This window comes from Conger conger, chromosome 6 (genome assembly GCF_963514075.1).
Source record: "Conger conger chromosome 6, fConCon1.1, whole genome shotgun sequence".
NCBI lineage: Eukaryota > Metazoa > Chordata > Actinopteri > Anguilliformes > Congridae > Conger > Conger conger.
In genome coordinates this window covers 6,330,346-6,469,776 of record NC_083765.1, presented here as the reverse complement: position 1 = coordinate 6,469,776, position 139,431 = coordinate 6,330,346, and the positions used below count along the sequence as shown (strand labels likewise).

Genomic DNA, 139,431 nt, shown 5'->3' with positions numbered 1-139,431 from the left:
CGGCACTGAACACTTTAAAGGTACAGTAGATAAGATTTGTGTTAAAATAGTGTTACAAGACCATTGTAAATCCCTATCCCATCATTGAAAAAGGCTCACCCTCTGCCTGTTTTTATAGTTATAGTTAAATTTAAAAATATGCTGTTGATGGGCCGGTACCAAAACATTGTATAGCTGTTCAATAATTCAAGCTCAGTGGTCGAAAATTGGTTTTAATTGCCACAGCCAATGGCGTTTCAACCTCAGTACATTCACAGAGAGGGGGAGCGATAAACAGTGTTGTGGTTTGAGCGTATTTGTTGCTGCAATTCCTCCCTTGACCGTTAGAAGTCCGAAATGACCTATTGTACCTTTAAAGGTCTGAGTTTTATCAGTTGGTTCCTCCCATTCGTTCACACCTCACGAGACTGTTGAATGGATGATGCGTTGGTCTTCATCGTTAATGCTGTCAGTCATGATGTTAGGATGTACGTAATAACTGCACACTTCCCCAACATAATCCAGGCTCTGCTTTGTGCTGTGGCAGTGAGATCAAAAGGGGCATGTTTCATATCAATACACACGTCTGACACGCCTGGATCGTGTGTGCTAGCCTGACTGAGATATTAATTTCATCCAGATGAGGATAAGAAATCTTTTCACTGTTCATGTACCGTTCAATCCACTACATTTCATGCAGATGTACCATGTATTTAGTTGAAAGCCTTTGGAGAGGTAACGTCAATTTAACGTTAATGAAGATGATGGCCCAAATGTTTTGCCAGCCACTCTACAATACATGGTTAATAAATGATCGAATTGTGGAAATAATGGTCATCAGGAGTACATTGAGATGCATTGTGTTTGTGGCCTGTAACGTAGTGGTCAAGGTAAATGACTGGGACATGCAAGGTCGGTGGTTCTGGTAGCCACAATAAGATCTGCACAGCCGTTGGGCCCTTGAGCAAGGCCCTCAACCCTGCATTGCTCCAGGGGACGATTGTCTCCTGCTTAGACTAATCAACTGTACGTCGCTCCGGATAAGAGCATCTGCCAGATGCCAATAATGTAATGTTTGATTAAATGTTAATTGTTCGCTTAAAGGGTTGATCTCTCATCCGATTGGCTGAAATGTTTGTTGGGTGTCAGATCCGTTTCACTGGGCGTGGCTGCCCCAGGCCAAGGTGCCCTTCTCCCAGGAGACGCGGGAGCTGGTCCTGTCCCGCCTGTCGGACATGAACTTCGTGCAGGACCTCTGTGAAGACCTGTACGAGATGTTCAAGGTCAGTCCACACTCCTGTCCAAGCTCTCTTCTCCGGGCAACAGGGGAACTGTATCGACTCGGCGGCCTGTAGCGTAGCGGTTAAGGTAAATGACTGGGACACGCAAGGTCGGTGGTTCTAATCCCGGTGTAGCCACAATAAGATCCACACAGCCGTTGGGCCCTTGAGCCAAGGCCCTTAACCCTGCATTGCTCCAGGGGACGATTGTCTGCTGCTGAGTCTAGAAAATTAACCGCACATCGCTCTGGATGAGAGCGTCAGCCAAATGCCATTAATGTAATGTAATGAGATGCCCCCCCATAAGAATAATACATTATTTTTGAGAAATGCATGAAATAAATGAATTGCCAAGCTGTCATTGTAAACAAGATCCGGATGTTATTGACCGGCCTAGTAAAATATAGGTTCATTAAAATAATACAAAATAATGGTTTGTAGTCCAGTGTAAAAAAAAAAAAATGTTACATTTAAAATATAAAGCAGGAGCAAATCTGTTCCAGTTGAAGAGCTAATTATTTTATGTCATGAGGGGGGCTTACTTTGTTCCATTTTTCTCTTTGAGGGAGCCATGCTTGTTCATCAGACTTAGCTTTTTAGTCCTGTAAAATGAAGGAATATTGACACTGTTTAATAAAGAAAATGGCCGCCTTCCTTCCGTCAGGGTGTGCGAGAAGCCCTCAGATGTGCTGAAGAGCTCTGACCTCTTCTCTTAGTGCAGTGTTTTCCGGCACTTGCCGTGCTTGTCTCTTAGTAACGGAGACAGACGGCTCTTCTGCGCTTGTTTAACTCCTTAAGATCTCAAATATGTGGTTAGGATGTTCATGTTCATGATTAGAACTTCAGCTATATATTCCCAAAACTTTTGAGTAGAATGGCCTTTTTTTTTTTCTCTCTCTCCTTCCTCCCATCCTGGATTTTACATCATTGGGTACCAGTGGGCGTGTATGTCACTGAAAGTCCTCACATTTTCCATTCCCCTCCAATCGATCGCGACAGCACGCATTCCTCCCTTGACTCCCCCTTCAGAAATTCCCCCCAAGCTTGGGATTAAGGCCCCGCAGTGGCATTCAGCTGGCCCAGGCATCACCAGGGACACGGGGGCTTTTAAGTCGGCCAGGACGACTGTGCCCCCCATGTCTTTCTGTTGATCTGCACGTGAAACATCTTCCCCCCCCCCAACTCACATCTGTACAAGCCTTTTTGTGAACAGCAGTAAGGTGTGCAGTGACCGGGGATCGTGTACTTGTCTGCACTCTCCTGAATCGATAATCCTTTCAGCAATGAGTGCTGATGCGTATGATTGGGCATGCCAAATTGAGGAGAAGAAAAGGGGCGAGAAAAAGCCAATTGGTACAAGAGCGCTCTTCTCTCTTTCCAGCATGTGACAGGCAGCATATGGCCTGGTCAGTAAGTATTCATCCGCACCTAGAATACTTACTGTGGTTTCGTGTCATTAATTTTGCAGCATGTGGTGTTTACCGTCGGATGTTCAAACACGGGGTGTCGCACAGACCAACAGCGTTTCAGTTTCGATTGATACTGCTGCGGGTGTGTCATTGGTCTCGCAGTCAGCCTGAGTGTTTCTCTGTTTTTCTGGCAGACGGATAAAGGATTTGACAGAGCTACGTTTGAAAAACAGATGTCCGTAATGAGAGGACAGGTGAGGTTTGTTTTTCTCCTCTTTCCTGTGCTGAATCAAGGTCGCGAGCACAGATTTCAGGAGCCCGTTAGCATATATCCGTCTCCTGAAGGATCTTGACCACATTGCCGTTTATTTATAGCTTGTTCCAGCTGCTAAACGTCAGCGCACTGTGACTCATTTCCTGTCCTCTATTTTCTGGCAATTATTCCTTTTGAATGTCAGTTTATTTGAAAGGAAATGTCATAATTGAAAGTATACCACTGGGACAAATGGGAAAGTGAAGAATTCTGGTTCAGTGCATAAATTCCCAGTAGTCCCATACAGTAGCCCATCACCTCACAGCCTCAAGAACAGAGAGGTTTGTGATATTAGAAGCTGCCTTTGGATTATAAGTGGAAGAAGTGAAATAATGTAAAAAAATATATATATAAAAAAAAAAAAAAGCCTTCAAAACCTGCTCTTCAAAGTATAAACAGAATGAATCATTCTCCCCACAGATTCTGAACCTCACCCAGGCATTGAAGGACGGTAAGAGCCCAATCCAGCTGGTGCAGATGCCCCGCGTGGTGGTAGAACGCAGCAGCGGGGGCAGCCAAGGCCGCGTGGTGCAGCTGGGCAACGCCTTCACCCAGACATTCCACTGCAAGAGGCCCTTTTTCACCTCCTGGTAGAGGGACTGGGCACTAGGAAAGCCCCTGGCCTGGTGGGGCCTCTCCTGCCCTGCTAAGCTGAAGACCGCTTTTCTACACAAATGGAATTCCGTTTGGAATATGAAGGGAGCAAATGTATTGGAAAGAAGCTGGGAAGCTTCTCAACTGCCAAAACAATTGAGACTTAATGAAAACTAGTTGAAAGAATGAAACTTGACTATGGTGGAAACAAAGTGTTGCTTGAATGTAACTGCAAGTTTACAATTTTTATGTCTTCTCTCCGACATTACAGTGTAGAAGAATACTGCTGTTGACAATAGTATTTTTATACAATGAATGTATTTGCCCATTGACTTGTATTTAAATGCTGGCTGCAGTATACTGGCCCCCTGGATTCGACTGGAGGAGCTTATCTTTTCCCTTCTCACGTGGCTTAAAAAGGATTAGCACGCCCGTTCAGACAACTATGGTACACAACTCTTGTATGCATCTTGGATTTTTATTCTACTGAAATATGATTGTAAAAGTAGTTTGAAATGTATTTAACTTAAGTGATCAAATTGAATAAATTTGGAAACTGGTTTAATATGAATGTTAATGCGCAAAATGTATTTTTAGATTTTGTATGGTTTTGGATGAGAAACAATATGGCTGATTGATATAACTCTAATATCAATACTCTTTGATATTATGGCTCATTGATATGACTCGCCAAGAATACAGTAGTTGTACATTGTTCTTTTTACTGAGGCTGAAATCTAATTATTAACTCTGTTATGTCATGCTGGTGTTCACAGCCCAAGGTAAACACCATTGTAAATGCCGTCCTATCACTGAACAGCCCATATCTGGCTCTGGTGGTTGCTATAGGGCATATTGCAATAGCAATAGAAATATGATTAGACGAATTTTTTTGTATGTTATTTCTGAAGTTTTATGGAACTGCTCAGAATGATGATAACTGACGAGTTTTGTAAATGTTTTATTGCCTTGTGTTGTCGGCTGTGACGCGGGAAGGTTGGTGACAGGTGTCGTATCGGGACACGCCGCGTTGTAGCTGTCCTTCATGGATGAATTAACAGTTGAATTTGCGGTGGTTGCTACAGAAATGCAGGGATGTGGAGAGTGCGTGATGACGAGCGCAAGGTGCTGGCAGTTGACAGTGAAAATGTGTTAACGGTTATTTTTAAACCCACGTCTCTTTCTAATTAGAACTCGGTTGTCATGCCAATCACAATTCCTACCTCCCCTTGCGACCAGATTTGTCTCTCTAAGCAGAAGAATATGAAAGCCTGCTAATATCTAGTTGACACGGGAGACACTTTTATTCTCTCTGTTCCCAGGCACCAAAACAAGTTGAACATTCAAACGATCATTAACGGGTCTGATCGGGATCCAGCTGTCTCGCTACGGGATGTGTATCCTTGAACGTTAAGTAACCGCAGATGACGACAGCAGATATGGAGTCAATGATCGTTTTTAATGCAAGATCTGCTTTGCCTCTGATGCATAGAAAAATATTTTTGGACCATCGAAAATATATCGTCACCTTCCATGACTAGTATTGATAATTGGGTGGGCTTACAGCCCGTTGTTCGACAGCTGACTGAAAGCAGTACTGCAGGGTAATGATTCCTGGAACTAGGCCCTGCTCCTTCCCGGATGGAGGTGGAGAGGTGTCGGGTGACTCACGCGGCAGATTCACGCCAGATTCAGTCCAGAAACCTACAGCTCTCTTCCTCTTTGGAAGAGTTGGTGTTCCTCCCTGTGCCCTTCCCCTGCCTGGACATTGGTGTTTTGGACATGATCTCTGGCTCTGTCCCGTGGGCATAATAAAAATCCAGGATCTATTCTATCTGTGGCCACTAGGTGTCACCTTTTCACCAAGTTTGTTGGTGAAATGATACTGCATTTAGCGGGAAAATATCGAAAAACGTTGGTGGTAAAATAACACAATTTAGTAATACAAAAGGTTTCAAATGGAACGTCCATTCTGTCCTGGTTTTCTTTCCTCCCTAGTAATTAGCTGAGCATTAGTACAACTCATTGGCTAGATATTCTTCACTCCTGCCCCTCCAAGTAAAGACAAAATCAGGTGGGGAAAACCAGCCATTCTTGGCCCATAAGGACTGTGATTTGAGGAGCGGGTAATTAAAGGATGTGGCCTGACTGCGTTATGGTCCGGAGGAATCTGAGGAAATCCTGCAAAACCAATGGTCTTTCACAGACCGTCCAGTCCTGGAGGGCCACAGTGTCTGCTGGTTTTTGGCGTGCGTCAGCACGAGAGAGGAATTTCAAAGTCTTTCATTGGCTAAAGAGTCACCACACCTTGTTCTCCAGGCCTTAATTGGCTGCTGATTGAAAGGAAACCACAAATACCAGCAGACACTGCGGCCCTCCAGGACTGGAGATTGACACCCCTGGCGGAGAGCCAGCCCTGCTCATAGATATCTACTCTCACATAGGTTTCCACTCTAACCCTACCAAAACACCCCTGATTATATTAATCAGCAGCTCAATGAGGTCTCAGGCTGTTGAATGAGGTGTGTTTTGTTAGGGTTGAAGTGAAAACCTACAGGACGGTACATCTCGAGGAACACGTTTGGGCCGCCCTGCTGTATAACATCGTCTTTGATTTTACTGCGCGAAAATCAATCGGCAGGCTGACCTTGTTGGACAGGTCCACATTCCAGTAATGCGGCTGGTTGATTGCGGGGGGGTTTCTGTTTGACACAGTGGTCAGGAAACTGGGCCAAAAAACAGGTCATAAGTTCACAAGGGAGGGTTAGTACTGACTTCACCAGTACCGAACCCAGCAGGACTGTTATGAAATCAAATACATGGTTCAGATATTTCTTATGCTTGATTCTGACTAGCTAACTGTTTGCAATACTGCTAAATTGCTGCGGAATAAGGTAGCTTTGAAATGCAGCCAAATCCTGTCAAAAACCACAAACTGGAAAACTTCAGTAATCAAATTTTAATGAGCCCGCTTTCTGGAACAGAGCCCAGGTGTTTCCTGTTACATGTTCGCATAAACACAAGCACAATTTCAAATGAGCACATTTAATAACACAGGTTGGCAAGCGGGGTACTGGTATGATTGTAACTAGCTATAAATTGTTACAAATAAATAAATAAAAAACATTCCAAAAAACTGTGGCCAACACGTTATTTAGATTGAGGTTATGTGGCATTTATACATATTGCGAGACATGTTATGTGTAGATTATGGCCTTAGATGGAGGAACGGGCTATGATATGGTCTCTAAGAATGCTGCTGTCCAAACATCAACATCTGAGATGCCCTAATCTTGGCCTGCGATCTAACTTGTCTTTCCACACTAAAATATGTAAATAATTATGAATATGTAATTATGAAACCACTGGATTCATATTAGTTAGTCCTCGCTTCCCCCACAATATATTTGTGATAAGGAGTTTAAACAATATGAGTTTATAGACAGAAGCAGAAATGTTACGCAAGGCATGTCAAAAGAGGTTATCGCCCTAGCTCTATGATCCATTATGTAACACACAACATAAGATGTTTGAGAAGTCTTGAATTTCTCACCTGTACTATTTGGTTTTTTAGTGATTATGCATGTGTGTCATAATTATTTTCAAATGGGCCAATCAGTAAAAAGGTCAATAAAAATTACCCCTGACCCCAGCACACTTTGGATCAATCAGAGAGTTGGCCCTCTAAAGGTTTATTCCACGCCTGCCAATAAGATTACTTATTTTGTAGAGAATGTTACCCCATTTAGAAAGTTGAATATTTAGTAACATAAATTCAAGTTCCTTATTCAAACAAACAACATTTCTGCACTTTAGTATAAAACCTGCCACCTCTTTTACTATTGCATCATACGCCTATCCTACTCTACGCTCTATATCCACTCATGGTGGATTTATAATAATGACAGATTAATACAATCATGACTTATTACACACCAGGTCCATAAACAAGCGAGAAGGGCCTTGTGTGTACATTTGGAACTATGATGGCAGTAATGATCTATGTGCAACTATTAAAGCTAACATAAGTGGAGCATATTTACTGGCCAGCCGGAGCAAGCGGTCGATGCTGATGGTTTGTGTGCACGTTTCGTCGTCTCCCGAAGAGGCAAAGCGCTATCGATCACAACCCCCACGGACACGGAGAGCTGGGGCACGAGCCAGATAAATCAGGATCAATAGATTCCACTATTTCTACAGTTGTGTTGCCTTGTTTTCGCAGGTCAAGTATCAGCAGGAATGTGTGCGGAGTAGTGCCAGTGCTTTAGCGGGGAAAAGAGCGCCATAAATAGCGGAAATTGTCCATCTTTCCTTCTTCCTTTTCAAGCAGTAGTGTCTATGAACGCAGAAGCAGTGGAGCTGGATCACTCCATCCATCCAACATCAGGGCCAGAGAGCTGCTTTTTCAGATAAATCTGTGGAGGAATTGTCACGGTGCAGTACCGGTTTGGACCACTGGAGGGTGGTTTGGACAGTTGACAGGCTTTTCACCCCATTTACTAACAGGTGTAATCATTTCTGTGCAATCAGACCACACCCTTGATAAACCATCCTCTCACAGGACTCCGCTGCTTCTGTGTAATTTGCTTTACACTGAAGATAATAAACGGTATCGCTGGTTCTCTGAGAAAAGAGTTTGTGGGAGTATAACCCTCCCTTAGTTAGAGTATTAGTTTACTTTCAGTAAGAGAAGAGTTTGTGGGAGTCTAACTCTCCCGTTGTTAGATTACTCTTCTATTTTCATTCTGAATAGTGTTTGTGGGAGTTTACTCTCCCTGTTTTAGTTTATTTGCTACTACAAGTTTTGTCAGCCCCTTTAGTCAGATTTAATGGTTGCTCATTCGCGAACAGCTTTTAGGGACCCTGGTGCCTGTGTTTGGCCTAACGCCCAGTGTTTTTGTAATTTACCCAGTGTGATTGAAAGTGTGTACCTGCTATAACGGCAGTACCGCTTGAAATTGAAAGAGCTGCGTGAAGTTGGCAAATGTTGCTGGCCACAATTGGAGACTTCCGCTTCGCATTTATCAAAATAAAAGTTTGGTGAATAAAATTATTTATGTTTTTATCAATTTTAATTGTTAAATTAATACAGTTTGATATGATTGTGATGTATTTGCAGAGAATATAAAATTGTGCACAAATTTCAATAAAAACTGTTTGCCACCTGTTGTTGCTGTCTGTCAGGTGTGGGGTGGCCATACGTTGCTATTGACTGTCAATTCACAAGCAGCTCATTTGCATAGCTCATAACTCAAAAACTAGAAATTGTTTCAAAATGAAAGGAGGTATACATTTGTTAGTTGGACCCATATCTTTAATATTAAACAGTCATTTCTGTGAAATCCTGTTCCGAGCAATTGTTGCTGTGTTTCTAGTGTGGGGTGGCCATACGTTGCTATTGACTGTCAGTTGCCACCCAGCTCATTTGCATAGCTCATAACTCAAAAACTATAAGTTGTTTCAAAATGAAAGGGGGTATACATTTGTTAGTTGGACCCATATCTTTAATATTCTACAGTCCTTTCTGCAAAATCCTGTTCCGAGCAATTGTTGCTGTGTTTCTAGTGTGGGGTGGCCATACGTTGCCATAGACTGTCAATTGCCACCCAACTCATTTTCATAGCTGATAACTCAAAAACTATGAATTGTTTCAAAATGAAAGGGGGTATACATTTGTTAGCTGGACCCATATCTTTAATATTAAACAGTCCTTTCTGCAAAATCCTGTTCCGAGCAATTGTTGCTGTGTTTCTAGTGTGGGGAGGCCATACATTGCCATAGACTGTCAATTGCCACCCAGCTCATTTGCATAGCTCATAACTCAAAAACTAGAAATTGTTTCAAAATGAAAGGGGGTATACATTTGTTAGCTGGACCCTTATCTTTAATATTCTACAGTCCTTTCTGCAAAATCCTGTTCCGAGCAATTGTTGCTGTGTTTCTAGTGTGGGGTGGGCATTCATTGCTATAGACTGTCAATTCACAAGCTGCTCATTATAGACCTATATACCCAGGGATAAACCCAAACCATGCAACTTTACAATGAAATTAAAGTCAAATCAACTTTATTTGTGTTGCACATTTCACGCTATATTTGTCAGTACATGCTTTAGAGCAGTGCTTCTCAACCAGGAATTTATTAATTGATTTATTTAATGTAGGGCATTTTTGGTGGTATGATTGGTTCAGTTATTAAATTAGTTGTTTCAGTTTCTGGTTACAACAAAAACCTTCCGGCAAGACTAGAGTTGAGAAACACAGCTTTAGAGCAAGCTCCAGCCTTTCCCCCCACAAAAGCAAGCCTAGGGCAACAGTGGCAAGGAAAAACTTCCAAGGTGGAGAAGGAAGAAACCTTGGGAGGAACCAGACTTAAGTGGGGGGGGGGCATCCTCCTCTGGCTGGCCTACGGGTGACAATGATGGTCAGATAAAATAATTAACAATGAATTATGAACAATTTGTTCATGTGATGGGTTTTGAATGTGTGTGAGATTGGCAGGGTGCAGATGAAGGAGGTGGCGGTCCTGGGGCAGTATGTGGGGGGTGTCTCAGCGCTGCAGTATGATTGTGATGAAGACAAGGGGGAAAAAAATGACAATATGGCAGTGGGAAGTAAGTAGGGACCACAAATGGGACTTGGAAACAAACCGACGCCTTAATTGTAAGGAGGATTTACTGTTGGGCTAATTCTAATGAGTATTTAATTTTAAGTTAAGTCATCCAGGACAACCTTTCGCATTTTACTTGGACTGCAATTTAACTGATTACTATCAAGTATTATACTTTTTGAAAACACAAACGTAAAGTCCAAAGCTGCTCCCATCTAACTGACCTGGAAAGGAAGGACATTGATGAGCATATTCAAAAACCAAATTTACTGGATGTAGTTTTCCTGTAATGCCAAAATACTGTAAAGATAAATAGAGTGAGAGACGGTCAAGAACTGCTAATAAAGATGAGTTGTGGTGCTTCAGTGAATCCATTAATATTGCTTTTAAAAATATTTTTCCCTCTAATATCCTGCAATGTTCCATTGTAATATGAATCATGGTCCAATGTAACAAATCTAAATTCACTGGAACAAGGACAAATTTAAATCTCCACCAATTTCTTTTTAAATTTGGTAAATTTGGCAAGACCTCAATTGTCTTGCAGTACAAACTATACAGTTCCTGGCTAACAAATAGTTGCAGTAGAGGGGACTGCAAGAATTATTTTTTTGGGTACTGTTCTGATTAAAAATGACAGGTATGTGTTTATAATGGAATCATTTAGCCAATTGTTTCCAGGATTTCACAGAAAGGACTGTAGAATATTAAAGATATGGGTATACAGAGTAAATGTATACCCCCTTTCATTTTGAAATAATTTATAGTTTTTGAGTTATCAGCTATGCAAATGAGCTGCTTGTGAATTGACAGTCAATAGCAATGTATTACATTATTGGCATTTAGCAGACGCTCTTATCCAGAGCGACGTACAACAAAGTGCAAACCCATAACCAGGGATAAGTTCGCTGAAAGACCCTAGAGGGAAGTACAATTTCAACTGCTACCTGTACAACAAAGATAAAGACGAGGGCCTTTTATTTTTATTTTATTTTTTTTATTTTTTTGAGAACAAATTAACAAACAAACAGAGCAAAAGTGACCAAAGTGTACTATCCAAACACTGCTTACCTAGCCAACTAAAAATACCGATACACAAAGCACATCACAGAGACAACAATTAAGGTTCACAGGGAGGTAGGGAGGGACGGACGGGGAGAGGTGCTGCTTGAAGAGGTGCGTCTTCAGCTTGCGCTTGAAGGTGGGGAGAGATTCTACAGTTCTGACCTCAACGGGGAGTTCGTTCCACCACCGTGGAGCCAGAACAGACAGTAGTCGTGAGCGTGAGGTGGAGGTTCGGAGAGGGGGAGGTGCCAAGCGGCCTGTGGAGGCTGAACGAAGAGGTCTGGCAGGGGTGTAGGGTCTGATGATTTTTTGTAGATAAGCTGGGGAAGACCCTTTAACTGCTTGGAAGGCTAGCACCAATGTTTTGAATTAGATGCGAGCCATGACAGTGGAGGGAAGTAAGCAGGGGGGTGACGTGTGAGTATTTGGGAAGGTTGAAGACCAGACGAGCTGCTGCATTCTGGATGAGTTGGAGGGGTCTGATGGCAGACGCTGGGAGGCCAGCCAAGAGGGAATTGCAGTAGTCCAGGCGGGACAGAATCATCGCTTGGACCAGGAGCTGGGTCGAGTAGGGGGTGAGAAAGGGGCGGATTCTCTGTATGTTGTATAGGAAGAACCTGCAAGACCGGGTCACCGCTGCAATGTTCTCGGAAAGGGACAGTCTGCTGTCCATCACCACGCCGAGGTTCCTTGCACTGGGTGACGGCGTGAGTGTGGTATCCCCGAGGGAAATGGAGAGATCCAGATGGGGAGAGGTTTTAGCAGGGATGAATATCATTTCAGTCTTGCCTGGGTTGAGCTTTAGATGGTGGTTGTCCATCCAGCTCTGGATGTCAATCAGGCAAGCAGAGATACGGGCTGAAACCTGCATATCAGACGGCGGGAACGAGACGAAGAGTTAGGTATCGTCCGCGTAGCAGTGGTAGGATAGCCCATGTGCAGTGATCACGGGGCCAAGGGAGCGAGTGTAAAGAGAAAAAAGAAGCGGGCCTAGGACTGAGCCCTGGGGAACTCCTGTGGCGAGGGGCCGAGGTGTCGATACCAAACCAGCCCAGGCAACCTGGAAGGAGCGACCAGAGAGGTAGGACTCAATCCAGTCCAGGGCTGTGCCACAGATGCGCGTTGCTGAGAGGGCAGATAGGAGGATGGAGTGATCCACAGTGTCGAAGGCAGCAGAGAGATCTAGGAGAATGAGGACAGAGGAGAGGGAGGCTGCTCGTGCGGCATGGAGTGACTCACTGACGGAGAGCAGCGCGGTCTCTGTCGAGTGGCCCGATCTGAAGCCAGACTGATGGGGGTCTAGCACGTATGGCCACCCCACACTAGAAACACAGCAACAATTGCTCGGACCAGGATTTCACAGAAAGGACTGTAGAATATTAAAGATAAGGGTATATAGAGTAAATGTATACCCCCTTTTATTTTGAAACAATTTATAGTTTTTGAGTTATGAGCTATGCAAATGAGCTGGGTGGCAACTGACAGTCTATGGCAACGTATGGCCTCCCCACACAAGAAACACAGCAACAATTGCTCGGAACAGGATTTTGCAGAAAGGACTGTTTCATATTAAAGATATGGGTCCAGCTAACAAATGTATACCCCCTTTCATTTTGAAACAATTCATAGTTTTTGAGTTATGAGCTATGCAAATGAGCTGGGTGGCAACTGACAGTCAATAGCAACGTATGGCCACCCCACACTAGAAACACAGCAACAATTGCTCGGAACAGGATTTTGCAGAAAGGACTGTTTAATATTAAAGATAAGGGTCCAGCTAACAAATGTATACCCACTTTCATTTTGAAACAATTTCTAGTTTTTGAGTTATGAGCTATGCAAATGAGCTGGGTGGCAACTGACAGTCTATGGCAATGCATGCCCATACCACACCTGACAGACAGCAACAACAGGTGGCAAACAGTTTTTATTGAAATTTGTGCACAATTGTATATTCTCTGCAAATACATCACAATCATATCCAACTGTATTAATTTAACAATTAAAATTGACAAAATTACAGTTCATAAATAATTTTATTCACCGAACTTTTATTTTGATAAATGCGAACCGGAAGTCTCCAATTGTGGCCAGCAACATTTGCCAACTTCACGCAGCTGCGGCTTTGTCAAGAGAGCGAATATATTTAGCAAGAAATGTCGATTTGTGCTTTTAAGGTTCAGGTGGCCTCCATTATGGAGGTCTTAGCGAAAACGGCAGTAGCAGAAATTACTGAACTAATCGATTATGGGTCTGCTGTCTTGAAACGGGAGACGTGCAGAAGCGAAAGAGAGAACGAAGCGCTAAAAACGAAGTTACTGCTGGTGGAGGGAGAGCTCAGGGATGTGCGAGGAAACGAAGAGGGGACGCCGGGCATTTCTCTAAACCTGTCATTTCAAGTTCAGCTTTGCGACGAATTCAGAGAAGCACAAAGACGTGAGTTACACACCTTATTTCACAAGGTGTGTCGCACCTTGTATATTGTGTTGTTAATCGTTGCTGTTTATTTGCGTTAGCTATAAGTTAGGGCTTCCAGTCTAGGAAAAAAGTAAATGGGTTAAAACTACTAATAAAAGCTACTTTTACCTCCAGATTATTTTATTAAAATTCCAGCGCCGGGACAAAGGGCTTTGATGCCTAAAAATCTATTGAATTGATCATAATTGTTTCATAATATTTTCATATGCTGACATAAATACCTGTACAATTATGCACAAGAGAGACGTCTTTGTTTTAGCAATTTTTGAAGGATTTTTGCATGTTGGTGCGGACCGATATCCCGTATGACATTTTGAAGTGTAATAGTTCCTTACATTTCTAATGCTCACAATCATTTTTAATATAATTATGTCATGAAGGCTGGTATTGTTTATTCATGGGGTTTTTTTAAATGAATGAAATACTTATGTTTTTATATCATGAATGTGTTTCGCACGTCATTGACCCGTTTGCCTCCAACAGCTAATGTTCCAGGGAACGGAAGGATTTCCTCTGCAGAGATGGTCTTGAGCGAGCGATTGCGCACGCATCCCGCCAGAGATGACCAGAACGTCCATGTGGAGAAGATCGAGGATAGGCCTGTTGCCTTGGATATAAAGCGCGAGGTAGCTACATTTTTTTAAAAGGTTAGGGGTGGCCTGTAGCGTATTGGTTAAGGTAAATTACTGGGACTCGCAAGGTTGGTGGTTCTAATCCCAGTGTAGCCACAATATGATCCGCACAGCCGTTGGGCCCTTGAGCAAGGCCCTTAACCTTGCATTGCTCCAGGGGAGGATCGTCTCCTGCTTAGTCTAATCAACTGTACGTCGCTCTGGATAAGAGCGTCTGCCAAAAAGCCAATAATGTAATGTAATGTTAGGGGCCGGACATGAGATCCCATTTTTGTTACTGGATGTCGGTCAGAATTTAATATACAGTGAGCACCGAAATTCATTGGACAGTGACACATGTTTTGCTATTTTGGTTCTGTACTGTAACACTTTGAGTTTCAGGGACTTTTTGTATCAGTCTCCTCTTCAGTATGTAAAATGCATGTTCAATTGGATTCAGATCCCGTGATTGACTCGGCCAGTTAAGGATTTTCCACTTTTTGGCCGTCAAAAAACCCCTTCGTTGCTCTAGAAGTATCTAGCAGGTCTTTTTGCAAGTTGAAGTTTGGAGGCATTTGGTTTAATCTGAGCAGATATAATGTTTCTGTGGACTTCAGAAATCTTTGCATATTTCAAACATAATGAATATGTGACTTCAAGTTGCATTTAGCCTCGTTGTGCGTATACGTGTGTGTGTCTGTCATAAAATGACATGATGATGGTGGTCTTGATCAGGTCCAAAGGATCAGAGGAAGAAACACTGGTCTCGTGGTCTTAAAGGCTTTGATTTGATTTTCTGAGGTTCAGAGCTTCTTGATGCACAGAATCTTCACACTTCCTGTTTGTCAGCCTGTAGATGGGGAGCAGGATTGGTCTGAATCTCTGCCGCTCAGTGAGGATAGGCTGGAAGAGGATCCGACGAGCAGCCAATCACAGGCGGAACAGAAAATCAGTGAGTAGAACACGTGCACTATTGTCCCATGGGGATTGCTATGGTACAATTTTTAAGAGTAAATACTGTAGTTGGTAAGACCATCAAGCCAAATCCAGTCAAGTAGCCATATGACCCAAGTAAGAGATTGAGATTTCAAGATATCTGTATTTTTGTGCAGGCACTTCAGGGGCAGCTGCTGCTAATGGTGGTGAAGGACCCCTCTGCAAGGAGGAGGAGCAGCACATGCCGCTCTGCTCTGCTGGAGACCCAGAAAAGGAGCTGCAGGCAGAACTCAAACAGGAGCCAGAGGAACAGCCTCTCACCCCCACACTCCCCCTGTCTGTGGACTTGGGGCTGAAGCTCCAGGCTGTGTGGAGTGAGGCCACCAGTTCAGGAACGATTCCAGAAAAACAGAGACGTCGCAGAAGATGTTCGACGCTTAGAGACGCCCAGTTAGATGACACCACCTCTCCACGGCGCTACAGAGCTTCTCGGAGGCTGCGCTCAGAGAAGGACGAGGGGTCAGCATCATACCTCGAGCAGAAACAAAATGGCCGCCCCCTCTACAAAGAGTGTTCGAATGGGCCGCCTGATGATTTTTCACAAGAGATGTCATTCCTTTTGGGTTCTCCAGGAGAGTGTGATGGAAGCGCCCCGTGTGAGGCGAGTTCTGACACGTCAACAGGAACAGAGTCCCTGCAGAACTGAGGGACAGGAGGAGGAGTTCGTCTGCACACGCTGTGGGAAGTCGTTCCCGGACGTTCTCGAACTGAAGACACACGAGCAGGTTCACAGCAGGAAGAAAGCGTTCAGCTGCTCTGTGTGCGACAAGAGCTTCCCCCAGTCACACATCCTCAAAGCGCACGAAAGCACTCACACAGGGCAGAAACCGTACGCTTGTGTGGAGTGTGGAAAGTGCTTCTCCCTGAAGAGCCATCTTAAGACTCACCAGGTTACTCACACCGGAGAGAAACTCTTCAGCTGCACAGTGTGCGATAAGAGCTTTGCCCAACTTGGTGTTCTTAAGCAACATCTGAGAATCCACACTGGGGAGAAACCCTAATCTTGGCCTGCGATCTAACTTGTCTTTCCACACTAAAATATGTAAATAATTATGAATATGTAATTATGAAACCACTGGATTCATATTAGTTAGTCCTCGCTTCCCCCACAATATATTTGTGATAAGGAGTTTAAACAATATGAGTTTGTAGACAGATGCAGAAATGTTACGCAAGGCATGTCAAAAGAGGTTATCTATCCCTAGTTCTATGACCCATTATGTAACACACAACATAAGATGTTTGAGAAGTCTTGAATTTCTCACCTGTACTATTTGGTTTTTTAGTGATTATGCATGTGTGTCATAATTATTTTCAAATGGGCCAATCAGTAAAAAGGTCAATAAAAATGACCCCTGACCCCAGCACACTTTGGATCAATCAGAGAGTTGGCCCTCTAAAGGTTTATTCCACGCCTGCCAATAAGATTACTTATTTTGTAGAGAATGTTACCCCATTTAGAAAGTTGAATATTTAGTAACATAAATTCCAAGTTCCTTATTCAAACAAACAACACTTCTGCACTTATAAAACCTGCCACCTCTTTTACTATTGCATCATACGCCTATCCTACTCTACGCTCTATATCCACTCATGGTGGATTTATAATAATGACAGATTAATACAATCATGACTTACTACACACCAGGGCCATAAACAAGCCAGAAGGGCCTTGTGTGTACATTTGGAACTATGATGGCAGTAATGATCTATGTGCAACTATTAAAGCTAACATAAGCGAAGCATATTTACTGGCCAGCCGGAGCAAGCGGTCGATGCTGATGGTTTGTGTGCACTTTTCGTCGTCTCCCGAAGAGGCAAAGCGCTATCGATCACAACCCTGGGAGCTGGGGCACGAGACAGATAAATCAGGATCAATAGATTCCACTATTTCCACAGTTGTGTTGCCTTGTTTTCGCAGGTCAAGTATCAGCAGGAATGCGTGCGGAGTAGTGCCAGTGCTTTAGCGGGGAAAAGAGCGCCATAAATAGCGGAAATTGTCCATCTTTCCTTCTTCCTTTTCAAGCAGCAGTGTCTATGAACGCAGAAGCAGTGGAGCTGGATCACTCCATCCATCCAACATTAGGGCCAGAGAGCTGCTTTTTCAGATAAATCTGTGGAGGAATTGTCACGGTGCAGTACCGGTTTGGACCACCGTGTGGTTTGGACAGTTGACAGGCTTTTCACCCCATTTACTAACAGGTGTAATCATTTCTGTGCAATTAGACCACACCCTTGATAAACCATCCTCTCACAGGACTCCGCTGCTTCTGTGTAATAATAATAAAGATAATAAACGGTATCGCTGGTGCGCTGAGAAAAGAGTTTGTGGGAGTATAACCCTCCCTTAGTTAGAGTATTAGTTTACTTTCAGTAAGAGAAGAGTTTGTGGGAGTCTAACTCTCCCGTTGTTAGATTACTCTTCTATTTTCATTCTGAATAGTGTTTGTGGGAGTCTACTCTCCCTGTTTTAGTTTATTTGCTACTACAAGTTTTGTCAGCCCCTTTAGTCAGATTTAATGGTTGCTCATTCGCGAACAGCTTTTAGGGACCCTGGTGCCTGTGTTTGGCCTAACGCCCAGTGTTTTTGTAATTTACCCAGTGTGATTGAAAGTGTGTACCTGCTATAACGGCAGTACCTTGTGAAAGCCCCCTGCAACATCTGAATCTAAAGCCTTCTGATTCTCTAGCTATGTCACAGTTAATGGAGACATTTGTAGGACACTCCTAAAAAAAAAAGTGCCATCTGCTAATCCTGCTAATAAATAAATGTCAACATTACAGCCTACGGACACTGCAACTGACACATGGAGCTTCTTTCCAGGACGCTGTCTCTGTTTCAGTGTTCTATGTGCTTCCCAGAGCTGCCAATGATGTGAATCCGTGTGCGTGAGTGGACGGGTCCAGCAGAGGGCGCTGTGACATACGTCTCTCGCAGTGGCAGCTGTAGCTCCTGTTGTTATGCACACGCACCCCTCCATTCCGACACGAGTTAGGGACACACGGGCTGGCGACATCCGCAGACAAAGGGAACGTGACGCTGGGTCGCACATGGGGAAACGGCGGACCTGCTAAAAGGCATTATGCGATATTGCAGTGTGTGTAATTGACCCGGATGCATGACGGCGAGGTTGCCCACAATCAGGGAGTAACTGAGTCAGAATTTACTAGCCCGTCACCTCCATGTCTGTACAGACAAATCAATACATTGATAAATGTGCAAATGATGTATTAACACTGCCACTACCTTCTTGCTGGGAAAAGCAATGCTTCCCCGTGGACTGAACTCCATGGTCATGGCTGTGTAATTACCATTTAATTGTTTATTGGTAAGCTTACATTCAGTGTGTGCTAAACTAGCTCAGCTGGCTAGCATGTTTTTTTGTTTTTTTATAGATTCAGGCCATGAAGAACAGGGAAGTCACCTGTGCAGATGGCTTGCACTAAGCTGTTGGCGTAATGCTTCGGGTGTTCAGCTGTTTTTTTAGACCACATTTTTTAGACCAATGGGGGAATAAATGTGATCTAAGTGACTTTGACTGTGGAATATTGTTGGTGCCAGAGAAGGTGGTTTGTCATGATCAACCAAATGCACACAAAAAAGGTATATATTATTATAGTTTTATCACCAAATTCAGAATATTGTTAAAAACTACAACAACAATATTATTGGTTCCCTGCACATGTTGGTGTAGATGAGAATGAGGGTGCTGACAGAAAGAGGGCCCTGCATTGAAGAGAAAATTAAATATTGCACAGGCCATTTGGGAGGGGCGAAGCAAAGGCTTTAATCGAGCTTTAAAATAATGGGCATATGGCAAAGTAAATAGGATCATAAAGAAAGGACGGAGATACGATGATATACAGAAATTAATGTCACTTGTGAAATGAAGTGCAGAAGAGAAGTAATTTTCGAGACCATATTGGACCTTACAGGGCTCAATTGAGCTTTATATTTGATGGCTAAACATAGTTCAGATGTGTGAACGTGTTCTTTTGCAGTGCGCAAAATATTATCCATAGAGTGAAAGGTGGTGTTAAAGGGTAAAGCGTTGGACGGGGATGGAACTTGGAAGGGATACTTGGGTTGGAAGACGGGATATGGGAAGTCAGTAGGTGGCGGTATGCACCTTAACGCGAGTATAACCACCAATAAACTCAAAGACGAAAAAGATTCGCCCCAACGCGAGAGTGCGTTGAACTGTTTCATACGCGGCTTTGTCAAGAGAGCGAATATATTTAGCAAGAAATGTCGATTTGTGCTTTTAAGGTTCAGGTGGCCTCCATTATGGAGGTCTTAGCGAAAACGGCAGTAGCAGAAATTACTGAACTAATCAATTATGGGTCTGCTGTCTTGAGACGGGAGATGTGCAGAAGCGAAAGAGAGAACGAAGCGCTAAAAACGAAGTTACTGCTGGTGGAGGGAGAGCTCAGGGATGTGCGAGGAAACGAAGAGGGGACGCCGGGCATTTCTCTAAACCTGTCATTTCAAGTTCAGCTTTGCGACGAATTCAGAGAAGCACAAAGACGTGAGTTACACACCTTATTTCACAAGGTGTGTCGCACCTTGTATATTGTGTTGTTAATCGTTGCTGTTTATTTGCGTTAGCTATAAGTTAGGGCTTCCAGTCTAGGAAAAAAGTAAATGGGTTAAAACTACTAATAAAAGCTACTTTTACCTCCTTTTGTGAATTTGCTCCAGATTATTTTATTAAAATTCCAGCGCCGGGACAAAGGGCTTTGATGCCTAAAAATCTATTGAATTGATCATAATTGTTTCATAATATTTTCATATGCTGACATAAATACCTGTACAATTATGCACAAGAGAGACGTCTTTGTTTTAGCAATTTTTGAAGGATTTTTGCATGTTGGTGCGGACCGATATCCCGTATGACATTTTGAAGTGTAATAGTTCCTTACATTTCTAATGCTCACAATCATTTTTAATATAATTATGTCATGAAGGCTGGTATTGTTTATTCATGGGGTTTTTTTAAATGAATGAAATACTTATGTTTTTATATCATGAATGTGTTTCGCACGTCATTGACCCGTTTGCCTCCAACAGCTAATGTTCCAGGGAACGGAAGGATTTCCTCTGCAGAGATGGTCTTGAGCGAGCGATTGCGCACGCATCCCGCCAGAGATGACCAGAACGTCCATGTGGAGAAGATCGAGGATAGGCCTGTTGCCTTGGATATAAAGCGCGAGGTAGCTACATTTTTTTAAAAGGTTAGGGGTGGCCTGTAGCGTATTGGTTAAGGTAAATTACTGGGACTCGCAAGGTTGGTGGTTCTAATCCCAGTGTAGCCACAACATGATCCGCACAGCCGTTGGGCCCTTGAGCAAGGCCCTTAACCTTGCATTGCTCCAGGGGAGGATCGTCTCCTGCTTAGTAAAATCAACTGTACGTCGCTCTGGATAAGAGCGTCTGCCAAAAAGCCAATAATGTAATGTAATGTTAGGGGCCGGACATGAGATCCCATTTTTGTTACTGGATGTCGGTCAGAATTTAATATACAGTGAGCACCGAAATTCATTGGACAGTGACACATGTTTTGCTATTTTGGTTCTGTACTGTAACACTTTGAGTTTCAGGGACTTTTTGTATCAGTCTCCTCTTCAGTATGTAAAATGCATGTTCAATTGGATTCAGATCCCATGATTGACTGGGCCAGTTAAGGATTTTCCACTTTTTGGCCGTCAAAAAACCCCTTCGTTGCTCTAGAAGTATCTAGCAGGTCTTTTTGCAAGTTGAAGTTTGGAGGCATTTGGTTTAATCTGAGCAGATATAATGTTTCTGTGGTCTTCAGAAATCTTTGCATATTTCAAACATAATGAATATGTGACTTCAAGTTGCATTTAGCCTCGTTGTGCGTTTACATGTGTGTGTCTGTCATAAAATGACATGATGATGGTGGTCTTGATCAGGTCCAAAGGATCAGAGGAAGAAACACTGGTCTCGTGGTCTTAAAGGCTTTGATTTGATTTTCTGAGGTTCAGAGCTTCTTGATGCACAGAATCTTCACACTTCCTGTTTGTCAGCCTGTAGATGGGGAGCAAGATTGGTCTGAATCTCTGCCGCTCAGTGAGGATAGGCTGGAAGAGGATCCGACGAGCAGCCAATCACAGGCGGAACAGAAAATCAGTGAGTAGAACACGTGCACTATTGTCCCATGGGGATTGCTATGGTACAATTTTTAAGAGTAAATACTGTAGTTGGTAAAACCATCAAGCCAAATCCAGTCAAGTAGCCATATGACCCAAGTAAGAGATTGAGATTTCAAGATATCTGTATTTTTGTGCAGGCACTTCAGGGGCAGCTGCTGCTAATGGTGGTGAAGGACCCCTCTGCAAGGAGGAGGAGCTGCACATGCCGCTCTGCTCTGCAGGAGACCCAGAAAAGGAGCTGCAGGCAGAACTCAAACAGGAGCCAGAGGAGCAGCCTCTCACCCCCACACTCCCCCTGTCTGTGGACTTGGGGCTGGAGCTCCAGTCTGTGTGGAGTGAGGCCACCAGTTCAGGCACGATTCCAGAAAAACAGAGACGTCGCAGAAGATGTTCGACGCTTAGAGACGCCCAGTTAGATGACACCACCTCTCCAAAGCGCTACAGAGGTTCTCGGAGGCTGCGCTCAGAAAAGGACGAGGGGTCAGCATCATACCTCGAGCAGAAACAAAATGGCCACCCCCTCTACAAAGAGTGTTCGAATGGGCCGCCTGATGATTTTTCACAAGAGATGTCATTTCTTTTGGGTTCTCCAGGAGAGTGTGATGGAAGCGCCCCGTGTGAGGCGAGTTCTGACACGTCAACAGGAACAAAGAGTCCCTGCAGAACTGAGGGACAGGAGGAGGAGTTTGTCTGCACACGCTGTGGGAAGACGTTCCCGGACGCTCTCGAACTGAAGACACACGAGCAGGTTCACAGCAGGAAGAAACCGTTCAGCTGCTCTGTGTGCGACAAGAGCTTCTCCCAGTCACACATCCTCAAAGCGCACGAAAGCACTCACACAGGGCAGAAACCGTACGCTTGTGTGGAGTGTGGAAAGTGCTTCTCCCTGAAGAGCCATCTTAAGACTCACCAGGTTACTCACACCGGAGAGAGACTCTTCAGCTGCACAGTGTGCGATAAGAGCTTTGCCCAACTTGGTGTTCTTAAGCAACATCAGAGAATCCACACTGGGGAGAAACCGCACTGCTGCAACAAGTGTGGGAAGAGCTTCACCCAACTAGGTAGTCTTAACACTCACCAACGGGTCCACACCAAAGAGAAACCGTTCATTTGTGAGTTGTGTGGAAAGTGTTTTTCTAACAAGGGCAATCTTAAAATTCACCAGGTTACTCACAGCAGAGAGAAATGCTTCAGCTGCACAGTGTGCAATAAGAGCTTTGCATATCCCAGTGTTCTTAAGCAGCATCAGAGTGTCCACACCGGAGAGAAACCCCACTGCTGCAATGAGTGTGGGAAGAGCTTCACCCAACTGGGTAGTCTTAAATCTCACCAAAGGGTCCACACCAGGGAGAAACCGTTCACTTGTGAGCTGTGCGGAAAGGGCTTCTCCTCCAACAGCAACCTTAAATCTCACCAGAGTGTCCACACAGGGGAGAAACTGCACGGGTGCACCGAGTGTGGGAAGACCTTTGCCCATCTGTGGAATCTTAAAGCTCACCAGAGTGTCCATACGGGAGAGAAACCACACTGCTGCACCGAGTGTGGGAAGACCTTTGCCCATCTCTGGAATCTTAAAACTCACCAGAGTGTCCACACAGGAGAGAAACCACACTTCTGAACCCGGCAATCGTATCTTAAATCTCACCAGAGGGTCCACACGGGGGGGGGAACATTCAGTTGCACACTGCTGCAGGGGTTTCTGCCAGAATCACTCTCTTCATTACGTACTTTCTCACAATCAGGACTACAAATTAACAGCATCCCGACATCCCAGGGCGGTAAATAATGTGTTTGCGATTAACTTCATTACACCTACTTATAAAAAATTTTTTTTAAATATAGTGAACTGCAGTTCTGCAGACAGACAAACACCTTGTTAATGAGAGTCGTCAGAGGAAAATGGTCAGACTGGTCAAAGCTGACAGGAACACGTGACAGCAACGTTAATAACCACACATTACAACAGTGGTATGCAGAAGAGCATCTCTGAACACACAACGCATCATAAGTGGATAGGCTACAGCAGTAGAAGTATAAGTAATAAATACCGAATAAGGTGCTCACTGAGTGTATATACAACAGTACAACCAAATACAACCAAATCCACGGTGTGGATACAAAATTGTGGTCAATCTGAAAAGTTTTGCTATGGTTTCTGTGTTGAACAATATGTTTTGAAACGTTGTTCTGTGCCTGCTTGGATCTAGTTTCAGTTATGTCGGTTATCTTGTGGCCTGTAGTGTAGTGGTTCAGGTAAATGACTGGGACACACAAGCTTGATGGTTCTAATCCCGGTGTAGCCACAATAAGATCCGCCCAGCCGTTGGGCCCTTGAGCAAGGCCCTTAACCCTGCACTGCGTTGCTCCAGGGCAGGATTGTCTCCTGCTTAGTCTAATCAACTGTACATTGCTCTGGATAAGAGTGTCTGCCAAATGCCAATAATGTAATCTTCCAGGCAACCTGAAAAACTGCCAGCTATTCATAAAGACAACCATTGTATCGCACTTCCGGTGTTCATATTAAAAGATCGCTATGCCATTTTAACTGAGACGGTGTACATTTTTACTGTAGTCTCTACTGTTTCATGAATTGCTTGCTTTCTTCGAGCACTAGCTGGCATGGGCTGCGAGAGGCATAGCTGTTTGCTCAGCCAACTTGTATTTTGCTGTATAAATTTGTTATTTTATTTACCCACTCCCCCTCTCGTTCTGCTGCTGTGTTTTCACTTGAAGGAGGGAAAACTAGGGGATCTTTGGAAAAAATAAATAAATAAAAAAATAAAATAAAAAAATATCAAAAATCAAAGCTGTAATGCTCCTTCAGGGCAGTGATGTCCCATGTATTTGGCTGAGAGCAGACCAAGCGGTTTGCATTATGTACAGTTCTTACTTTATCTGGGTTTTTCTGTTCTCGCATCACAGTACCACAAGTCAGACTCATCAGATACCCGGCTCCTTCATTATTTACGTCCTCCCTGTTCCTCAATTACCGGCAATGGGACTTTTACTGGGGTGTTTACTGTGCTACCAAACATCCAAGCCCTGTGAGGACTGGCACACGCATGTAAATAATACACATTTGTTCCTTCAAATTAACCGCATTACAGTTTGTGATCTTCCTAGTTATTCTGTAGAACTCCTCCTTTGAGAGTAATATTTGTAAATAATTGTTTTTGTTTGGCTTAGCACAGGATAGTTTTGATCCATCGACCTCTGGCTTATGGGCCCAGCACACTTCCACTTCTCCAGATTTCTTTTTTTTTTTTTAAGTGCTCTTAAAAAAATTACATAATCTTACAAATTGGATCACCCAGAAGCAAAAAACTAATCCACCTGAGGTGGGACTCAAACCTACGATCCCTAATTTAGGAGGACAGTGCATTCTCCTTGTGGCATATCACACACACTGCTACAGTAGGTGGCGATAGGCGTGTTATCGTTAGCGTCGCATCTCTTAAACTCAAAGAAGAACGTCCTCTCCCACTGCGAGTCCGCAGGACTTCGTGGATGTTGTCTTGTTCACGTAATTTGCTGTAAATGTTGACTTTTCAGGTTCAGGTGTCTTCCATCATGGAGGTTTTGAGTAAAACCGCTGTCGCAGAAATTACTAAACTAGTCGACGATGGGTCTGCTGCCTTGCGATTGGGCATGTGCAGAAGCCAAAGAGAGAACGAAGCGCTAAAAACGATGTTACTGCTGATGGAGGGAGAGCTCAGGGCTGTGCGAGGATACGGAGAGGGGACGCCGGGGAATTCTCTAAACCTCTCATTTGATGTTCCGGTTTGCGGTGAATTCAGAGAAACACAAAAACGTGAGTTGTACGGCTTATTACATGGAAGGGCCGGTCCATGCCAACTCCTGGAGGTTGCAACGCAGCACCTCTTGGATCTTTTCTTTTTTGTGTGTTGGTCGACAATGATGAAATATAAAATTCCTGAAAATTTGAACTTCAATTTCGTTTTGCCGGTAGAGCCATTTAAAGTTCGCTGGGTGTCACGGCACGAAATGTGACACCCAGCGTCCGTAACGTCAGAAAGAAAAGCCCTGGTTCTTTGGAAATATGTACGTCGGGAGCATTTTGAACGTATCATATAAAATGTTTCGTATCTGGCTTATAAAAACGGCTGACTTATCTATTTGTTTTGGAGATAATTTTCATGTAACTGTATTTGTAAATGAGTGATTTGAGAACTTTCTCAATGTGTAAACATAAAAACACGTTACTAATAACATTAGGTGAGATATTATCCATAGAATATTCAGTTCCTCAATTGACCATTTTTGGCACATATAGACTCTTCTGTAATGTGACAGGGGTGGGGCGGATGGTGCAGTGGGTAGCACTGCCACCTCACTGCAAGGAGGTCCTGGGTTCAAATCCTGGTCAGCCAGGGCCTCTCTGTGTGGAGTTTGCATGTTCATGTTCTCTCCTCCTGGTGCTCCGGTTTCCTCCCACAGTACAAAGACATGCAGGCTGATTGGAGAGTCTAAAGTGTGTGTGTGTGTGTGTGTCCTGCAATGGACTGGTGACCTGTCTTTCATTTCCTTTCGCCCAATGTATGCTGGGATAGGCTCCAGCCCCCCTGCAACCCTGTTCAGGATAAGCGGGTTAAGATAATGGATGGATGGATGTACTGTGAGATGGCCCTCTACCTTGGACATGTTTAAGTTGCATTTTCTAGAAAGATTCATCTTTGATATTCCATGGGTTTGGTTAATACTATGTCAGACTATCCAGCTTTTACATATTTGTAACACCCCTATAATCTAACATTTACTGCAATTACCAATGACTATTCCACTTTTATTTTTGTGCAGGCACTTCAGGGGCAGCTGCTGCTAACAGTGGTGAAGGACCCCTCTGTAAGGAGGAGGAGCTGCACATGCAGCCCTGCCCTGCAGGAGCCCCAGAAAAGGAGCTGAAAGCAGAACTCAAACAGGAGCCAGAGGAGCACCCCCTCACCCCCACACTCCCCCTGCTGGAGTCCAGAGACTTGGGGCTGGAGCTCCAGGCTGTGTGGAGTGAGGCCAACAGCTTGGAAATTTCTCAGAATAAAAACAGGCCAGGTGCAAGAACGTTGGAGCATGGAGACACCAGTTTAGACGACAACTTCTCTCCTCCACATGGAAGCGCCCCGTGTGCGGCAAGTTCTGACACGTCAGCAGAAGCAAAGAGTCCCTACAGAACTGAGGGACAAGAGGAGGAGTTCATCTGCACACGCTGTGGGAAGACGTTCCTGGACGCTCTTGAACTGAAGACGCACGAGGTGCAGCACAGTGCGGGGAAACGGTTCAGCTGTTCAGAGTGCGGCAAATAACTGTTCACTTGTGAGCAGTGTGGAAAGTGCTTCTCCTCGAAGAACCATCTTAAAATTCACCAGTTTACTCACACAGGAGAGAGACGTGTCAGTTGCACAGTGTGCAATAAGAGCTTTGCCCATCTCAGTTCTCTTAAGAAACATCAGAGTGTCCACACAGGGGAGAAACCAGGCAAGACTGAAATGATATTCATCCCTGCGAATACCTCTCCCCATCTGGATCTCTCCATTTCTCTCGGGGATACCACACTCACGCCGTCACCCAGTGCAAGGAACCTCGGCGTGGTGATGGACAGCAGACTGTCCCTTTCCGAGAACATTGCGGCGGTGACCCGGTCTTGCAGGTTCTTCCTATACAACATACGGAGAATCCGCCCCTTTCTCACCCCCTACTCGACCCAGCTCCTGGTCCAAGCGATGGTTCTGTCCCGCCTGGACTACTGCAATTCCCTCTTGGCTGGCCTCCCAGCGTCCGCCATCAGACCCCTCCAACTCATCCAGAATGCAGCAGCTCGTCTGGTCTTCAACCTTCCCAAATACTCACACGTCACCCCCCTGCTTACTTCCCTCCACTGGCTGCCTGTCATGGCTCGCATCAAATTCAAAACATTGGTGCTAGCCTTCCAAGCAGTTAAAGGGTCTTCCCCAGCTTATCTGCAAAAAATCATCAGACCCTATACCCCTGCCAGACCTCTTCGTTCAGCCTCCACAGGCCGCTTGGCACCTCCCCCTCTCAGAACCTCCACCTCACGCTCACGACTACTGTCTGTTCTGGCTCCACGGTGGTGGAACGAACTCCCCGTTGAGGTCAGAACTATAGAATCTCTCCCCACCTTCAAGCGCAAGCTGAAGACGCACCTCTTCAAGCAGCACCTCTCCCCATCCCTCCCTACCTCCCTGTGAACCTTAATTGTTGTCTCTGTGACTTGCTTTGTGTATCGGTACTTTTAGTTGGCTAGGTAAGCAGTGTTTGGATAGTTAACTTTGGTGACTTTTGCTCTGTTTGTTTGTTTGTTCAAAAAAAAAAAAAAAAAGGCCCTTGTCCTTTTCTTTGTTGTACAGGTAGCAGTTGAAATTGTACTTACCTCTAGGGTCTTTCAGCGAACTTATCCCTGGTTATGGGTATGCACTTTGTTGTACGTCGCTCTGGATAAGAGCGTCTGCCAAATGCCAATAAAGTAATGTAAAAACCGCACTGCTGCAACAAGTGTAGGAAGAGCTTCGCCCAACTAGGTGCTCTTAAATCTCACCAAAGTGTTTCTCCCAGAATGGCAGTCTTAACACTCACCAGGTTTCTCACACAGGAGAGAAACCCGGGCACACATACTTTCTCACAATCAGGACTCCAGGCATAACAGCGTCCCAATGTGATAAATAATGTGTTTGGGATAAACTGAAATAATTTCCGGGACACCTTTGTGACGAAAAGTGGTTGTTTTTTTTTGGGGGGGGGGGGCTAAATGTTTGTTTGTCACATTACTCTGAGCCAGTTGAGCACCCATCCCCTCTCACTGGCCAATAGTTGGCACTGGTTGACCCACAAAAATAGTATCGCCACAAATTGAAAAATAGTATCGCTGTTTTTCCTGGAAGGAATTCCCTGCTTGTAGAAACAATCTAGCTCAGTGCAACGTGTCGCACTATTTGAAGAGACTGAGAGTATAGAATATTTCCCCTCGTTATTCCTAGTTATTCTATGTTTATCTCATGTATCAGTATGTTTATCTTGTGTTATTCTATGTATCAGTATCTGCACTAATACAACACTGAAGAAGTACACTGAAGTATGATGTTTGCACTGTATTGGATTATTTTTTGTATATTCTCAGCACTGAAGTACACTGCACTGAATTGTATTATTGCTGTTTTTTCCTTAAAACACTGGAAGGAATTCTTAAAGCTTTCTTGAAGTAAACACTGGAATGTTATTTTTGGAAAGTAAAATGTTAAGGGGGAGTTGGTTAAAAGTTTTTGAGATGTGGATGAAAAATCACGAGAGGTGTAAAAGCCAATCAGAAGCAAGAAAACAACTATGGCGTGACTGAAGAATATGTAGCCGTACCCAGACAGAGGGAGATACCAAGGCCACGAAAAGTGATATACAAGAAAGTGTGTGCAAAGTGTGTGCTCAGCTTGTTCAGCTCTACTCACGCTGTGTGTGTGTGTGTGTGTGTGTGTGTGTGTGTGTGTGTGTGTGTGTGTGTGTGTGAGTGTGTGCTTGCTGTTCTGTGCCCTACTGATGATCACTGCTTTTGTACTTGGATTCCATCAGATGGAATGAAAGCCTATTATTCAACACTTTACGACAATTTTTGTAGTAAAATTGTATTTCCGTGGGAAGAGTTCCCAGCCTAGTTAATGCTAACATTAGGCAGCAAAGCAACGATTCAAATAACCTATGGAAAATACAGACAAGAACACCAACTATGACAAGAATAAAGGCACGTACAGCGATATATACAACATAAGAAATTTATAAATATAATTTATGGTAACTGAAAATACAGCCAGATACAGCATTGTGCGTGATATTGTTAAAAACACATTTCTCCCATAGACGGTTGGATTTTTTGATATGCTTTAACGAACACAAAAGGCTTGAAATATTTCACTTTGTGTAATGAATCTAGAATTGATGAAAGTTTCACTTTTTGAATTAAATTACGGAAAATGTTTACTTTTCCACGATATTCTATTTTTTTTTTTAGGTGCACCTGTATATATGATAGCAGCCAACACATGCACCGAGATAAATAATTCTCAACTCTGGGGTTAATCCAGTGTGGCCCCCTCTTTTGTGGTTAGGTGGGCTCCTGTTTTTCTGCAAGCTCGTGATGATATTTCAAACAAATGTTTTTGCTTTTTATCTTACTGATATTCATGCCGTATGACACATATTTGCATAGTTCAGTGGGAATTCCCACTGGTAGACAGCTTCTCTCTGCACGTTTGTAGAAGTGGGCACATATTAATGCTTTGCACAAATGACACAGTTAATGCCATATGAGCTATATTTCCTGAGCAAATAAACATTTTTGTGTGCTGTGACTCAGAAACGCCCTCTTAAGGTCACTTCAGGCAACATCACATACCGAGATATTGATATTTTCAAAAAGAGCTCAGGGCTTTGGCAGATGTTATTACCTGGCAAACCACCTTCAATATATTGTTAAACTGCTATTCCCCAATTATCAACAAAACCCATGGCTGGAAATAGAACAAACAGAATACAATTATTCACCAAACACATATCATTCAACACAAGATGTTAAAAATTGGATTTTTTGATATACGCTCAGTAAGCACTTCATTAGGTATTTGTTACTTTTTTTGTTAGACCTATTAAAAGTCTTTGCTGCTGTAGCCTATTCACGTGGATGTTTGATGCCTTGTATATTCAGAGAAGTTGTTTACTGTCACCTTCCTGTCAGCTTTGACCAGTCTTGCCATTCTCCTCGGACCTTTCTCATTAACAAGGCGTTTCCCACAGAACTGCTGCTCACTGGAAGTTTTTGTTTTTTTTGCACTATTCTCTGCAAGCTCTAGAGACTTTGTGAAGATCCCAGGAGATCAGCAGTTTCTGAGATACTCAAACCACATCTGGCACCAACAATCATTCCACAGTCTAAGTCACTTAGATCACGTACAGAACACACACACACACACACAAACATATATATATATATAAAACCTGTTTTTATTATTATTGTCATAATTTATCTTACTGTATAAATGGTCATTTGCTGCATATCCTCTTGTATAAGTAATCAGATTCTTATATTCTTGAATACAAAGAGCTTAAAGTAACTGCAAGTAGGTGTGCTGAAAATAAGAGAATTGGTGCCATGCATGAAGAACAGAGTTCTGAGTAAGAGAAACCGCTTGATCGATTGAGGAGGGGCTACTGCTCATGGGACCGTTTTGCTTGGGACCGGGTCAGCCCAAGATTGCTACTCTGAGATACATTCCCCGACCGGGAATCGAACCTAGGCTGCGGTGGTGATGGCACAGAATCCTAAACGCTAGCCCACCAGGGAGAGGAGGTCAGCGCACTCTGGGAAGACGTTCCCGGACGCTCTAACACTGAAGACGCACGAGGAGCAGCACAGTGCGGGGAAACCTGGACCTCTGGGTTATGGGCCCAGCACGCTTCCACTGCACCACTCTCCTGCCTCGCTCTGTTTCCATTCCAGTTACTCTATGAATCCTGATGCGTAAATAAATGTGCGTTGCAACTTTTTTAGTGAACATATTCATCACCTTTGTTTGTCTCACTGTCATTTTCTCATACCTCAAAGGAAGTTTCCCCAATACTTTATCTCATGTGCCCCTCCGGTTGGGAGTTTCCACCATCTCAATATACGAGTGGAAAAACACTAGCTCTTTTGTATATTTTTTTTAAGGAACCTATTCATCACTGGTGTCTGTCTCAATTTCATAGTCTCTCCTTGACTTTCTCCATACCTTGACCTCATGCAAGCCCGAAGTTAGTGCCTGCCACCATCTCAATACACTCTTCAGGTGCCCTTTTTTGTGGCGCCTTAAGGGATCTACAAAGGACATCCAGCTAATAGCTGAGTGTAATTCATCATTTAACTCCTCCACTGTTAGTCCTTTGAATCTATCCGATAAATTATTTGTGCTATAATCAGGAAGGCCCTTAAAGCCTCTTAATCTTCTTTCGGTATTGACCTTCGGTATTTTCCTTATCTCTCCTACATTTTTCCATCTCCTCATACTCTTTGATCTCCCAATCATCTACATTGTTTTCCTCATCTTTTTGCTTTAGCCAGGCATTGTGCTCCTCCCCTGTAGGAGCAAGCCCACACATGTCAACTAAGTATGTTATCACATCTACCGTTTCTTTGAAAGCCAAACTCCCTAGGTCACCAATTACCCGTTCAGCATGTTGAGTATCTTCCACGGTCATGCTAGAACACATTCTACGCATGGCCTCAGTCAGACCTTTAGCCTTGCTCTCTAAAACCCTAAATCTAAGTCCTCTGACTTCAGACTCCTCAGTGTCCATATATCCATGTACATTTATCTTGTACCATATACTTCTCCTCTTACGGGAGCTTTTACTCCTACCCCATTGGCGTGTGCGAGGGGTTAACAATGCATTCCTGCCTAACCCATCTTCTGTCAATCTCTCATCAGGCGGGCCTAGGGCCAGGTCCTCGACAGCGTTTATCTGAGGTTTCCAATGACACCATTCTACCAATTGTAAAGGCAGTTTTATTAAATATGCCCTCGCAGGGAAGGGTTTGTTAATGACATTCGGATCACCGGCAAGCAAAAGACAGATTCACCCCAGATGGGACTCGAACCCACAATCCCTGGCTTAGGAGGCCAGTGCCTTATCCATTAGGCCACTGGGGCACTGTGGTCACTCCATCTATGAGAGGCTATGGCTGGGGCCCTCATGATATAACAAAGACATGAAAGGTAAATCTGTGAATGGATTCAGACTACATTGTATGAGGTTATGATGGGATGCAGTCAGCATCAGGAAAATCAGAGAAGAGCATTGCAATATCCATTCAAATCAGTCTAAACATTTCCATCTATTCCTATGTGGGGATGAAATGGCTGGAGTGAAATGGCTGAAGACTCTTAGCTATTGGGTCCAGCTCATGTATGACATCAAGAGGGACCTGATTTAATGAGTGAAGCATGTTTTAGTCTCACTGCTTCTCACTGCTTATCTCCTCACATTGATTCATGAGATTTCCATGGAGAGATTTTTTATAGAGAGATTTGTAGCAGTGCATAACATTACGTGTCATTTGGCTGACGCTATTATCCAAAGCAACTTGCAGTTGGTTAGACTAAGCAGGAGACAATCCTCCCCTCGAGCAAAGCAGGTTTAAGGGCCCAACGGCTGTGCGGATCTTATTGTGGCTACACTGAGGATTGGACCACCGGCCTTGCGGGTCCCAGTCATTTGCCTTAACCACTACGCTACAGACCTTAACCCATAAAAACTTTGCTTCACAACAAAGACATCCTGGCTTCAAACCCTAACTGTGTGGAGTTTGCGTATAGCTATTTTTCAGCTTTTAATCCCTCTCCCAACTTTATCTATCTCCCAGTCCCCCTCTTTCTCCAATGCAATTTCACTTGTGGGTGGTACAATTTGGGAGGAGTTGAGGAGGGAGGTGGGGTTGTGAGGTGGTACAGACCACACCCATACAATCCTAGGGCATGTTCAATCTGAAAATATTTTGCTACAGTTTTTGTGTTGAACCATATGTTTTCTCCCAATGGTGTGCAACGTTTTATAACGGCTTTGAGGTATGTTTGCTCCCGTTTGTGTGTCGGGGGTGTAGCCTGAATCAATAATAATGTAGGCCTATGCCAGAGAACACCTTCTCAGACACCATTGGAGCAAACCGTACTATGTCAGTCAGTCCGCCCACGGTTTGCAACAGGGTGTTCAGCACATCACCGTTTCTGTTTAAATAAAAGTTTTGCTACATTTTGCCAGGGGTGAATGTAGCCCTGATATTGGTTTCAATACAGATTTTATGTACGACTTGAAATGTATATTATAATCGTTATCTACATTACCTTGAATTGACTTTTGGAGGATGTGAAGTGGATACATCCCTCTGTGGTAATTTACAGTTATTTCAACTATTTCCAGGCCTTTTACAGTCACTTGAAGTCAGGTTTTGAATGGCTGGATGCAGTAAATTAGCATCCGTATACAGTTATGATAACACTACACACTCAACGATCACTTTATTAGGTAGAGTTTGACACCAGCTTGTTAATGCTCATGTTTAATCAGCCAATCATGTGGCAGAAACTAAATGCACAAAAGAATGCAGATGTGGTCAAGAGGTTCAGCTTTTTTTTAGACCAAATGTCAGAATGGGGAATAAATGTGATCTAAGAGACTTTGACCGTGGAATGATTGTTGGTGCCAAACATGTTGGTTTGTCACGAGCAAACAAATACACAACACCTTTCTCCAAGCAATGCTTCACATCCCAGTCAGTTGAATGCAAAAAAAGGTATATATTATTATTGTTTTATCACCAGATTCACGATATTGTTAAAAACTACAACAATATTATTGATTCCCTGCAGGTGTAGATGGGATTGAGATTGAGAGTGCTGACCGAAAGAGGGAGAGAAAATGAAATCTTCCACAGACCATTTGGGAGGGGTGAAGGAAAGGCTTTAATTAAGCTAAAATAATGGACATATGCCAAAGTAAATGGGATCATGAACGTAAAGGACGGAGATACTATAACACAGAAATCAATTAAATGGCACGCAGTCTGAAAGGATGTACAGAAGAGAAAAGATCATTATCGTGACGATATTGGATCGGACAGGGCTCAATTCAGATATGTGTGAGGAATGCAACGTCAAAGGAAATGTTGACCATGTACTTGTGCAGTGCACAAAATATTATCCAGAGAGTGAAAGGCTGTGTCGATGAGGTTGGACGGGGATGGAACTTGGAGGGGATAGTTGGGTTGGGAGAGGAGGGATGTGGAAGGTCAGTAGGTGGCAGTCTGCAACTTAAAGTGTCTTCATCCTGAATAAACCCAAACAAGAAGCAGATCCGCCTCCAACTGTATGTTCACAGGAGTGTTTCATACGCGGTTGTTGTGTCTTGCTCGTTCGTAATTTGCAAGAAATGTCGTCTTTCCCTTCTTTTCAGGTTCAGGCGGCCTCCATCTTGGAGGTTTTAGCGAAAATGGCGGTAGTAGAAATTACTGAACTAGATGACGATGGGTCTGCTGCCTGCGACTGGGGATGAGCAGAAGCCAGATAGAGAACGAAGCGCTAAAAACGAAGTTACTGCTGACGGAGGGAGGGAGAGCTCAGGGATGTGCGAGGATACGGAGAGGGAACGCCGATCATTTCTCTAAACCTTTCATTTGAAGTTCCGGTTTGCGATGAATTCAGAGAAGCAATGTTGGTCTACAATGTTGGTCTCTCACAGAAGGGAGAAACTGTTTGTCTGCTGTTTGTGTGAATAATACATATTAAGATGACAAACACCTAATTAAGCAGGATTGTTCTAATTATTCAATGGCAATTGGGGTTGGAACAAAAACATACACATACACAGGGGTACTCTAGGTCCGAGTTTAGGAACCACTGATAACAATTGTGAAGTGACACTCCGGTACAGTAGGTGGCAATATGCACCGTAACGTGCTGTGGGCTCGCTCAATAAGATCAAAGAAGAAGACACTCTCGCACAGTTTGTCCACTGGACTGGTGGACACATCTGTTGTTTCTAGATTAGTTACAGTGATTTCCAAGAAATGTCGTCTTGTGCTTCTTTTCAGGTTCAGGTGGCCTCCATTCTGGAGGTTTTAGCAAAAACGGCTGTAACAGAAATTTGTAAACTAGTCGATGAGGGGTCTGCTGCATTGCGATTGGAGATGTGCAGAAGCCAAAGAGAAAACGAAGCGCTAAACAAGAAGTTACTGCTGATGGAGGGAGAGCTCAGGGCTGTGCGAGGATACGGAGAGAGGATGCCGGGGAATTCACTAAACCTCTCATTTGAAGTTCAGGTTTGCGATGAATTCAGAGAATCACTAAGACGTGAGTTGTACACCGGCTTCGCATACATGTAATGGTCGCTCTTTTCACGAGAAATCAGTTTTGTTGCTAATCGTAGCTGTTTATTTGCAGAGAGGTAGCCTGGAAGCATCATTTCATACCAACTCCGGGAGGTTGCAACACAGCACCTCTTGTTTTTTGTTTTGTTTCGTTTTTTCCTTTTTCTGTGTGTTGGTCCACAATGGGGAGTTCTACAGTTCCTGAACATTTGAACTTCATGCTCAATTTCAGTTTGCCGGTAGAGCCATTTAAAGCTCCCCGGTTATGGCCACGGAAAACGTGTCAGGACACGAAATGCGATTTTAAAAATCTTTTTTGGCACATATACACTTCCGGAAACCAATGTCAGAAATGTAAAACGTTTCTGTACCTCAGGTATATTGAAGTTACATCCTAGAAAGAGTTCGCTTTGGTTCTCGTGGATTTTGTCTATGCAGCACTTTCAACTATCCTAACTTCATACATTTCTACATACCTGTAACGCCCCTTTTATCTGAAATTGCAATTACCAGTATAGTCACTGTGGACTATTCCACTTTTTAAACAGGGTTTAATCTATTACTGCTTCCACCCTCACCAACCTTTAAAAAAAGAATTAATTTCAAACCACAGTCTCTAGCAATGACTTGCTGCATACAAATAGTTTATCATGTAAATTGAAATACATTACAATACAATACAGTGGCTTCAGAATGTATTCAGACCCCTTCTCTTTTGGCACACTTTGTGTTGAAGGTTTAATTTTCATGGGCAGTGTCATAGTGATGAAGTGAAAAGGTGTTTTTGGAAATGTATGCACATTTATTTAAAAAAAGTAAGTATTCAGACCCTTTACTGTGGCTCTCCAAATTGTGGTCAGGTGCATCCTGGCCAGTTGCAGCCAATCACAGGTGGAACAGAAGATCAGTGAGGAGAATACCTGTGGTAATATCCCATGGGGATTAATAATGGGGGGCGGCATGGATGGTGCTGTGGGTAGCACTGCCGCCTCACAGCAAGGAGGTCCTGGGTTCAAATCCCTGTCGGCCGGGGCTTCTCTGTTCTCCCTGTGTCTGTGTGGGTTTCCTCCGGGTACTCCGGTTTCCTCCTACAGTCCAAAGACATGCATGTTAGGCTGATTGGAGAGTCTAAATTGTGTGAGTGAGTGAGTGAGTGAGTGAGTGAGTGAATGGTGTGTGTGTGCCCTGCGATGGACTGGTGACCTGTCCAGGGTGTATTCCTGCCTTTCGCCCAATGTATGCTGGGATAGGCTCCAGCCCCCCTGCGACCCTGTTCAGGATAAGTGGGTTCAGATAATGGATGGATTAATAATGGTATGTTTGTAATTAGTCATAACTGGTTATGGTTGCTAAGGACTTCAAGCGGTCAAATGGTGACATATTACCAATTACCTGCAATTGAGATTTCAAGATATCTGTATTTTTGTGCAGGCACTTCAGGGGCAGCTGCTGCTAATGGTGGTGAAGGGCCCCTCTATAAGGAGGAGGAGCGGCACATGCAGCCCTGCCCTGCAGGAGCCCCAGAAAAGGAGCTGAAAGCAGAACTCAAACAGGAGCCAGAGGAGCACCCCCTCACCCCCACGCTCCCCCTGCTGGAGTCCGCAGACTTGGGGCTGGAGCTCCAGGCTGTGTGGAGTGAGGCCAACGGCTTGGAAATTTCTCAGAATAGAAACAGGCCAGGTGCAAGAACGTTGGAGCATGGAGACACCAGCTTAGACGACAACTTCTCTCCTCCACATTACAGAGATTCTCAGAGGCCACACTCAGAGAAGGACGAGGGGTCAGCATCACATCTCGAGCAGAAACAGAATGGCTGCCCTCTTGAGGAGATGAGCATTGGTAGACCTGCTGATGACATTTCGCCGTTCCCTCTGGGTTCTCCAGGACAGTGTGTTGGAAGCGCCCCGTGTGAGGCAAGTTCTGACACGTCAGCAGAAGCAAAGAGTCCCTGCAGAACTGAGGGACAGGAGGAGGAGTTCATCTACACACGCTGTGGGAAGACGTTCCCGGACGCTCTTGAACTGAAGACGCACGAGGAGCAGCACAGTGCGGGGAAACGGTTCAGCTGTTCAGAGTGCGGCAAGGGTTTCACTTCCTCCAGTATCCTGGAGAAGCACAAGCAGGTTCACAGCAGGAAGAAACCGTTCACTTGTGAGCAGTGTGGAAAGTGCTTTTTCAAGAAGTGCCATCTTAAAACTCATCAGGTTACTCACACAGGAGGGAAATGCTTCAGTTGCACAGTATGCAATAAGAGCTTTGGCTATCTCCATGTTCTTAAGCAGCATCAGAGATTCCATACAGGGGAGAACCCGCACTGCTGCAACGAGTGTGGGAAGAGCTTTGCCCAACTAGGTCATCTTAAATCTCACCAGATTACTCACACAGGAGGGAAATGCTTCAGTTGCACAGTGTGCAATAAGAGCTTTGCCCATCTCAGTTATCTTAAGCAACATCAGCGTGTCCACACAGGGGAGAAACCGCACTGCTGCAACAAGTGTGGGAAGAGCTTTGCCACACCAGGTACTCTTAAAACTCACCAAAGGATCCACACCGGTGAGAAATCGTTCACTTGTGAGCAGTGTGGAAAGTGCTTTTCCAACAAGTGCAATCTTAAAACTCATCAGGTTACTCACACAGGCGAGAAACCCTTCACTTGTGAGCAGTGCGGAAAGTGCTTTTCCCGGAAGTGCCATCTTCAAACTCATCAGAGAGTCCACACAGGAAGCAAACCACACTGCTGCAATGACTGTGGGAAGAGCTTTTCCCAACTAGGTCATCTTAAATCTCACCAGATTACTCACACAGGAGGGAAATGCTTCAGTTGCACAGTGTGCGATAAGAGCTTTGCCCATCTCAGTTCTCTTAAGCAACATCAGCGTGTCCACACAGGGGAGAAACCGTACTGCTGCAACAAGTGTGGGAAGAGCTTCACCCAACTAGGTGCTCTTAAATCTCACCAAAGGATTCACACCGGAGAGAAACCATTTGCTTGCGAGCAGTGTGGAAAGTGCTTTTCCAACAAGTGCAATCTTAAAACTCATCAGGTTACTCACACCGGTGAGAAACCGTTCACTTGTGAGCAGTGTGGAAAGTGCTTTTCCAACAAGTGCAATCTTAAAACTCATCAGGTTACTCACACCGGTGAGAAACCGTTCACTTGTGAGCAGTGTGGAAAGTGCTTTTCCAACAAGTGCCATCTTAAAATTCATCAGGTTACTCACACAGGAGAGAAACCCTTCAATTGTGAGCAGTGTGGAAAGTGCTTTTCCCGGAAGTGCCATCTTCAAACTCATCAGAGAATCCACACAAGAGGCAAACAACACCGCTGCAATGACTGTGGGAAGAGCTTTGCCACACTAGGTACTCTTAAATCTCACCAAAGGATCCACACCAGAGAAAAACCCTTCACTTGTGAGCAGTGTGGAAAGTGCTTTTCCCGGAAGTGCCATCTTCAAACTCATCAGAGAGTCCACACAAGAAGCAAACCACACTGCTGCAATGACTGTGGGAAGAGCTTTGCCCAACTAGGTCATCTTAAATCTCACCAGATTACTCACAGGAGGGAAATGCTTCAGTTGCACAGTGTGCGATAAGAGCTTTGCCCATCTCAGTTCTCTTAAGCAACATCAGCGTGTCCACACAGGGGAGAAACCGCACTGCTGCAACAAGTGTGGGAAGAGCTTTGCCACACCAGGTACTCTTAAAACTCACCAAAGGATCCACACCGGTGAGAAATCGTTCACTTGTGAGCAGTGTGGAAAGTGCTTTTCCAACAAGTGCAATCTTAAAACTCATCAGGTTACTCACACAGGCGAGAAACCCTTCACTTGTGAGCAGTGCGGAAAGTGCTTTTCCCGGAAGTGCCATCTTCAAACTCATCAGAGAGTCCACACAGGAAGCAAACCACACTGCTGCAATGACTGTGGGAAGAGCTTTTCCCAACTAGGTCATCTTAAATCTCACCAGATTACTCACACAGGAGGGAAATGCTTCAGTTGCACAGTGTGCGATAAGAGCTTTGCCCATCTCAGTTCTCTTAAGCAACATCAGCGTGTCCACACAGGGGAGAAACCGTACTGCTGCAACAAGTGTGGGAAGAGCTTCACCCAACTAGGTGCTCTTAAATCTCACCAAAGGATCCACACCGGAGAGAAACCATTTGCTTGCGAGCAGTGTGGAAAGTGCTTTTCCAACAAGTGCAATCTTAAAACTCATCAGGTTACTCACACCGGTGAGAAACCGTTCACTTGTGAGCAGTGTGGAAAGTGCTTTTCCAACAAGTGCAATCTTAAAACTCATCAGGTTACTCACACCGGTGAGAAACCGTTCACTTGTGAGCAGTGTGGAAAGTGCTTTTCCAACAAGTGCCATCTTAAAATTCATCAGGTTACTCACACAGGAGAGAAACCCTTCAATTGTGAGCAGTGTGGAAAGTGCTTTTCCCGGAAGTGCCATCTTCAAACTCATCAGAGAATCCACACAAGAGGCAAACAACACCGCTGCAATGACTGTGGGAAGAGCTTTGCCACACTAGGTACTCTTAAATCTCACCAAAGGATCCACACCAGAGAAAAACCCTTCACTTGTGAGCAGTGTGGAAAGTGCTTTTCCCGGAAGTGCCATCTTCAAACTCATCAGAGAGTCCACACAAGAAGCAAACCACACTGCTGCAATGACTGTGGGAAGAGCTTTGCCCAACTAGGTCATCTTAAATCTCACCAGATTACTCACAGGAGGGAAATGCTTCAGTTGCACAGTGTGCGATAAGAGCTTTGCCCATCTCAGTTCTCTTAAGCAACATCAGCGTGTCCACACAGGGGAGAAACCGCACTGCTGCAACAAGTGTGGGAAGAGCTTCACCCAACTAGGTGCTCTTAAATCTCACCAAAGGATTCACACCGGAGAGAAACCATTTGCTTGCGAGCAGTGTGGAAAGTCTTTCCCCCAGAGTGGCAGTCTTAAAACTCACCAGGTTACTCACACAGGAGAGAAACCCGGGCACACATACTTTCTCACAATTAGGACTCCAGGCATAACGGCATCCCAATGTGATAAATAATGTGTTTGGGATAAACTGAAATAATTTCCGGGACACCTTTGTGACGAAAAGTGGTAGTTTTTTTTTTGGGGGGGGGGGGGGGCTAAATGTTTGTTTGTCACATTACTCTGAGCTGGTTGAGCACCCATCTCCTCTCACTGGCCAATAGTTGGCACTGGTTGACCCGCAAAAATAGTATCGCCACAAACTTAATTCCCGTGCCACTGACCAACCTTCCCTGCTTGTAGAAACTATCTAGCTCAGTGCAACGTGTCACACTATTTGACTGACAGTATACAATATTTTCCCTCGTTATTCCTAGTTATTCTATGTTTATCTCATGTATCAGTATGTTTATCTTATGTTATTCTATGTATCGGTTTCTGCACTAACACAACACTGAAGAAGTACACTGAAGTATGATATATGCACTGTATTGTATTCTTTTTTAATATATTATCAGCACTGAAGTACATTGCACTGAATTGTATTATTGCTGAATTCTTAAAGTTTTCTTAAAGTCAAAGGTATGTAGGGACTACAACTTCCACATTCCCACAGGAAAATTCCGCGACGTCCACCACGAATGACGACTAACTTGGTTCAGCCAATCCCGTAATGGCGGGAGCAATAAACGGTCCCGTATAAGAGCAAGACACGTTCTTGGGATCTCTCTTATGTCTCTTCTGCTTTTTCTCTTCGACGCACCGTTTTTGGCCATTCGCTTCAGCTCATCTGCTCCGAGACTCGGACAGAGGCTGAATGCTGCACAGCGCACTACCAGGCCTACGGACACACCCAGTTACCTCGCGGTAACTTCGTGGCCTATAGCGAGTGGAAACTGGTGTACGCGGAACGCTACATCAGTTTACCCCCGCAAAGCTCACCAAAGAACAACAGCAACGAACTTTTCCACCCGGAAAAGGGACCAACGAACATCCTTCCAGCAACCGAGCGGACCAGACGACAACGCGCGGCTAAGACGCCCCAGCCTGCGCATCTCTCCAGGACACACATTCACAGCACCATCACGGCTCCTACAAGGACAGCACGTGTTTTGGATCCGATGCGTATGGACTCAGTAAGAGAACAAACATTCAGGCATAGCCAGTGTTTCGTTTAGTCTTAACTGTTTTTGTGAATCTGTGTTTCCATATTTGCCGTCTTATCATTGGAATGTATTTTGTTAGCTATACATGTACGTGAATTGATTCGCCGTCTTTTGCGCATATATAGACTAAACTACGCAAGTAGTCTTCTCACAGTTAACAATAACTAACACACCCAGAACTCTAGCTTACCCAAGCTAGCTACTCCCACTTTTACCTTTCCTTTGTTACATTACATTACATTATTGGCATTTGGCAGACGCTCTTATCCAGAGCGACGTACAATAAAGTGCATACCCATAACCAGGGATAAGTTCGCTGAAAGACCCTAGAGGGAAGTACAATTTCAACTGCTACCTGTATTCAGCAATAATACAATTCAGTGCAATGTACTTCAGTGCTGATACCTTTGTTCAAGCGACACGAGCGCTTGCGCGCGCCACACACACGCACACACACATACCCAAATAAATTTCCTTACTAACTTCCCGTTAGTTTATCTGTTCTGTGTTTTACGTTTGTTTAATAAATATATTTTATTAAACCCCGGTGTCCGTTTTGGAATCACATAGACATGAGAGCCGAGTTAAAGCAGTCTTTCGAAGAACTTCCAACCTTCAGGTTATCGGTATGTTTAATCATTAATATTGGTTATTTTAATTATTAATTAAAATACTAAATTTGTGGTTAGATATTTCTGATAATAGTAATTTTATGAGACTGATTACTTTTTGCAGTTATACTGCTACACAACGTTTAACTGGCGCCCCGATTTCGTAGAGAGTAAAATCCCTGCGTTATTTGGCGGCCCGTGCGAGGACCCTACATAATTTGGAGTCCCGTGCGAGGACTCCTACAGGTATTAGGGGGTCAAACACTGGAATGTTTTTTTGGAAAGTAAAATGTTAAGGGGGGGTTGGTTAAAAGTTTCTGAGATGTGGATGAGAAAGTGTAAGACAATCACGAGAGGTGTAAAAGCCAATCAGAAGCAAGAAAACAACTATGGCGTGACTGGAGAATATGTAGCCGTACCCAGGCAGAGGGAGATACCAAGGCCACGAAAGTGATATACAAGAAAGTGTGTGCAAAGTGTGTGCTCAGCTTGTTCAGCTCTACTCACCGTGTGTGTGTGTGTGTGTGTGTGTGTGTGTGTGTGTTTGCTGTTCTGTGCCCTACTGATGATCACTGCTTTTGCACTGAGATTCCATCAGATGGAATAAAAGCCTATTATTCAACACTTTACGACAATTTTTATAAATTGGATTGTTTATTTGTAATTGGACTGATAATTTGTTGCCCTGGGAACCCACAGCAAGAGCAAGTTGGCAACTACACAGACAGAATTAGCCTCCTGTAGGAGTCAGTCGTGCCTGACGGCCTGTTGATTTCTCTTTTGCCCATATGTGTATTGTTATTTTATGCATACCGGACAATAAGGCTGCAGGTCTGGATACAATATTCCTGTCACTTAACTTAGAAATCAGGCATTGCTCTCTTTCAAGTTCCGGTGTCATCGTGATGTATTGCCCCCTCATATGCCTTGGAAGTCTGATGTAATACAGAGAATAACCGTTGCCCACATACAGTCAGGTCCATAAATATTGGGACATCGACACAATTCTCTACTTTTTGGCTCTATACACCACCACAATGGATTTGAAATGAAACGAACAAGATATGCTTTAACTGCAGACTTTGAACTTTAATTTGAGGGTATTTACATCCAAATCAGGTGAACAGTGTAGGAATTACAACAGTTTCTATATGTGCCTCCCACTTTTTAAGGGACCAAAAGTAATGGGACAATTGGCTGCTCAGCTGTTCCATGGCCAGGTGTGTGTTATTTCCTCATTATCTCATTTACAAGGAGCAGATAAAAGGTCTAGAGTTCATTTCAAGTGTGCTATTTGCATTTGGAATCTGTTGCTGTCAACTCTCAATATGAGATCCAAAGAGCGGTCACTATCAGTGAAGCAAGCCATCATTAGGCTGAAAAATCAAAACAAACCCATCAGAGAGATAGCAAAAACATTAGATGTGGCCAAATCAACTGTTTGGAACATTCTTAAAAAGAAAGAACGCACCGGTGAGCTCAGCAACACCAAAAGACCTGGAAGACCACGGAAAACAACTGGTGGATGACAGAAGAATTCTTTCCCTGGTGAAGAAAAACCCCTTCACAACAGTTGGCCAGATCAAGAACACTCTCCAGGAGGAAGGTGTATGTGTGTCAAAGTCAACAATCAAGAGAAGACTTCACCAGAGTGAATACTGAGGGTTCACCACAAGATGTAAACCATTGGTGAGCCTCAAAAACAGGAAGAACCGAGTTTGCCAAACAACATCTAAAAAAGTTTCATTTCAAATCCGTTGTGGTGTATAGAGCCAAAAAGATGAGAATTGTGTCGATGTCCCAATATTTATGGACCTGACTATATATATATATATATATATATATATATATACAAAACCTGCTTTTATTATTATTGTCATAATTTATCTTACTGTATAAATGGTCATTTGCTGCATATCCTCTGGTATAAGTAATCAGATTCTCTTATTCTTGAATACAAAGAGCTAAAAGTTACTGCAAGTAGGTGTGCTGAAAATAAGAGAATTGGTGCCAATTGCATGAAGAACAGAGTTCTGAGTAAGAGAAAACACTTGATCGATTGAGGAGGGGCTACTGCTCATGGGACCGGGTCAGCCCAAGATTGCTACTCTAAGATACATTCCCCGACCGGGAATCGAACCCAGGCCACGGCAGTGATGGCACAGAATCCTAAACGCTAGCCCACCAGGGAGAGGAGGTCAGCGCACGCTGTGGGAAGATGTTCCCGGACGCTCTTACACTGAAGACGCACGAGGAGCAGCACAGTGCGGGGAAACCTGGACCTCTGGGTTATGGGCCCAGCACGCCTCTGCTGCACCACTCTCCTGCCTCGCTCTGTTTCCATTCCAGTTACTCTATGAATCCTGATGTGTAAATAAATGTGCGTCTATCTGAGGTTTCCAATGACACCATTCTACCAATTGTAAAGGCAGTTTTATTAAATATGCCCTCGCAGGGAAGGGTTTGTTAATGACATTCGGATCACCGGTAAGCAAAAGACAGATTCACCCCAGATGGGACTCGAACCCACAATCCCTGGCTTAGGAGGCCAGTGCCTTATCCATTAGGCCACTGGGGCACTGTGGTCCCTCCATCTATGAGAGGCTAGGGCTGGGGCCCTCATGATATAACAAAGACATGAAAGGTAAATCTGTGAATGGATTCAGACTACATTGTATGAGGTTATGATGGGATGCAGTCAGCATCAGCAAAATCAGAGAAGAGCATTGCAATATCCATTCAAATCAGTCTAAACATTTCCATCTATTCCTATGTGGGGATGAAATGGCTGGAGTGAAATGGCTGAAGACTCTTAGCTATTGGGTCCAGCTCATGTATGACATCAAGAGGGACCTGATTTAATGAGTGAAGCATGTTTTAGTCTCACTGCTTCTCACTGCTTATCTCCTCACATTGATTCATAAGATTTCCATGGAGAGATTTTTTATAGAGAGATTTGTAGCAGTGCATAACATAAGGTGTCATTTGGCTGACGCTTTTATCCAAAGCGACTTGCAGTTGGTTAGACTAAGCAGGACACAATCCTCCCCTGGACAGCAGGTTTAAGGGCCCAACAGCTGTGCGGATCTTATTGTGGCTACACTGGGGATTGGACCACCGACCTTGCGGGTCCCAGTCATTTGCCTTAACCACAACGCTACAGACCTTAACCCATAAAAACTTTGCTTCACAACAAAAACCTCCTGGCGGGTGTCTTGGTGGCGCAGCCTGTAGAGCACTGACCGCATGCTCATTGTGAGCCGCGATTCGAATCCGACTGTCCGACGGATTAATCAAAAGTCCTCATGTGAAGCTTGGGGAAGGGGGTAGAGTTTGCTTTGGGAATTTCTGGGAACTTGAATCCGGTCATTTGCTTTTCCGGACCATGGGTCTGCTATGAAAAGCCGCCAGATTTCTTTTTAAATTTTTCATTTAAAAGAATTGGAGCAGTGAAGTGCATTGCATTAAAATTGCCCACGTCTGTCACGCAACAGGACTCAGCTTTAGAATCTGCCAACTTTGGGGGTGTCTCGGTGGCGCAGCCTGTAAAGCACTGACCGCATGCTCATTGTGAGCCGCGATGTCGGCGGTTCGAATCCGACTGTCCGACATTTGTCGCATGTCTTCCCCTCTCTCTTGCTCCCATTCTTCCTGTTTCTCTATACTATATACTGTCCAATAAAGCTGAAAAAGGCCTAAAAAATATCTTGAAAAAGAAAAAAAAACATCCTGGCTTCAAACCCTAACTGTGTGGAGTTTACGTATAGCTATTTTTCAGCTTTTAATCCCTCTCCCAACTTTATCTATCTCCCAGTCCCCCTCTTTCTCCAATGCAATTTCACTTGTGGGTGGTACAATTAGGGAGGAGTTGAGGAGGGAGGTGGGGTTGTGAGGTGATACAGACCACACCCATACAATCCTAGGGCATGTTCAATCTGAAAATATTTTGCTACAGTTTTTGTGTTGAACCACATGTTTTCTCCCAACGGTGTGCAACGTTTTATCACGGCTTTGAGGTATGTTTGCCCCCGTTTGTGTGTCGGGGGTGTAGCCTGAATCAATAATAATGTAGGCCTATGCCAGAGAACACCTTCTCACACGCCATTGGAGCAAACCGTACTATGTCAGTCAGTCCGCCCACGGTTTGCAACAGGGTGTTCAGCACATCACCGTTTCTGTTTAAATAAAAGTTTTGCTACATTTCGCCAGGGGTGAATGTAGCCCTGATGTTGGTTTCAATACAGATTTTATGTACGACTTGAAATGTATATTATAATCGTTATCTACATTACCTTGAATTGACTTTTGGAGGATGTGAAGTGGATACATCCCTCTGTGATAATTTACAGTTATTTCAACTATTTCCAGGCCTTTTACAGTCACTTGAAGTCAGGTTTTGAATGGCTGGATGCAGTAAATTAGCATCCGTATACAGTTATGATAACACTACACACTCAACGATCACTTTATTAGGTAGAGTTTGACACCAGCTTGTTAATGCACATGTTTAATCAGCCAATCATGTGGCAACAACTAAATGCACAAAAGAATACAGATGTGGTCAAGAGGTTCAGCTGTTTTTTAGACCAAATGTCAGAATGGGGAATAAATGTGATCTAAGAGACTTTGACCGTGGAATGATTGTTGGTGCCAAACGTTGTTGGTTTGTCACAAGGAAACACATACACAACACCTTTCTCCAAGCAATGTTTCACATCCCAGTCAGTTGAATGCAAAAAAAAGGTATATATTATTATTGTTTTATCACCAGATTCACGATATTGTTAAAATCTACAAAAAAATTATTGATTCCCTGGACATGTTGGTGTAGATGGGATTGAGGGTACTGACCAAAAGAGAGCCCTGCATTTAAGAGAAAATTTAATCAATTAAATGTCATGCAGTCTGAAAGGAAGTGCAGAAGAGAAAAGGTAATTATCGTGACAATATTGGATCGGACAGGGCTCAATTCAGATATGTGTGAGGAACGCAACGTCAAAGGAAACTGTTGACCATGTACTTGTGCAGTGCACAAAATATTATCCAGAGAGTGAAAGGCTGTGTCGATGAGGTTGGACAGGGATGGAACTTAGAGGGGATAGTTGAGTTGGGAGAGGGGGGGTGTGGGAGGTCAATAGATGGCAGTCTGCAACTTAAAGTGAGTCTTCATCCTGAATAAACCCAAACAAGAAGCAGATCCGCCTCCAACTGTATGTCCACAGGAGTGTTTCATACGCGGTTGTTGTGTCTTGCTCGTTCATAATTTGCAAGAAATGTCGTCTTTCCCTTCTTTTCAGGTTCAGGCGGCCTCCATCTTGGAGGTTTTAGCGAAAACGGCGGTAGTAGAAATTACTAAACTAGATGATGATGGGTCTGCTGCCTGCGACTGGAGATGAGCAGAAGCCAAAGAGAGAACGAAGCGCTAAACAAGAAGTTACTGCTGATGGAGGGAGGGAGAGCTCAGGGCTGTGCGAGGATACGGAGAGGGAACGCCGATCATTTCTCTAAAGGCCCGGACACACCAAACCGACGGTCGGCCGTCGGACGTCGGTGGCGCCCTGTCGGCCGAGTCTTTCCGGTGTGTCCCGCACGCGTTTTGGAGAGCTCTCTGATTGGCTGTCCAGCTAGCGAATCAGTGCACGAGAAGAGAAACGGAAGCGACGAAAGCAAGCCATTCCAAAGTTACTATCACTACCAGACATCATTTTCGATTAGTATTACTAAATAGCGAGAGAACAAGGAAATTGCTGCAAACTGTTTGTTGTGAGCGAGACACTTCTTCTAGGTCCAACGCAATGCAAACGCATTCCCCGGTCTTCCGGTTTCCATTTTTTGAAAGACAAATACAGACTACCGCCACCTGCTGGTGTGGAGAGTTATTACCTCTCACGCAGGCGCAGAACGTACGTGCAACTCGGCCGTCGGCGGACCGTCGTTGCGGTGAACACTCTCCAGGAGGTAGGTGTATGTGTGTCAAAGTCAACAATCAAGAGAAGACTTCACCAGAGTGAATACTGAGGGTTCACCACAAGATGTAAACCATTGGTGAGCCTCAAAAACAGGAAGAACCGATTAGAGTTTGCCAAACAACATCTAAAAAAAGTTTCATTTCAAATCCGTTGTGGTGTATAGAGCCAAAAAGATGAGAATTGTGTCGATGTCCCAATATTTATGGACCTGACTATATATATATATATATATATATATATATATATATATATATATATATATATATATATATATTGTCACGCCCCCCTGCTGCATTTTAACACTTTCCCCTTATGCCTCCCAACAGGATGATTGGTGGGGGGGGGCAGAATAGCATGTCGAGTACCTGTCGTTGGACTGACGGTTTTTGGTTCTAGTTTTTGCACTCACAACATTGCTACTCCTACTACATGCAACACTACAGTCATACTAATCCTTCACACCCCATGATAATTTACTTTAAAATAAAGAAATCGTTATCTCGTAAGCCTGTTGTCGCGTGTCTCATTTTCCTGCTCACGACTTGAACGAGTCAGTCGTAACAGGAAAGTGGGGGCTCGTCCGGGATATGATGCACATTCCCTTTGCTTATTTAGATTATTTTTGTTTTGCGACCGTAAGTTTCGGATGTCTGACTTCCTACGGGTATCCGTGATTCTATACGTGGGAAGTAGAGTCTTTGTTCGATTTAACTGTCGCAAGAGACACGCACTTAAAAATAAATAAGGAATAACCTGAACTTTTGGACACTTGATGGTGAGTATCCAGGGTGCTGACATGCAAATTGTTTTGGAGCTGTGTTTATAAACCCCTGTTAGGTTGTAGCGACGTATCCTGTTTTAGGGTATCGTTGAGCATGTGTAACTTGTTTGTTGTTTTTGTGTGATTTCGCAGTTAATGGCATTTGTCCTGGGTTCACTTCCATTGTGTGGAACATGGTTTATCAATTGAACTGTGCGACATACGATTGGGTTATGTGATTAAATGATCCCGCTGCAACGTTACATGAAGACTAGGGTCGAGAAAATAGTTAGTTTGATTACTATCAGTTAGTTTGGGGTTGCTCCGGTTGCTGTTTTCACTACTCTGCATATCGCTCATCAGTCATACTTGTCCAAATACCGCGAATAAAAAGAGATTACGAAGTTGGTTTTGGTACGGTGGTTCAGCAATAAAATTAATAGTAAGAAAATAAACCGTTGTCTTAGTTCGTCTGTCACAATGGCTGGTGATCTCGACCTAATTGAAAGTGAGAAGGTAAAAACTTTTTTGAGGGAACCCTCGAATAGTATTTTTCTGTCCTTTAATGTGCTAGAACTGAGGCAGCTTGTGGTGTATTGGGATGGTAATCCCCACGGTCTGAGAAAAGCAGAGTTGCAACAAATGGTTCGGCGATTAGCCCTTTGTAATGACTTTCCATTTGAGGCTGTAGATGTACCGGTTGATGGTACAGACATTCCGCCCAGTGACAAAAGCTGGGAATTGGCTTTACGCGAAATGGCGTTAAAAGAAATGGCTTTAGAAAGGGAATTGACCTTAAAGGAAAAAATTGCAACCGAAAATTTGGAAATGGAACGGGATAAATTGCTTGAACGACGTCAATCCCGTGCAACTTTGTTGGCAAGGCCAGACTTGCGCTTACTCCCTAAATTTAGTGAGAAGGACCCTGACACCTTCTTTGTCCTATTTGAACGGTTGGCTACATCTCGTAGGTGGCCAGAGGAGGACCAAGTAGTTTAGTTTAGTTTATTTATTTAGCACAAATTTTAGTACAAATCTGTGCAAGGTGGGAGCGAAGCCCTAACAGGCTTGTACAGAGCTCCACACCTAACCAACACTTACTACTTACTAAGATGATATAAGAAAGAAGAAACCGACAACATAGAGTGATGATTAAACATAAGATGATATAAGGAAGAAGAAACAGACAACAAAGAATGATGATTAAACATAAAATGAAATAAGAAAGAAGAAACAGACAACATAGGATGATGATTAAACATAAAATGATATAAGAAAGAAGAAACAGACAACATAGGATGATGATTGAATATAGGATGATACGAAAACGAAGAAACAGACATAGGATGATGATTGAACATAGGATGATATGAGAAAAAAAAGACAACATAGGATGATGACTAAACATGGGATGATACAAGAAGAAGAGAAACAAATAACTGAGATGAATATTTAGTAGCAGATTAAGGTAGACATTAGATATTTTTTCAAATGTTTTTTAAAGACAGTATGTGAGGACATAGATCTCAGTTGAGGGCTTAGTTCACTCCACAGCTTTGGGCCTCTAACGGAAAGATTATACTGGTGTCTTGATGTTTGTGAGCGCGATAGGAGTAGATTATTGTTGCTGTGTCTCGTTTGATGTGAATGGACATTGGAGGTGGCAGTAAATAGATTCTGAAGGGTGTCTGGAAGTTCATGAATTTGTGGATGAATATGCATATCTGGTATGTGTTCACTTTTTCAATCGGCAATATGTTATATTTTTTAAAAAGGGGGGCGGATGGTGCATATCTATTTGAGTGGGAGATAAACCTTAAGTATTTCTTCTGTACTGTACGTAGTTTATTAAGATATGTAGGATAGGTCGCTGCCCAGATAATGTTACAGTAATTGATGAAAGGGAACAGGAAGCTATAATACAGAGTAAGATGAGCTGAAGAGTGAACTAAGGGACAAACTTTCCTCAATATGCCCAGCATCCTTGAAGATCTTTTGGTGACTAGGTCAATGTGATTAGACCACTTGAGATCACTATCAATAATGATGCCTAAGAATTTAGTTTGCTGGACTAGATGGATTTCAGCATTATTTATGAGAATTTTGGCTAGTTCTTTTGGGTAGTGTTTGTTTATGTTACAAAAGATCATGAAGTTGCACTTCTTCACATTGAGGGTTAGTTTGTTTCGTTGGAACCATTGCGCTAAAATAGATAGTTCATTATTAACAATTCTGATCAGGGAGTGAAAATCATCGTGGGAAGCTATGAGATTTGTGTCATCCGCAAACAGAACTGGAAGGAGATTTGTACATGACATGGCCATATCGTTTATATAGATTAAAAATAATAAAGGACCCAGGACTGAGCCCTGGGGGACACCAAATGCGATCTTAGATTTCTTTGAGGAAACACCATTTAGATGGACATATTGCTCTCTATTGACAAGGTAACTGGTTAACAGTTTAAGGGCAGTATCCTTCACTCCATATCTTTTGAGTTTGGCAAGCAGTATAGCATGGCATACCGTGTCAAAGGCTTTGCTTAGATCCAGGAAGACACCAAGGGCAAATTTTTTGTTATCAAGAGCTGATGAGATATAATTAACGAGCTGTATTATGGCATACTCGGTAGAGTATTTTTTACGAAATCCATATTGGTGTTTGTATAATATATTATTTACTGCAAGGTGATTGGATAGTCTAGAATAGATCAGTTTTTCTAAGATTTTAGAGATACAAGGAAGAATTGATATAGGACGGTAGTTACTAAATTCCTTAGAATCACCTGATTTGAATATGGGTATGACTTTTGCGATTTTTAGATCGTGGGGGATGGTGCCAGAGAGAAGAGATAAAGAAAGAATATGAGTAAGAGGTGTGATGATGTGATCAATTGTCTCCTTGATAAGGATACTCTTGATTCCATCATGACCATGAGCTGAGTTCTTTAAAGACATGATGATGTCTCGGACTTCCTGTGGAGTTGGAGGATCAAGATTTTGGAGTGAAGAATACTGACCCCTGATCGAGTCACAAGGATCAACATTAGAGTTCTTAAAGTTAGAGGCAAGTTCAGGACCAACATTTACAAAGAAATCATTGAAACCATTAGCAATATCCATTGGGTTGGAAAGAGATCCCTTAGTATCATTCATTTCCATAGGAGTAGCTGATGATTTTTTATTGCGTTTCATAAGATGATTGATGAGGCTCCATGTTGCCTTGATGTCATTTGATGCTAATGTGAATTTATGAGAATAGAATTTTTTCTTTGTTTTTCTTACTAGGGTGGTGAATCGGTTTTTACATTTCTTGTATGTTTCAATATTTATGGGGGTAGGGGTTATAATGGATTTCCTATAGAGGTTATTTTTTTTACGGGATAGCTTCTTTAGTTCATCTGTTATCCATGGTTTTCCTTTAGAGTTATTATTTCTGATTGTTGTCGTAATCAAAGGAAACGATGAATCAAGGGCCAAATTGAATAATTCAATAAATAATTCATAGGCTTTATTGACATCTTGCATCATGAGAACCTCATCCCATGAGGTGGAGCCAATGGCTGATTTGAAGGCGTCAAAGTTATTTCTCGAGAATTTACGGTATTTAATTGGTATTTTCAAAGGAGCCATAGGCCTACTATCACTGGAAGATTCATTAAGATGAATGATTTGAAAAACAGGGAGATGATCAGAGACATCGCATATCAAGAGGCCTGAAGTGATCTCAAAATCCATTGAATTAAGGAAAATATGGTCAATAAGTGTAGCTGATGAGTTTGTGATGCGGGAAGGTTTAGTAATTGAAGGAAAAAAATTATAAGAATAGAATACATTTAGGAAGTCAGTTGTAGTTGTGAGATCACCTTTAAGCAAGTTGATATTGAAGTCACCAAGTAGAATACATAGTTTGGATTCATTGTTGATTCTATCAAGTGTGGAATGAAGTGCATCAATAAAAGTATTTATATCCGAATCAGGTGGTCGATATATGGAACCGATCAAAATGCTCTTTCCAAGAAGTTTCTGACATGATGGTATTTCCACGAATATTGATTCCACAGTAGTAGTATCAAGGTCAACACTAAGTTCTTTTCTGGGAATAAAGTTGTACATCTTAGATATATAAAGTGAGACTCCTCCTCCTTTTTTGACATTTCTACAGGAATGAACTGCATTAAATTGAGAGAAGGGGTATAGGCTATAATTATCATCTGTTAACCATGTTTCCGAGAAGGCCATAACTGAGAAAGAATGTGATAAAGTAGACAGATAGGTTTTTAATGTATCATAGTTTTTAGGGAGACTCCTAATATTCAACTGGAAGGTGGAAAAAGCATTTAGATCTGGGTTAGCATCCATGAGAGTGTGAGTCAAATTATTCATTTGAGTTTCAGAATAGTACTCACAAGACAGTTTTAAAGAATGTAGGTCAATTTGATTGATGTCTGGATTAAAATGAAAATCATAAATACCATCATTGACCATGTTTCGCTCAAATGGGTTGAAGACTAGAGAGACCATGGGGGGGACAGTCGTCCCTGTATTGGTTATATCAACAGAAGCCATAGTAGATTTGCAGTAATATCACGCTTCCGATCAAGCACCAAATCCATTCATACTTCACACTCATAATCACAGGTTCACACTCATTCACGCATGCACACCAAAACATTCCTTGCAACGTGCACACCAGGAACCAAAAGATCAGCCAAAAATAGAGAAGAGAGACAGTCAAAAAAAGAGTCCAGAATCCTAGCAACCCATCAAAAAATAATGTCATGCTTAGGCCTACTACCCAGCAAGCAAAAAGGTTACCAGCTTTGAGCCTATTAAAGAGTAAAGTCAGAGCGGGTGTTCCCCATGCAACAGTTTCTTGGCAAGCAGCAAAAAATAAAGCAAAGTAATTGCCAAAAAATCAGATACCAAATCTTGGGTGTTTTAGAGCCAGAACCAGGTTGGAGTCGGATAGATGATGATCCAGAAGGCTGCCTGAGATATAGCCTAGGCCGAGGCCTACCACCCTGTCCAGAGGGCCTCTCTGAGTGACTTCCACTAAAGAGTTCATCCAAAATATGTGTAAAAAATAAACAGGGATAGATTAGGCAAAACAAGGCAATTCTTATCATTTCCGACTGCCAGTGAGCCCCAGACATGCTGGGAAAAAGAGTGACTTTCATCATTTATATTCGTCCAGGTCGGCCATCTCTCTTACCATCCTCACCTTCTCGTCAGCGGGTGTGGACCCGTTCAACCGTATTAGCACTTTACAGTCCCTGGTCCATGTTGACTTTATTTTATTCTTCTTCCTCAGCTGTCGTGCCTCTCTGGCTAACTCTGCATTCTTCGGTGTGAGATGTTCATTGATAAATACCTGAGTATCAACAAGCTTTTTCCATTGCCGGAGTAGGTCTGTTTTGTGTTTGCGGTTTACAAATCTCATTATGATTGCAGGTTTTGCTTTCTGATCTCTTCGTGGTAGCATATGACAGGCAGAGATGTTTCGCTTATCGAAGAATATTTCCCTGGAATGCAAAAAATGTTCTACCTGCGTTTCGATGGATTGTTGTTCCTCCAGAGTGGGGTTTTCCTCACCCGGCTTCCTCGAAACCGCTGCTGCCCAGGATCTCGGCTTAACCTCCAATCCACTTATGATCACATCCTCTTTTCTTGTGAATAGTTCTAGGTTTTCGACTCTTTGTTCAAGTTTCTGTAGCTTTTCCACTTTTTCTTCAAGAACAGTTATTTTCGCCTCTTTTTCCTTTACCGTTCTTTTAAGCTCCGCAACTTCAGTCAGGAGAGACACCAGCTCTGTTTGTTTAGCCGATACTTCACTCACCTCCTGCGTCAGTTTTGTCAGTTGTTCGTTCATTTCTTTCAGAGTTTGCTCCATGAATAGATGTTCCTTTTTAGGAGGCATTACAGTCTCCTACACCACTTGGCTGTTAACTTTTTGGTGGCTAAGTATTTAATAATATAAGCATTCCAACAGAGAGAAGCCGCGAACCGAAGCCGTTTACGAACATCCAACACGCAACGGATTTACTACTGCCTACTGCATCCCTCCGACTGCCAGACGACTGCTCTTACTGCCTGAGCCGTTGCGGAAAGTGAGAAAGGTGAATTTATCCCCCGCAAAACATAACGAATGATAACCCCCTCCCATGCTGCATGCTGCATGCTGCAGTCTGTACTGACAGGCAAGGCCCAAGAGGCATACTCTAGTCTTTCCGCAGAACAGACGCTGTCCTACTCTGCTGTGAAAGCTGCTGTCCTCAAAGCTTATGAGCTTGTTCCAGAAGCTTACCGTCAAAGGTTTCGTAGTTGGAGGCGGGCTGAAAAACAGTCGCATGTTGATTTTGCCCGAGAATTACTACTCCAATTTTCACGTTGGCGTACTGCAACCGGTGCCGACACATTTGAGAAACTCTGTGATCTGATAGCGCTGGAACAGTTTAAAAGTTCAGTTCCTGATTCTGTTGCAATTTATGTTACTGAACGACAAGCGCGTACAGCGTCTGACGCTGCAGTGTTTGCGGACGAATTTATGTTGATTCGCCGCGGTGGGTTCGCTAATAGCCGTTCACGAAACAATGCATTACAGAATGATTCTCCTCGTGCTCGCTCCTTTAAGCCCTTTGCTGGGGGTAGGGGTGGCCCAGGGAAAGATGTTGCTGGCACAAATGGGAAGCTTGATCCTACAAGGGTTTGCTATACATGTCATCATCGAGGGCACTGGAAAGGTGAGTGTCCAAAATTTGGCCAGTCTGTTAAACCAGTGGGTTTGGCAGCAGCAACATACTGCCCTAAGCCTAACCTGTCAGAACCAAAACTTTCAGTTGGGACAAAACCGCAAGATAAGCTTGCAGACTCTGACTATTCACCATATACCTCTGGTGGTTTCATATCTTTGGTAGGTCAGACCGCAAAACAACCTATTAAAATATTGCGGGACACGGGAGCTTCACAGTCTCTAATATCCGCAGAGGTTTTGCCCTTCTCTGCTGATTCCTTCACTGGGAACAGCGTGCTTATCCACAGTGTTACAGGTCATACAACTGTGCCTTTGCATATAGTCAGCCTTGAGTCTGAGTGGGTCCAAGGTAATGTGGTGCTTGGTGTTTGTCCTGAGTTACCTGTTGATGGTGTTGCCCTACTACTTGGAAATGATTTGGCGGGATCGTCAAAGTTGGTTGACTCACCACCTCCAGTGGTAACTTCAGAACCCCTTGTATGTGGAATGCCCGATGAAATGGGGGTAAAGTTCCCCGAGGTGTTTGTTTCATGTGCAGTCACTCGGTCGATGACTCATGGAAAAGCCATGGCTGAACGTGACCATGTGAAACGGGACAAGAGTCAGTCATTTTCTGATCTTGGGAAGACGTTTTTAGCAAATCTTGAGTCTGGTGTACCCACGGTAGTACCTGTGCCTGAGCCAGTGGTGTCTGTAGGGGAGGCTGTCACTCCTATGCTATCATTGCTGAAGGTCTCACGGGAGGAGGTAGTTGAGGAACAGTTAAAGGATCGTAGTCTTAACCGTTTGTTCGATCAACTGGTCCCTGATGGTAAACTTTCAGGGTTGTCGCCCTGTTACTTCCTTCAAGACCATCTGCTCTGTCGAAAATGGGTGTTTCGGAAAGACAATTTTGTTGGTGATGACATCATACAGGTTGTTGTCCCTGCAAAATTTAGAAATGAGGTACTATATATTGCCCATAATGGTACTGCGGGTCATACTGGAGTGAAAAAAACATACAACCGTGTTTTGCGGAATTTTTTCTGGCCTAATTTGAAGCATGATGTGGCCCAGTATATAAAAACATGCCATATCTGTCAGCTCACGGGCAAACCAAACCAAATGATGCCGGTTGCTCCCCTGTGTCCCATTCCGGTAGTAGCCAATCCTTTTGAGCATCTGATTGTGGACTGCGTAGGTCCACTTCCTCCGTCAAAAGCTGGGCGTTGTTATTTATTGACTGTTATGTGTCAGTCCACACGTTATCCCGAGGCATATCCTCTGCGTTCTATCACCACAAAGTCTGTACTGAAGGCGTTGACCACATTTATGTCCACCTTTGGTATTCCAAAGGTCATTCAGTCTGACCAAGGGTCTAATTTTACATCTAAGCAGTTTGCTAAAGCTCTTAAACAACTGAGAACACAACATAATGTCTCGAGTGCACGCCATCCGCAAAGTCAAGGGGTTTTGGAGCGTTTTCATCAAACGCTAAAGTCACTTTTGCGTTCATATTGCACGGAACTCTGTCGTGACTGGGAAGAAGGCCTCCCTTGGCTGTTGTTGGCCATTAGAGAGGTTGCACAAGAAAGCACAGGATTCAGTCCAAATGAGCTTGTGTTTGGTCATACTGTCCGCGGTCCAGTGGCAATAGTTGCGGATGAGTGGCGGACCAAAGAGCCCCCTGAGAATGTTTTGGATTATGTTAGTGGTTTTCGGCTACGTCTGTATCAAGCTCAGGCTGCAGCCCAGAAGGCACTGGGTAACGCCCAGTCAAAAATGAAACGTCTGTTTGACCGAGGTGCAAAACGTAGAAGTTTTAAATCCGGTGATCAGGTACTGGCCTTGTTACCGGTCCTGGGAAGCCCTTTCCAGGCTAAATTTGCAGGTCCATATGTTGTGGACCGTTGTCTATCAGATTTGAACTATTTGATTCGCACTCCTGACCGTAGGAGGAGTGTTCAGCTATGTCATGTTAATTTGCTGAAGCCCTATTACAGTTCCACTACTTTAGAAACTGTAGCCAATGGTGCTGCAAAACCTCCAGGTCTGCCTCCTGAAACTGGTGTGGTTTCCTTACCTGAAGTGTATGGTAAAACTGTTAATTTGCCTGTGCTGCCTGTTACCTTAAGTGTTGCAGGTCTCGTGTCTAAGTTTGTCCAAGACGGTAGAAGGGTGGAGGAGGACATCAGAATGCCAGCGGAGGGTGTGTTCCAGGGCCGGCTGAACAACTCAGATTTCCTACAAAGCTTGAGGTCTCGATTTGATTATTTATTGGTAGACCAAAGAAGAGACCTATTCACTTTAATCAATTCTCATCGTAGTTTATTTCCAGATACTCCAACGCAAACACATGTATTGAAACATGACATTGATGTGGGGACGGCCGCTCCCATCAAACAACGTTTCTATCGTGTTCCGACTCCAAAGCGGAAACATCTAGAGTCTGAAATAGACTATATGATTAAAAATGGCATTGCTGAGCCTGCATTTGCAGAATGGAGTTCACCGTGTATTTTGGTTAATAAGCCTGATGGCTCATTTCGGTTTTGCACGGACTACCGTAAAGTAAACTTATTGACTAAGTCAGATTGCTATCCCTTACCTCGTATGGAGGATTGCGTCGACCAGGTGGGTGCTGCGACGTTTGTTACGAAACTGGACTTACTTAAAGGATATTGGCAGGTGCCATTAACAACCCGTGCGCGGGAAATATCTGCTTTTATTACTCACAATGGACTATATACCTATACTGTTATGCCCTTTGGTCTCAAAAATGCCCCTTCCACATTCCAACGCCTCATGAACAAAGTACTGACTGGTCTAGAGGGTTGTGCAGTCTACTTGGATGATGTGGTTGTTTATAGCGACACCTGGCCTCAGCACGTTGAGCGTCTAGGTGCCTGCCTGGATCGGTTCGTTAAAGCCTCCTTGACTGTCAACCTCGCAAAGTGCGAGTTTGCGAAGGCAACGGTCACCTATCTGGGTAAGGTGGTTGGACAGGGGGTGGTTCGTCCAGTACAAGCTAAGGTAACAGCCATTGAAAATTACCCCACTCCTACCACAAAAAAGGAGCTTATGCGGTTCCTGGGTATGATCGGCTACTATAGAAGTTTCTGTGTAAACTTTTCAACCATTGTTGCCCCATTGACCAGTTTGCTTAGTAGCAAAGTCAGTTTTCACTGGTCTGATGAATGTGAAGAAGCGTTCAGGTCAGCAAAAGCTTTGCTATGCAATGCACCAGTTCTTGCTGCACCTTGCTTTGATCGTCCGTTCGTCCTGCAAGTGGATGCAAGCGGGGTTGGAGTAGGCGCTGTGTTGCTGCAGCCTGACAGCACGGGTGTTGAGCATCCAGTCGCGTACTTCTCACGGAAGTTTAACGTGCATCAGTTAAAGTATTCTGTGATTGAACAGGAAGCTCTCGCATTAATTTGGGGTCTTCAACATTTCGATGTGTACGTGGGCTCTGTCTCTGGACCTTTGATTATTTATACAGACCATAACCCCTTGACATTTTTAAAATCAATGTCCAACCCTAACCAGCGTTTGATGAGGTGGTCCCTTTTCTTGCAGGACTATAATCTTGATATAAGACATATCAAGGGGACGGCAAACATATTAGCCGACACGTTGAGCCGTATGCCTGATAAAAGCCTTTAGGCCTACCCGATCTCTCGTCCCATCTGTATTCGCTGTTCTCTCTCTCTCTCGCTCTGCCACTGTGGCGCCGCAGTGGTATTGGGCGCAGGGGGGGAGTCTTGTCTTACAGAGGGCCTCTATGGACTGCTGGCTTGACTTGGGGCTGTCTCCTGAGTTTGTCTTGGTAAACGTGAGGTTTTACCTTGGACTGTGTGAGGCACGGTCTGCTGGGTGATGGGGCCCAGTCAAGGTTTCACCTTTTAGTTAAATTGGGGGTGGTTTCAGGACCTCTTGTATTGCAATGCACTGTACTTTATTGTTTATTTGACCCTGTTGGGTTTGAGGAGGGTCACCCTTGGGCGCCCCTTTTAAGGGGGGGGGGTGTCACGCCCCCCTGCTGCATTTTAACACTTTCCCCTTATGCCTCCCAACAGGATGATTGGTGGGGGGGGGGGGGGGGGCAGAATAGCATGTCGAGTACCTGTCGTTGGACTGACGGTTTTTGGTTCTAGTTTTTGCACTCACAACATTGCTACTCCTACTACATGCAACACTACAGTCATACTAATCCTTCACACCCCATGATAATTTACTTTAAAATAAAGAAATCGTTATCTCGTAAGCCTGTTGTCGCGTGTCTCATTTTCCTGCTCACGACTTGAACGAGTCAGTCGTAACAATATATAAAACCTGCTTTTATTATTATTGTCATAATTTATCTTACTGTATAAATGGTCATTTGCTGCATATCCTCTGGTATAAGTAATCAGATTCTCTTATTCTTGAATACAAAGAGCTAAAAGTTACTGCAAGTAGGTGTGCTGAAAATAAGAGAATTGGTGCCAATTGCATGAAGAACAGAGTTCTGAGTAAGAGAAAACACTTGATCGATTGAGGAGGGGCTACTGCTCATGGGACCGGGTCAGCCCAAGATTGCTACTCTAAGATACATTCCCCGACCGGGAATCGAACCCAGGCCACGGCAGTGATGGCACAGAATCCTAAACGCTAGCCCACTAGGGAGAGGAGGTCAGCGCACGCTGTGGGAAGATGTTCCCGGACGCTCCAACACTGAAGACGCACGAGGAGCAGCACAGTGCGGGGAAACCTGGACCTCTGGGTTATGGGCCCAGCACGCTTCCACTGCACCACTCTCCTGCCTCGCTCTGTTTCCATTCCAGTTACTCTATGAATCCTGATGCGTAAATAAATGTGCGTTTATCTGAGGTTTCCAATGACACCATTCTACCAATTGTAAAGGCAGTTTTATTAAATATGCCCTCGCAGGGAAGGGTTTGTTAATGACATTCGGATCACCGGCAAGCAAAAGACCCAGATTCACCCCAGATGGGACTCGAACCCACAATCCCTGGCTTAGGAGGCCAGTGCCTTATCCATTAGGCCACTGGGGCACTGTGGTCTCTCCATCTATGAGAGGCTAGGGCTGGGGCCCTCATGATATAACAAAGACATGAAAGGTAAATCTGTGAATGGATTCAGACTACATTGTATGAGGTTATGATGGGATGCAGTCAGCATCAGCAAAATCAGAGAAGAGCATTGCAATATCCATTCAAATCAGTCTAAACATTTCCATCTATTCCTATGTGGGGATGAAATGGCTGGAGTGAAATGGCTGAAGACTCTTAGCTATTGGGTCCAGCTCATGTATGACATCAAGAGGGACCTGATTTAATGAGTGAAGCATGTTTTAGTCTCACTGCTTCTCACTGCTTATCTCCTCACATTGATTCATAAGATTTCCATGGAGAGATTTTTTATAGAGAGATTTGTAGCAGTGCATAACGTAACGTGTCATTTGGCTGACGCTTTTATCCAAAGCGACTTGCAGTTGGTTAGACTAAGCAGGACACAATCCTCCCCTGGACAGCAGGTTTAAGGGCCCAACGGCTGTGCGGATCTTATTGTGGCTACACTGGGGATTGGACCACCGACCTTGCGGGTCCCAGTCATTTGCCTTAACCACAACGCTACAGACCTTAACCCATAAAAACTTTGCTTCACAACAAAAACCTCCTGGCGGGTGTCTTGGTGGCGCAGCCTGTAGAGCACTGACCGCATGCTCATTGTGAGCCGCGATTCGAATCCGACTGTCTGACGGATTAATCAAAAGTCCTCATGTGAAGCTTGGGGAAGGGGGTAGAGTTTGCTTTGGGAATTTCTGGGAACTTGAATCCAGTCATTTGCTTTTCCGGACCGTGGGTCTGCTATGAAAAGCCGCCAGATTTCTTTTTAAATTTTTCATTTAAAAGAATTGGAGCAGTGAAGTGCATTGCATTAAAATTGCCCACGTCTGTCATGCAACAGGACTCAGCTTTAGAATCTGCCAACTTTGCGGGTGTCTCGGTGGCGCAGCCTGTAGAGCACTGACCGCATGCTCATTGTGAGCCGCGACGTCGGCGTTTTGAATCCGACTGTCCGACATTTGTCGCATGTCTTCCCCTCTCTCTTGCTCCCATTCTTCCTGTTTCTCTATACTATATACTGTCCAATAAAGCTGAAAAAGGCCTAAAAAATATCTTGAAAAAGAAAAAAACCCTAAAAAAACCCTAACTGTGTGGAGTTTACGTATAGCTATTTTTCAGCTTTTAATCCCTCTCCCAACTTTATCTATCTCCCAGTCTTCCTCTTTCTCCAATGCAATTTCACTTGTGGGTGGTACAATTAGGGAGGAGTTGAGGAGGGAGGTGGGGTTGTGAGGTGATACAGACCACACCCATACAATCCTAGGGCATGTTCAATCTGAAAATATTTTGCTACAGTTTTTGTGTTGAACCACATGTTTTCTCCCAACGGTGTGCAACGTTTTATCACGGCTTTGAGGTATGTTTGCCCCCGTTTGTGTGTCGGGGGTGTAGCCTGAATCAATAATAATGTAGGCCTATGCCAGAGAACACCTTCTCACACGCCATTGGAGCAAACCGTACTATGTCAGTCAGTCCGCCCACGGTTTGCAACAGGGTGTTCAGCACATCACCGTTTCTGTTTAAATAAAAGTTTTGCTACATTTCGCCAGGGGTGAATGTAGCCCTGATGTTGGTTTCAATACAGATTTTATGTACGACTTGAAATGTATATTATAATCGTTATCTACATTACCTTGAATTGACTTTTGGAGGATGTGAAGTGGATACATCCCTCTGTGATAATTTACAGTTATTTCAACTATTTCCAGGCCTTTTACAGTCACTTGAAGTCAGGTTTTGAATGGCTGGATGCAGTAAATTAGCATCCGTATACAGTTATGATAACACTACACACTCAACGATCACTTTATTAGGTAGAGTTTGACACCAGCTTGTTAATGCTCATGTTTAATCAGCCAATCATGTGGCAACAACTAAATGCACAAAAGAATGCAGATGTGGTCAAGAGGTTCAGCTGTTTTTTAGACCAAATGTCAGAATGGGGAATAAATGTGATCTAAGAGACTTTGACCGTGGAATGATTGTTGGTGCCAAACGTTGTTGGTTTGTCACAAGGAAACACATACACAACACCTTTCTCCAAGCAATGTTTCACATCCCAGTCAGTTGAATGCAAAAAAAAGGTATATATTATTCTTGTTTTATCACCAGATTCACGATATTGTTAAAATCTACAAAAAAATTATTGATTCCCTGGACATGTTGGTGTAGATGGGATTGAGGGTACTGACCAAAAGAGAGCCCTGCATTTAAGAGAAAATGTAATCAATTAAATGTCATGCAGTCTGAAAGGAAGTGCAGAAGAGAAAAGGTAATTATCGTGACGATATTGGATCGGACAGGGCTCAATTCAGATATGTGTGAGGAACGCAACGTCAAAGGAAACTGTTGACCATGTACTTGTGCAGTGCACAAAATATTATCCAGAGAGTGAAAGGCTGTGTCGATGAGGTTGGACAGGGAGGGAACTTAGAGGGGATAGTTGAGTTGGGAGAGGGGGGGTGTGGGAGGTCAATAGATAGCAGTCTGCAACTTAAAGTGAGTCTTCATCCTGAATAAACCCAAACAAGAAGCAGATCCGCCTCCAACTGTATGTCCACAGGAGTGTTTCATACGCGGTTGTTGTGTCTTGCTCGTTCATAATTTGCAAGAAATGTCGTCTTTCCCTTCTTTTCAGGTTCAGGCGGCCTCCATCTTGGAGGTTTTAGCGAAAACGGCGGTAGTAGAAATTACTAAACTAGATGATGATGGGTCTGCTGCCTGCGACTGGAGATGAGCAGAAGCCAAAGAGAGAACGAAGCGCTAAACAAGAAGTTACTGCTGACGGAGGGAGGGAGAGCTCAGGGCTGTGCGAGGATACGGAGAGGGAACGCCGATCATTTCTCTAAAGGCCCGGACACACCAAACCGACGGTCGGCCGTCGGACGTCGGTGGTGCCCTGTCGGCCGAGTCTTTCCGGTGTGTCCCGCACGCGTTTTGGAGGGCTCCGACGGGAGCCCCCCGGAGCCGGCGATGAGAGAGAGCTCTCTGATTGGCTGTCCAGCTAGCGAATCAGTGCACGAGAAGAGAAACGGAAGCGACGAAAGCAAGCCATTCCAAAGTTACTATCACTACCAGACATCATTTTCGATTAGTATTACTAAATAGCGAGAGAACAAGGAAATTGCTGCAAACTGTTTGTTGTGAGCGAGACACTTCTTCTAGGTCCAACGCAATGCAAACGCATTCCCCGGTCTTCCGGTTTCCATTTTTTGAAAGACAAATACAGACTACCGCCACCTGCTGGTGTGGAGAGTTATTACCTCTCACGCAGGCGCAGAACGTACGTGCAACTCGGCCGTCGGCGGACCGTCGTTGCGGTGTGTTCGGCACAGCCAACATTAACGACGCGTATCGACGCGAGGCGATCTTTGTCGGCGCTTCGCGGCCGACCGTCGGTTTGGTGTGTCCGGGCCTTAAACCTTTCATTTGAAGTTCCGGTTTGCGATGAATTCAGAGAAGCAATGTTGGTCTACAATGTTGGTCTCTCACAGAAGGGAGAAACTGTTTGTCTGCTGTGTGTGTGAATAATACATATTAAGATGACAAACACCTAATTAAGCCGGATTGTTCTAATTATTCAATGGCAATTGGGGTTGGAACAAAAACATACACATACACAGGGGTACTCTAGGGCCGAGTTTAGGAACCACTGATAACAATTGTGAAGTCATATCACACTCCGGTACAGTAGGTGGCAATATGCACCGTAACGTACTGTAAACTCGCTCAATAAGATCAAAAAAGAAGACACTCGCACAGTTTGTCCGCTGGACTGGTGTTTTACACGTCTGTTGTTCCTAGATAGTTACAGTAATTTCCACGAAATGTCGTCTTGTGCTTCTTTTCAGGTTCAGGTGGCCTCCATTATGGAGGTTTTAGCAACAACGGCTGTAGCAGAAATTTGTAAACTAGTCGATGACGGGTCTGCTGCATTGCGATTGGAGATGTGCAGAAGCCAAAGAGAGAACGAAGCGCTAAAAACAAAGTTACTGCTGATGGAGGGAGAGCTCAGGGCTGTGCGAGGATACGGAGAGACGATGCCGGGGAATTCTCTAAACCTCTCATTTGATGTTCCGGTTTGCGATGAATTCAGAGAATCACTAAGACGTGAGTTGTACACCGGCTTCGCATACATGTAAACGTGGTCGCTCATTTCACGAGAAATCAGTTTTGTTGCTAATCGTAGCTGTTTATTTGCAGAGAGGTAGCCTGGCTCTAGTTGGGCACGGTGCTATATTTCAGTTGCAGTTCCAACGTAGAAGGGTCATTCCATACCAACTTCGGGAGGTTGCACCACAGCACCTCTTGTTTTTTGTTTTGTTTTTCTGTGTGTTGGTCCACAATGAGGAGTTCCAGAACATTTGAACTTAATGCTCAATTTCAGTTTGCCGGTAGAGCCATGATATGTGATTTTAGAGGTCCATAACTTTGGAAAGAAACGTATAGTAATTATTTTGTATGTAGCATGTAAAATGTTTTATTCCTGGTATATAGAATAGATATCTATTTTCGGTCCTAGAACTCCTTCTTTCTTTCTTTTTGAGTCATTTTGGGGGGGTCATCTATATCTATAAAGGTAAACCTTTAGCGTATTTTATTTGTAAATAAGATTCGTTTTGGAACGCTTTCTCAATGTGTACAGTCTATGCGATAAACACGTGACTAAGAACATTCGCTGAGATATGACACACGTGCCCGAAATGGCTCACTATTCAACTAGCAAACGAGATTGGGGGCACTAGAAATATCCCACAATGCACCGTTACATCTAGTGAACAACCATGGCCCACTTAACAACATGGTCACAAGAAAGGTGGATACGAACCACAATGCTTTGCGATCAGAATTTTCCCTAACTGTGTTATACACAAACCTGTTTTCATCCTCCTTTTAAGCTGTGAGGGACGATGGCCCGGTCCAGGAGAAATTGTAATTAAAGGACAACTCTTCTGGGTTTTGCCACGTTGATTCGGCATTATCATGAAGTACACCTACCCTAATATAACATACTGTATTCATTAAACAATAATCCAAACCCCTGTTCGCCCCGTAAGTGGCACTGTTTGTTAGCTAGCTTAAATGCTGTAATGTTAACGTTATTTGTGACGAGCGAGTAGGTTACACCCAGTCTATCGGAAACGCGCCAACATCGTTCTTCTAAAGCAGTGTTCTGTGAGATATTCGCACATAAATGTGTAGGGGGGATTTGTTGTAGATGTTTACTCATGTCCCTTACATGTCCCACACATAAAATAAGTCAAGGCCATGTAGTTTTTGTCTTAAATCTAATCTTTCGTAAAAATTAATTCCATTCATTCATACAAATTAAACGCCGTAAGGTTAAGTGAGCTGCATCTTGACTGGGCATTGCGACAGAAAAAATAGGTTAAATATGTATGGAGTAATTGTATTCAGAACCGGCTATATGATATTTGTGGATGGTTTCCCGGCTATATGTTGCAGCGCGTAGCCTACGTGACGACGCTGTTTGCAAAAGACGACGTCTGCTGTCCGAATTAACTGTTCATTTAGTAAACTATATAGCGCACTGTATGTACATTCACTAATTAATCAATAGTGAGCCATTTCGGACACAGCCATGGAATATTCAATTAGATCTTTTTTGGCACATATACACTTCCGGAAACCAATGTCAGAAATGTAACACGTCTCTGTACCTCGGGTATGTTGAAGTTACATCCTAGAAAGAGTTCGCTTTGGTTCTCGTGGATTTTGTCTCTGCAACACTTTCAACTATCCTAACTTCATACATTTCTACATACCTGTAACGCCCCTTTTATCTGAAATTGCAATTACCAGTATAGTCACTGTGGACTATTCCACTTTTTAAACAGGGTTTAATCTATTACTGCATCCACCCTCACCAACCTTTTAAAAAAAAATCTAATTTCAAACCACAGTCTCAAGCAATGACTTGCTGCATACAATTATTTTATAATGTAAATTAAAATATACAGTGGCTTCAGAATGTATTCAGACCCCTTCTCTTTTGGCACACTTTGTGTTGAAGGTTTAATTTTCATGGGCAGTGTCATAGTGATGAAGTGAAAAGGTGTTTTTGGAAATGTATGCACATTTATTTAAAAAAAAGTAAGTATTCAGACCCTTTACTGTGGCTCTCCAAATTGTGGTCAGGTGCATCCTGGCCAGTTGCAGGCAATCACAGGTGGAACAGAAGATCAGTGAGGAGAATACCTGTGGTAATATCCCATGGGGATTAATAATGGGGGGCGGCATGGATGGTGCTGTGGGTAGCACTGCCGCCTCACAGCAAGGAGGTCCTGGGTTCAAATCCCTGTCGGCCGGGGCTTCTCTGTGCAGAGTTTGCATGTTCTCCCTGTGTCTGTGTGGGTTTCCTCCGGGTACTCCGGTTTCCTCCTACAGTCCAAAGACATGCATGTTAGGCTGATTGGAGAGTCTAAATTGTGTGAGTGTGTGAGTGTGTGAGTGAGTGAATGGTGTGTGTGTGCCCTGCGATGGACTGGTGACCTGTCCAGGGTGTATTCCTGCCTTTCGCCCAATGTATGCTGAGATAGGCTCCAGCCCCCCTGCGACCCTGTTCAGGATAAGTGGGTTCAGATAATGGATGGATTAATAATGGTATGTTTGTAATTAGTCATAACTGGTTATGGTTGCTAAGGACTTCAAGCGGTCAAATGGTGACATATTACCAATTACCTGCAGTTGAGATTTCAAGATATCTGTATTTTTGTGCAGGCACTTCAGGGGCAGCTGCTGCTAATGGTGGTGAAGGACCCCTCTGTAAGGAGGAGGAGCGGCACATGCAGCGCTGCCCTGCAGGAGCCCCAGAAAAGGAGCTGCAAGCAGAACTCAAACAGGAGCCAGAGGAGCACCCCCTCACCCCCACGCTCCCCCTGCTGGAGTCCGCAGACTTGGGGCTGGAGCTCCAGGCTGTGTGGAGTGAGGCCAACAGCTTGGGAATTTCTCAGAATAGAAACAGGCCGGGTGCAAGAACGTTGGAGCATGGAGACACCAGCTTAGACGACAACTTCTCTCCTCCACATTACAGAGATTCTCAGAGGCCACACTCAGAGAAGGATGAGGGGTCAGCATCACATCTCGAGCAGAAACAGAATGGCTGCCCTCTTGAGGAGACGAGCATTGGTAGACCTGCTGATGACATTTCGCCGTTCCCTCTGGGTTCTCCAGGACAGTGTGTTGGAAGCGCCCCGTGTGAGGTGAGTTCTGACACGTCAGCAGAAGCAAAGAGTCCCTGCAGAACTGAGGGACAGGAGGAGTTCATCTGCACATGCTGTGGAAAGATGTTCCTGGACGGTCTTGAACTGAAGACACACAAGGAGCAGCACAGTGCGGGGAAACGGTTCGGCTGTTCAGAGTGCGGCAAGGGTTTCACTTCCTTCAGCGTCCTGGAAAAGCACGAGCAGGTTCACAGCAGGAAGAAACCATTCACCTGCTCTGTGTGCGACAAGAGCTTCTCCCAGTCACACGTCCTCCAAGCACACAAAAGCACTCACACAGAGCAGAAACCGTTCATTTGGACAGACTGCGGAAAACGCTTCCCCGACAAAGCTTGCCTTAAATCGCACCAGCGCGTTCACACCAGAGAGAAACCGTTCACTTGTGAGCAGTGTGGAAAGTGCTTCTCCAAGAAGAGCTATCTTAAAGCTCATCAGGTTATTCACACAGGAGAGAAACCGTTCACTTGTGAGCAGTGTGGAAAGTGCTTTTCCAAGAAGAGCCAGCTTAAAACTCATCAGGTTATTCACACAGGAGAGAAACCGTTCACTTGTGAGCAGTGTGGAAAGTGCTTCTCCAAGAAGACCTATCTTAAAACTCACCAGGTTACTCACACAGGAGAGAAACCCTTCACTTGTGAGCAGTGTGGAAAGTGCTTCTCCAAGAAGACCTATCTTAAAGTTCACCAGGTTACTCACACAGGAGAGAAACCCTTCACTTGTGAGCAGTGTGGAAAGTGCTTCTCCTCGAAGAGCAAGCTTAAAATTCACCAGATTACTCACACAGGAGGGAAATGCTTCAGTTGCACAGTGTGCAATAAGAGCTTTGGCTATCTCCATGTTCTGAAGCAGCATCAGAGAATCCATACAGGGGAGAAACCACACTGCTGCAACGAGTGTGGGAAGAGCTTTGCCAAACTAGGTAGTCTTAAAACTCACCAATGGGTCCACACCAGAAATAAACCATTCACTTGTGAGCAGTGTGGAAAGTGCTTCTTGGTGAAGAGCAATCTTAAAACTCACCAAAGGGTCCACACCGGTGAGAAACCGTTCACTTGTGAGCAGTGTGGAAAGCGCTTCTTTGTGAAGTGCAGTCTTAAATATCATCAAAGGGTCCACACCGGTGAGAAACCGTTCACTTGTGAGCAGTGTGGAAAGTGCTTCTCCATGAAGTGCAATCTTAAAACTCACCAGAGTGTCCACACTGGAGAGAAACTGCACTGCTGCAATGAGTGTGGGAAGACCTTTGCCCAACAAGGTAATCTTAAAACCCACCAAAGGCTCACTTGTAAGCAGTGTGGAAAGTGTTTCTCCAAGAAGAGCGGTCTTAAAAATCACCAGTGTCCACACACGAGAGAAACCCTACCGCTGCGATGAGTGTGGGAAGACCTTTGCCCGACTAGGTCATCTTAAATTTCATCAAAGGATCCTAATGGGAGAGAAAGACGTTCAGTTGCACACTGTGCAGCTGGAGTTTTTCCCTGAATCACACTCTTCAGAGACACATACTTTCTCACAATCAGGACTCCAGACTAACAGTGTCCCAAAATCCTGGGGCGATCAATAATGTGTTCGGGACAAACTGAAATCATTCCCAGGACACCTTTGTGACAAAAAATTCATGCCGGTTGATTTTAAAAAAATTAGCCCATATTATCATATTAGAAATAAAATTAATATATTTGTATTGTTATTTATTGTTTACCGACATTGGTGCATCTAGGCACACGTACTATAGTTATTTATGACAATAAGACTTTAGGCTGCCAGTGTAGATACAATATTTCGAATAACCTATGGAAATGACCAACAAGAACACTGACTATCACAAGAATAAATACAAGTTTTGCTATATATTCAACATTAAGTAAAAAAACTGTAAAAAAAAAATTGTCATTCATGGTAACTGAAAATACAGTCAGATACAGCACTGTGCATGATGATTTTAAATTTACAGATTTTTTACTATAAACATTGGATGAATAGCATTCTTTTTTTCCATATACAAACAAAATTACAAATGTCCAAATCCAAATTTCAAAGGATTTCAAAAAACCCCATTCATTTCTCCCAGATTTTTTGATCCGGAAGTCTAGAAAATGCTAATGAACCATAGATCTTTCCAATGGTCATCTGAGGCCTATTGGATACAACGCTGTTATGTGATTGTGTACTTTGTTCTGTGCCTGCTTGCATGTAGTTTCAGTTATGTTAGTTGTCTTAATAGGCCTCAGGAGATTTCTGGAGCTTCCTATTTGCTACATTAAAGAGATTTGGCTTTGGAGAGCATGGGCGGTTCTAACGGGGTGGCTGGGTGGCTTGGGTGGCTTGGGTGGCCGGTGCCACCCCTAAAATGTGATTGGCCACCCCACAGGTTTTCAGTCTGCTGTTACGAAGACATTCTTTTCTGTTTTGCTGCCACTGTATTAAAGCTTCCAAATGTGCGTCAAAAGCCCGCCTGTCAGAAGCGCCAATCTGTTTGGCGTTGGCACCCCGTTGGCTGTTTTACTAGTAAATCTGTTTTTATAAAGACGCCATTGTGCTGCCAAGGCTGGAAAATGTGCTGCGAAGATCGTGTTAGGATAGCTTGTGTGGTGAATTTACTTCTAAGTGAAATTCATAAGCCTCTATTTTGTAAAAGGTAAAGGTTATGATTGAAATATCATCATTAAATAACATCAACGTTAGCTAGTGTTAGCTGACTAAATTGAAGATTAGTGACTAGCTAGCTGGCTAGCTAACGATAAATTACTTGAATGCTGTGTTTGTTTAATATAATATAGCCCCATTGTGTACTACTAGGTAACTAACTTGTCAACTAAATCTATATAGCCAAATCGCTAATTTATCTATTTCTAAAGTTCTTTATTTTTCTACGTGTGTTCCCCGAACTATCACTTTGGCTGTTGGGATAGCTTCTATGTGTGACGTTACAGATACGGTAATGATATTTTCAAAAAGCAAAGACCTTGGGGCCTTAGAAGACATTATTGCCTGGCAAACCACCTTCAATATGTTGTTAAACGGCTATTCCCGAATTATCAACAAAACCCTTGGCTGGAAATAGAACAAACAGAATACAAAGTCCGTTTTGCTTGGCACCGGATCAGCCCAAGATTGCTACTCTAAGATACATTCCCCGACCGGGAATCGAACCCAGGTCGCGGCAGTGATGGCACAGAATCCTAAACGCTAGCCCACTAGGGAGTGGAGGTCAGCGCACGCTGTGGGAAGATGTTCCCGGACGCCCTTACACTGAAGACGCACGAGGAGCAGCACAGTGCGGGGAAACCTGGACCTCTGGGTTATGGGCCCAGCACGCTTCCACTGCACCACTCTCCTGCCTCGCTCCGTTACCATTCCAAAAGAGAAGTCCACCCCAGATGGGACTCGAACCCACAATCCCTGGCTTAGGAGGCCAGTGCCTTATCCATTAGGCCACTGGGGCACTGTGGTCTCTTCCATGTATGAGAGGCTAGGCCTGGGACACTTATGTTCTAACGAAGACAGGAAAAAGTACTGTAATTTTTACGATTAGGTCTAATAACGTTGAATTATTAACTAAATTTGTTGTCTTCCATCTCTGTGCAAGATTCCAACAGGATGTTCAAATATCAAAAGATATCTTAAAAAACATGGCTGCCATCAGCCATTCAGACATCAGCTGCCATTTGACAGACTTCGCAATGGCCGATCATGAAATTTTGGTTGGTGTGCACTTTGTTGTACGTCGCTCTGGATAAGAGCATCTGCTAAATGCCACGTAATGTAATGTAATGTAATGTAATGGTTGTATTGACCTATGGCTTGGTACTCCTGTGTGAAATTTGGAATCAGTCGGCCATTATGGAAAAATAAGCCAGTTTTTACAGAGTTTATCATTGGCTGTGGTTAATGGTAAATCATACATTATTCTATGAATACCCTTCAGCCAAAACAACTTTACCTCAAGATCCATTTTGAATCATTTGAAAAACCTACTTTTGTGAACTTGACTCTAGATTCTTTGCTCATCTTCTCCAAATTGGGCTTGAAAGAATCTGTGGATTCTGAAACTCAATAATTATCAAAGAAAGTGTTGACTGTATTTATTTATATTTATTTTTTACCATTCATGCAATATGTGACTTTTCATCTCAAATTGGCCTGGTGTTTGGACCCCGTTAATTACCACTTGCGGTTGTATTTATTATTATTATTATTATTATTATTATTATTATTATTATTATTATTATTCATATAAACACACTTTTTTGGGAATAGTAGTCTAACCTTTTTATAATTTTATGTTTGGCATGACACTCTAGTTTCACAGACCCAGCTTAATCTTGAGTTTTGTATGGCGAATCTCCATTCTAAACTCAATTCAAACCATGGACGATAACCTTTTTTTAGCCAATGCTAGGTGGGGGGAGACCAATAATTTTAAACCCATCTGTTGGATACCTTTTAATAACACCTTCCAATTCAATGTCCTTTGTACATTTGCTGTGGTTTAGGTCCTATCCACCAAACATTTGGCTTAATCAAATGCATTAGCGACGTTCTCAACATTGTAATGCTAAATTGCTGCACTTGTGTTACATTACACTACTTTCCTCCCTGTCGGTGCCTAGGAGTGCAGCAGGTGCTGCCAATTGGTCGAGCTGATTGGTGCTGCTGGAGGGTGATTGGCTGCGCCAGAGGGAAGGGGGATATAAAAGCTTCCAAGATGGCGGGCTTGGGTGACTCTCATCTTCCTCCTCTCCCAACCGGTCACATTGAAATTGTTATTAGTTTTGTTCTTCTGGGTTGCTGCATTGGTAAGGGTGAACTGCTATTTTTGTTGATCTTGTTTTCTCCTGTTTTCTCTAGGTAGGGAGGTAAGGGTTCTGTAAGTTGTGTTTCTTGTTTTGGTTAGGTTAGATTTATTATTTCCAGTGAGCCATTGGTTTTGTTTATTATGTTGGCCTGCGTTCACCCTGAGATTTAATGCAGTTTGTATCAGTTTTGATCCTAGTTAAATTAAATATTGGTTCTTTTTCACATTCATTCAGTTGTCCTTCTGGTTGCTTGGGACTTGGGGAAGATGGGGGTCCTTTTGCATGTTATGTCTCAGACACCTCTAGACTGGGGCATAACAAAGTGCGAAGAGGACCTGAGAGGATTCTGAGTCCTAGTGTAAACATACAGATAATCAGAACCCTTGAAGAGTACAATCAACTTCCAAACTAGCATACCACAGTTGGCAGCTAGAATACCCTGAGTACAACGATACAGCAGCCAATAAAAAACAACAATATCTATACAATCTATACATAAGTGCCATTACAGCCTAAGGCTAATCATGGTGGTGAGTTAGGGAGGGAAAGGTGTAGCCTGAAGAGTCTTCAGTCTGCGCTTGAAAGTGGTCAGAGACTCTGCCGTTCTGACATCCACCGGGAGGTCGTTCCACCACCGTGGGACCAGGACAGACAGCAGTCATGAGCGTGAGAGTGCTGGTGTGGCGAGGGGGAGGCGCCAGACGGCACGAAGTGGCAGAACGGAGGGGTCTTGTTGGTGTATAGGTCTTGATAAGGGAATGTGTTAATATTGCCGATGCATCAATTTGCTGGCTCACTCTGCAGAACCTTTGGAACAAGTTTCCAGTCAATGACGGTTGTTTGTTTCTTATCCTACACACCAGACACATGCACACTATTTGCCCTGGTAATCAATAGAAGCAGGCAAGAGCATTTTGCTTTTGTCCTGGATCAAGAACCTTTTTTTTTTTTTTTTTACGGTGAATCGGGAAATCAAACAATTACACAACCCCTTTCTCCAAACAATGTTTCACATACAAATATATCATGAAAAAACTACACATTGATGTAGAAAATATTGTCGGCTCCTCCCTGCACATGTTGGCATAGATGGAGGTGAGGGTGCTGACACAAAGATGGCCCTGCTTTGAAGAGAAAATGAAATATTGCACATTAATGTGAGGCAGTGCAGAAGAGAAGAGGTAATACTATAAAGACTGATTTGATCATACAGGGTTCCATTCAACTTTATTTTTGATGGCTAAACATAGTTCAGATACGTGTGAGGAATGCAATGTCAAAGAGAATGTTGAACATGAACTTTAACAGTGCAGAATAATATTATCCAGAGAGTGAAATGTTGTATCAACGGGTAAAAGAGATTGGAACTCGGAAGAGAAACTTGGGTTGGGAGACGGGACATACGAGGCCAGTAGGTGGCGATATTCTCTTTAACGTTACGCTTCATCCGCCAAAAAAAACTAAAGAAGAAGATCCTCCCACAACACAAGTCCATAGGGCTGTTTCATGCGCGTCTGTTGTATTTAGTTGGTTCCGTAGATTGTTCGTGTGCTTTACAAGAAATGTCGTCTTTTCAGGTTCAGGTGGCCTCCATCATGGAGGTTTTAGCGAAAACAGCAGTAGCAGAAATTACTAAACTAGTCGATTATGGGTCTGCTGTCTTGAGACGGGAGATGTGCAGAAGCGAAAGAGAGAACGAAGCGCTAAAAAGGAAGTTACTGCTGATGGAGGGAGAGCTCAGGGCTGTGCGAGGATATGGAGGGGGAACGCCGGGCATTTCTCTAAACCTCTCATTTGAAGTTGAGGTTGAATCCAGAGAAGCACAAATGCGTGAGTTGCACACCTTATTAGCCTACATGAAAATGTGGTCGCACTTTTTGTTAAAAGTGTATTTTGTTGTCAGTCGTAGCTGTTTAAGTAGCTCTAGTGTGTGTTCTTTTTGTGTGTTGGTCGACAATGATGAAATATAAAATTAGTGCAAATTTGAATTTTCGTTTTGCCGGAAGAGCCAGTTCGCTCCGTGTCCCCGTGAAAAAAGTGGTCCTTTATCGTTGGAAAGAAAAGGCATATATAATAGGCTGTAAACCTGTATGCAAGCATAATTTTACATGTAGCTTATTCTTTTTTTATATATTGCATCCAGAAACGGTATCTGCTTTCGTTTTGGACAAGCGTGGCTCTAGAAGTGCATTGGGGACCAATTTTTGGGGGTCACATCTCTAAAAGTAACCATATTTTCCTGAAATTATAAATTGAGTCCTTTGAGAACACTTTCTCAATGTGTAGAAATAAATACGTTAGCTAATAACGAATAACGTTAGCTGACATATGACCCATGGAATATTAAATGTGACCATTTTTGGCACATATACACACAGTGAGTACTTTATTAGGTATTTATTAGACTTATTTTTTAGACTTATTGGTCTTCTGCTGCTGTAGCATATCCACTAAGAGGTTTGTTGTGTGTTCAGAGATGCTGTTCTGCATAGCCCAGCACGTGTGGTTATTTGCATTACTGTCACCTTCCTGTCAGCTTTGACCAGTCTGACCCTTCTCCTCTGACCTCTCTCATTACCAAGGCATTTTTTGCCTGCAGAACTGCTGCTCACTGGATGTTTTTAGTTTTTCACACCATTCTCTGCAAACTCTAGTTGTGCGTGAAAATCACAGGAGATCAGCCGTTTCTGAGATACTCAAACCACCCCGTCTGGCACCACCATTCACTTAGATCACATTTCTTCCTCATTCTGACAGCTGAACATCATCTAGACCACATCTGCATGTTTTTAAGCGTTTAGTTGCTACCACATGATTGGCTGATTTAATATTTCCATTAACAAGCTGGTGTACAGGTCTACCTAATAAGGTGCTCGCTGAGTGTCCACTCTTTCGGAAACTGGTGTCAGAAATGTAACCTGACCCTCAACCACAGAAGTTACATCCTTAATAAACTTTCCTACAAAGATTTAGCTTTGGTACTCAGTGGGTTTTGTTTATACAACACTTCCAACTGTACTAACTTCATACATCTCTGCATACGTGTAACACCCTTATATTCTGACATGTATTGCAGTTTTCAGTGTAGCCATTGGTGACCATTCCACTTTTTAAACCAGGTTTAATATATTACGGCATTCATCCTTGATCAAAAATGTTAGATTTAGATAAGGATTGGTCTGAATCTCTGCTGCTCAGTGAAGATAGGCTGGAAGAGGATCCAAAGAGCTGCCAATCACAGGTGGATCAGAAGATCAGTGAGGAGAATACCTGTGGTAATATCCCATGGGGATTAATAATGATATATTTGTAATTAGTCATCACTGGTTAGTTTCTAAGGATATCAGGCCATATCAAGTTGTGATATATTACCAATTAATTTCAGTTGAGATAAAGATATATATTTATTTTTGTGCAGGCACTTCAAGGACAGCAGCTGCTAGTGGTGGTGAAGGACCCCTCTGTAAGGAGGAGGAGCTGCACATGCAGCCCTGCCCTGCAGGAGACCCAGAAAAGGAGCTGCAAGCAGAACTCAAACAGGAGCCAGAGGAGCAGCCTCTGACCCCCACACTCCCCCTGCTGGAGTCTGTAGACTCTGGCCTGCAGATCCAGTCTGTGTGGAGCGAGGCCAGCAGTTTGGAAATTACTCAAGAAAAAAAAAGACCGCGCAGAAGAAGCTCGGAGCATGGAGACGCCCGGTTAGATGACAGAACTCGCTCGGTGAAGGACGAGGGGTCAGCATCACACCTGGAGCAGAAACAGAATGGCCGCCCCCAAGAGAAAAAACACTTTTGTGGGTCGCCTGATGACATTTTGGCAGAGTTCCCTCTGGGTTCTCCAGGACAGTGTGGTGGAAGCGCCCCGTGTGAGGCGAGTTCTGACACGTCAGCAGAAGCAAAGAGTCCCTGCAGAACTGAGGGACAGGTGGAGGAGTTCATCTACACACGCTGTGGGAAGACGTTCCCGGACACTCTTGAACTGAAGACGCACGAGGAGCAGCACAGTGCGGGGAAACGGTTCAGCTGTTCAGAGTGCGGCAAGGGTTTCACTTCCTCCAGCGTCCTGGAGAAGCACGAGCAGGTTCACAGCAGGAAGAAACCGTTCACCTGCTCTGTGTGCGACAAGAGCTTCTCCCAGTCAGACGTCCTTAAAGCGCATGAAAACACTCACGCAGGGCAGAAACTTTACGTTTGTGCAAAGTGTGGAAAACGCTTCAGGTGTGAAGACTTCCTTAAAGCCCACCAGTGCGATCACACCAGAGAGAAACCGTTCACTTGTGAGAAGTGTGGAAAGTGTTTCTCCAAGAAGAGCCATCTTAAAACTCACCAGGTTACTCACACAGGAGAGAAACCCTTCACTTGTGAGCAGTGCGGAAGGTGCTTCTACTGGAAGAGCCAGCTTAAAACTCACCAGGTTTCTCACACAGGAGAGAAATGCTTCAGCTGCTCAGTGTGCAATAAGAGCTTTTTCTATCTCCCTGCTCTTAAGCAACATCAGAGTATCCACACAGAGAAACCCCACTGCTGCAACGAGTGTGGGAAGCGCTTTACCCGAATATATCAACTTATATCTCACCAAATGGTCCACACAAAAGAGAAACCGTTCTCTTGCGAGCAGTGTGGAATGTGTTTCTCCAGGAAGAGCAGTCTTAAAACTCACCAGGTTACTCACACAGGAGAGAAACTCTTCAGCTGCACAGTGTGCGATAAGAGCTTTGCCCAACTCAGTGTTCTTAAGCAACATCTGAGAATCCACACTGGGGAGAAGCCGTACCAATGCAATGAGTGTGGGAAGAGCTTTGCCCAGTTAAGTTGTCTTAAAACTCACGAAAGGGTCCACACCAGAGAGAAACCGTTCACTTGTGAGCAGTGTGGAAAGGGCTTCTCTGTGAAGGGCCATCTTCAAAATCACGAAAGGGTCCACACAGGGGAGAAACCATTCACTTGTGAGCAGTGTGGAAAGTGCTTCTCCCAGAAGACCGCTCTTAAATCTCACCAAACCTCAGTCCACATGGGAGAGAAACCATTCAGTTGCACACTGTGCAGCAAGAGTTTCTCTTGGAATCGTTCTCTTCAGAGACACATACTTTCTCACCATCAGGACTCCAGAATAACAAGCATCCCAACGTCCCAGGATGATAAATAATGTATTCAGGATGAATTGAAATCATTCCCGGGATACCTTTTGGGACTAAAAGTTAATAAAAGTTATTATTATTATTATTATTCCTTTTTTTTGTGAAATCTTTATTTGTTATATTCTGTCACATTACTCTGAGCCAGTTCAGCACCTATCCCCTCTCACTGACCAGTAGTTGGCACTGTTTGACCTGCAAAAATAATATCTCTGCTAAATAAATTCCTGCAGCACTGGCCGACCTTCCTTGTTGTACAATCTAGCTAAGTGCAGCATGTTGCACTGTTTGAAGAGACTGAGAGTAAGTTGGCAACTGAACTGAACAGACAAGACAAGGAAGAGGGTTTTATTGTGGCAGCAATATCGACTTTGATCTCCAGAATCTCCACAATAGGGCCAATAAATCTATGTTACATCCTCCCTAGACCAACTCGAGGAGAGTACCAAGCATTCCCTGTGTAACAGTGAGTGTTCAGTAAGCGAAACCACACAGATCAAATTTAAGACGCAGATTACTTACTTAATCACATTCTGATTTCAAATAAAATATACATGAAAGTATTACAAAAGAAACCCAATCACAGAGTCTTAAAAAGTCATAACTGGTTAAAAAAAGGCTACATATGGGGGTCTGGCTACAGACACCCTGTATATAGAAGTTACATGCACGGTGTGCACGGGAGTCTGATTGCATCCTCCCAGATTGCTTGGTTTGGTCTCCTTAAATCCAAAATCAGGCCATTGATGTTGACCATTCGAATGGGTCCACAATTAACCCTCTGGCGTTTATAACCATTTGGAATTTGGAGCCAGGCCTCCCCAGGCAGCGAGATTTGATCAGGGGAGTTGAGGCACATGGCTTTCACTGGGACAGAGTTCCACATAGTTTCCCCTTGGTTCCTGGACGGTTATTGTGTCCTAGGTATGCTGTTACAGAAATTAGACCAGTAGCACTGAAACAATCAGAATAATACCAAATATGAATATTATCCAAGAGAATAATGTATGAGCCCAGCAGGCCGTGCTTTCTCAAACCTTCCTGTGCCGTAAAAGACGTTGCACCCTGATATAAATGTGAGAGGAAGGGGATTTACAAGGGGTTCAGGAAGACAGTTGTTTTGGGAACAATGCATGAGTTTTCCCCCCACAAGCTCCCATCTGTATGGGTGCTGAGAAAATGGGGGCTAACGGTGTATGCTCCTGGGGTTAAATTACTTTACAGCCACATATTGCCACCGTATCAGAGGAAGCCAGTGCACTGAGTGACAATACCAGATTTGAATCAGTTCCGCCTTGCAGTGTCTACAAAAACGTTCTAAAATTCATGCTGCAGGGATGATTCTGCTATTCATATAAACTCACTTTTTGGGAATAGTCATCTGATTTATTTTTTATTAGTTGGCCTGGCACTTGAGATCAGGGGTCAGGTCCACTGTACAATGGCTGTTGTTTAGTTCCTATGCACCAAACATTTGGCTGAATCCAATGCATTAACTACAGATGATAGACACTGATCAAAGTGCAATACAACTGGAGTTGTTCCCATACTGATACCAATGCCTCCGATACAGCCCAAAAAGTTGGATCGGGTATCGGCGAGTACGCGTGTCTATGCACCGATCCGATACCACATAATCTTTCATGCGATGATAGCTCATTTATGATACTAAGGCAAACAGCAATACGTGTGGTGCTAGCGGACAGTGTAGTAAGACCTAGCAAAATGTCAGCAATTGGGCAATATTTTATATAATCTTTTAAAGCATTTGAAGGACGCATCACGTGAAATAGCAGGATCGGTTCATCAAGGCAAAGGGGAATTGAGTTTTAAACGTTAGTTTCACAGACGATCCGTGTTTATTCGTTGACAAGCAAATTCAAACTACCGGTAAGCTGAACATCGCCTTCCACTATGCAATATCTACATAAAAATAAATGGAGCAATAGGCTACATTATCATTAGGCTATTTATCCATCGGATATTGAAAGCGAAAATTCCCTGCTTTCAGCAAAAGATTTCCCATTTTAATCTCACCACCACAATATACCATTGCGCCATGTATTGGCAAAGTTTACACTTACATACAAAGATATTAAATTGTACAGAAACCTGTATTAGCGTAAAAGTAAAATCATTAGACCAGTCGCCTATGGTAAAATAGACCCGCATATTATATAGCATGACCAAAGTTCTTAACAGGAGCATATTTACAGATTTAATGCCAATCAAGTCAATAAGGCAGAAGTCATAGGGAAGAGGGATGAAAACATGAAGAACCGATGCATTAAAAAATATATATGACACAATCGACCAGGACGTAAACTACAGGGATTTAACTACAGCCTTCTGCAACGGTGAGGTTACACTGCACAATGTCAATGTAAATCTTTAATTTGGCAATTAGGCTATTATCTGACTTATAATGTTGACATTTAGCTATTAAGATGGCCCTAAATAAAGTCTGAAAATTAAATTAACTTTGTGCTTTTATTATTATTATTTTTTACTGTAGTCAGCAGTGTTTGAGTGTTATTTGTTATTCATTTAGTACCACCACTGGTGCATATACAGTTGTGTTCAAGAAAATAGCAGTACAACATCAGTGTTTTAATTCTTACGACCGCTTGGAACCTGCACCGGAAGTCGTTTCCTTGGTACGGCTGCTTCATCCAAAAGGACGGAAGTGCCGCCTTATTAATAACATGTCACATTTATGCTACAACTAATAGGTGTTCAGTCCTTTCTAGGGTGGTCTTCCAGTGACAACCTGCCTGGCTTAAAGTTTTGTCTGTGCCTACAGTGGTAGTCTAAACGACTGGTTTCATACGCGGCTGCTGTTTATAGCTCACAGAAATGGCGACTTGTACTTCTTTTCAGATTCAGGTGGCCTCCATCATGGACGTTTTAACTAAAACGGCGGTAGCAGAAATTATTAAACTTGTCGACGAGGCGTCTGCTGCCTTGCGATTGGAGATGTGCAGAAGCCAAAGAGAGAACGAAGCGCTAAAAACTAAGTTACTGCTGATGGAGGGAGAGCTCAGGACTGTGCGAGGATATGGAGAGGGAACGCCGGACAATTCCGTCCCTTTTGAAGTTCAGGTTTGCGAAGAATTGAAAGAAGCACGAATACGTAAGTTGTATGCGGTATGCCATTGCTTAGAAATGCGTAATATTTCAGTTCTAATTTGGAAGTAAGGTGATAAAGTGTGGACATGTAGCTGATCGTGTGTTTTGCCTCCCAATAGCTAGGGATGCTGGGAAAGGAAGTGTTGTCGAACTGGAGTCTTTGTGCGAGCGATTTAGCACAGGTACAGCCAAAGATGCTATCAAAGTTGCTCAGTCATTTTTAAACAATGTGACGGTTTCAATTTCGCAAGCATTAACGTTACATTGGCGACCTCCGATGCACTTCAATGAGTAGTTAAGAAAAAGTATTTTTTTCTTTAGCGTAGGCTATAGTATATATTCTTTATACAGGTAGGCTACGGTACTGTGTAAATGTTTTAAGCACATCGTAATGCGAAGATGCAAAATAATGAAATGGAAAGTTTCTAAATATCAAATAAATGACTATAAAGTGCAGTAAATAAATGTAAATAAGTATTTGCTGCGACCACACTTCGCCTTCAAAACTGAAACCTCTCTTTCGATGCACTGTCCTGCAGTATTTACCGTGTAACTTATTTGTTATAATGCAGATTTCAGTGCAGGAAACCACTGGTGCTGGTTTTTGTACGAAGATTATCTCCTGTGCAGATCAGAAAAAAAGAGTAATTAGTTCTGTGTGAATACATTTTATAATTTAAAGATACTGTCCAAAATTGTATAGATGTAAAAGTAGTTTAAGTTAAGGCTTCAAGTGGTTCTCTCCTCCCGCTCCACCAAGGCAGATTTGTGGTGAGCATTCTGGCGCAAAATGGCCGCCGGTGGGTGCTTCACATCTGTGGTGGCAGTTGAGGCGAGTTCACGTTAAAATGCTTTGAGAAGGAATTACGAAGTATTATGAATTGGGATATCTGCTTTTTCGCAGAAACAGGATTAATAAGATGCAGTGCCTGCAGTTGCCCATCGTGGGGAAATGTCAATCCCTGGGTGGATGGATTGATAGATAGATATTTAATTGTCACTGCAGCCCAAGGCACATTAACGTACAATAAAACGCATTAAAACACAGACATTAAAAGTACAATAGAACACATTAAAACACAAGGACAGAAACCGACAAGGGATGGCGTTAATAAGAAGACAGATAAAGATATATACGGTAGCAGCAGATGTTGTGCAGGTGTTGGAGTGCAAATGGCGTGAAAATAAAGTTAGTCCACAAACAGGTCAGAGTCCAAGGCACCTGGCAGAGGCAGATAAATCTGTAGAAGCACAGAATCGTCACACTCCGGTTTGTCTGCCTGTAGATGGGGAGCTGGATTGGTCTGAGTCTCTGCTGCTCTGTGAGGATAGGCTGGAAGAGGATCCAAAGAGCAGCCAATCACAGACGGAACAGAAGATCAGCGAGGAGAGTACCTGTGGTAATTAATCATTGTTGGTTATAGTTGCGAAGGCTATGAAGCCAAATCCAGACAACTTGTGTCATGTCGCCTATTAACTGCCGTGTTAACTGCTATGAAGGACATCAAGCCAAGTCAAAGTGTGACATATTACCCATTAACTGCAGTTAAGAGTTCAAGATTTATGTTTTTGTGCAGGCACTTCAGGGGCAGCTGCTGCTAAAGGTGGTGAAGGACCCCTCTGTAAGGAGGAGGAGCTGCACATGCAGCCCTGCCCTGCAGGAGACACAGAAAAGGAGCTGCAGGCAGAACTCAAACAGGAGCCAGAGGAGCAGCCTCTCACCCCCACATTCCCCCTGCCTGTGGACTTGGGGCTGGAGCTCCAGTCTGTGTGGAGAGAGGCCAAAGGCTCAGGAATGAGTTTGGAAAAACACAGACATCGTGGTGGAAAGTGGGAGCATTACAGAGGTTCTTGGAGGCTGCGCTTGGAGGAGGACGAGGGCCCAGTGTCGCACCTTGAGCAGAAACAAAATGGCCGCCCCCTGGTGGAGGAGCCCATCATTTGCGAACTTTGCGGGAAATTATTTGATTGTGCACACTCCCTTGAGCTGCACTACTTGGTCGACCACAGAGAGAAACTGTTCAGCTGTGCTGTGTGCAGAAAGGGCTTTGCCAAGAAATGCCATCTCCGATCTCATCAGAGTGTCCACACAGGAGAGAAACCGCACAGCTGCAACAAGTGTGGGAAGAGCTTTGCCCATCAATCTAATCTCAAATCTCACCAGAGTGTCCACACTGGGGAGAAACCACACCGCTGCAACGAGTGCGGGAAGAGCTTTGCCCATTTATGGAACCTTAAAACTCACCGAAGGATCCACACCGGAGAGAAACCATTCAGTTGCACACTGTGCAGCAGGAGTTTCTCCCAGAATCATGTTCTTCAGAAACACATGCTGACTCACTCGTAGGAAAGAACAAAATTCTGGAAAACTTTAGCTATATCTTTGACTTTACTGCTCCTTCTGGGCAACAAAGTTGCACTACCAGGGGCCCTGAAGCTCATAAACGTCAGTGGTTACCAGAGGTATTTCAGTCAGTTAACCCTTCCTGCCCCAAGCCCAATATGAATATAAATCTAAGGAAGTTATACACTACCCTTGTCAGACCACACTTAAAGAGTACTGTGTTCTGGGGACCGCACTACAAGAAAGATATAGAGGGGCAAACCGATTGATTCCATGTGTAAAAGATAAAAGTTATGAGGAAAGACTTGAGATGCTTAATCTCTTTAAGTTTAGTAAAAGGAGATTATGGGGGGATTTGCTTAACTAAGCCAGGGGTCGGCAACCCTGGTCCTGGAGAACCACAGGTGTGCTGGCTTTCGTTGTTACTTAGTACTTAATTGATCAATGAAATTGATCAGTTAATTACACAGTTAACTCTTATCACATTGTTTCTTGGGTCTGAATCGGTTGCTTGTTTTAAGGTGTAAACAAAAACCAGCACACCCTGCGGCTCTTTACTAAGCAGTAGATACACTTTAGTGATCTTTAGCATTGCTGGGCTGAATGGCCTGTTCTCACTGTTATGCCCTTATGTGGCTCCACCCAAATCCCAAGGGGGTCTTTGCTTTGATTGAGAAAATTGGGAAAGTTCAGAACTTGAAAGGGTTTTAATAGGGGCTCAGAACAATGGCATAGTGGTCATTGACAAGATAAAAGGTCGAGAGTGCCATATGACACTTTGAGAGTGAAAGGCTTAAGCTTCTGCTGCCAAAAAGCTAATTTGAAAGTTAAGTTGAAATCCATTAAGAACTATGAATTTACACTGGTGACATTATTCTATTCTGGACACTATTTTGAAGATTCCCCCCCCCCGCCCCCCCCATTCATATTAATCCCTTCATGTTTAGATACCCAGTATACATGCCCCAAAATCCCCATTGGCAAACATGGTGGCCTCCATGAGCTGGCTCCTTGTGCCAGTGGCCAGCTCCCATAGCATCCCGGTAAGCGGATGATGTTCCCAGCGGTTGATTTTGATAAGCGTAAGGTTTGATTCACGTCTCAGCCTCACAATGGCTTCCTTGACTCCAAAGGCAATGAAAAAACCGAATGAAAAACGAAAGGCGAGATCATAAGAAAGCTTTCTTATACCTGCACCAAGAAAGCAATAAATACACGTTTTGCCATCAGAAACGGCTGCGTAATCAACTGTCCAATTACTTTTCGTCCCCTAAAATGGGGGGGATGTGTATAAAAATTGATGGAATATGGATATAAATACCCTCAGACTAAAGGTGACTGCACTTTAACTTCATTGTCATTGTTTCATTTCAAATCCATTATGTTGTAGTGCAGAGGCTGCTGCATTTTTTATTTTATTTTTTTACTTACTTAATGTTCCACACAACCCCAGAAGTAAAATACACTTAGCAGAGGATGGTTTCGATCCATCGACCTCTGGGTTATGGGCCCAGCACGCTTCCGCTGCGCCACTCTGCTGCATAGATGGTGTGGCCCAGTTGACTGCATTACAATAATAAGCTCAGGGACTCCCATGTGGCTCTGCATGTAGGCTTGCCACCTAAGTGTATACACAAGATGCATTGAGGACAATGCATTGTGGGTCATGAAATACAGTTAATGTAGTGTACAGTTAATTTAGTGATAGTAATCATTAAAGATGCTTTTTGCATTTTGTGCATGAAATGTTAACTGTGCTTTGAATTTGTGTACAACCACATTGTAATAATAAGCTCAATAATAACCTTCCTGTTAACCACCTATAGTTATAACTGGGACCACCATTTTGTCTTCATCATGTGACCTGTAGAGATTTAAACTTGTTTAAACGGTTCAACGGTTGTTCGCCGGGGGTCCCCATAGGTACTCCAATACACAGTAAAATGAGTAATCAATCAGTTTTTTTATGGAATCTTCTATAAAGAACTTGTAAACTGTTCTAATCTCCCTTAGCCTTCATGGTGATTTGTTAATGGTGTGGGGTTCCATGGTGTAATGGTTAGCACTCTGGACTCTGAATCCAGCGATCCGAGTTCAAATCTCGGTGGGACCTGTGTTTTAGGAACCTGTGCGTGCGGAAATCAATTGTTGCTGTACATATTTCTATGGGCGGCAGTTGTGTATGCTGGTTTTTATCAACCATGATTTCAGGTAACCCGTCTGCCATAGGCCTCACATTAGTTGCAAGCGTACTTGTAGGGAAGTGTGAATTGGCGGTGGATGAAGTCACAACAGTTGGTAGTGTTGGACCCTAGATTACAGCTTTAGTAAGTATCACAGCTGGGCGTTTGAGAAGGCAGGCGAGGGAAAGTTCCAGATACGCATAGTTCTCCATTATTTGGGCAATGGAAATGGCTCTTTATTGATCGTAGCTCTCAAATAAAAGACATTCCCTGACCGGGAATCGAACCCGGGCCGCGGCGGTGAGAGCACCGAATCCTAACCACTAGACCACCAGGGATTGATGTCAGTTTGAAATTTGTCACCATCAAATTTCATCCGCAGAAATATAGATGATTTGCGAAGTATTCGGAAAATCTGTTTCACTTAAAAATGGATTGCAGTAATTTCCAACGGCTGAAATTCAAGCGAATTCGCCAGAAAAAAATGTGGTTTTTTTTATTTATTATTTGTGCGCAAGCCTAGTACGTGCACCGGAAGTGGTTTCCTGCTGCGGCTTGTTTTTGACCTCCTTATGATGGTTCACACCACATTGTTGCTCTGTGAAAAAACAGGTTTTAATCGCGATAGTTTGTCTAGGTCACGTAATTAGCAAAAATGTCGACTTGTGCTTCTTTTCGGGTTCAGGTGGCCTCCATCATGGAGGTTCTAGCGAAAACGGCAGTGGCAGAAATGACTAAACTTGTCGATGATGAGTCTGCTGCCTTGCGATTGGAGATGTGCAGAAGCCGAAGAGAGAACGAAGCTCTAAAAGCGAAGTTACTGCTGATGGAGGGAGAGCTCAGGGCTGTGCGAGGATACGGAGAGGGAACGCCGGGCAATTCTCTCAACATCTCTTTTGAAGTTCAGGTTTGCGACGAATTCAGAGAAGCACAAAGACGTGAGTTGCACACCTTATTGCATGCAAAATATGATTGCATTTTACATTTTAGTCATTTGGCAGACGCTTTTAATCCAAAGCGATTTACAAGTGCATAGGTTCTTCCACAAGTCAAAGCATCACACATCCATAACTAGGAAAATACACATGAAGTGCTGTTCTAAACATATAGTCATCATAAGTGCAATTTTTTTTGGGTTAGACAAGAGGGATATGGATATCAGAAAGGGGGGCGGGGGAAATCATTGCACGTGAAAACGTTTTTGTTTTAAGCTTGTTGCAGAGAGGTCACTATAGTTACAGACCAGCACAACATTTCAGGTGTAAGTTAGGTCTCACGTAGATGCAAGATGACAAAGTGTTGTTGTTGAAGTGCTGTTGACGTGCATATGTTGCTTGCAATAGCGAAGGTGACAGAACGCGTCGGTGACGAGCGATGGTGCACAGCTCCTGCCAAAGATGACCAGAACATGGAGAAGGAAAGAGATCCTCTGGATGCCTTGGATATAAAGTACGAGGTAAAATCAACAGAACTTGGGTCAGGACAGGGGGTGTGCTGCGAAGCGAGATTATACCGTTAGCGAGTTCACCTTAGGGCTAAACGCCGGGTTTTCCGTACTAGGAGTTAGTTTAAATCGGGGTGTACTGCCCGGGCAAACATATGCTGCACGTCTAACCTGGTCCGGGATAGGTTACATGCACCCTGTCGGCGTTTTGTTCGTGAGGGGGCGGGTTCAGAAGAAGGCTCTGATTTTCTGGTGTTCCGAGCTTCGGATGCACAGAATCTTCACACTTCCTGTGTGTCAGCCTGTAGATGGGGAGCAGGATTGGTCTGAATCTCTGCTGCTCGGTGAGGATAGGCTGGAAGAGGATCCAAAGAGCAGCCAATCACAGACGGAACAGAAGATCAGCCAGGAGAATACCTGTGGTAATATCCCATGGGGATTAATAATGATATATGTGTGATTAGTAATTACAGGTTGTAGTTGTTTAGGCCCTCAATCTAAATCCTGTCACTTTGTGTCATATTGCTATTTGAATGAAGTTTAGCTTTCAGTACATTTCTATTTTTCTGCAGGCACTTTGGGGGCAGCTGCTGGTAGTGGTGGTGAAGGACCCCTCTGTGAGAAAAATAAACTCAAACAGGAGCCGGAGGGGCAGCCCCTCACTCTGGGACCCCCCCCTCTGGGGTCCACAGTGGGGCTGGATCTCCAGTCTGGGTGGAGCGAGGCCGCCAGCTCAGGAACGATTCAGGAAAACAACGTACGGCTCGGAGGAAGTGCGGAGCTGGTAGGTGCGCAGTTGGACAGCGATTTATCTTCTCCGCGATGCAGAGCTTCACGGAGGCTGCGCTCTGCCCATGGGCCACCTGAGGACATTTTGGCAGAGATGCCGTTCCCTCTGGGTTCTCCAGGAGAGTGTGATGGAAGCGCCCCGTGTGAGGCGAGTTCTGACACGTCAGCAGAAGCAAAGAGTCCCTGCAGAACTGAGGGAGAGGAGGAGGAGTTCATCTGCACACGCAGTGAGAAGACGTTCCCGGACGCTCTCGAACTGAAGACGCACGAGGAGCAGCACAGCGCGGGGAAACGTTTCAGCTGTTCAGAGTGCGGCAAGGGTTTCACTTCCTTCAGCGTCCTGGAAGAACACCAGAGGATTCACAGCAGGAAGAAACCGTTCTCCTGCTCAGGGTGTGACAAGACCTTCTCCCAGTGGCATGTGCTTCAAGCGCACGAAGACGTGCACAAGAAGCAGAAACTGTACGTTTGCACGGATTGCGGAAAACGCTTCCTGTACAAAGGCTACCTTAAAACCCACCAGCGCGTTCACACCCGAGAGAAACCCTTCACTTGCGATCAGTGTGGAAAGTGCTTCTCCCAGATCAGCAATCTTAAAACTCACCAGGTGACTCACACGGGAGAGAAATGCTTCAGCTGCACAGTGTGCAATAAGAGCTTTTCCCATCTCCATGTTCTTAAGCATCATCAAAGAATCCATACAGGGGAAAAGAGATTAAATTGCAAACTTTGCGGCAAATTATTTGACAGTGCAGACTCCATGAAAGTGCACCGGTCCACCCATTACAGAGAGAAGAGGTTCCGCTGCATCGCGTGCGGAAAGGACTTCACCGCGAAGAGTAGTCTCCAAACCCACCAGAGTGTCCACACCGGAGAGAAACCGTACCTCTGTAACGTGTGTGGGAAGAGCTTCGCCCATCAATGCAATCTTAAAACTCACCAAAGGATCCACACCGGAGAGAAACCATTCAGTTGCACACTGTGCGGCAGGAGTTTCTCCCAGAATCACGTTCTTCAGAAACACATGCTGACTCACTCTTAGGAAAGATAAATCTGTGACTTTACTGCTCCTTCTGGGCAACAAAGTTCCCCTTAGAGTGGCGAGGAGCGGAACCGTACGATCACATTTTACACATTACAGGCATTACATTACATTACATTACATCACTACATCGCATTACATTACATGACATTACATTACCACTACCAGCAGCTGCCCCCAAAGGGCAGCCTGTAGCGTAGTGGTTAAGGTAAATGACTGGGACATTTACCTGCTTAGTCTCATCAACTGTATGTCGCTCTGGATAAGAGCATCTGCCAAATGCCAATAATGTAATGTAATGTAATGTAACGTCACATCACTACATTACATTACAGGCATTCAATTACATTACATTACATTACATTACATTACACTACAGGCATTTAGCAGACATTCTTATCCAGAGTGATGTACAATGAAGTGCAAATTGAACACAGGGGCAAATGCGATGAGGACCCTAGAGGACAGTACGGTTCCGATCCTAGCATGATCACATAGATACAATTTGAACCCTTGAAGAATAAATACATCAACTTAACAACTAGCATACCACGGTTGGCAGCTAGAATACCCAGAGTACAACAATAACTATACATAAGTGCTTATGTTATGTATGCTATGGCATACACAAGGCTAATCATGGTGGTGAGGTAGGGAGGGAAAGGTGCGGCCTGAAGAGACGAGTCTTCAGTCTGCGCTTGAAAATGGTCAAAGACTCTGCTGTTCTGACATCCACAGGAAGGTCATTCCACCACCGTGGGGCCAGAACAGACAGCAGTCGTGACCGAGAAGTGCAGGTGCGGCGAGGGGGAGGTGCCAGGCTTCCCAAAGTAGCGGAACGGAGGGGTCTGGCTGGTGTGTAGGTTCTGATCAGTGATTGATGTATGCAGGGGCTGGTCCCTTAACCGCCTGGTATGTGAGCACGAATGTTAACCTTGATGCGAGCCATAACAGGCAGCCAGTGGAGGTCGGTGAGCAGGGGGGTGATGTGAGAGTGTCTGGGGATGTTGAATTCTAGATGAGCTGCAGCTTTCTGGACCAATTGTAGGGGTCTGACGGCGGGTGCTGGAAGGCCAGCCAGCAGATAATTGCGGTAGTCCAGGTGGGACAGGACCATTGCAGTATGCCTTTTTTTTTTTTTTTTTTTTTTTTAATGGTAAAGACCAGTAAATAGCAGTTGGATTTTGGGCTGAAGTGGGACTCCTGACATGCAAACATCTTCCTCTCCAGTGAGCCAGACCTGACAACTTTGGCTCTGCTACAGAACAGACAGCCCGTCAGTACATTTCCCGACTGACAAAACAAATACTGCAGCTCTTAACATGCAAAGGACATGTTCATTGAAGCCCACACTTTGTTCTATTCCAAGGGGGAAGTGAACAACCAACAATATTAATTGATTTAGTTAGAAATAAACTTGCTTTTATATGCATTTTTTTGGTGGACTGGTTTCATTCATAAAGAATTGCAGAAGGTGACAAAAGTCTAAAAATATTCATTTCTAATAAAATAAGTGAGACTTAAGTGAACTTGTCTTTGATTGTGAGTGAAATCTTCCTGGTCTTTTCTTTCTGAATAAATGTTCCATTTCGACAAAATAATTTTTGAATGCCTGTCTCATCCGAGACTACAACCACTTTGTACGAAACTTAGAGTATAGTACTTACTCACAATCAGACATATTTTTGCCATATAGCCTATCCTCTAGTTTCTGTTGTTATATCATGACACTGATGATTATTATTTGTTACTGCTATCTTGCTAGCTCACAAGATCACATTGTTCACATTGAAAAACAATGATTTCAATGTGTACATATAACATTTATTGGCAATGTATTATTGTAATGTGATCTGGCTAGCTTGTTCCTGATCGGGCAAAAAACATTGGCTATCAATGGACCCCGTGTCACAACAGACCCCGCTCTCCCCTACGCTACAGAAGTAATTGTAGCTGCCGTGCTTATTAAGAGTTTGCTGGTTTTATGTACAAATATATATATAAACCTGCTTCTCTGTTTTAAATTGCAGAATATGTTTGTATGATATGAGCCACGAAACTGACATTTCGCATTCCGTGTAGGGTGATATGCGTGATAATAACGACGCAATATTTTGGCTAAATATTTTGTATTACGGGGGGAATTCAAGTTCCCTGCCATCTCTACTTTCTGGATCTGAAAGGTGCCAGATTTTGTGGGTTGGGTTTTCATAGTATGTGGGGCGTGAGCTTGATGAAGTCATCCGGAAATGTGAAAAGACGTCCGCTAATACATCGTTATCCACTTCGTCGGGGCAGTGGAGGAGGGTGGTGTTGAAGCAGTCTTATTCGTACACTGCGACAATGGGACAATGGAGAGAGGGGGTCCACAAAGGTTTCCGGGGCACGGAGTGGAGGAGGGTGGTAGTGCAGTTAAGGAGTAGGCTATACACTTTCTGGCTATTAGGACGCACGCAGTTTGGTTTCGTATCGTGCCCCTAAGCGATTGGTCCTCAATGGGCTTGCGGCTTGAACTTGTACCCTATTGGTAACCGGAAGCTGATTCTTTGTTGTGGCCAGCTGTACGGTTGCGCGGGACTGGTTTCACCCACGGCTGTTGTGGTTAGCTCATGTAATTTGCAAGAAATGTCGACTTGTGCTTCTTTTCAGGTTCAGATGGCCTCCATCATGGAGGTTTTAACTAAAACGGCAGTAGCAGAAATGACTAAACTTGTCGATGATGAGTCTGCTGCCTTGCGATTGGAGATGTGCAGAAGCCAAAGAGAAAACGAAAGACTAAAAACGAAGTTACTGCTGATGGAGGGAGAGCTCAGGGCTGTGCGAGGATACGGAGAGGGAACGCCGGGCAGTTCTCTAAACCTCTCATTTGAAGTTCAGGTTTGCGACGAATTCAGAGAGGGACAAGAACGTAAGCTGCACACCCTATTGCATGGAAAGCCAGAACTATCCCGTTTTAGTTCTAATGTAGCGGCAAGATGACCAAGTGTTGATGTGTAGTTGGTTGTCTTTTGCCTCCCTTAGCTACGGTTGCAAGGAAAGGAAGTGTCGAGCGATACTTTGACGAGCGATTGAGCGCAGGTTCAGCTAAAGACGGCAAGAACGTCTCCGTGGAGAAGGACTCGCAAACCAAGGACGCTTTTGATATTAAGTACGAGGTAAAATCAATACAATTTTGAGGACCGTGCATGATCTTTCCACTCATATTCTGCGATTTCAGTCAAATGTTAATTAATATCGGTGTGGTTATTACGTAGCTAAATTGTAGGCTATAACACATTGCTGGCAAGGACATGGTGACCGCACGATCAATAAGCTTCACGTCACTATTATCTCATTTAAAGCAATTTCAGTTTTAAATAACGTATAACGTGTTTTCCTTGTATACGGAATGACTTGATCACGTTGGTAGATTAGAGTTTTGCCACGTTAACATTTCCGTTCGCCCTGATGGAAACGCCAGCTATGACCAGCTTGAATTTACCAGCTAACAGCGGTTTCAAAACCTGGCTTGTGCAGCAGATATTCAGACCAATCCTTGAGTATGGAGCTATAGTCTGAACTGGTCAACCAGCTAACAGCTGTTTCAAAACCTTGCTGAACTTTTCAACTGGGCGATGTAAATATATTTCGATGTAGGAATAAGGTTTCACCATTGCTCAGGGCTTGTAAGGGCTCGTAGGGGTTCCATGGTGTAATGGTTAGCACTCTGGACTCTGAATCCAGCGATCCGAGTTCAAATCTCGGTGGAACCTGTCACATTTTGAGCTGATCAAGGCGCAGAATAAGTCCTTGACTAAATTGAAATTTGAATGGAGAATCTCTAGATTCTAAAACCATCTGTGAACAAAATCAAAGTCTTAGTTCTGACTTTGGGTGCAGAGTGAACAAACTTTTGCCTTTGTAGTATGATATTTATCTTACCTAAATACAGCAAAATACAGTGAATATAACATTAGCAAGCTTGGTTAATATAGACTTAGCAAAAAAAAAGTGTATCCCAATTGTTTTAAAAATCTCTGTACACTTAATACATATTGGCACACTTGAGAAATGGGACCACTCATTTGAATTTCTGGTGTTCAGAGCTTCGGATGCACAGAATCTTCACACTTCCTGTGTGTCAGCCTGTAGATGGGGAGCAGGATTGGTCTGAATCTCTGCTGCTCGGTGAGGATAGGCTGGAAGAGGATCCAGAGAGCAGCCAATCACAGGTGGAACAGAAGATCAGTGAGGAGAATACCTGTGGTAATATCCCATGGGGATTAATAATGATACATTTGTAATGAGTCATTCCTGGTTATAGTTGCTAAGCCAAATCCAGTCATGTTTTGTCATATTACCGATTAACTGCAGTTTAAAATTTCAAGGGGCCTTTATTTTTGTGCAGGCACTTCCTGGGCAGCTGCTGCTAATGGTGGCGAAGGACCCCTCAAACAGGAGCCTCTCACTCCGGGACTCTCCCTGCCTGGGTCCTCAGAGGGTCTGGAGTTCCAGTGTGCGTGGAGCGAGGCCAACAGCTCAGGAACGTTCTCGGAGCACGGAGACGCCCGGTTAGAGGACAACTTCTCTGCTCCACACTACCGAGCTTCGCGGAGGCCGTACTCGGAGAAGGACAAGGGACCAACGTCACAGCTCGAGCAGAAACAAAATGGCCACCCCCACAGGCTTCCTGATGACACTTCGACAGGGAGGCCTTTTCTCCCGGGTTCTCCGGGAGAGTGCGATGGGAGCACCCTATGCGAGGTGAGTTTCGACACCTCCGCGGAAGTGCAGGGTCGCGGGAGAACAGAGGTCGGACGGTCGGAGTTCATCTGCACGCGCTGCGGGAGGACGTTCCCGGACGCCCTCGCGCTGCAGACGCACGAGGAGCAGCACCTAAAGGCCCACCAGCGCCTCCTCGCCGGAGAGAAAGCGTTCACTTGCGAGCAGTGCGGCAAGCGCTTCTCCCAGGTCGGCAAGCTTAAAGTCCACCGGGCGACTCACGGCGGCGGGGGGAAGGGCTTCAGCTGCACCGCGTGCGACGGGAGCTTCTGCTCGTTCGCGGCTCTCCTCCGGCACCGCCAGGGCGACCACCGCGGGGACCCGCGCGTCGTCTGCGAACCCTGCGGGGAGTCCTTCGACGGAGCCGACTCCCTGGAGCGGCACCGCCGGGCGCTCCACAGAGAGAAGCGCTTCAGGTGCGCGCTCTGCGGCGGCGGCTTCACCACCAACAGCAACCTCCGGTCGCACCAGAGCGTGCACACGGGGGAGAAGCCGCACCGCTGCAAGGAGTGCGGGAAGAGCTTCACCTACCTGTGCAACCTCAAGACCCACCTGAGGGTCCACACCGGCGAGAAACCGTACAGGTGCGCGGTGTGCGGCAGGGGTTTCTCCCAGAACCACGCTCTCCGGAGACACGCGCTCACTCACTCTTAGACGGGGGCGTCGGGTGAAATTCGGGGGAACCTTCGGGCGAAATGATTGATGACTTCATTGCTTTGCACTGTGCACAGGTGTCCCAAATGGATTTAACGAGCCCTATAAGTGTGGTTGTGGTAGTGGTAGTGTGCCCTTACAATCAATACAGAATAAACGACAGTTTTCACCAACTTTCTTTCCTTGTCATGTTGGGTTTCATGGTTTCTTATTGCCTCAACGGCTGCAGGAGGCTCGGTGTCTATGAGCAGGAGAGATTTTGGGGGTTTGCAGCCGTTTTAGTGTCCAAGACGGCTCAACTTGGTGTTTCACAAGCAATTCGACGTCAAAGGTGAACACGTCCTTCCAGGGGATAGATGCCATCACAGAAGGGTGCCAGAGGTAGTGGAGGGCATTCTCCAGGACCTCCGTGTATTAATGGGCCACTAAATCCAAGGGAAAACTCGTAAGGAACCGCAAATCCCTAATGTACGAGCCTTGACTTCTCATTTCAGGCAGGTGCAGTTGCCTCGATCAAAAACCGTGGTGGCCCTTACACACCCTAATACGTCACTTAATGGTGGTACAATAGCTTTCCTTGTGAAGGCGAGACTTCAAAAGTTCCGTTCGGTTGGTTAAACAAACTTTTAATTAAGGGCTTTTCTTTTTATACACTTTATACATTTCACCATGTAGAAATTACAGCAATGTTATTACATTGCCCCCCCCCCCCATCTCAGGGCACCAGAATGTTTGGAACACAGCAATGTTACGTAAATGGAAGTAGTCACGTTTAGTATTTTGTTGCATATCCTTTGTGTGCCATGACTTCCTGATGTCTGTGTCCTATCATCAGAATCTGGATACCTTACTTTCAGGTTGTCCTACAAGCGATACTAAAACGGTTTGCATTTGATTGGGTCCCCACAGGAATTGGGGGGTGGGACTAGATTACGCAGTAAATTATACAGCTGTAAATTACAGCAAATTAAAAATATCTCTGCTCATATACTGATGTTCAATCTATGCTACATATTGTTTATCTTTATTTTTTCCGAGGTCCAATTCTTTTTCCAATCGCTGACAATACACAATTACACAAGTTCAAATGTTCTGTGAATGAATTTTATTTTAATTTAGCAGGATAGTAAAATGTATATGGAAAAATCATGTTATGGATTTCAGATAAATAATGTTGAATTGGGTAATGATCCCAAACTTGCTGATTGCATTAAATGGCACAGACTTGACAAGACTTATGCAGAAATGGACAGTTGAACAATATTTCACATCTCTGAAGTTACCAGGTCAATGGCTACATAAGATAGCCAGTAGATGTCTATGAGTAAAAAGCCTTGCCAAACTGACCAATTTCTTAGAAACGTATTTCATAAAAAAATAAAATGACGTGCGAACCTAGAAATGCTAATTTTGTTTTAAGGTCATACATAATTCACAAAACCTTTTTCTCAGATATGACCATTAAAAATACTTGTGCATTGCAGGTGCTACCCGAACTGAAATTTACAATTCCATCCATGGCCCACCTAGATCTCCCTCACGCCCTACCCCGTTCTTACTTCCAGGTCAACTTAATGATTTAATAACCATTGGCACTTTTAAGCTAGTTTTGGAATGAAGGACACTTAAATTGATGGAAGGCAAACATTTAAAATTCCTGTAATCAGTAATAGCTTCTTCTATCCAGTTGTGCTTTGCTAAAATACGCAAACGCTTCCAAACCGTGGCAGCCACACTCCCCAAGTAAAGAAAGAAATTGAGTTTCCATCTTTCAACAGTTTTAATATTAGCCTACGAGAGAAGTGAATGTGATGAAATACTTCAATATTAGACTGTTATTGGGGAGTGATGTCGCTTTAGGGAAAATGAGGTCGGTGCGTAGGCTTCAGGGAGCATTAATTAGGGTAGGTTTAGGCTTAAACCAGGAAGTTAGGCCCAGGAGTAGGTACTGAAGGCAGAGGGTTAGACAGGGATTGCTTACTGTTGTCTTGGGATAAAAAGGCATTCAGTGCAAGCGTTTTGGGTCAGTCTGGTATCCGGCGTTACCTAAACAACGGTTTACCTCCTGCACTTAATTACTTCCTCAATGTGACACTTAATAGCTGCAACATTTAAATTGAAAAATAATGGTAAAAGGGAAAAAAATACCATTCAATACTATTACAGAATAGTAACCACAGACATGTGATGCAAGCATCCTGCGCTTAAACAAATGCAAACAACTCTGTCAAGTAAAATGAAACAAAAAGGAGTCAACACCAATAAAAACCCCTGGAAGGGACTGGAAGAGGAGGCATCAATGTCCCACCAATGTTCTGAACCAGTGAAAACGCTTCTCTATCCATGGATCCTTCAAATTGGTCGAGTGTCGGGAGGGACCGGTTGGCCCGTGGCAGTTGCGTGAAGACTAGGCCTACCATGACAGGGTGACTTCCACGCTGCAGTGAAGCTTTACCTTCCTACAAATCACTGGAAGGGAAAACCTGGCCATCATGGTTACATTCACAAATTGGTCACATAGCCAAACTCCCAACGGAGCCAGGTCGATCACGTCGTATGATAAACAACATCACGTTCTGGTGTAAATTCCAACAGCCACAGTGGATCACGCAAACGGGCAATTATGTGTTTAGAAGTTCCGTCCGCGGGAAAGGCAGGGGCGCAGAGGGAACTGCAAAGAATGTGGCCGCCTGCTGCTGCCATCTAGTGGAGAACAGGGGCAACACAGCAAGCTGCTGGGTCACTCCATGAAAACTCAGCCAGAGGTGTGGGGGCTGACCACTCCAGTTTTGCTCACACTGTGTAAATGTTTTTAAATGTATATATATATATACTCTATATATATACTCAAGAGAACATTCAAAACATTAGCATCGTTGGATTTGCCGTTCTAGACAAAAAGAGGGGTGGGCACCCAAAAAGTCACTCAAGGGGTGGAAATTGGGGTCCATTTTGGAGCATCATATCTTTGGTATTAAAGCATGTAAAAAAAACATGTACTCTGACATAATTTCCTGTCTACTAGATTATGATAGTTATGTACTATTAATTATAGAGATTATGAACAGATTATGACTATAATACTGCACAGACAAAAAGTCATAAAAAAAAGCCAAATCATGCTGCTTGGCCATTCTTAAGGCTTGGTGTCCACTTGGTGCATGACTTCTAGGACTAGTAGTTTGGTTAAGAACAGCCACAAGGAAAATTAAGTCGAACAGATCATTTATTAAAAAAATGATACAATGGCAAAGTTGGGTCTCTAGAACGATAAATCCGATGAGGCTGCTTTTTTTTCTCCACGTTCTCTACTGAATATATAAACAACCTTTACACAGAGTTTAGGCAAAACCACCCACACCGCTGGTCACGGAATGACCCTGGCTGCAGTAGACCAACCTGGCGTCTCACAAGCCCACTGAGATGCAGGCAGCGTCTGGAGGCTGGCCTGAACCCATCAGAACCCATCAGAACCCATCACCGGCGTGCGGGCGAGCCCACAGCCCCACGCGTGCTTTGGAGGCCAGGGGGAAATGAGGCGATCCGTTCACGACCCGTTCTGGAGCGTGGCCTCCTTCACCAATCAAAAGCCATCCAGCCCAGGGGGCGGGGCCAGGTGTCCATCCACTTCCTGTAAGGCAGCACGACTCCACTCCAGTGTCTGCAGGTTATTCAAATGTGACGCTTCCTGATTTGACCAATGGGCTTACTTCTTTGAATCAAGGAGGCGAAATAATTCGCAAAGTCGGAAGGAAAAAAAAGAAATCCGTTGGTATACAGCACGGTTTGTGCAAATGCCTTCTGACACTGTGGCCTGCAGGATGGGTGCGCCAATTCAGATCCTCTTCTTTCCAAACCATCCCAAGAGGCTCTCTGAAAACCCTGGGGGCAACACCTCCACACATTGCCAAGGTGTCGCCAAGGAAATGCAGAGCGCCCTCCTGCAACAGAAAGTCCAGCAGCCCATCGCCGCTGGAATGAGACGCTCGATCCGTATTTGGCAGGCATGGGCAGCTGAGGGTGTGGGTGTGTGTGTGTGTGTGTGTGTGTGTGTGTGTGTGTGTATGTGTGTGTGTGTGTATGTGTGTGTGTGTGTGTGTGTGTGTGTGCGCGCGTGTGCGTGTGCGCACGCGTGCGTGTGTGTGTGTGTGTGTGTGTATGTGTGTGCGCGTGTGTGTATGTGTGTGTGTGTGTGTGTGTGTGTGTGTGTGTGTGTGTGTGTGTGTGCGCAAGCTGTGTCGTTGCATGCCAGCTCTGGTGCAGCCTATCCCGTGCCTTGGCCGTGACACAGGAGGGAGGTGTTGGCGTGACACAGGAGGGAGGTGTTGCCGTGACACAGGAGGGAGGTGTTGCCGTGACACAGGAGGGAGGTGTTGGCGTGACACAGGAGGGAGGTGTTGCCGTGACACAGGAGGGAGGTGTTGCCGTGACACAGGAGGGAGGTGTTGGCGGGCAGGCCGTGTCGCCGTGGCTCTTGTTGGGGGTCACGCTACACGCTACACGCTACACGCCCTGGCGCTGCAGCAGTGCCCGCCGGGCCTCCAGGCACCTGCACACCCACATGGACACCACCTCGACGGAGCCGTCGTTGTACTGCATGATGAAGGGATGGTCCTGCAGGGGGGGGGGGGGAGGAGCACAGACGCAGGGAGAGGTCACATTGTGCCACGTGTTTGCGTTGGTCGGCTCTTCCACCGAAAAAGAGCGACTTTGATGCCGTTTCGCAGGTCTACAGCAATGGAGACGGGCTCGCCAACGACAATGATTTTTAGTAGAACGACGCTGTGCCATTTCTGTGCTATGGATACGCCTAAAAGATTACGCTTTATTTGCGCAAAAATAACTCTATATAAAATTAAACGGATCCGGACACAAGACCGCTCACTCTGTGGGTAATTCAGTGACATGCCTGTTTTTTTTCTAATGTCATGACTGTATCGTTTATTAAATTTGAATTACGCCGAGCGCGTCGTTCCTGCCAAAGCAGAGTACAGCCAGCCAGGGTGGTCTGTAGCGTAGTGGTTAAGGTAAATGACTGGGACACACAAGGTCAGCGGTTCTAATCCTGGTCTAGCCACAATAAGATCCGCACAGCCGTTGGGCCCTTGAGCAAGGCCCTTAACCCTGCATTGCTCCAGGGGAGGATTGTCTCCTGCTTAGTCTAATCAACTGTACGTCGCTCTGGATAAGAGCATCTGCCAAATGCCAATAATGTAATGTAATGTAATATGAGGGAGTGGCAGAATTGGGCCGTCGCTCCGAGGGTGGGGGGAGGGAACCTGGCATACATCACATACGAAAACATCACATACGAAAAGCGTCAGAATCACGGTCTGGGGCTCGAGACGATGCGGCGTTTCCACAATTAACATGGGCCATTGACAAAGGTAACTCCATACTCGGGATGAATAAAGTATCTATCTATCTATCTATCTATCTACTATAGTTGGGGACAGAAAGGGGAAGGCATGGAGACACAGAAGCAGGGGGATGAAGGTAGGTGTTTTTAAGGTGTAGATAAGATAGGTGTTGATAGGTGTAGATAAAAGACAGATAAAGCAGGGCTTACCATGAGATTGTTTGGTGCAGGGCGTTCTTTGGGAAGTTTTTTCATGCTGTTAACAAAAAAAAGGTTCCGTCACATCAAAATACGCACATACGCACACAATACAATGTGTCTTGTTTTTTCTGAAAATTAAAAATCTAACAACAAAAAAAACGAAACACAAAAATCCTTCTCATGAACCGTACATCCGATTGATGTCAGGTTTGGTGAATATCAACAACGGACTAGTTCCTAACTAAACTGTAAAGCCACAGTTCATGCATAAAAAAAATGGCTGAATGGCGAGCCAATTAATTTACCCATCTGGGACATCATATTCACCCTTGAAACATGGTCTATATAGAAGGCAACGACGTTCTGAACATGACAAATCTTGAATGGAGTGAATTGCTTGAACTACTGTCAAGTACTTTCACTGTCCTTAACGGAGGGATGAAAGATCGACCATTTAAATACAACTTGTTTGTTACAATTCAGTCGCTCAAGTCACATACTCACCACTGAGTGATGAAATTAATGAACTTCTCGCTGAACTGGCCCACAGGAAGTACAGGGGGATTCTGTGAGAAAGAGAGGGATGGAGCATTCCTTGAGGACTAGAATCTACTACGGCTATCAGACAGAGAATAAATATTTTAATATTGCTCAAAAGGATGAGCTTTTCCTTTTACAAATTGTTGAAATGAACATTTGAATATGTGCCTGGTGAACACAAAGTGTAACGTTGACTCCTTTGAGTTGGAGTCGGAGTGCCTGTGGCTGGCTCCAGCATCTTCCGCCGATCGGCTAATTAAAGGTACAATAGGTAAGATTTTTGTGTTAAAATATTGTTACAAGACTATTGTAAACCCCTTCCTATCATTGAAAAAGGCTCACTGACATGTTGACTCACCCTCTGCCTGTGTTTTTAGTCCTTAAATTCGGGTTTCAAAATATGCAGTTGACAAAACATTGGACAGCTGCGCAATAATGCAAGCTCGTTGGTTAAAAATTGGTTCCAATTGCCACAGCAAATGGCGTTTCAAGGTCAGCGTGTTAACAGAGAAGGGGTGGGGATAAACAGTGTTGTGGTTTGAAGGTGTTTGTTGCTGCAATTTCTCTCTTGACCGCTGGCAGTCCTGAATTACCTATTGTACCTTTAACTCACGGTTTTATCTGCACCTGGGCTCATCAAGCAGGAAGAATAATGCTGGAACCCTGGAAGCTTTCAAGACCTGTGTTTGGACACCTCTTTATTTTATACTTTTAGCTAAGTGTTTTGTGACATGTTTTGCGTTCTGTTTTTTGATTATGACATGGGAGAGGTTTTAACAGTTCCATGTAAAAAAATGTTTTGCTCATGATGAACCCCTTGTTGGTGCATAGCCAGTTACATTATTGGCATTTGGCAGACGCTCTTATCCAGAGCGACATACAGTTGATTAGACTAAGCAGGAGACAATCCTCCCCTGGAGCAATGCAGGGTTAGGGGCCTTGCTCAAGGGCCCAACGGCTGTGCGGATCTTATTGTGGCTACACCGGGATTAGAACCACCGACCTTGCGTGTCCCAGTCATTTACCTTAACCACTATGCTACAGGCCGCCCCCCCTTTCTCATCCACTGGGTCCTCTTGAGCATCACTGCTGCTAAACGCAATGCTGAATACCCGCCTTTGAGACCAATCAGTCTGAGACCGGAGTGCAGACAGACCCAAATCCACTGGAGTAGGCTGTTAGTGACTCACCTCATCCACAATACACTGCAATAACTGAAGAGGCTGTGAGAGAGAGAGAGAACAATAATATTAATAAAAAAATGTATAACCAAAATCAAACAACGCAACACAGCACATTCGTCGTGAATTACGAATTACTGCCCGTTATTCCCAATCAAGTTTCCCCTGCCACCGGTTCACCATAGAAATGGCAGTGTAAAGACCAGCACACCAGGAGAGCAGGTGTGGGGAAAGCTACAAACACCACCTGAAACGCAGAGAGGGTATGTAGCACTGTACCCTTTCAGGCAGCCGAGCGGGAAGCGAGCACACCGACACCATGGCCCATAAATCAAATGAAGAGAAAAGCCCCGGCTTATGCATCAGGTGAATTACAGTGGTGTTCAAATAAATAGCAGTGCATTAAAAAAAGGGAATAAAGTGCAACTATTTTACATTTACATTTTAGTCATTTGGCAGACGCTTTTAATCCAAAGCGACTTACAAGTGCATAGGTTCTTCCACAAGTCAAAGCATCACATCCATAACTAGGAAAATACATAGGAATTGCTGTTTTAAACATATAGTCATCATAAGTGCAATTCTTTTTTTATTTTTTATTTTTTTTAGGGGGTTAGACAAGGATAGGGATATCAGAAAGGGGGGTGGGGGAAATCAGGAGGGAGGACTAAGGTAGAGTTTCAAAAGGTAATTTTTGAATAGCTTTTAGTTCCATATTTCAAATGTAGTGGAAACATTACACATTCAATTCCAAATCAAAGCAATAACAAACTTTATCAAGTCGACGTTATTCCTTTACAGGAAGCAAAGAAACGAAATATTAATCTGTAAAAAACACTTACTTATAAACTGAAGAATTTATTAATGATTTAACTTCACTTTAAATTACTGCACTAATATTTAGTTGCATAACCATTGTTTTTGCATTTGCGTTGCATCGAGTCAACCAACTTCTGGCACCTAGAAACAGGTATTTCAGCCCAGGATGAACAAACTACAGTTCCTCTTCAGCATATGGCAACATAATCTCTTAAATTATTTTGATTATTTTGATACCCATGATTTTTGCGCCACTATGCTTTACTGTCTTCACAGTGTACTGTGGCTTGAATTCAGTACCCTGGGGTCGTCTGACGTACTGTCGACAACCACTAGACCCAAAAATAACAATTTTACTCTCATCAGTTATGTTACTGTTAATGTTACGCTATTTCTCTTTGGGCCAATCAATGTGTTCCTTGGCAAATTTTAACCGATTCTGCACATGCCATTTTTATAAAAACAATGGTGCTTTACAGGGCTTCTTGCTGATAGCTTAGCTACAATCAAATGTCTTCTGACTGTAACAGCACTTACAGGTAATTGTAGATCATCTTTGATCTTTCTGGAGCTGATGAATGGCTGAATCTTTGCAATGCTGACTATTCTTCGATCCATTTTAACAGTAGTTGCTCATTTTCTTCCATGTTTTTCAGGTTTTTCTAGCCATTTTAAAGCACTAAGATCATTTTAGCTGAGCATCCTATAATTTGCTGCACTTCTTTATAAGTTTTCCCCTCTCCAATCAAGTTTTTAATCAAATTACGTTGTTCCTCCGAGCAATTAGCAATTCAGAAAGAATGATATTTTATAACAATGTGTGAAACATTTGCTTCCCTTCTTCCTTAATAAAGGACAATTAATGACACCTGTTTTTTCACAGAATGAATTCTCTTATTAAACTCCACACTGCTATCAGTCAATTACTCAGAACAAGCAGCATGCATGTCATGACCGTTGGATCTGTTGTTTTTCTATTACACTACTACATCTACAAGTAAATTATTTGCCACGCAGAAATATCACTACTACTAATAACAGTGGTTTATCAGGTTTCTGATGTTGTACTGCTATTTGTTTTAATATGACTGTATGGAGCAAGCTATTTCCAATCGAAACGTCAGGCTCTTAACCAATTTGACGGGCAAAAGGCAGGAATACACCCTGGACTGGTCGCCAGTCCATCGCAGGGCACACACACACACCATTCACTCACACACTCACACCTACGGGCAATTTAGACTCTCCAATCACCCTAACCTGCATGTCTTTGCACTGTGGGAGGAAACCGGAGTACCCGGAGGAAACCCACGCAGACACAGGAAGAACATGCAAACTCCATCATCTTCATTATTAGAATTTAATATGACTTGAAATTCCTTTCCTAATGATAACGTTTCTAATAGGCTTGTTTGTGAATAATTACACTCCAGTGGAGCAGGGGTGACATCGTTGAGATGGGGTAAACACTGTGTGCTTGCGCAGAGGAGAAAACAATGGTACATATCACTGAAACGGCCCCCTCCAAAGAGAAAGAGCAGGCTCCATACAGGAAAACAGGTGGCAAGGATTTTGTATTTGCTAAACACATAAATAACACATAAATTGCTAAAATGCAGTTTAAGTTGCTGCAACCCCCCGCCCCCTTCCCTTCTGAGCGAAGAACAAAATTCCTCACCATTAAAGACCCTTGGTTCTTCTGGATCTGAAAAGAACAGAAAATATATTAGCGTTTGATAATCCACACACGTCTCTCCCAACAGATTACATTAAGCACAATATTTTTACAGAATTACTGCAACACCCAATGCAAGATTTAGACAACAACACTGGACCACTAGCCTCAAACTGGCCTTTACAGGGCAATTCATTTAAATTCTGACATAAGAAAATACGTCCAAATGGTTGTTTTTATTTTTTTATTTCTTTATTTAAATCAATTCAAATCTGCACGTGCCGTAAAATAAATTTCCGGGAGAACAATCTGCATTATCCTCGTCTTCCATTGTATTCCTAGAGAATACGGAGATCGGCAATACAGCCGGCACGATATGCATCGACCTTGTGACCACTGATAACACAATCAGGATAATCCAGCTGACAGCCTCACCTGGGGGTAGGGGAAGTTTCCCAGTGCTAGCTGTGGATAAAACCAAAGCGAGACATTATTTACTTTTTAAATGAAGTCATGTAAATAAATACATAAAAGGCATTTGATTGCAAGAACCGGTGGGGCCCAAAATTTCCCTTAAACTAATCATTGAGCTCAACTCTTTGTCATTCATTTCTATTGAAAGAAAAGTGTGCGAACAGGAGGACTAATCAATCGGCAAGTAACACACAGCTTCTTCTTCTTAAATTATAAATCCAGTTTATTGCATTTCTCCATTAAAAAAGATTTTTTTATTTTAAAAAAGATACACAACTCTTATCTACCATGTTAACTTTCAGAATAACCAGCAATAACAAAACCAGCGCTTCAAGATTGTTTAGGCTGCAATCCACACATTGGAGATGTTTTCCACTCCAGACTATTTTCTGAGTGTGAGAGAGAAGTCTACATGTCCGTAAATGTTAATAAAATGCGCACAATTTCATAATGATAATAAAAATAAACACATAAGGCAGATATACTAAACTGCCTAGTTGGGGAGAGCTGGCTAGATCGACTGGGACTGACTATTGTGAATTATTGACATTCAAAGAAGATCCAAGGATGTCACCACCACTGCTCAGTGATTAAAACAGAATTTTCTAAATTGTATTCATCATTTAACACAATGTGAAGAAGCCAATTAATTTTGAGAGATTAATGTTCGATTGATTACTCTGGTTGGCATGCTTGTCAGTCAATGAAAATGAAAGAAAACAGGTTGAGATAAATTATTAGTTCTATTATTTGTGCCCCACTAATTTTAGTCTCTCGAGGCAGAAGCGCCAAATGAAACAGGAAGCCACTGTACCATGGTATGGCCCTACTCAGTAACTGTAAAAGTAATTAATTGCTTCACCTCCATGAACGAGATCCCAACGCTCCACACGTCTGAGTGGATCCCATACTGCTCCCCCGATATCCTCTCAGGCTGCAGGAAATGCACATCAGCACACATTACGCTCCTTGCAGAGTTAATGGCACACAGAACACTCAAGCTTCGAAACCTCAAACCTCAATCCCACCCGGCAATGACTTGGACTGCTCGTCCATCTCAACACGCGCTATGAAATCGCTGATTCATTCTGAGAAAGCGTTTTAATCTCATCATCATACAGTAATTATCCAGGTAGAGATTTATTTTTTAAAAATTCTGAAATTAATATAAGCAAGGGAAGCATGTATGGCAGAGTACAAAAGATTATAGATCATACTCAGTTCACAGGGAAACACAGCACGGATGATAGCTATAGCTTTAGAGGGGTGTGATGCTAATGTGGGGCACAGTTAGCGCAGTTTACTCCTGCAATGGCTGCTGCACAACAAAAAACACAACGGTGTCCTCTTCCTGTCAATAATGTTCATCATACTTACCGCCATGTACGCATTTGTGCCTACGTATGTCTTCGCAATGGAATTCACCAACTGTGAGAGAGGAAGAAATATAATTAACCCGGATTTTCAACAGTCGAAGTTGAGACATTAATCTGTGATAGAAACGCACACAGACACACAGAGTACGTACCTGAGTGCTGACTCCAAAATCACACAGTTTGACCTCCCCCTGTGTGTTCACCAGCATGTTAGAGGGCTTAACGTCTGCAGGGAGAACAGAAGCATTTAAGCACAAATTATTTAACAAATAGGGTAAATAGGGGCTCACTGAAATGCTTGACATTTTTTTGTTTTTCCCATTTCTTACTTTCATCAAAGCTACAAGAGCTACTACACTTGTTGGGATTTTCCAATCTGTTAAGAGAAATGGCTTGTTAAAGGTATACAGTAAACTGATGCGAGATTGAGCTAACCCGCCTAATTATATGACCAAGAGGAAGCATATACAAAGAGAACAAAATTGGACCCAGAATCGATCCCTGAGGGACCCCGCAAGACAAAGGAGCAGCAGAGGAAACATGGTCACCCATGGCCACAGTAAAACACTGTTAGAGAAATAAGAAGTAAACCAGTCAAGGGCAGAACCCGTGATACCCACCCACTGCCTCAGGATATTCAATAAAATGGCATGGTCTATCGTATAGAATGCAGCACTCAAGTCCATCCATCCATCCATCCATTCATTATCTTAACCCGCTTATCCTGAACAGGGGGGGCTGGAGCCTATCCCAGCATACATTGGGCGAAAGGCAGGAATACACCCTGGACAGGTCACCAGTCCATCGCAAGGCACACACACCATTCACTCACACACTCATACCTATGGGCAATTTAGACTTTCCAATCAGCCTAACCTGCATGTCTTTGGACTGTGGGAGGAAACCGGAGTACCGGGAGGAAACCCACGCAGACACGGGGAGAACATGCAAACCCCTCAAAGAGAGGCCCCGGCCGACCGGGATTCAAACCCAGGACCTCCTTGCTGTGAGGCGGCAGTGCCGCCAAGTGCTATGACTTGTTTGACTGGCTACAGTCAGGCTGAGTTATCAGGTGCTACACTATTGTGACCGAATTCAGTTACTTCGTTCTCCGGTTGCGATAACACGATTGCGATTGCACTTGTAAGTCGCTTTGGATTAAAAGCGTCTGCCAAATGACTAAAATGTAAATGTAAAATGATAAGGTTAGCAGACAGTCGTTACCTCTGTGCAAAATCTTCAGGCTCCACAGATAGTTTAGTCCTTTTACAACCTGTGGTCAGGGGAGGAAAAAAAAAAGAAAAGAATAAAGTATTAAAATGACAAAGAAAAAATAAAAAAAATAAAAAGACTCTGAACAAACACTCACGCCTTTTGGACCATTCAAAGTACATTGACCGATACAGGCGATTTGACCAGGGGGATTCCCCTGAACTTTGCCGTTCCTCAACTTGCAACAATTCACAGTTTGCAAAAGGATAATTTCTAAACTTCACTTGCTTTGTTGGGAGATTTGACAACTCGTGGGTACCAAGGAGCATTTGACAATTTCGGAAGAAGTGGGATGGAAATAGAAATTGGCAATGGATAAATTCCACACAAATATTAGGAAGTATTTTTTTTTTTCCCCCACACAGAGAGTGGTCACTGTGTGGAATAGCTTGCCAGGACATGTAGTGGAGGCAGAAACACTGGGGGTTTTCAAGACCAGGCTTGATACGGCACTAGGTACCATCAAACTAAGCAGTAGATACACTTTAGTGGTAGGAAAAGGTGAGTATTGCTGGGCTGAATGGCCTGTTCTAGCCGTTATGTCATGTCATGTCATGTCATGTTATGTTATGTCATGTTATGTCATGTTATGTCATGCCATGCTATGAATGCCTCTCAATGAAATAAAACGATTCAAATTCAGACTCACTGCCACAGCAATCCTTCCCAGCACATGCTCCGGAATCTTCCGGTAAACGTCCAGAGAGCCCCCTGCAGTAACACGCACACGCACACGCACACACGTGTTAAAGAATCAGCATGACCGGTCGCAACATAAACAACACATCTGCAGAACACACACTTTGCGAAACGGGCCGGCCTACCAGTGAAAGGGAACTCACCGTCCATGAACTCTGTGCAGATGGATATGCGGTTCTCCACAAAGAAGGCACTGTAAAAGGTGATGATGTAGGGGGAGTCGCACTGTGACAGGGGGGTAAACGGGAGCTGTTATTAGGGGGATGCAGTCGCGCACACACATGCACAAACACAAGGGATGCCCGTGACTAATCGACTAGCTGTCTGAACACTGCTGCTCCATCTAGTTGGCACCAGAATTACCAATCGGTTAAATGAATTTCATTTTTCTCCCTTTTTGCAATAATTTCTACACAGATCAGTCACGCTTCTTCCTAATAAAACGTTGCGCCCCTGATAAACCCCACCTTGTAGAGGATCTCCAGTTCGGACATGATCTGTTTCTGCAGCTCCACGGTAATGTCCAGGGGGATGACCTGAGAGAGAAAGTGAGAGAGAGAGGGGGAGAGGGGGAGAGAGAGCAAGAAAGAGAGAGAGAGAGAGAGAGAGAGAGAGGCTGAGACGTGGTCAGGCCCTGCCCATATCTGCTTATACGCATTCATCCCTGATGTACAGCTAATGCACCCAATGGAAAATAATTAATAATAATAATAATAATAATAATAATAATAATAATAATGAAACATACCGATTTTCCCAGTCATCACAGATACTCATGCTCTGAAAAATCTCATTCATTGTACCCAATACTCGTTTAGGCCAAGTATTCGGCGCGCTCCTACCGATTACACCACCAGGTGGCAGCATATACCTCAACACATTTTAACAAAGCACCTCATTGCAAAAAAGCACACATTAATATTTCTCGTAATTTACATTTGTATTTGCGATGGTGAGTGCTTGGACCCCTTAACTGCTGCTTGCAGCTATATTTATTATTGCTACTGTTAAGAGGAGGAGGAGGATGGGAGTATCGCCTTACCTTGACTGCTAAAACCCGCTTTCCCAGGTGATGGTATGCTCTGGAGACAGACAGACAGACAGACAGACAGACAGACAGACGTCATTAATACAGCGCACGTATTCAGAGCTCTGCTTCAGAGCCTCAGAGTAGCTCTCATCTGATCCTTAAGGTTTGACTGCAGAAATGCGTTTCAGACCGCAGCATTATTGTTCAAATGGAAAACAATGACGGCAACTAAATCATACTTGCTATAAAAACAAAACCGTTGGCTTTTGGCATCCGCGTATAAGAAAGGGGGAGAATGGGATTGTTTTTAATTAGCGAGCTAGTGGGCCGAATTGATGATGTATTATAGATCTCAGAAAGCCAGAGTTTTCTGCAATGTGTTCCTCAGTAGTGCGGCCTTCGCATGCCTTTAGGATAAAAAGGAAATTGGTGAACAGCTGACGCGTTGCCGGTGAGGAGAGACTCACTTGTACACCGTTCCCCCGTTGCCATGACCCAGCAGCTCCTGGATTCGAATGTCCTGCTCATTTATCTGGACAAATAGAAGCAGGGAAGGGGAGAATAAGAAGGTAATTGATTTGCCTTTGATACTCTCATTTTTAATGTATTGGATTTTTTTTGGTCGTGTACATATTTGTTAGTTTCTACTTCGACGCAATATCTTTTCATTGTAAACTAGGCACACTTGTGAAAGAGTCCCTAGTAACGGTTTGTACTCAACAGCGATAGCTATGGTTTACAAAACAGAATAACCGTTACTGCAGGGGTGTTTGGTTGTCTGGGGCATGAACCCCGGTCCCCCTGTGCAACTACATCAAGGTCCAATGCCTTCTTAGCCTTGACATTTTGCATACTACACCTCTGTGAAAGACCCTACATTATTACGTTACATTATTGGCATTTGGAAGACGCTCTTATCCAGAGTGACATACAGTTGATTAGACTAAGCAGGAGACAATCCTCCCCTGGAGCAATGCAGGGTTAAGGGCCTTGCTCAATCCGCTGTGCGGATCTTATTGTGGCTACGCCTGGATTAGAACCACCGACCTTGCGTGTCCCAGTCATTTACCTTAACCACTACGCTACAGGACGCCCTGTAAGTGTTTCCAATAAACAAAGGATATCATATACACGCATGTTAAATTAGTATTCAGCACGTGTAAATGCATTTATACACAGACACACCTGTCCATTGGTCAGGATCCTCTTCAGTTCAGCGGACGATTTCTTTAAGCTGTGAAAGTAAAAAAAAACAACAATTCCCAATAAAACACAGAAGAGCTTTTCATTTCCAAAAACAAACAACTTTTACAAGCACCGGTTTGGATACAAGTGTACATGGATGGCTTCTGTGTGTGTTACAATTTGAAATTGCCCATTTTTAAGCCCCAAGTTACGATATTACATTGTTAAACACACCTGCTTGTTTATGTACTTATAATAGATACATCAGGAATTCTATAAATCTTTCCTCAATTCCTCCAAACACATTCCCCTGCAAAAAGAATATATTCACTGTAACCATAACCCTGGTGTGAGCATGCACGTGCAGGCATGAGTCTGCGTTCATGTTCATGTGTGCGCATGTGACACATATGTATATTATGGAACTGGAAAGGCAAGAGATTATTGATTATTAATCGTACAGCTACGCTCGTATTACACAGATCAATTCTGCAGTTAACTGGGCAAAATCAAGAGGAAGAGAAGCCCCTTCTTACTGCGCTCAGTGATGCATAGCGACTCAGGACATGCATCAACAAATCACATACAGTAAGTGCATGTGGGTCAGGCCAAGGCCAAGGTCCACTCACTGAAATCTCACTCACCTGTTGTTGGGCAGCATCTCGGGAGGAGCGGGAGCACAGTTTTCACCTGGGTCAGAACGTGTGTTCACCTGGAGACAAACGCAGCCAATCACAGGCCAGTAAAAATACAATGAGCCTGCAAACTCAGCACCCAAACCCCTTCTGTTCAAACCGACGGTTTATTACGGAATAAATAATTATTTATATTAATTTCATATAAATTATGAGAGCCTGGAAAGCCTTCTTTGTGGTTGAGGGGGAAAATATATATATATTTCACTCAGATTTTGGTATCAATTCATTCAAAGAGGCAATCTGTTTGCATTTACTTTTTTTTCCATTTACACTGTTTCCAAGTAGCATTACATAACACAACACAACACAACATAAGACATGACATACAGGCTTGTTCAGTCTGCTTATTTATTCGATTATTTTTCAGAAATGGTGACGTTGAGTGTCACCATTGACACCTTTATTTACATACATTTACATTAATTCCACTGTGTGGGAGGTACAGTATTCCCCCCTCCTATTAACTGCCCAACCCTCACAGCGTTCTCGGGGAAAACGTAACGGACATCCATACCTTCAGCCCGTGAATGTTCCGGATCCCTGGGGTCTTGCCAGCTGAAACAGAAATTAAGGGAGTCGAGAATAATTAGCTGGAACTGAAAATAACTAGAAATTACTATTTCAAAAGAAACTATTGTGACAATAAAATTAGGCAGAAGAGGAAAGGTGAGGCTCTGGAGAACATGATAATCAATATTATCATCCGTGTCTTCTGAATTGACAGCTCTTTGGCTTTTCCCATGCTGACGGTTGAGAGCGGGATTTTGCACACTCGTTTCCTCTAGTGAAACAGGAAATGATGGAATGACACACCTGAAATGTTTTTGAAAGTTTTAAAGATGGCCACCAAATTTAGTTGCGGGCTTCTAACAGAGATATTGCGGTTCCACAACAACGCAGTAAATACCACAAACTTACTTTCACTTAGAGAAACCGTGGAGAAGAATCAAAGAAGATAAAGAAATCCATCATGCCTCCAGTCCACTCCAATGCACTCTTGCTAGGCAGTAATAGCAGAGATGTTGAATAGTCTCAAAGTTTCTCAAAGTGTAAGCAAGTTTATCATTTCAGCATTTTTTTGTGGAACTGCAATAGTAGCCTAGAACCATCAAGTTGTACTGGGAAAGATTGACTGCGCAAATTGTTAAGTTTTATCAGCCGATACTGACTGTTGGCTGATCAACGATCGAATCAGGCATCCCTAGTTGTCGAAGGTTAAACTGATATGAAGCTAATGGATACACAACCCGACGCACTCACAAACTCACACGCGCGCACTCGCACATACACACTCTCTCGGGTACCTCGGGGGAAGATGTGGAGTGGCTCGGGGAGAAGTCCGTTCACACGCTGCTCCATCACTGTGCTGCAGTACTGAAAAGAGACAAACACTCAGCGAGAAGAAAGCAAGCTAGCTAGCTAGCATGGACTTGAAGTGTAAGTCATAGCTAGCTGTAAGTCTAGCTAGCACGGACTTGAAGTGTAAGTCAACTCCAAATAGCTGTTTGCTCAGCCATCTCGTTACTTTCCGAATCAGACCCCATGTCATACGTAGTGTGTAATTCTTCTTGTGCATGCGCGTTTCAACAAAGTATGCCAGTCACTTGAAAATAACCAACTACCATTCTAGGCCGGCCCTTGATATAAAAATAAAAAAAACTACTAAGGCACTGCTCACCAAATGAACGCAATCATTTGATCATCAGGAAGTGCAACCACCTGTAGGGGAGAACGGGGTCTGTTGTGACACGGGGTCGATTGTTACGCAATGATTTCTAAGCACAAAAAAATGACACGAAACTGGTCCGTAGAAATGGAAAGGTGAAAGAGGAAGTGTATGGGGGTGTACGGCAGGCTGGCTTCTGATCTGGGAAACATCGGGTAACAGTGGACCCCCCGTGTCACAACAGACCCCGCTCTCCCCTACTTAAAAGCAGAAACTTTGACCATTTGGTCTGGAGCATTCAGGATTGTTTTTATACAGAATGCCAATGAAACAAAAAAAAAAAAAAAAAAAAAAAAACTCCGCATTCCAGGGTGGTGGTTAGGGTCGTTTGGTGTTTGAAAGCATGCTCACATAGGAGAGCATACTCACATAGGAGAGCATACTTACATAGGAGAGCATGGCTTTCAGCTCTTCGTCACTCCGCACCGTGATTCGGTCGCCGACCTCATCCTCATCTGCCAACCAACAGAAGACATTACATTACATTACTGGCATTTGGCAGACGCTCTTATCCAGAGCGACGTACAGACTAAGCAGGAGACAATCCTCCCCTGGAGCAATGCAGGGTTAAGGGCCTTGCTCAATCCGCTGTGCGGATCTTATCATGGCTACACCGGGATTAGAACCACAGACCTTGTGTGTCCCAATCATTTACCTTAACCACTACGCTACAGGCCGCCCGTTACTCACAATTCTCTCTGAGTCTGACAAAAGACCATCACTCAAGATCCTTTCTGAGTGTGCGTGAGGTGAGGTAGCTTTGCTCGAGAATAGAAACTGCACTGCTCGAACAGTGTGTTGAACTGGACCTTTTGGTCACGTACCCCACGTAGTCTGCAGATACAGTCCAGACAAACTGGAAACACCGCAGTATGTGTCTCTTAACAGCAAGATACATAGGACTCAATGACGTTGGTATGAACCACTACATAATGGTAGGTGGCAGCATGGATGGTGCAGTGGGTAGCACTGCCGCCTCACAGCAAGGAGGGCCTGGGTTCGAATCCTCGTCGGCCAGGGCCTCTGTGTGGTTTGCATGTTTCCCCCCTGTGTCTGCATGGGTTTCCTCCGGGTACTCTGGTTTCCTCCCAGTCCAAAGACATGCAGGTTAGGCTGATTGGAGAGTCTAAATTGCCCGTAGGTATGAGTGTATGAGTGAAAGGTGTGTGTGCGCGCCCTGCAATGGACTGGCGACCTGTCTAGGGTGTATTCCTGCCTTTCACCCAATGTATGCTGGGATAGGCTCCAGCCTCCCTGCGACCCTGTTCAGGATAAGCGGGTTCAGATAATGGATGGATGGACAATGGTAGGTGTACTGATAGTGTAATAGTGTTATTGAGCAACTCATTTACCCAAATAAAGTGCTCAGTAAGTGTATATATACACAATGGCCTCCATAAGGTTTGGCACAAAGACCCATCGTTTATTTATTTACCTCTGTAATATACATTTTGGTTTCACGGTGTAGAAATTACAGCACTGTTTATACATAGTCACTTCATTTCAGTGCAGCATAATATTTGGGACACAGCAATGTTATATAAATGAAAGTAACTTAGTCATGTTTAGTATTTTGTTGCATATCCTTTGCATGCAATGACTGCTTGAAGTCACTAGTTGCTGGGTGTCTTCTGTGGTGATGCACTGCCAGGCTTGTGGAATTATTTGTTTATTTTGCTGTTAAAAATGAACGGAATTCATGTATATCAGGTTGAGAGGTTGAGAACCAAAAGCTGTCCCCTTGCTCTCGAACTGGCTGTGGTTTCTCACTTGGCCGGGGTTAAAAGCGAGGCGAAATGAGCCATACAAATGTTCAACTCGCCTGTGTAATGTCGCTAGAACTGACCAGTTTGTAATTACTGTTAAACAAGCGCATTGGATATTATTCGGGAAGGGTGCGGGGGGAAAGCACTACAAATGTAACCTAACACATGACATGTAACAGATGAGCTGTTTTAGCTCGTTTCCATATAGCTCACACACAGGCCTATATAAACAAAAATAATAAACAGCAGGCCAAAACCATTTCAGAACAACAGTGTACGAAGTACGATACTTACACTCAAATGCTGTGATAGTCGCTTCGGGCATAACTTCCCTAATTGCAACCTTCACACAAACAAACAGAATGGGTTGGTTTTTATTTACAAAATCCTGCAATTACAACATTCCTGTGCTCATCTGGTTAACCAGCAAGACCAGGTTAGCACGCTTTGCAAGTCCGCCCAATTACATTGCAGAAACGGAAGGCTGTCTGACTAAAATATTTGAAAACTACTAACCACACTGTCGGTCAGTTTAGATCCGCGTGTGAATAATGTACGTTATCGTTTCCCCAATAGTGTCATATTGGTTTAAGCTAAACTATGGCAAGCAAACTAGCGAGTAATTAGCGAGCAATGTTCTTACCAGCAAGTCATTAAAGCTCAGTAATGACGGACAGTCCACAGACGAATCCATGTCTCCGCCGGGCGTTTTAATTCGGATCACAATTCCTTCGGTGTCCATGGCGCAAAAGCTATTTAAAACCAGTAAAAGCATAGCAGACGGACAAAGCTTGTCATAGTCAGACTCAACTTTGTTGAACAGTCGACAGTCACATCCTTAGTTTCTGACGACATTAAGACTAGATTACAAATAAAAACGGTAGCGCGAGGTCATCGCTCAACGTCCACATTATCCCCGGTTTGTGCTCGACGACTAATTTTGTCAATGTTTTCAGTTGACTATAGCTGGCCAATATCAATTAGATACTGTATTTGTAGACAGGGGATCGAACCAGGAAGTGTAATATTGGTGCGCTCAAGAGACATGCTCAGTTTGCGTCCGAGGTCATCAGCCTAGTCACGTGAACAACCATAGAACTTTTCTTTCTTGAAGTGTTACAGTTGTTGGTACCACTGAACTGTATAATAGCTAATAGCAATGGTTTTTACCTTTGCTTGGTGTGCCTGCACTCACGGAGGGTAGTAATTGCCATTAGAGCTGTCAATGTGTGTGTGGGTAAGGGTATGTATGTGTGTGACCTGGTCATGCCAAATACTATTAGGATCCCATAGCTGAAAATTGGTTTATACACCTGCAGACACTGTTCGAGGTTCTGCATTGGGCCAGAGTGAAACTACTGTCTTCATGAATTGGTTTAATTAGTATCTGATCTTGTCTCTCTGCGGTAGTTTACAAACATTTCAATTGTAGCCAAAGCTGTCACTCCCAGAATGTAATGCTCACTAGAAGATGGTTAATTTCCCTGGTTAACGATGTGTTGCATTGTAGATTGCATATAATAATACCTAAAAGGAATGAAATCATGGGATCCAACCCTTAATTGAGTATGTATGGACCAGAAGGAGTTGGGGTGTGTCCAGCACTCTTTCACCGAGATGAAATGTGGACCTTTTTTGTTTTGAATTTGTTGGAAGTTGGCATTTGAGCCTTATACCTAGGTCCGGCGTTCTACATTTCATACCTGATCGTTTTTGGAATATTCTGCTGTCCGTTGGTTTTTGAACTTTGGTCTTGGCACATCCTTGGGATTACCTTTGGAGGGACCAGCTGTGGTTTGGATTGGATTTGATTGGTAGATTTCTTCTTACATTTCCATTATCCCCATTCTACGTTTACACCCGTTCTACCGGTGGAGGATGGGCTGCCCCTCCATAGCTGGGGTCCCCCTGAGATTTCGTCCCATCTGGAGGTTTCTTCTTGCCACTGTTTGAGAGTTTTTCTCCCCACTAAGGGGTTTTTACCTCATGTGTTATCTGGGGGCTGGTATTCCACCTTTATCTTCCCTTCTGTTACTCTGTAAAGTGTCTTTGTCACAGTCTTCTGTGAAAGGCGCTGTACAAAGACAAATTTAATAGAATACTAGCGAATATGGCTTGTGGAGAAATTTCGACGAAAGAGACTAAATTTGCATTTTCATTTTTGGGTGAAACTGTTCTTGAACTGTTCTGACGGTAAAGGAAAAATAATTATTTTGTCTGAATGGTCGGCAGAGGGCAGTATTGCACACAACATAAAACTGCTCCGAGTATCGCTCCTCTTTCTGCCAATTTACAGGTACGAAAGACTCACTACTGACTAGATCATTGAACAATAAGTTTGTGACATACTGAAATAATTCATCATTTATTAAGGTAAAGGGGTTTCATACACAAAATACACTGATCTCAATGCATCAAGTATACATATTAGTATATACTGTGTATGTATTATAAGTAGCTCATTATTACAAGGCGGTCACACACACATGCAAAGCACATTTACCATCTTGTGCAAAAATGCATTGTGATTTTTTAAATAATAGATTCCTAATATAATTACCATATTAATTATACACTACAAGCATTATGTGACACAAAAGGTGATCTCAATGCATCAAGTATATATTGGCACCAACAATCATTCCATGGTCAAAGTCACTCAGATCAAATGGCTGATGTGAACATTAACTGAAGCTCCTGACCCATATCTACATGACTGTATGCATTGCACTACTACCACACAATTGGCTGATTAGATAATCGCATGAATAAGTAGGTGTAATAAAGTAAAAATGTTCCTAATAAAGTGCTAGGTGAGTGTTTTTATATATATATATGACACAACATTATTGGCATTTGGCAGACGCTCTCATTCAGAGTGACATACAGTTGATTACACCAAGCAGGAGACATACCGGGATCAACCCGCCGCCCTCCTGCGTGCCAGTCAGGTACCTTCACCACTACGCTGTCTATTTCGAGGCAAGTCTGCAGCTCAAGTTCTAGTCCTCTGGGAGTCATTGATCTCATTATTGTAATCCAGTACCCCCCCCCCCCCCCCCAGGCTACCAGCGCAGAGTCAAGCCCATCACATCCTCCTTCAGCCACTGTGCAGCAGAGTGGCGCAGCGGAAGCGTGCTGGGCCCATAACCCAGAGGTCGATGGATCGAAACCATCCTCTGCTAAGTGCTTTTTACTTTCCGATGAGGAAACGGCCTGCTTCCCGGTGTGGTGTCTTCACTGTTTGTCGACGAACCTGATGTCCAGTGGGTACTGTTCAATGAAGTGGGCAGCTGAGACATCTGTCTCTGATGTACTCCTCTGGGCCTTCCACTTCTCTTTCTGGCCTGGGTAGATCCAGTTTGTGAGCTGTTTTTTTGTTTTTGGTCATTCTTAAAGGGACAATAGGTAAGGTTTTTGTGTTAAAACATTGTTCCAAGACCATTGTGAATCCCTTCCTATCATTGAAAAAGGCTCACTGACATGTTGACTCAGCCTCTGCCTGTGTTTATAGTCCTTCAATTCAGGTTTCAGAATATACAGTTGACGGTCGACACTCTGTACCAAAACTGTACAGTAATTCAAGCTCATTGGTTGAAAATTGGTTCTAATTGCCACAGCCAATGGTGTTTCAACGTCAGCACGTTTACAAAGAAAGGGGAGGGATAAACAGTGTTGTGGTTTGGAGGTGTTTGTTGTTGCTCCGTTAGAAGTCTGAAATTACGTATTGTACCTTTAAACCAAATATAAATTTTAGAAATGTCAGTGCACTAGGCAGTGTAGCAACTGAAAGAAAGACAGATGTGGTAAATGAATGCTATATCTAATCAGCCAATCATGTGGCAGCAACTAAATGCATAAAAGCATGCAGACGTGGTCAAGAGGTTCAGCGGTTTCTGCTATGCAGATGAGCATCTCTGAATACACAACGCGTCAAGCCTCTAAGTGAATAGGCTACAGCAGCAGAAGACCGATAAGTAAAAAAAAAAACAAGTCTAATAAATACCTAATAAAGTGTTCACTCAGTGGGTTTCTACAACCAGTCACAGTGAAAACATTATTTGAAACAATCTTTTATATTGCTACATTTATATTTGAAGAGTTGGCTTGAGCCAGCATGCAAGCACACGACAGGCATCTTTTCATCACCCCTCCATCATTTCTCCTTTTGCATAGTCCTCTTCTCTTCCCTCTCTTTTTGGCATCCTGCTCTTCATCATCCCCGATTCTTTCTCGTGGTTCCTCCCCTCCCACGACTCCCCCCTTCCGAATTTATTTGATCGTTCTCCCCGTCTTTCTCCTCCTCGTTAATCTCAGCCGTATTCGCCCCCTCCTCCTCTCCCTCCACCTCTCCCTCCGCCTCTCCCTTCGCCCTTTTCAGCCTCTTCATCTCCCGTCTCAAAGCGCCCATTATGCCCTTCGAGAGCTCCTTCCTCTTCCTCCTCTGCTGCTCTTTGCCGCCTCTCCTCCCTGCCCTTTTTTTCCTCCCCACCTCCTCCTCCTCCTCCTCCCCCTCTCTCTTCTTGCCCTCCCTCTCCCAGTCCTTCCTCATCTTCTCCTCCCTCCTCATCGCCGCCTTGACCTCCTTCAGGAACTGCTCGCCCTTCCTCCTCTCGTGCTTAGCCTGAGTGTGCGTCTCCTCCTTTCTCCCGTGGTTCTCCTGCGCCTCCGTCTGCCTCTCCTGCACCTCCCTCCACTTCCACTCTCGCTCCTTTGCCTTCACTGCCTCCTTGGCGGCCTTCAGTATTTCTCTCCTCTTTCTCCTCTCCTCCTCGATCTTCCTCTTGATCTGGGCCTTTCGCGCCTCCTGCTCCCGGCTCTCCCTCTGCCTCCACTCCTCCTCCTTCCCCTGCAGCGCCCTCAAGGAGGCCTTCAGGCTCCTCTCATCTCTCTCCCTCTCCTCCCCCTGTTTCTGCTCCTCCTCCCGTTGCCTCTGCCACCCTACAGCCTCCTTATCTGGACTCTGAGAGAGAGAGAAATGAAGGGAGGGAGGGAGAGAGACAGAGAGAGAGACAGAGAAAGAGAGAAAGAGTGAGAGGGGGTAGAGGGGAGAGAGAGAGTGAGAGAGGGTAGAGGGAGAGAGAGAGGGAGAGGGAGGGAAAGAGAGGAGGAAGAGATATAGAGAGGGAGAGAGGGGGTAGAGAGAGGGGGAGAGACAGAGAGGGGTAGAGGGAGGGAAAGAGAGGGGGAAGAGATAGTGAGAGGGAGGGAGAGAGAGGAGGAAGAGATAGAGAGAGCGATAGAGGAAGGGAGAGAGAGGGAAAGCGAGACAGAGACAGAGAGAGACAGACATTAACTACGGTGCCACAATAATCGGCCTCATCATTTTGTCCAATTGGTTGAATTACTTAAGAGTGAGCGATGCTGGAATGGGAAAAGACAAGTTCACGTAATTTAGAAATGTGTACAGCACAGCACACATAGATACGTACACACACGCATGCATACACACACGTGCACACAAGTGTGCACACACACTCACACACAATGCTGAAGAGCTCACCGCTGCCAGTAGCAAACCAGTTAGCAGATATACAGTACTGTGCAAAAGTTTTAGGCAGGTGTGAAAAAATGCTGTAAAATAAGAATGCTTTCAAAAATATAAATGTAAATAGTTTTTTTTTAAATAAATTAACAAAGTCAGTGAACAGAAGAAAAATCTGAATCAAATAAATATTTGGTGTGACCACCCTTTCACTTCAAAACAGCATCAATTCTTCTTGGCACACTTGCACAAAGTCAGGGGTTTTGTAGGCATATAGTCAGGTGTGTGATTAACCAATTATACCAAATAGCCCCTCAGTCAGCAGTGAAACTGACTGATGCTACTTTGTCACCTCATAACATGCAGTTACTTGGTCGACCTTTTGAGTGCCAATGCACTCTCTGTGAGCACTTTAATAGGTGCTTTACACTTCTTCTAATTAAAACACGCACACGCATCGTGTGTTCAGAGATGCTCTTCTGCACACGGCTGTTGCACAATGTTGTAATGTGTGGTTATTTGCGTTATTGTCACCTTCCTGTCAGCTTCGACCAGTCTGAAGACTCATTCCACAGTCAAAGTCACTTAGATCACATTTCTTTCCCATTCTGACATTTGGTCTAAAAGAAAAATGCTTTAGCTGCTGCCAAATATGTGCATTAACAAGCTGGTGTACAGGTCTAGCTAATGAAGTCCTCACTGAGTGTATATTATAAGCTGTTATAGTACTATCTTGCTTATGTTTGTGAACTTCCAAGTGAACACATTTACTTTATGTGTGCGGTCTGATTATGCCTTCAGTGTCTGGGGCGCCCCCCCGCTCTAAACTTGAAGGGTCCGACTTCATTCTGTCTCATATAACAAATGGGATATAACTATGCGAAAAGCCCAAACTCAGCTCTACTGAATGATGTCACCGAGCTGGTTTGGTACAAAGATGGCAATATGGCCACTCGACCGTCACAAAAAGAGGTCTGTCATTTTAATATTTTCATTTTAATGTCTTGACCTATGATGTTATCGAGTTTAAATAAAGTATATACTGCTACTACTACTACTACTACTACTACTACTAATAATAATAATAATAATAATAATAATAATAATAATAATAATACCATTCATACAATTTCTTTGTTTAGCCATGAAAAGGACTAACTTTACTCGTTTTCATAATGTTTCTGCAGCAGACAAGCTGTTCCCATTACCTGCTCCACCTCCACGACCCCATTCGACGCCGACACCTTCCGTTCTCGTCCAAGAACGGTTCTTCCGCTGTCCGTCACCGCCAGCTTCTCCTTCAGCTCCGCCACAAACTCATCTTCCTCACTCCACTGCCTCTCCATGACACATTCTGTTCGCAGGTTGAAACGCCGGCCCAATATGTAATCTGGATCGGACAAATGCCTCCTCGGATGGATTAGGTCACTTTTTTGCATTCAGACACTGTGATATCACAGAGATCGCTGTCCTTCACTGACATGAAAGCGTCAGTGTGAGAGACAGCGTAGAGGCTATGATGGATTTTGTGATTATGTGTAGCCTAATTACAGTATTTGTAGGCTATGTGTGTAATTTAACAATTTGAAAGCCACAAATAAATACATTTTATTAGCCAAACTATTTCACATTGGCTGGCAAAGAGGCTTATGAACAATACGATTTATAAAATAAATCGTTGACATTGTTTACTGTCCCCACAAACGCTACTCGTAACCATAGCAACCTCTCATTGTCAGCATTCTTCTGTGGACATTCTTTGCAGATATTGGTGGAGATATATATTCAGAGCTGCCACGTTACTTAGAAATCCCAATTCCTGAAACAATTCTTGTTTTCTAATGCCGTCAAACGCTTTGGAACGGTTACAACACACTACGCTAATTAATGAAAGAATGAGAAAATAAAAGGGGCAGACTTATATATCTTGACTTAGATTATCTTTGGCGCAACCTGTGCGTAAGTATCTTGCGTCATACGTAAGGCGTATTATGCGGAAGGGGAAAAGTAAATACTATTCAGTCAACCAAAGAGCTATTTCAGGAAAGCAACCGTGAAAGGTATGGTTAGTTTTTTATGACTATCGGTGACGGCTCCATTCAACAACTAACTCGGGATACTCATTGAACTGTGTCTTTTAGGTTTACACGAAAAATAAGTTAGTTTGAATATCTGAAGCTATGTATGTGAATCTTGATTCTTTGTTGGTTAGGTTGTGCTAGCTCGCCTGCTAACAAGAGGATTAACTTACTTCCTGGTATGAGAACGCGGTCTATGACAAATCACTTGTTAATTTACTAGCTGGTTAGCAGTTTTTGTTCTTTCTAAAACTGATATTTTCAGTTTACGACTAATCAGTTTTCGACATTTGACTAGCGGGCGACAGCTTCACATGCCCACAAGAGCAGACTGATGTGATGATACTAGTACTATCAGTAGTAGCTAGCAGCTAGCTAAACAAAAAGAAGCTAGCTAACAAACAACCAAAACCATTCAAATTTCGTAGAGTAATTTTATCTTGCTAACGATATAGCGGCTATAGTTACAGAACGTGATGGTAATTTCTGTAACTTCGCCAACTATCCTAGCCACATTTGACCAGACGTTTTTGCATATTAGCTAACGAAATAATAGCTTTGCGAGCCTTTCTTGAATAACGTTGAGTAGTAGCTAGCTAACTAGAAACTACACCGGTTGATTGAACACCTCAAACACAGGAAGTCGCTTGGCTTTAGGTAAGATTGCTAGCGATGGCCGAGTCAAAATTATTCAGGTCGACAGAAAGCTTGGTCACATATGAACCACCTTGAGTTAAATAATTATCAGGTATGATTAGCAATATAACAGTTAATGCAAATAGATAGTAACGTCAGTTAACACTGTGCCATGCGTGTGAACTGGTAAATGTGAGTTAGTGTAGTACATCGTGTAATTGTTGTTTTTACACTTGATTAGAATATCGTCTGACTACTGTAACTACGCCTCATCGCGATGTCACCCTTCTGACCACATGATACGGCTGACTCATTGTGTTTCATGAGGTCTGAATCTGGTGATTAGCTGACGACCTTAAAGTTGTAGACTATCTCGATTAGCCAACATAGATCTGTCAAACTTGTGAAACCGGTTTTCCCACAAAAAAGCACCAGCATGCACACTATCTATTCTTGTGTTTTTTTTTCTCTCTCTTTTGTATTGCTCCTTTTACGTAATCGGCTGTTAGTTGCCGGATATTATCAATTTTAGGCGGTTTTACATCTCCCCAGACTGTCAACATATCTTGAACATTTCACCGTGATGATATTTAAATCTTCTGTCTTGGTGTGCCACGAACAGCCGGCTTAATATCCTTTACTTTTTTCAATTTTTGAGTTAACGATTGAGTTGTTAGAGTGATCCTTGAATGTAGATCAGATCTAGCTGTTTTCCCGCAGCGGCAGAATGGAAGAACCTCTAACGAATCTTTAACTGTCTCCCGCGCTCTTCAGAGGAGTGTCCACCATGTTTGGTGTTGGATTCAAAGGAGAGAGACTTCGAGTCAATCTCAGGCTGGTCATCAACCGACTCAAGCTCCTGGAGAAGAAGAAGAGTGAGTTTCCACGTTCCCGCTAGTCTTTGCGCACACTAACGAGGTGTAAAAATGAACAAAAATAGCTAAATATATTGTGTGTATAAAGCACAAATAACCTATAGTGGTTAAGGTAAATGTCTGGGACACGCAAGGTCGGTGGTTCTAATCCCGGTGTAGCCACAATAAGATCCGCACAGCCGTTGGGCCCTTGAGCAAGGCCCTCAACCCTGCATTGCTCCAGGGGAGGATTGTCTCCTGCTTAGTCTAATCAACTGTACATCGCTCTGGATAAGAGCGTCTGCCAAATGCCAATAATGTAATGTAATGTAATTATAAGTCCAACAAAGTTATACTCGCCTCATACAATATATTCAAATTAGTGCAGGTGCAGGTTGTTCTGGAGCCAGAGACAGGAAATGAATGTTGTTGTTGTTGTTGTTAATAGATTCTCTGTTCTGGTGTGTTGCCTACCCCCCCCCACTCGTGCCCACAGCTGAACTGGCGCAGAAGGCCCGTAAGGAGATCGCGGATTACCTGTCGTCGGGGAAGGATGAGCGGGCACGGATCCGGGTGGAGCACATCATCAGGGAGGACTACCTGGTGGAGGCCATGGAGATCCTGGAGCTGTACTGTGACCTGCTGCTCGCCCGCTTTGGCCTCATCCAGTCCATGAAGTGAGCTTGGGGGGGGGGTGTTGAATGTTCTGTTCAAGCATCTTGTTGAATAATAATTAAAAAATACAAAAAAACATTTGATCACAAAAAGAAAAGAATGGATTTAGAGTGTGACTTCATCCAAAGTGATGTACAGTAAGTGCATTCCGAAGGTCACTACAGAATACGGGTCAGATAAGGTCCAGTTCATATAAAGCATCAGTTATCCAAAGCCAGGAACATCACATGGTAAATATTGGCAAGAAGTGAGGTGTGATATGAGAATATTCGTAAAGAAAGTTGATCACCGTCACTGAACGCTGAGCGAGGCCTTTGCTTTGTTGGCAGGGAGCTGGACCCTGGTCTACAGGAGGCGGTGTCTACGCTGATCTGGGCTGCCCCGCGGCTGCAGGCAGAGGTGTCCGAGCTGAAGATTGTGAGTACCAGCAGGACAGAGATGCTCCGATAGGAGATGTTTCAGCAGGAGTAGGTACGAGTTTAAGATTGTGAGTGCCAGCTGAAGATTGTGAGTACCAGCAGGACAGAGATGCTCCGATAGGAGATGTTTCAGCAGGAGTAGTTAAGAGTTTAAGATTGTGAGTGCCAGCTGAAGATTGTGAGTACCAGCAGGACAGAGATGCTCTGATAGGAGATGTTTCAGCAGGAGTAGGTACGAGTTTAAGATTGTGAGTGCCAGCTGAAGATTGTGAGTACCAGCAGGACAGAGATGCTCTGATAGGAGATGTTTCAGCAGGAGTAGGTACGAGTTTAAGATTGTGAGTGTCAGCTGAAGATTGTGAGTACCAGCAGGACAGAGATGCTCTGATAGGAGATGTTTCAGCAGGAGTAGGTACGAGTTTAAGATTGTGAGTGTCAGCTGAAGATTGTGAGTACCAGCAGGACAGAGATGCTCCGATAGGAGATGTTTCAGCAGGAGTAGGTACGAGTTTAAGATTGTGAGTGCCAGCTGAAGATTGTGAGTACCAGCAGGACAGAGATGCTCCGATAGGAGATGTTTCAGCAGGAGTAGGTACGAGTTTAAGATTGTGAGTGTCAGCTGAAGATTGTGAGTACCAGCAGGACAGAGATGCTCCGATAGGAGATGTTTCAGCAGGAGTAGGTACGAGTTTAAGATTGTGAGTGTCAGCTGAAGATTGTGAGTACCAGCAGGACAGAGATGCTCCGATAGGAGATGTTTCAGCAGGAGTAGGTACGAGTTTAAGATTGTGAGTGTCAGCTGAAGATTGTGAGTACCAGCAGGACAGAGATGCTCTGATAGGAGATGTTTCAGCAGGAGTAGGTACGAGTTTAAGATTGTGAGTGTCAGCTGAAGATTGTGAGTACCAGCAGGACAGAGATGCTCCGATAGGAGATGTTTCAGCAGGAGTAGGTACGAGTTTAAGATTGTGAGTGCCAGCTGAAGATTGTGAGTACCAGCAGGACAGAGATGCTCCGATAGGAGATGTTTCAGCAGGAGTAGGTACGAGTTTAAGATTGTGAGTGCCAGCTGAAGATTGTGAGTACCAGCAGGACAGAGATGCTCCGATAGGAGATGTTTCAGCAGGAGTAGGTACGAGTTTAAGATTGTGAGTGCCAGCTGAAGATTGTGAGTACCAGCAGGACAGAGATGCTCCGATAGGAGATGTTTCAGCAGGAGTAGGTAAGAGTTTAAGATTGTGAGTGCCAGCTGAAGATTGTGAGTACCAGCAGGACAGAGATGCTCTGATAGGAGATGTTTCAGCAGGAGTAGGTACGAGTTTAAGATTGTGAGTGCCAGCTGAAGATTGTGAGTACCAGCAGGACAGAGATGCTCTGATAGGAGATGTTTCAGCAGGAGTAGGTACGAGTTTAAGATTGTGAGTGTCAGCTGAAGATTGTGAGTACCAGCAGGACAGAGATGCTCTGATAGGAGATGTTTCAGCAGGAGTAGGTACGAGTTTAAGATTGTGAGTGTCAGCTGAAGATTGTGAGTACCAGCAGGACAGAGATGCTCCGATAGGAGATGTTTCAGCAGGAGTAGGTACGAGTTTAAGATTGTGAGTGCCAGCTGAAGATTGTGAGTACCAGCAGGACAGAGATGCTCCGATAGGAGATGTTTCAGCAGGAGTAGGTACGAGTTTAAGATTGTGAGTGTCAGCTGAAGATTGTGAGTACCAGCAGGACAGAGATGCTCCGATAGGAGATGTTTCAGCAGGAGTAGGTACGAGTTTAAGATTGTGAGTGTCAGCTGAAGATTGTGAGTACCAGCAGGACAGAGATGCTCCGATAGGAGATGTTTCAGCAGGAGTAGGTACGAGTTTAAGATTGTGAGTGTCAGCTGAAGATTGTGAGTACCAGCAGGACAGAGATGCTCTGATAGGAGATGTTTCAGCAGGAGTAGGTACGAGTTTAAGATTGTGAGTGTCAGCTGAAGATTGTGAGTACCAGCAGGACAGAGATGCTCCGATAGGAGATGTTTCAGCAGGAGTAGGTACGAGTTTAAGATTGTGAGTGCCAGCTGAAGATTGTGAGTACCAGCAGGACAGAGATGCTCCGATAGGAGATGTTTCAGCAGGAGTAGGTACGAGTTTAAGATTGTGAGTGTCAGCTGAAGATTGTGAGTACCAGCAGGACAGAGATGCTCTGATAGGAGATGTTTCAGCAGGAGTAGGTACGAGTTTAAGATTGTGAGTGTCAGCTGAAGATTGTGAGTACCAGCAGGACAGAGATGCTCCGATAGGAGATGTTTCAGCAGGAGTAGGTACGAGTTTAAGATTGTGAGTGCCAGCTGAAGATTGTGAGTACCAGCAGGACAGAGATGCTCCGATAGGAGATGTTTCAGCAGGAGTAGGTACGAGTTTAAGATTGTGAGTGTCAGCTGAAGATTGTGAGTACCAGCAGGACAGAGATGCTCCGATAGGAGATGTTTCAGCAGGAGTAGGTACGAGTTTAAGATTGTGAGTGTCAGCTGAAGATTGTGAGTACCAGCAGGACAGAGATGCTCCGATAGGAGATGTTTCAGCAGGAGTAGGTACGAGTTTAAGATTGTGAGTGTCAGCTGAAGATTGTGAGTACCAGCAGGACAGAGATGCTCTGATAGGAGATGTTTCAGCAGGAGTAGGTACGAGTTTAAGATTGTGAGTGTCAGCTGAAGATTGTGAGTACCAGCAGGACAGAGATGCTCTGATAGGAGATGTTTCAGCAGGAGTAGGTACGAGTTTAAGATTGTGAGTGCCAGCTGAAGATTGTGAGTACCAGCAGGACAGAGATGCTCTGATAGGAGATGTTTCAGCAGGAGTAGGTACGAGTTTAAGATTGTGAGTGCCAGCTGAAGATTGTGAGTACCAGCAGGACAGAGGTGCTCTGATAGGAGATGTTTCAGCAGGAGTAGGTACGAGTTTAAAATTGTGAGTGCCAGCTGAAGATTGTGAGTATCAGCAGAGTGCAGATGCTCTGATACGACACACTTCAGCAGGACCAAGGTGGCGTTGCGGCGTTTATTGTGTTAGTTTATTATTTTCACCCGTGACGGGGAATATTTATTATTTATTTTGGGTTAGTGTTGGCTCTCTGTCTTCTCTCCATGCGGAAAACAATGGCGAAATGGAGAGCGTTGTGTATTCAGTGATGTCAGTTTTCCAAAGCACACAATTTGAGAATCTCAATTTAAAAATGTTTTGACAAACTTTATACAAAGTTTCAGTTAATTTACTGTAGATACAAGGTCCTTTGCATCTTTGATAAATGTCAAAATGTGGTTGGCGCGATAGGATCTGCACGATAGGATCTGCACAGCTGTTGGGCACTTGTGCAAGGCCCTTAACACCACATTGCTCCTGGGGGGATTGTCTCCTGCTTAGTCTAATCACTTTGCTTTGTCTCCTGCTAAGTCGCTTTGGATGAAAACTGTCAGCTGAAAAAGCATAGATGTCCTTAAGTCATTGGGCTATGCCTTAAAGACAATTGAAACCCCCCCAGTGATATGGCTTCCTTCCATGCCCTCTTATCATCTTTCCATTCCTCTGTCTTTCTAGCTAAATCTTCCTTCTTTCACTCGAAAATTAACGCGGCCGCCTCTAATCCCCGCAAACTGTTTTCAACTTTCTCCTCTCTTCTGGCCCCCCCTCCCCCCCCACCCCCCTGATCACTCACACCTGATGACTTTGTCTCCTTCTTTGAAAAGAAGGTCGATGCTATTCAAACAGCATTTCCTGTGTATTTTGCTCGTTTCTGGATGTGATGCTCTGATTTATGGTAGAACCTATGCACTTGTAAGTCGCTTTGGATTAAAAGCGTCTGCCAAATGACTAAAATGTAAATGTAAATGTAAATGAAACCCTGGATGACCTTTAAAATGGAGGCAGTGTTGTATGAGTTTTCTACAATGAGGTGCTTGTCTCTTCCTTGTCTAGGTGTCAGATCAGTTGTGTGCAAAGTACAGCAAGGAGTACGGCAAGCTGTGTCGGACAAACCAGATCGGAACTGTCAATGACAGGGTAGGCACGCAGAAAATCCTATTCTGCATATCTTGTTGAAGTCGGCAGCAGGGTGTCTCTCTGTCACTCTGTCTGTCAGCACGCACATTTGCATGTGGTTCTATCCCTGTCCCTGTCCCTGTTCCTGTCCGTGTCTGTCTTGGGCGACATGGCTCAGGCAGTAAGAGTAGTCGTCTGGCAGTCGGAGGGTTGCCAGTTCGATCCCCCGCCCAGGCTGTGTCGAAGTGTCCCTGAGCAAGACACCTAACCCCCGAATGCTCCTGACGAGCTGGTCGGCGCCTTGCATGGCAGTCAATCGCCGTCGGTGTGTGAGCGCGTGTATGAATGGGTGAATGAGAAGCATCAATTGTACAGCGCTTTGGATAAAGGCGCTATATAAATTCCAACCATTTACCATTTACCATTCTGTCTGTGTCTTAGTGAACCTGTGAGTGAGCGTGATTCTGTCCCTGTCGCGTGTGTAACCTTCTCTCTGTTGTCCTGTCATGTGCGTGAGTGTGTGCGCGTGTGTGTAACCTTCTCTCCGTTGTCCTGTCGTGAGTGCATGAGTGTGTGCGCGTGTGTGTAACCTTCTCTCCGTTGTCCTGTCATGTGCGTGTGCGCGTGAGTGTGTGCGCGTGTGTGTAACCTTCTCTCCGTTGTCCTGTCATGTGCGTGTGCGCGTGAGTGTGTGTGCGCGTGTGTAACCTTCTCTCTGTTGTCCTGAAGCTGATGCTGAAGCTGGGTGTGGAAGCCCCTCCAAAGATCCTGGTTGAGCGCTACCTCATCGAGATCGCCAAGAACTACAACGTCCCGTACGAGCCGGACGCCATGGTCCGGGTGAGCAGAGCCATTTCGTTTGTCGCACCTCCCGGCTATTCCCAGTGGCTGTTGGGAGAAACCCTGGGCTACTTCAGAAATAGATTTTGAACTTTGAATTGCTGTAATAGTTCTTATTGCATTCATGTTTTATCCGTCCGACCCTGACTTCACACCTTGCCGGACAGTGGGGAATGGGCTCCCCCCCCTCTATAACCAGGTTTCTCCTGAGATTTCTTTCTCACCAGTCTGTGATGGGTTTTTTTTTTTTCCCATTGGGGAGATTTTAACCTCTAGTACTTGCTATTTGGGGGTTCAGGCCTGGTATATGCCCTTCTCCTGTTTCGTCTTCATGACTGTCTTGAATTGAATTGAATAACCGACTTAGAGCTGATTTCTGATTTGTGAATCCGAGCATTGTTGAGCAGCTTCTGAATGGTTTGATCTGTGAGGAGATACAACCCAAGGTTTGGTTTGGTTTATTAGCACATTTACAGACCTCCTTTGTAACAGACGTTAACTTGTTCTGATATGGTACGGATGGCCAAACCACCCTTCTTAGGGTACAACTTCATACAAACTTTAGAATTTTTTTAATTTAGTATTATTTTGGTAAAAACTGCACTGGAACGTTCCAGATTTGATCGGAGACCGTGGAGCTCTTGTTTCTTTTAATTTGAGCATCAGCTAGATGCTAAAAAGCTAATCGCAGGGCGCAGTATGACATGTTTTTTTTTTCTCTGTTGTGCTCAGCCGGAGGCCTGCGTGGGCGAGGAGGCGGACCTCATCGACGTGGACAACGACACCAAGAAGCCGCGGGGTGGAGGAGGGGGGGGCGGAGGCGGGGGCTTTACTGCCCCCCCCCACGGCATGCCCATGCCCATGCCCATTGGCTTCAACTTCCAACCTTCCAAAGGAGCAGTAAGAGTTCCCCTCCTAAGAACTACACTGTACCTCACGCTCCCAAAGGAGCAGTAAGAATCCCCCTCCTGAGAACTACACCGTACCTCACGCTCCCAAAGGAGCAGTAAGAATTCCCCTCCTAAGAACTACACCTTACCTCACACTCCCAAAGGAGCAGTAAGAGTTCCCCTCCTAAGAACTACACTGTACCTCACGCTCCCAAAGGAGCAGTAAGAGTTCCCCTCCTAAGAACTACACCGTACCTCACACTCCCAAAGGAGCAGTAAGAGTTCCCCTCCTAAGAACTACACTGTACCTCACGCTCCCAAAGGAGCAGTAAGAATCTGCCTCCTGAGAATTACACCGTACCTCACGCTCCCAAAGGAGCAGTAAGAATCCCCCTCGAGAATTACACCATACCTCACGCTCCTAAAGGAGCAGTAAGAATTCCCCTTCTAAGAACTACACGGGGGCGACATTGGTTCCGGGGTAAAAACGGTCGTCTGGCAGTCGGAGGGTTGTCGGTTCAATCCCACCATGGGTGTGTCGAAGTGTCCCTGAGCAAGACACCTAACCCCCAATTGACGAGCTGGTTGGTGCCTTGCATGGCAGCCAATGAGAAGCATTAATTGTACAGCGCTTTCGATAAAGGTGCTATATAAATGCCAGCCATTTACACTGTACACCACTCCCAAAGGAGCAGTCACACTCACACATATGCTCGCTGACACACACACACACACACACACACACTCTCTCACACACACACACACACACACACCCACACACACACACACACACTCTCTCTCACACTCACAGACTCACTCGCTCACACAGACACACACACACACACACAGACACACACACACACACACACACACACTCTCTCTCTCTCTCTCTCTCTCTCACTCACAGACTCACTCACACACAAACTCTCACTCACTCACTCGCTCACACACACACACACACACACACACACACACACTCACTCTCTCACTCACAGACTCACTCACACACAAACTCTCACACTCACTCGCTCACACACACACACACACACACACACACACACACACACACACACACACACTGACTGTAACTCTGTTCCGGCTCAGGAGCCCTTCGGTGGTCCTGTAGGCTCGTACGATGGCGGCTTCTCCAACTTCCAGCCTCCGGGGATAGGGGGGCCGCCCCAGCTGCCCAGTTGCCCCCCCACCTACGAGTCTGTAAGTGAACACAGCCCCTTCGCCCTCCAGACAGGCAGGCGGACCTCTGCTCACCCCCCAGGGAAGGACAGTTTGTTTCAGCTCTTTATATCACAATTACACCAGTGACTAACAGACAGACAGGCAGAATACAGACCAGTCGTTGCTGCTTCCTAGAGTGAAGGCAGTGTCAGTGTTCACTCCTGATTAGACTCTGTGCGTAACTATGACTTATTTAAGTTCAAAGTGTATTGTTTGATTGTTGTAAGTATCAGGAGACGCTGAGCCCTGAACACAAAGCTCTGTTTCTTTTCAGATTGATGACCTGCCTGTCAACCCCTCTGTTCCACAGGTTTTTGGTGAGTTCTGTCCTCTCGTTTCTTGTGCTCTGTGTGTAGAGTGGCTGGAGAAAGTCACTTTGTGAGGAGATGACGCAGACCTAAAACATGCTCGAAGTAAAGGAAAACGTTTCAACTCTCCTGACGGGGTAGAACCTTGCTCTCAGTATTTGCTGGATTTTTTTGCCTTTTTGTTCTTGTTTATTTATATTTTGTTAAGGTTTACTTTCATTTCATCGCTGTAGTTGGATTTTCAAGCGTCCGCTTGAATCTGTCACTTTTTGTTGAGGGTGAAAAGGCGGGAGACTAAATTTGCGTTTCACAGTTTATTTTCATCCAATTGAAATTCACTCATTTGGCTGAGCTGGGGGGACTATTTGGCTGAGCTGGGTAGTTGCTGTGCTGTAGTTGTGCTGTAGTTGTGATGTACTTGTGCTGAAGTTGTGCTGTAGCTGTGATTGTGTAGTGCTGTAGTTGTGATGTATGTGTGCTGTAGTTGTGATGTATGTGTGCTGTAGTTGTGCTGTAGTTGTGCTGTAGCTGTGATTGTGTAGTGCTGTAGTTGTGCTGTAGTTGTGTTGTAGCTGTGATTGTGTAGTGCTGTAGTTGTGATGTATGTGTGCTGTAGTTGTGCTGTAGCTGTGATTGTGTAGTGATGTAGTTGTGCTGTAGTTTTGCTTGTGTAGTGCTGTAGTTGTGATGTAGTTGTGATGTACTTGTGCTGAAGTTGTGACTGTAGTGCTGTACTTGTGCTGAAGTTGTGATGTAGTTGTGATTGTGTAGTGCTGTAGCTGTGCTGTAGTTGTGTTGTAGCTGTGATTGTGTAGTGATGTAGTTGTGCTTGTGTAGAGCTGAAGTTGTGCTGTAGTTGTGCTTGTGTAGTGCTGTAGTTGTGCTTGTGTAGTTGTGCTGTAGCTGTGATTGTGTAGTGATGTAGTTGTGCTGTAGTTGTGATTGTGTAGTGATGTAGTTGTGCTTGTGTAGTGCTGTAGCTGTGCTGTAAAACACAGATTTGACTGTTTAACGGTCTGGTCTCTCTCTGCAGGTCCTGGAGCCCCGTTCCAGGCCAACGATACCGTTGGGCTTCCAGAACTTCCCTCTGTCCCAGACACACTTCCTGCTTCCTCCTTCGGCGGACACTCCGCCCCCTCCGAGGACATCGACTTCGACGACCTGTCGAGGCGCTTCGAGGAGCTGAAGAAGAAGACTTAGTCCTCCGGCGCACTATTCCTCTTCTGCTTCCGTCGCCACGGTCACCGGGAAGGGTTTGGGGTTAAAAGCCCTGGTGGATTTTGTGTATGAATTTCTGGAAAGCTTTTTGTCACTGTGCTCTCCGTACAGACCATAATATTACCTTGCCTTGCGCGAACACACAATGGTGTGAACACACTCCTGTCTATTGGGGGGGAGGTTTTGAACACATTTTGTAAGATCGTTGAATTATCTTGAACTCAAAGCAAATTACTTCACTGTCCTTAAGCTCTTGAAAGTGAAGGATTTTTTTTATTTATATACACTAAGTTTTTTTAAAATCATCAATGCCCAATCCTTTTCGATAGCTCCTTTTATGCTAGCATGCAGCCTGAATCTTATTTTTTAATAGCAGCACTTTGGTTTTATATAGGCCTGTGCGCTGGTGTCTATTGCACTGAGCGGTGCTGTGTAACATAAACCGGTCTAAAGCAGGCATGGCCTCCCACCTCTGGACTCTGCAGTATGCAGTAACCAGGATTGCGGAGGACAATCTAACTGACAGGACTCTGGAGGAGCAGACGCGCGTAATAAACGCGTGTGCGCGCTCTACAGTCCAGCTTAGGGAGGCCTGCCATCTCAGGATCTCTCGCAGTGTCCATGTTTGTCCACAAGGGGTCACTATTTACACTCGCTTATCCTTATCCTAACCTAAAAAAAAATCTCTTTCCTTCTACCTCGTTTGATATAGACGGGGGTCATTATAGTTTGTCGTTATATTTCCTTATGGAGTGCTGTCACAGGAAAGGGCTCAACATTTTGGAAATACTCATATTTAAATGACTTATTAATAAACTGGGGAAAATAAAACTTTTTGTTGTACTTTTAATGTTTTTTCTTTGCTCACCTTCAATGGTCATGTACTAGGAAGCACGTCCTCTTATCATTCGAGACGCCCAAACCTGTGGGCCAGGTCTCGACCAGAATCGACACCTCATAACTCCGCCTGTGCTTGAATGGGATTCTGAACTAGATGGCCGTACTGCTGATTATGGGCTGGGGCACTTCTGGATTAGATGGTGAAGGCTGATGGAGTGATAACTTGTTTGAAGAGCAAACAGCAGGAGAGTGTAACTAAATATGCCAAATAATGCGTGTTTGAAGTCGGGGAATGTGCTCTACGATGATGCAAATCTTTTTCTCTTTTCAGTATCTTATATCCCCTGTTGCTCCGCGCGGTCTTCTTTGTAGTTTGAATATTTAATAGTTAACTTTTTTAATTTTATTTTTAATGAACACTACGATGTATTGGCACAGAAAGAAAAAAAAATGCCGTTGGAACCTCCTTTTATATGCGTACACGATACCACCTTTGAGTTTGCCTTAAGTATTCACCCCTAATTGGTAATTTTGTTAAAGGACTTGAGAATGTTCCCAATGTATGAAAGTTGTCTATTTTCTTTATATTTTACATTTGTTAGTAATACCTTCGGGCTAGCCTCAGTTTGTTCACCTAACCTTTTTGAAGTGTTTGATGGTAAATGAAATATTTTTGGTAGCGGATTTGTAATGGTGATAAAATGGTTTGCATTTGTCACTTTCTTTCAACAAGTGCACAACAGAAAGGTTCACTTATGGAATGTCCGCTGTACAGCTTCCTAAAGATACAAATATCTACTGTCTGCTCCAGTTATGAATCTAGGCACTGTCCCGGTCGCAGAAGAAATATTTTCATATTTTAATCGGTTCTTAAAATTGTATCCATCTTTTCTTGTGTGTTCTGGAGGTTTTTTTTGTTTGGTAATGACAAAATTACACTGCAGCCCATATGTATAGTCAAGGAAAACGTATAGAATGTAATTGCATTCTGCCTGAAAGGAAAGAATATTATTGCAATAAAGGAAATATTTTGAAGTTCTGATGCGGTGTATTTTATTTTTACGTGATGTGATGATCCGTCCCTCTTGATGTAAAAGAAGCACGTGCCTGGAATTATACTGCTCCACCTGGAGGAACCAAAATGTGTGTGGTATCCCCTTCCCCCCTACTCCTCCCAGTCTGTCACCAGCAGCGTTTTAAATGTCCAACAAAGTGCTTCGTATTGACTTTGGCAATTAGACCATTTCGCTCTGTGTTCAGTAACACGTAGGTGAGCTGCCATGGATTTGGGGCAGTAATTCGCTGTTTAACCAGCTCTGCACAGAGTGCAAATGAATTGCACAATGGCAAGGAATTGTGCCAAGCTAGATGCTAATTTCCACTTCTGCCACTTGAGCCAGACAGCCATACTCGCTGACACTGGTGCGTGAGTAAGGTCCTGTGTTTCTGTGTGTGTGTGTGTGTGTGTGTGCGTGTGTGTGTGTGTGTATGCACGGGTGTGTGCGTGCGCGCCTGTGTGTGTGTAGTGTGTGTCTGCTGATGTTGGATCAGTTGCAGCCAGAAAACCCGAAGACACTTTTTGTCTTCAGTAGCTCTGGTAACCAAGCGACAGTGCAACAGAACAGGATTATTAAAACACGATAACAAACATTATAGTGGTATGAAATCATTAAAATAAATAATAGAGTATTTATTTATCTCAGTATAGAATTCAGGGGCTAAGAACATGGTTAGAATCTGGTGGATAACCACTAGGCCATTTAAAAAACATTTCTCCAGTTTTCACAAATTACATTTCTCTGTAAGCCTGCCAGAATGCCTATTTCGTGAGGTTTACAGGGTCAATATTATCACCCACGCTGGCGAATCGACTTCATGGAGCAAGCTCGGAGCTGCGGGCAGCTTCCGAGACAAGCGTGGGTGCCTACCCTAAAAGATACCATCCAACAGGAATTCAATGACGGCGTAAAAAGTTTGAGAAAACTCTTAAGTCTTATTACAAGGCTAAAAACGCTTGTTAAGACAGCCATCTTTTGCAGTGCAAGACCAAAATACTTGTTAAGACAGACTTTTTATTTTTATTTTTGCAGTGCACATCCACGGCAATAACCAGGGACTTGGTTAGGGGCACAATTTTATGTTGGGATGGCCAACATGGTTTTCATAAGGGTCGGTCATGCCTGACAAACCTTTTTGGCATTCTTTGAGGAAGCTACCAAGTGTTTTGATGTTAGCAGGGCTCAAGAATTTGACCACACTTAAGAGTACCGTGTGCAGTTATGAGGGGGCCCGTACTATAAAAAAGATATAGAGGCACTGGAAAAGGTTCAGAGAAGAGCAACCAGATTGATTCCATGTATAAAAGATAACAGTCGTGAGGATAGACTTAAGATGCTTAATATCTTTAAGCTTAGTAAAAGGAGACTTGGGGGGATTTGATTGAGGCTTTTCAATTGATTAAAGGGATTAACAAAGTGAACTACAGGTGATTCTACGAGTTCGGTTAGCAGAACGAGAGGGCATAAATGGAAATTGGCAAAGGATGAATTAGCTATTAGGAAGTATTTTTTTCCATACAGAGAGTGGTCACTGTGTGGAATAGCTTACCAGGACATGTAGTGGGGCAGAAACACTGGGGTGTTTTTAAGGCCAGGCTTGATGCAGTGCGAGATTCTTTAGCTTTTCGGCAAACTAAGCAGTTGGTACAATTCAGTGGTCAGAAAAGGTGAGCATTGCTGGTCTGAATGGCCTGTTCTCACCATTATGTTATATTATGTTATGTATCGATGGGGTTCCATCCCAGTCATACGCATTTGTACCTTGTCTTGAGGTTACATTACATTACACTACAAGGCATTTAGCAGACGCTCTTATCCAGAGCGACGTACAATGAAGTGCAGATTGAACACAGGAACAAGTGTGAAGAGGACCCTAGAGGACAGTATAGTTCTGCGTCCTAGCGTGACCATACAGATACAATCGGAACCCTTGAAGAATACATTAACTTACGAACTAGCATACCGCGGTTTCCAGCTAGAATACCCCGAGTACAACAATACAATAGCTAATACAAAACAACACAACAATAACAAGTTGTAGTTCTGAGTTCTGATACTTTATTTTCCGAGTGTGTTCGCCGCGGTCACCGGTCACAGAGGAGAGAGCTCGCGGGGATGTGAGTAAATAAATTAAACCGCGCTGTTCCGTGCGTGTGATGATTAAGCTATCCCGGCGCTCGCAACCTTCGGCTCCAGCTTCCGGCAAAGTTACAAAACCCAGGAGGTAGGGCCGACCCAAACCTCCGCCCCCAGGCTGTTCCTGATGAGGAGGATGATGACGAAGGACAGGTAGCTGTGGGCGCACTGGTCAGCCGGTGCCACAGACACGGTGAGACGAGGCCTGAGTCCGCACCTCTCTATTTTCGGACCCGCATTTCCCAAAATGCGCTTCTTTCGTTACGCCTCAGGAGAAGCCCCGGTCACCTCATTAGTGGCACAGATATTACAGTCTATGTTTGGTAAAAGGCCATCCCGGTCCATTCTTTCAGAAACACGCATGAATTCACAGGGCGGCCTGTAGCGTAGTGGTTAAGTTACATGACTGGGACCCACAAGGTCGGTGATTTGATCCCCAGTGTAGCCATAATAAGATCCGCACAGCCCTTGGGCCCTTGAGCAAGGCCCTAAACCCTGCATTGTACCCTGCTCAGTCCAATCAACTGTAAGTCGCTCTGGATACGAGCGTCAGCCGAATGACATGTAATGTAATGAATTGCCTACACTGACAAGGTATTTGAATGTCGGCCGGTTGGAGTGTTTTTCGCCCCAGTGGGGAATTTGATTCTTTACTTCATGTGCTTGCTATTTGGCTATTTGTGGGGGTTAGGCCTGGTGATTGCCATTCTCTGGCTCTGAAAAGCACCTTTGTGGCAGTTTTCGGTAGAAAGTGCTATGCACGTAAACTTGAATTGAATCAAATGACTGTGGAAAGTTTTCATAGTCAAAGAGCTTCTGGCTGCATCAGATTCAGGCATTTGTGTAGAACGAGTGCAATTGCCATGTACTGTAATGAAAGATGCTTTACTGCAGTAATTTTGCATATTATTTTCCTTTGTTTTTCTTGGTGCTTATATGGAAACATCTTCGTCATAGACAGGCTCCCTTGGGATATGGTCATCATGGAACAACAATGGATCAAGGACCTGATCATCACTGACCAGGCACACATTTTTACCCGCTCTTTGTGGAAGTTCAAACTGAGTTCACGTTGACTGGTTGTAATAATCCAGTTGCGAGTGTGGGTTTGTGGGAACAAAGAAACGACAATACATGTATTATTTGGGGGTAAAACAGAATTCTGTTTTGATAACTACAGCGAGCCCATTTCATTCTTTCCCTCTCCCAGGCGCATAGATACACTCAGCAACAGTTCAACCATGAACCAATCTAAGCGTTTCGTGCGTAAGATCAGAAATGTGTGATTAGACCGAAGAAATAAGAAAATAAATGTGATTAGAATTCTTAAGTGAACGTTCAAATGCTGGTGTAACGATCACGACTGATGTGCGTTCTAGACCGCGAACTATATTTGCAGCAAACAGTTACTTATGAACGATTATAAGTGAACTGAACGTTCAATTTAGTTCGCCACCAATGCCACAGATGGGACTTAGGTCTGACAATAACAGCTAGCGCATTCGTTTCTTACCTGTGATTTATTTTTAAAGGTAAGAACAAGTATTACATTGATTAGAGTGTATTATAAAAGGCAAATATGGAGCTCCGTGAAGCTGGCAACAATTGGTTGACTTTCGGTTCGCATTTCTCAAAATATAAATTTGGTAAATAAAATTATTTCGGAACTCGGAATTTTGTCGTTTTTCTTATTTTAATGAATACCGTCGGATATAATTGTGATGTAATTTCAGAGAATATAAGATTGTACACTCATTTCTAGAAAACCTGTTTGCCAGCATGTGTTGCTGCGTTTCAAGTGTGGCCCACGCGTGCGTTGTTATCCACTTCACGACCAGCTCAGATGATTACTCAAAAACTTGTTACCAAATGAAAATTGTACAAATTTCGTCTATAGCCCCATCTATTTCATATTATACACTTTTCTGTGAAATTATGTTCCCAGCCATTGTTGCTGTATTTCCAGTGTGAGAAATTATATTTGGCAAATTCTGAAATGGGTAAAACGGTCTCACCTGTATTTGTCTTATAAATGCTTGTTAAAATGTACTTCTTTTTTTTTTTTTGCTTGTGCAGTGTAAGTAAATGACAAATATAAATTGTCAGTCTGTACATTGCAGAGCCAAACAATCAATGAATAAACCAATTGATAACTTGTCAATCGATCAAACTTTATTTAATATAATAGTTTAACAACGGAAAGGTCCTAAAATGCTATATATAGCTATGGTACATTAAGGAAAGGGCGGGTCTTCACTCCATATTCTGCTTAAAAATGGTTTGATGGACTCTTAAAAAACACTGCAAATGTTTGTTGTATGATGCCGATACCCATACTATTAGATATCGGTTAAATGTTGGGTTAAAACACAGAATTGTTTTTATAATTTTTCTCACCTGGGTTATTTGCGTCTCTGCTGCCGCTGTCTTCACCTCCACTAGAATGACAG

General features: G+C 44.0%; 10 protein-coding genes and 7 non-coding genes across 30 annotated transcripts in view; 11 read left to right on the top strand and 6 right to left on the bottom strand.

Annotated features, from left to right (window-relative positions):
* Nucleotides 1-4,146, top strand: part of pi4k2b (phosphatidylinositol 4-kinase type 2 beta) — a 12,328-nt gene extending 8,182 nt beyond the window's left edge. Inside the window, exons 8-10 of the mRNA XM_061245598.1 lie at nt 1,129-1,262; nt 2,863-2,922; nt 3,402-4,146. Of these exons, the coding sequence (XP_061101582.1) occupies nt 1,129-1,262; nt 2,863-2,922; nt 3,402-3,575 (368 nt within the window). The 3' untranslated portion in view covers nt 3,576-4,146. The remainder of the gene's footprint in view (nt 1-1,128; nt 1,263-2,862; nt 2,923-3,401) is intronic.
* A 9,199-nt stretch (nt 4,147-13,345) lies between these two features.
* LOC133130829 (uncharacterized) lies at nt 13,346-16,786 on the top strand. The gene is made up of 4 exons (XM_061245715.1): nt 13,346-13,683; nt 14,209-14,351; nt 15,186-15,288; nt 15,449-16,786. The coding sequence occupies exons 1-4, from the start codon at nt 13,404-13,406 to the stop codon at nt 15,976-15,978; spliced, it is 1,056 nt and encodes a 351-aa protein (XP_061101699.1). The 5' UTR covers nt 13,346-13,403; the 3' UTR covers nt 15,979-16,786.
* A 1,981-nt stretch (nt 16,787-18,767) lies between these two features.
* LOC133130827 (oocyte zinc finger protein XlCOF6-like) lies at nt 18,768-28,611 on the top strand. Of its 3 annotated transcripts, none has more exons than XM_061245710.1 (5): nt 18,768-18,936; nt 19,692-19,861; nt 20,404-20,546; nt 21,381-21,483; nt 21,644-23,303. In XM_061245710.1, the coding sequence occupies exons 2-5, from the start codon at nt 19,699-19,701 to the stop codon at nt 23,122-23,124; spliced, it is 1,890 nt and encodes a 629-aa protein (XP_061101694.1). In that variant the 5' UTR covers nt 18,768-18,936; nt 19,692-19,698; the 3' UTR covers nt 23,125-23,303. The 3 variants fall into 3 exon arrangements, with proteins under 3 accessions (XP_061101694.1, XP_061101693.1, XP_061101692.1); XM_061245709.1 differs by lacking the exon at nt 18,768-18,936 and adding an exon at nt 26,325-28,611 and having other exon boundaries at nt 19,517-19,861; nt 21,644-22,567; XM_061245708.1 differs by lacking the exon at nt 18,768-18,936 and having other exon boundaries at nt 19,517-19,861.
* Nucleotides 28,612-32,133: 3,522 nt separating this feature from the next.
* trnar-ccu (transfer RNA arginine (anticodon CCU)) lies at nt 32,134-32,206 on the bottom strand. Its single transcript has one exon. It is a non-coding gene; the product is annotated as a tRNA-Arg (tRNA).
* Nucleotides 32,207-35,154: 2,948 nt separating this feature from the next.
* LOC133130825 (zinc finger protein 665-like) lies at nt 35,155-40,322 on the top strand. Its single transcript, XM_061245705.1, has 4 exons — nt 35,155-35,401; nt 36,850-38,860; nt 39,030-39,364; nt 39,533-40,322. The coding sequence occupies exons 1-4, from the start codon at nt 35,239-35,241 to the stop codon at nt 40,183-40,185; spliced, it is 3,162 nt and encodes a 1,053-aa protein (XP_061101689.1). The 5' UTR covers nt 35,155-35,238; the 3' UTR covers nt 40,186-40,322.
* Nucleotides 40,323-44,683: 4,361 nt separating this feature from the next.
* On the bottom strand, nt 44,684-44,756 carry trnar-ccu (transfer RNA arginine (anticodon CCU)). Its single transcript has one exon. It is a non-coding gene; the product is annotated as a tRNA-Arg (tRNA).
* A 15,864-nt stretch (nt 44,757-60,620) lies between these two features.
* On the bottom strand, nt 60,621-60,693 carry trnar-ccu (transfer RNA arginine (anticodon CCU)). Its single transcript has one exon. It is a non-coding gene; the product is annotated as a tRNA-Arg (tRNA).
* Nucleotides 60,694-64,552: 3,859 nt separating this feature from the next.
* LOC133130826 (oocyte zinc finger protein XlCOF6-like) lies at nt 64,553-73,040 on the top strand. Of its 2 annotated transcripts, XM_061245707.1 has the most exons (3): nt 64,553-64,878; nt 67,510-67,991; nt 72,626-73,040. In XM_061245707.1, exons 1-3 carry the CDS (start codon nt 64,596-64,598, stop codon nt 72,677-72,679), a joined length of 819 nt encoding a protein of 272 aa, XP_061101691.1. In that variant the 5' UTR covers nt 64,553-64,595; the 3' UTR covers nt 72,680-73,040. The 2 variants fall into 2 exon arrangements, with proteins under 2 accessions (XP_061101691.1, XP_061101690.1); XM_061245706.1 differs by lacking the exon at nt 72,626-73,040 and having other exon boundaries at nt 67,510-69,498.
* On the bottom strand, nt 71,385-71,457 carry trnar-ccu (transfer RNA arginine (anticodon CCU)). Its single transcript has one exon. It is a non-coding gene; the product is annotated as a tRNA-Arg (tRNA).
* Nucleotides 73,041-75,965: 2,925 nt separating the features above from the next.
* On the top strand, nt 75,966-78,030 carry LOC133130532 (gastrula zinc finger protein XlCGF26.1-like). Its single transcript, XM_061245186.1, has 2 exons — nt 75,966-76,086; nt 76,230-78,030. The coding sequence occupies exons 1-2, from the start codon at nt 75,966-75,968 to the stop codon at nt 77,954-77,956; spliced, it is 1,848 nt and encodes a 615-aa protein (XP_061101170.1). The 3' UTR covers nt 77,957-78,030.
* A 2,600-nt stretch (nt 78,031-80,630) lies between these two features.
* Nucleotides 80,631-89,251, top strand: LOC133130828 (oocyte zinc finger protein XlCOF6-like). Of its 3 annotated transcripts, XM_061245714.1 has the most exons (8): nt 80,631-81,078; nt 81,194-81,256; nt 82,361-82,474; nt 82,652-84,752; nt 86,287-86,539; nt 86,945-87,057; nt 87,347-87,467; nt 87,618-89,251. In XM_061245714.1, the coding sequence occupies exons 4-8, from the start codon at nt 84,726-84,728 to the stop codon at nt 88,874-88,876; spliced, it is 1,773 nt and encodes a 590-aa protein (XP_061101698.1). In that variant the 5' UTR covers nt 80,631-81,078; nt 81,194-81,256; nt 82,361-82,474; nt 82,652-84,725; the 3' UTR covers nt 88,877-89,251. The 3 variants fall into 3 exon arrangements, with proteins under 3 accessions (XP_061101698.1, XP_061101697.1, XP_061101696.1); XM_061245713.1 differs by lacking the exon at nt 81,194-81,256; XM_061245712.1 differs by lacking the exons at nt 80,631-81,078; nt 81,194-81,256; nt 82,361-82,474; nt 82,652-84,752 and having other exon boundaries at nt 85,979-86,539.
* trnaq-cug (transfer RNA glutamine (anticodon CUG)) lies at nt 85,460-85,531 on the top strand. Its single transcript has one exon. It is a non-coding gene; the product is annotated as a tRNA-Gln (tRNA).
* On the bottom strand, nt 85,868-85,939 carry trnae-cuc (transfer RNA glutamic acid (anticodon CUC)). The gene has a single exon. It is a non-coding gene; the product is annotated as a tRNA-Glu (tRNA).
* A 1,726-nt stretch (nt 89,252-90,977) lies between the features above and the next one.
* LOC133131218 (zinc finger protein 227-like) lies at nt 90,978-94,465 on the top strand. 5 transcript variants are annotated; one of them, XM_061246470.1, is made up of 4 exons: nt 90,979-91,784; nt 91,898-92,024; nt 92,960-93,121; nt 93,264-94,465. In XM_061246470.1, exons 3-4 carry the CDS (start codon nt 92,968-92,970, stop codon nt 94,289-94,291), a joined length of 1,182 nt encoding a protein of 393 aa, XP_061102454.1. In that variant the 5' UTR covers nt 90,979-91,784; nt 91,898-92,024; nt 92,960-92,967; the 3' UTR covers nt 94,292-94,465. The 5 variants fall into 5 exon arrangements, with proteins under 5 accessions (XP_061102455.1, XP_061102454.1, XP_061102452.1 ...); XM_061246468.1 differs by having other exon boundaries at nt 91,898-92,031; XM_061246467.1 differs by having other exon boundaries at nt 91,027-91,784; nt 91,898-92,031; nt 93,001-93,121.
* trnaq-cug (transfer RNA glutamine (anticodon CUG)) lies at nt 92,557-92,628 on the top strand. Its single transcript has one exon. It is a non-coding gene; the product is annotated as a tRNA-Gln (tRNA).
* A 3,923-nt stretch (nt 94,466-98,388) lies between the features above and the next one.
* map2k5 (mitogen-activated protein kinase kinase 5) lies at nt 98,389-115,324 on the bottom strand. Its single transcript, XM_061246440.1, has 22 exons — nt 114,936-115,324; nt 114,587-114,635; nt 112,914-112,981; nt 112,105-112,174; nt 111,315-111,355; nt 110,747-110,814; nt 110,103-110,151; nt 109,385-109,449; nt 108,930-108,969; nt 108,355-108,423; nt 108,031-108,112; nt 107,838-107,899; nt 107,141-107,189; nt 106,069-106,142; nt 105,918-105,968; nt 105,403-105,474; nt 104,502-104,531; nt 104,070-104,096; nt 101,582-101,614; nt 100,356-100,417; nt 99,861-99,906; nt 98,389-98,905 (listed from the first exon to the last, which is right to left on the bottom strand). The coding sequence occupies exons 1-22, from the start codon at nt 115,065-115,067 to the stop codon at nt 98,795-98,797; spliced, it is 1,350 nt and encodes a 449-aa protein (XP_061102424.1). The 5' UTR covers nt 115,068-115,324; the 3' UTR covers nt 98,389-98,794.
* Nucleotides 115,325-121,585: 6,261 nt separating this feature from the next.
* Nucleotides 121,586-134,822, top strand: ist1 (IST1 factor associated with ESCRT-III). Of its 5 annotated transcripts, none has more exons than XM_061245749.1 (10): nt 121,586-121,736; nt 123,266-123,366; nt 123,842-124,022; nt 124,350-124,437; nt 128,393-128,476; nt 129,185-129,295; nt 130,028-130,195; nt 131,290-131,400; nt 131,696-131,738; nt 132,763-134,822. In XM_061245749.1, the coding sequence occupies exons 2-10, from the start codon at nt 123,279-123,281 to the stop codon at nt 132,927-132,929; spliced, it is 1,041 nt and encodes a 346-aa protein (XP_061101733.1). In that variant the 5' UTR covers nt 121,586-121,736; nt 123,266-123,278; the 3' UTR covers nt 132,930-134,822. The 5 variants fall into 5 exon arrangements, with proteins under 5 accessions (XP_061101733.1, XP_061101731.1, XP_061101735.1 ...); XM_061245747.1 differs by having other exon boundaries at nt 121,690-121,837; XM_061245750.1 differs by lacking the exon at nt 121,586-121,736 and adding an exon at nt 121,797-121,837 and having other exon boundaries at nt 123,212-123,366.
* Nucleotides 134,823-139,431: the final 4,609 nt, after the last annotated feature.

What these genes read in the sequence shown, in the direction of transcription:
- LOC133130829 (XM_061245715.1), top strand. Translation starts at nt 13,404, where the DNA reads ATGTCGATTTGTGCTTTTAAGGTTCAGGTGGCCTCCATTATGGAGGTC. An exon ending in ATTCAGAGAAGCACAAAGAC is followed by an intron (nt 13,684 to 14,208) that starts GTGAGTTACACA and finishes TGCCTCCAACAG; the next exon opens with CTAATGTTCCAGGGAACGGA. An exon ending in ACAGGCGGAACAGAAAATCA is followed by an intron (nt 15,289 to 15,448) that starts GTGAGTAGAACA and finishes ATTTTTGTGCAG; the next exon opens with GCACTTCAGGGGCAGCTGCT.
- LOC133130827 (XM_061245708.1), top strand. Translation starts at nt 19,582, where the DNA reads ATGTCGATTTGTGCTTTTAAGGTTCAGGTGGCCTCCATTATGGAGGTC. An exon ending in ATTCAGAGAAGCACAAAGAC is followed by an intron (nt 19,862 to 20,403) that starts GTGAGTTACACA and finishes TGCCTCCAACAG; the next exon opens with CTAATGTTCCAGGGAACGGA. An exon ending in CCTTGGATATAAAGCGCGAG is followed by an intron (nt 20,547 to 21,380) that starts GTAGCTACATTT and finishes CCTGTTTGTCAG; the next exon opens with CCTGTAGATGGGGAGCAAGA.
- LOC133130825 (XM_061245705.1), top strand. Translation starts at nt 35,239, where the DNA reads ATGTGCAGAAGCCAAAGAGAAAACGAAGCGCTAAACAAGAAGTTACTG. An exon ending in GGAAAGTGCTTTTCCCGGAA is followed by an intron (nt 38,861 to 39,029) that starts GTGCCATCTTCA and finishes TGCCCATCTCAG; the next exon opens with TTCTCTTAAGCAACATCAGC. An exon ending in GAAGAGCTTTTCCCAACTAG is followed by an intron (nt 39,365 to 39,532) that starts GTCATCTTAAAT and finishes TCACCCAACTAG; the next exon opens with GTGCTCTTAAATCTCACCAA.
- LOC133130826 (XM_061245706.1), top strand. Translation starts at nt 64,596, where the DNA reads ATGTCGTCTTGTGCTTCTTTTCAGGTTCAGGTGGCCTCCATTATGGAG. An exon ending in ATTCAGAGAATCACTAAGAC is followed by an intron (nt 64,879 to 67,509) that starts GTGAGTTGTACA and finishes ATTTTTGTGCAG; the next exon opens with GCACTTCAGGGGCAGCTGCT.
- LOC133130532 (XM_061245186.1), top strand. Translation starts at nt 75,966, where the DNA reads ATGTTAGATTTAGATAAGGATTGGTCTGAATCTCTGCTGCTCAGTGAA. An exon ending in CAGTGAGGAGAATACCTGTG is followed by an intron (nt 76,087 to 76,229) that starts GTAATATCCCAT and finishes ATTTTTGTGCAG; the next exon opens with GCACTTCAAGGACAGCAGCT.
- LOC133130828 (XM_061245712.1), top strand. Translation starts at nt 86,257, where the DNA reads ATGTCGACTTGTGCTTCTTTTCGGGTTCAGGTGGCCTCCATCATGGAG. An exon ending in ATTCAGAGAAGCACAAAGAC is followed by an intron (nt 86,540 to 86,944) that starts GTGAGTTGCACA and finishes TGCTTGCAATAG; the next exon opens with CGAAGGTGACAGAACGCGTC. An exon ending in CAGCCAGGAGAATACCTGTG is followed by an intron (nt 87,468 to 87,617) that starts GTAATATCCCAT and finishes ATTTTTCTGCAG; the next exon opens with GCACTTTGGGGGCAGCTGCT.
- LOC133131218 (XM_061246467.1), top strand. Translation starts at nt 91,502, where the DNA reads ATGTCGACTTGTGCTTCTTTTCAGGTTCAGATGGCCTCCATCATGGAG. An exon ending in ATTCAGAGAGGGACAAGAAC is followed by an intron (nt 91,785 to 91,897) that starts GTAAGCTGCACA and finishes TGCCTCCCTTAG; the next exon opens with CTACGGTTGCAAGGAAAGGA. An exon ending in CTTTTGATATTAAGTACGAG is followed by an intron (nt 92,032 to 93,000) that starts GTAAAATCAATA and finishes CCTGTGTGTCAG; the next exon opens with CCTGTAGATGGGGAGCAGGA.
- map2k5 (XM_061246440.1), bottom strand. Translation starts at nt 115,067, where the DNA reads ATGCTTTTACTGGTTTTAAATAGCTTTTGCGCCATGGACACCGAAGGA. An exon ending in GGATCCTGACCAATGGACAG is followed by an intron (nt 109,450 to 110,102) that starts GTGTGTCTGTGT and finishes CTATTTGTCCAG; the next exon opens with ATAAATGAGCAGGACATTCG. An exon ending in AGAACCAAGGGTCTTTAATG is followed by an intron (nt 101,615 to 104,069) that starts GTGAGGAATTTT and finishes TCTCTCTCACAG; the next exon opens with CCTCTTCAGTTATTGCAGTG.
- ist1 (XM_061245749.1), top strand. Translation starts at nt 123,279, where the DNA reads ATGTTTGGTGTTGGATTCAAAGGAGAGAGACTTCGAGTCAATCTCAGG. An exon ending in AGGTGTCCGAGCTGAAGATT is followed by an intron (nt 124,438 to 128,392) that starts GTGAGTACCAGC and finishes TTCCTTGTCTAG; the next exon opens with GTGTCAGATCAGTTGTGTGC. An exon ending in GCCCCCCCACCTACGAGTCT is followed by an intron (nt 131,401 to 131,695) that starts GTAAGTGAACAC and finishes GTTTCTTTTCAG; the next exon opens with ATTGATGACCTGCCTGTCAA.